The following is a 144,179-nucleotide window of genomic DNA, read 5'->3' on the forward strand; positions in this document are numbered from 1 at the left end:
AAAGATTGACTGCAGCAGTATAACGTCCATATAAACTGCAATGATTGACTGCAGCAGTTAAACGTCCATAATAACTGCAATGATTGATTGCAGCAGATAACGTCTCCTCATGATAAACTGCAAAGATTGACTGCAGCAGTATAACGTCTCATCATAAACTGCAAAGATTGACTGCAGCAGTATAACGTCTCATAACAAACTGCAATGACTGACTGCAGCAGTATAACGTCTCATAATAAACTGCAAAGATTGACTGCAGCAGTATAACGTCTAATAATAAACTGCAATAATTGGTTGCAGCAGTATAACGTCTCATAATAAACTGCAATGATTGACTTGCAGCAGTCATAACGTCTCCTCATAACTAAACTGCAATATTGTTGCAGCAGTATAACGTCTCTAAACTCATTGATAACTGCAGCGTAAAAGTCTAATAAATGCAGTTGCTGCAACAGTATAACGTCTCATAATAAACTGCATGATTGATGCAGAATATAACGTCTCATAATAAACTGCAATCATTGTTGACTGCAGCAGTATAACGTCTCATAATAAACTGCAATGATTGATGCAGATATAACGTCTCATAATAAACTGCAATGATTGACTAGCAGCAGTATAACGTTCTCATAATATACTGCAATGATTGATTGCAGATTATAACGTTCCTCATAATAAACTGCAATAATTGTTGCAGCAGTATAACGTCTCATAATAAACTGCAATGATTGATGCAGATATAACGTCTCATAATAAACTGCAATGATTGACTGCAGACAGTATAACGTCTCATAATAAACTGTAATGATGGATTGCGCAGTATAACGCTCATAAATAAACTGCAATGATTGGACTGCAGAAGTATAACGTCTCATAATAAACTGCAATGATTGATTGCGCAGATATAACGTCTCCTCATAATAAACTGCAATATTGGTTGTGCAGCAGTATAACGTCTCATAATAAAATGCAATGATGTGCTGCAGCAGTTAAACGTTCATAATAAACTGCAATGATTGACTGCAGCAGTATAACGTCTCATAATAAACTGCAATGATTGACTGCAGCAGTATAACGTCCTCATAATAAACTGCAATTATTGGATTGCAGCAGTATAACGTCTCCTAATAAACTGCAATGATGACTGCAGCAGTAAAACGTCTCATAATAAACTGCAATGATTGACTGCAGCAGTATAACGTCTCATAATAAACTGCAATGATAGTTGCAGCAGTATAACGTCTTCATAATAAACTGCAATCATTGGTTGCAGCAGTATAACGTCTCATACTAAATGCAATGATTGACTGCTGCAGTATAACGCCTCATAATAAACCACAATGATGGGTTGCAGCACTATAACGTCTTCATAATAAACTGCAATAATTGGTTGCAGCAGTATAACGCCTCATAATAAAGTGCAATGATTGACTGCAGCAGTTAACGTCTCATAATAAACCAAATGATGGTTGCAGCATTATAACGCCTCATATAAACTGCAATGATTGATTGCAGATATAACGCCTCATAATAAACTGCAATGATTGGGCTGCAGCAGTATAACGTCTCATAATAATACTGCAATGATTGATTGCAGATTATAACGTCTCTCATATAAATGCAATAAACTCCAATAATTGGTTGCAGCAGTATAACGTCTCATAATAAACTGCAATGATTGATTGCAGAATATAACGTCTCATAATAAACTGCAATGATTGACTGCAGCAGTATAACGTCTCATAATAAACTGTAATGATTGATTGCAGAATATAACGTCTCATAAATAAACTGCAATGATTGACTGCAGAAGTATAACGTCTCATAATATACTGCAATGATTGATTGCAGAATATAACGTCTCCTCATAATAAACTGCAATAATTGGTTGCAGCAGTATAACGTCTCATAATAAAATGCAATGATTGACTGCAGCAGTAAAACGTCTCATAATAAACTGCAATGATTGACTGCAGCAGTATAACGTCTCATAATAAACTGCAATGATTGACTGCAGCAGTATAACGTCTCATAATAAACTGCAATCATTGGTTGCAGCAGTATAACGTCTCATAATAAACTGCAATGATTGACTGCAGCAGTAAAACGTCTCATAATAAACTGCAATGATTGACTGCAGCAGTATAACGTCTCATAATAAACTGCAATGATTGACTGCAGCAGTATAACGTCTCATAATAAACTGCAATCATTGGTTGCAGAAGTATAACGTCTCATAATAAACTGCAATGATGGGTTGCTGCAGTATAACGCCTCATAATAAACTGCAATGATAGGTTGCAGCACTATAACGTTTCATAATAAACTGCAATAATTGGTTGCAGCAGTATAACGCCTCATAATAAAGTGCAATGATTGACTGCAGCAGTATAACGTCTCATAATAAACCACAATGATGGGTTGCAGCATTATAACGCCTCATAATAAACTGCAATGATAGGTTGCAACAGTATAACGCCTCATAATAAACTGCAATGATAGGTTGTAGCAGTGTAACGCCTCATAATAAACTGCAAATACTGACTGCAGCAGTATAACGCCTCATTATAAACTGCAATGATAGGTTGCAGCAGTATAACGCCTCATGATAAACTGCAATGATAGGTTGCAGCAGTATAACGTCTCATAATAAACTGCAATAATTGGTTGCAGCAGTATAACGCCTCATAATAAACAGCAATGATTGACTGCAGCAGTATAACGTCTCATAATAAACCACAATGATGGGTTGCAGCATTATAACGTGTCATAATTAACTGCAAAGATTGACTGCAGCAGTATAACGTCCCATAATAAACTGCAATGATTGACTGCAGCAGTATAACGTCCCATAATAAACTGCAAATGATTGACTTCAGCAGAATAACGTCTCCTCATGATAAACTGCAATGACTGACTGCAGCAGTATAACGTCTCATCATCAACTGCAAAGATTGACTGCAGCAGTATAACGTCTCATAACAAACTGCAATGATTAACTGCAGCAGTATAACGTCTCATAATAAACTGCAAAGATTGACTGCAGCAGTCTAACGTCTCATAACAAACTGCAATGATTGATTGCAGCAGTGTAACGTCTCCTCATTATAAACTGCAATAATTGGTTGCAACAGTATAACGTCTCATAATAAACTGCAATGATTGATTGCAGAATATAACGTCTCATAATAAACTGCAATGATTGACTGCAGCAGTATAACGTCTCATAATAAACTGCAATGATTGATTGCAGAATATAACGTCTCATAATAAACTGCAATGATTGACTGCAGCAGTATAACGTCTCATAATATACTGCAATGATTGATTGCAGATTATAACGTCTCCTCATAATAAACTGCAATAATTGGTTGCAGCAGTATAACGTCTCATAATAAACTGCAATGATTGATTGCAGAATATAACGTCTCATAATAAACTGCAATGATTGACTGCAGCAGTATAACGTCTCATAATAAACTGTAATGATTGATTGCAGAATATAACGTCTCATAAATAAACTGCAATGATTGACTGCAGCAGTATAACGTCTCATAATATACTGCAATGATTGATTGCAGAATATAACGTCTCCTCATAATAAACTGCAATGATTGGTTGCAGCAGTATAACGTCTCATAATAAACTGCAATAATTGATTGCAGAATATAACGTCTCATAATAAACTGCAATGATTGACTGCAGCAGTATAACGTCTCATAATAAACTGCAATGATTGATTGCAGAATATAACGTCTCATAATAAACTGCAATGATTGACTGCAGCAGTATTTCGTCTCATAATAAACTGCATTGATTGATTGCAGAAGTATAACGTCTCCTCATAATAAACTGCAATGATGGGTTGCAGCAGTATAACGCCTCATAATAAACTGCAATAATTGGTTGCAGCAGTATAACGCCGCATAATAAACTGCAATGATTGACTGCAGCGGTACAACGTCTCATAATAAACCTCAATGATTGGTTGCAGCAGTATAACGCCTCATAATAAACCTGCAATGATAGGTTGTAGCAGTGTAACGCCTCATAATAAACTGCAAAGACTGACTGCAGCAGTATAACGCCTCATTATAAACTGCAATGATAGGTTGCAGCAGTATAACGCCTCATGATAAACTGCAATGATAGGTTGCAGCAGTATAACGTCTCATAATAAACTGCAAAGATTGACTGCAGCAGTATAACGTCTCATAATTAACTGCAAAGATTGACTGCAGCAGTATAACGTCCCATAATAAACTGCAATGATTGACTGCAGCAGTATAACGTCCCATAATAAACTGCAATGATTGACTGCAGCAGAATAACGTCTCCTCATAATAAACTGCAATGACTGACTGCAGCAGTATAACGTTTCCTCATAATAAACTGCAAAAATTGACTGCAGCAGTATAACGTCTCATAATAAACTGCAATGATTGACTGCAGCAGTATAACGTCTCATAATAAACTGCAATGATTTGCTGCAGCAGAATAACATCTTATAATAAACTGCAATGATTGATTGCAGCAGTATAACGTCTCATAATAAACTGCAATGATGGGTTGCAGCAGTATAACGCCTTATAATAAACTGCAATAATTGGTTGCAGCAGTATAACGCCGCATAATAAACTGCAATGATTGACTGCAGCAGTACAACGTCTCATAATAAACTCCAATGATTGGTTGCAGCAGTATAACGCCTGATAATAAACTGCATTGATGGGTTGCAGCAGTATAACGCTTCATAATAAACTGCAATGATGGGTTGCAGCAGTATAACGTCTCATAATAAACTGCAATGATGGGTTGCAGCAGTATAACGCCTCATAATAAACTGCAATGATGGGTTGCAGCAGTATAACGCCTCATAATAAACTGCAATGATGGGTTGCAGCAGTATAACGCTTCCTAATAAACTGCAATGATAGGTTGCAGCAGTGTAACGCCTCAAAATAAACTGCAAAGACTGACTGCAGCAATATAACGCCTCAAAATAATCTGCAATGATAGGTTGCAGCAGTATAACGCCTTATAATAAACTGCTATGATAGGTTGCAGCAGTATAACGCCTCATAATAAACTGCAAAGATTGACTGTAGCAGTATAACGCCTCATAATAAACTGCAATGATAGGTTGAAGCAGTATAACGCCTCATAATAAACTGCAATAATTGGTTGCAGCAGTATAACGCCTCATAATAAACTGCAATGATTGACTGCAGCAGTATAACGTCTAATAATAAACTGCAATGATTGACTGCAGCGTACATTTAAGGCAAAGACCATCCTACACTTCCTGAGAGAAAGAGTTGCGTGTCATTATTTCTAATTACACCAGCAAAACCATAAATCTGAGTACTGGAAGGCCAGTGTAGTTACATACTTCTTTAATACAACCTTAGACAAGAGCACATACTTTCTCATTTCTCAAATATTTAATTGACAATTTATCATTCACTAATCCAAGAAAAGGGGGATTTTATTCAATTTTTGTCTGGGAGTAGATTGGTTTTCTGAAGCATAAAATGGTAAAGTCATATCTGTTGTCTGGTTTATCACAAAATGATGTGATTATTTTGTATGACTGCCATTAAATATATGAGTGTACATTCATATAAAAGATAAAATGTAAGAGTAGATTTCCCGGGAGCACAGAGCACCCTAAAACACATTTAAAAATATATAACCCGACAATTACGCAACTAACTGTAACTTTGATAATGCAGTACAGATCAATACAAGCGGAGACTAATTTCATCCGAAGAATCGCCAGTACAATAGTCGCTCTATGTGGTTTCTGTACAGAGAAAGTCTGTGACGGGAAATGTAAAGTATACCACTTCCTCATAATGTTCAAAGAACTTTTTTCTCCTTTGGAGGGTTTTTTTATTCATTATATTTAATTCCAATCACCAGCAATACTTGAAATAACTTCTTTAGCTTTTTTGAATGCATTATACAGGAGGCGGTTCGTTGAAACATCAGAAGTTAAAAGTACGTCGTTTCACTATTCGTCAAATTGTACAGTAAAGATGAATTACAATTCATACAAGTAAACATTTTTGCTATCATTAAGTTTCCGTAAAAGACTTATGTGTGTGTGAAAGTACGTCGTAATAACTAATGCGTACTAACACTGAAAATCAAAGTACTGAGAGGACTGAACGGGGCAATGCTTTGCAGTTTCAAGACTTGATGTAACTCATTCATGTCAGGGAAGTACATGCAGGCATTATGTAATGCACTTGTGTGTGACAAGAAATGGAGTAGATAAAAAATCTATTCTTGTTCAATAGCAGTTGTTCATCGACAAACAAAAACCTTTAATGTGTTCTTGACAGTCTAACAGAAACAGGCAAACTTTGTAACACTTTATGAAAGTTTGGAAAGAAAGTCAAAATATTCAAGTATGTGAAAATTTAAAGGAACAGGATTTCCTTGAACTTACATTGAAAAAATCTAGGCTATGTTTTCTAATGTGTACAATACTTATCAATTAAAAAAGTCAGGAATGATTTTTGTTACAAATAAGCATCATTTTAATAAGGAGTCGTCATTAGTTAACACACAAACACCTGTAAAAATATTTTTACAGATCTACCTTTTTTCCATTCCAACTATTGCTAAAATTCAGTAACTGTTTTCTTAAAAACATACATGATATATGATGATATTATTATTCATATTGTTTGTTGATCAAAATAACATTGTCTGTTTCAATTTTAGGTTATTTAATATAAACCTGTATTCCAAACTATCAATATCATAATATAAGAAATACATTAAACACTATGAAAACCGTGATTCGTCATATCAATGAACCTACCGAACTGGCGTATACAGTTAGGTTCGAGTAAATTAGGATACGAAACGCCCGTGGAAAAAAAAACACAATTTCTGGTGGTTCTGCCTTCGAATATCACATCAGAAACCATTTGCACCCTCAGATAGATGAAATACATTAAACTGGTAACATAAATGTACATCTTCAGGGGTAATTACCAAGACAATGAGGCCAAAATATAACGGGCACCTGCGGCAAGTTATCATCGCGGAATGGCGGATTACCTCCCATAGCAAATATTACTCGGTCTGAAAAAATGATGAAATACGTATATGTACGCGCAATAATAACAGTATTTAGCGCACTTTTAACGATAATTTTCCTGCAGATAAATACCAGTTTGATCAGCGTATATGGCGTTTTTTTTAAATATAAAAATCTGGGATTTTTTTCTTCGGTCCTTTTTCAAGGATTTCCCGAACATTATATGTTAAACACGTCATATAAATAATGTTCTGATCTTTAGACTAAAGAATCGGGCACATGTTCAGTTTGGGAAATGCTGTACTTTTCCAGAATAAGCGCGTTTCTATTGGCTTTATAGTGAGGTCGGATTTCAGGAAAAAGTAAAATTACTGCATGCCCGCAAAATTCTGATGCCATAACTTTTGAAAGCATCTCCATGGATTCAAACCTTCCCTAGATGACATGTATATTCAGGAGGCTCTCTCCAATTCACAGTACATAACCATATCGACGCACTCTTTGCGAAATCTGCTATATCGGCGGTTTCTTTGCGTCGGCACCGGCTATTTTTGGCTATAAACAGTGCCCAGGTTGGTATGGGAGGCGAAAAATCGAGCTGCCATCCATGATCACAGGTATGCTGCTCAAAAATAAGTAGAGCACGGGAACATTGCACTTGATTGAAGATTGTCTTTTCTATGTTTTATAGTGTTTACTTTTTAATTATCAGCGATTTTGCTCGCAACTCGATGAAATTTGTTGATGGTGTACTGACATGGAACACTAGCCCGACTTTTTCCACAGCCTTTAACCAATTTTTGCCGCAGTTTGATATCATACATATCAAGCGCACTATTTGTATTCATTTATCAATATTCTTCCAAATAATAAAGATAAATAGGCCGAAATGTATGGAATTTTTCAAAACCACTTACTTTCGGTTTTGTCGTGGCACCGGCGGTCTCTCTGCATATCAGTTTTTTTTTTTTTTTTTTTTTTTTTTTTTTTTTTTTTTTTTTTTTTTTTTTGCACAGACAGGCTCTCTGCATTACGCACAGAGAGGCTCTAGGCTAATGACTATCTGGAAACATTATAGCTTAATTAATTTGGTGTGTTTATCTGTCTTTTTATAACTGCCAACCTGTTTATAGCAAAGAATCGCCGGTGCCGACGCAAGAAACCCCCGATAAAGCATATTTCGCAAAGAGTCCGCCGATATGGATATGCACCGTGCAATTTGTATTAAATTTTAGTAACTATTTGAAATTCAATTCATTTTTATGCAACTTCTGTGGACAAGACATTTTGATTAATGATTTACAGCTGATTTCGAGATCAAAATATATAATTATACATAATATACAATCACGAATAAGGACGGTCCGACCAAGTACATAAATATGCCTTTAAGCTTTAAAATGTTCTTAATAGTTGGTGTAAAACAGAAGTAATCTGTTCATAGTTGATTTTACGAATTCGAACAATGAGAGAAAAAATCTACTGACGATTATTAGATTAGATAAAAATTACAAAAAATCAAACTGTCAAATTAATCCCCCCCCCTCCCTCCCCACCCCACGAACCAAATAAGTATATATTCAAACTGACGAATAAGTAATGAATTTTTTCTACCTATTCTATTTCAAGTATTTATTATTATTATTATTTTTTATATAGTATTGATTTTAATAAATAACATATCTCTTGAAAATATTTTCTTAGACATGCGAAAAGTATTTCATTTCAGCACTGTATTTTCTGAAATAATATTTTAGAAATAACACCTGCACAGAAAAGATATTTTAACAGATTGCGAATCGGGATATATAGGATGTTGCCGCATATTTATAGATTCGCCTACTGATAAACGGTACTGATCGCCCCAAACTGATAAAGTTTCTCCATAATACACATCCACAACAGTGTCGAGGCACGGCGATGAAAAAGTCAATAATCTATCGGCTTATCAGTGGCGTTGCAATTCCTTAGTAGTTGCTATTTTCACGCAGAATCACGAACACATTTTTTTTTTTAGCGTATTGAAACTATAGTTATTGGATTTCAGAATAGATCACATGATCAAAACAAGTGTCGGTTTCAGAATCGATCACGTGATCAAATCAAGCGTCTTTATTATTCTTACGCTTAAGAAGATCTATTATAATTTACATTTATAATGCAGTTTAGTTTTCTTCACATACTGTTGTTAATATAAAATGTGTAGATCTATTTATTCATATCTGGATCAAAAATATAATTGCAAAATGCAATATGAAAGTTATGTTTGGTAACTACTTTGGAACTTATTTTCTGTCTGTTGTCAGGTTGGTCATAAGCTCGACAAGAAAATTGAAAGACGGTTTGTTAAATCTGGGGGCATTGCCCCCAAAAATGGAATGACTCTTATTATATGACCTTTAAATCGTAAATGTCGCTCTACAGACTAAATATATTCGTCAAATTATGTACATTAGATGAGGATGTTTTTTTTTTCATTTAATCTCTTTAAATATCAAGTTTATGTCATACATGCAACTAAAATTATACAGTTTTAATCGATTTTTGTCGATTTTCACTGTCGGATTAATCTTGACATTGCCAACTTTAAACTGCGTAGAAGACATGCCAAACTCGTGCATTAAGAAAAATAACAATAACATTAACAGGTTCTCAAATATCTCTTAATATTCAGTGTCGTTTTCAAAAAAGAGGAATACTAGTAAGTAAAACATAGCAGTATATAAGCAATAATCAATGTTTGAATACACAAGATGAGAAGAATCTGATGTGATAATTTTGATACGTGAGAATTAAGCAGATCTTAGCGTAGTTTTGGCCATACACTTTAATGGTGCAAGCAGTACGCCTTTAGTATACTCTCTAATGCAAAGGTAAAGGTCATACAATGAGTATCGTTTCACTTGTTATGCTTACTGTGAATTGATATACGGGTAAAAATTCATAAAACTGATCTACTAATTTTATTTCAACTAATTGTATAATAGCTACTCGGCAACAGTTTGAATGCATTTTTTCAACATGTTCATTTCCACCAAGATTGGCATAGAATGTATATACGACACTGAAAATATGATAAAGTGAGGGGAAATAAAAGTTAGATACTGGTAAACATGAAAGAAGAATGCAAGTTTTCTGCATTGTTTCAAAAGCTTTGCAACGGCTTGCTACCTTCTGCACAGTATCTTGGCTATTCAGAAGAATATCTTGCAAAAAATCTTAATATGTCAATAAGTTTGTACCAATAATCATTTTCAGAGTACTCATTTTTTATGAATTTTTGAGTGAGAGAAAATATTTTTTGCCTCACATGTGTGGGGTTAGTCTCTTTAAGGACGATTATACGAGGGATTGTCCAGAATTAACCGGACTCTAAGAAATACAAAGCTAGTATCAAGTAAGCGGGGCATATTGCATGACAGTTAATGACGTCGGCAACTTCGTGTAACAACAGTTCAAAAAGTGCTTCAGACTGTCACTTTGCCACGTAATCGCCCTTACAAGACACAAACACACTTCTCATGAGTAGCAATCCATTGGTTGAACATGTCAGTATAAAAAGTACGCTCTAACGGGAGACTTTACCGTGCACAACGCGAGACCGTTCCAGAAAGGAATCAAATCTGTAGCCCTTCATCCTTGCATTTCCCCTTCCCCTCCCCCTTACCCCCCCCCCTCCCCCCTCCGCCCCTGCCGTTTTTGTATTTTTCTAATGATTGAAATATACTTGTTGGTGGATGATTGAAACAACCCGTGTACTATATTTTTCCGTTACAGTTTTTTTTGTTTCAGGCCTACATTGCAATGCATGGCTCTATGGTGCTCTGTGCTACCCTTACCCTTTACCTTTTGGCACCTTTAGATATTCCCTTCTATCAAAATGTCTGTCGAAATTAAAATAAAAAAGATGCCGCCTGGTAACAAAGCCGCATAGTCAATTTATTTACCCATGTCTCCAGCCTCAAAGACACAGGCTACCTAGCTCCAACATTTTACGTAAGCAGACGTTCAGCATGCGCATTTGCTTTTAGGATACAAACGACTGACAATTTCTGTTTCCCTCTGGCTCGTCTTCACTGTTCATTAAAAAGAGTGATGAATGTTCCACGCCGATGGCTAACCTCTGTTCATTTGATTGGATGTTACACTTGACACTATAATAAATGACTGGAAAACTTGTCTGCATTATGATATTGCTTAGAAGTAATCATGGTGCCCATACAATGTATCTACATATAAAAAGTTTACTTAATTCGTTTCTTCCAAAAGGTCGCCTTATATATGTAGTAACTGCCGGTGTTTCTGTAAAACCGATAGAAATGATATATTTCTCATCCTCTTGTTTGCTTCGCACAGATATAACATTGTTATTTTAGCAAACTCGAACTGGTTTTGCACAACATAATCTATTCGTTCGCACGTAGTGCAGGATAAAAAATATTTAAATATACCGTTGAAATGTAAAAGTGCATTGTGGGAATCAACACTGATCTCACAGAAAGCTTTATACGTTTGTTTTTCTTTCCGAATGACTTTTTTTTCTGGTAAATTTTCCCAAAAGGTAGCATCAAAGTTTCCCAAAAGGTAGCAACAAAATTGTTTTATATCTCGGTCCAAATGTATTCGGACTATATATTGTAGTTGTTCAAATTAAACAAAAGTTCAATAAGACTGAAATTCATTTTCAAACTGTAACAACAGTACGAAATATATTGTTTCACCTTGACTGATTTAAAAAGGCAAAACATAGGCAAATTGACAAGGTGCGTTTCTTAAAAATACATAATATTGACAAAAGTTTCATTTCTTTATTTAAAGTTTACGAAATATATTCATTTCTGAGTAATGACAAGTTTCTGTAGTTTTCCATTTTACATCATTACTTACAGTCTTACGGATGATTTAGCTAGTTGTGATCCAGACTGTCTACATAATAAATTTCTTTCTTAAGTAATGAAAATTCATTAATCACATAAACAAAAAGCTTCTGTTTTAGGTAATCAATAACAACAGCTGACCTATGAGAAGTGGCGTTATCATGCAACATAGATACATACAGGCTGTCTCAAAATACATGTATATGTTCACTTAACAAATCTTAATGACTTTGTCAAAAATGCTTCAGTATTTACCTAAATTTAATGCCTCCATACTGTCACTAAAAGGTCAAACCTACATCTTTTTATCACCTCTGAAATCGCCAATTGCTCCTAAATGGACGAAGATGTCATCCGTTATATCACGCTTTAGTCACATTCAAGAGTTTGCTAAACTATGTGGATTTAAATTTCTTGTTACTTGTAACTAGTATACCACCGTCAAAAACACTAGGCATAATTCTTTGGCATAAATCCCTCGCGTCTAGAAAGAGTTAGGATATCAATAATCCACAATTCTTCTAGTTTCACCCTTTCATAGATATTGCAGTGTCAAATATTTCGCCGGTAAAAGTTTGCACTGCACAGTGAACATTTAATAATGTGCATTTATGTATAGATTTAGTGTCCTTTGATGATAGGAAACGCACTATGTTTCGCATTTAATACATTATATCAACACGAGTTTTACTGGTATGACCACCAGTTATAACCAGGGCGAAACGTGAGTAAACATACCAAAAGCAGATTCTGCAGGGCAAAGATAGGTTTGTTGTTAACGTTTTTGCGGTCTAAATGGAACAACCAAATGTTGAAAGAGAATAACCGTAAAATAAATATGCTAATATGGATGCAAATTAGAGGTTAACAGTTCAATAGGTTCTCTTTGTAATAAAAGAGAGCTCGAGAAAAGAAAACCTGATAACATCTTACGGACAAGAAAAGCCAACAATATTAACGCCACACGGTTATTCGCTTTGGTGAAGACAGTAAATACAATAAAATGGGCAGTAAGTAGGGTATAACAAATCCGCCTTTCTTCACAAAACATTGAAAAGTAATAAGGTAGAGAAACGTACATATGTTAGGGAAACGGGAAACTGGAACGCTGTTCGAAATTGTATTGTCACACTTGTAACAAATTGTTCATCAATTGTTTCAGTTGCATATTTCTTAAAGATAAAGCTTCTGTAGCAGTAACAGAAACCATTTAAAGAAAACCATTATAAAGTTGATGTATATATTAAAATCCGCAGATTTATTTAAATAGGTTCTTTCGCTGTATACTAGTTTTCGTTTGCAGTGCTACATCTCTATAACGGTCACCTCTGAGCAGACTGAAACTTGTTTGTCTTACAAAAGTTTACGTAAATATAGTTTTATATAAATGAAAAACTGGGTAATCTGTCTTCGAGTTTCGTAAGAACACATATCACACATAAAAATCAGACAAAAATAAAGTTTAATCAGTTCAAAGCACATACAATATTTGTTTAACAATACTCTATCTAACTCACTATTGTTGAAATATTGGCCTTCTTAAATAGCGATTTATATCACAACTGAAATATTAAAACATAAATATTCGTGTCGGTAGGTTTTGCAGTGCAAATAAACGGTGACACGTATTCATGAAAATAATAAACAGACTTTAATTTTAGTAAATTTCAATTGCTTTTTTCACTGCGAAAACTTTTCACCCCGAGATACACAAGATGTTTTAAGGATTCACAGCATTCAATATAATTAAGAACTAAAGGAAATATAAATTGCGTTCAGCAATAGTTTTCTAAAGAATAGTTTTGTCAGTTTAAATCAACATTTTTGATTACTTGCATAATTGGCAGGACTTAAACGTTTAGCGCAAGAAAAAAAAACTGCAATAGATAAATAAGCTTGCAAAATAATTGAAAATGTCAAGTGTCATAATTACATTATTCAAAATAATGGCTTATGTTATTTCAAAAGAATCCTTTTAATCAACTGAACACATATGGTCAGTAATTGTCAAATGATTTTATAAAATGTAGCAATAGGCTTTAAACATATAATAGAATATTAGCATGTTATAATTTGAAAAGGCTCTTTGAGTTAGCATTACGATATTCACTCACTCATATACGTTATTGGCTATATTCGTAAATATATTTACCCTTTCTCTTGCAAAGAAATATTTTCATGACAAGAATGAACCCTAACGGCACCTTGTCTTAAAACTGAGAAAGCAAACAAATAAGTTGAACAAACCTTGGGTCAAAGTATTAAAATCATTGAAATTGATATGATTACAACTTAGGAAAATTTTAGTAATATATTTTCACAATGCTTATACCAGTGACCAATAGCCTATAAGGGAGGATGAGATATTGCGTTATCCCTATTTCTGTGCATTACAGTCCTAAATATACTTGTCAAGATTGAGATTGGTCCTAAAGATACTTGGCAAAATTTGTCCGAAATATTCTTGTCAAGGTTTGTCCAGAATTATACTTGTCAAGATTGAGATTGGTCCTAGTAATACTTGTCAAGATTGGAGAACATTCAACTTCGTAAAGTGAAAAATCAGCAATTTCATGCGCAAGAACGTTTTTGGCTTCTGACTATATTTAGCCTAACGGGTTTCTATAAATGGTTGTTTTGTTGGAATTCCCGCATTCCCCAATTTTCCGGCAGTTCTTTAATCTAATTTACCTTTATTTTACCTGAAATTTACGTTTATTTTATCTGAACTAATTTGTATTTTCCCTACCTGAAAAGCTTTCATTGCGTCTTGTAATGTTCTTGCATTTCAAGATTTGCCTGTTAGACAGAAACTAAATTCAGTTAATGGATTTGTTGTATCATAAAAGTCGTATTAACTTTACGCACCAATTTTAAGCGCAATTTCCCGATTAATTTCAACATATAATTTTATATATGTATGACTCAAAACCATAGCTACTAACAATGAAAGCCGTAAATATAACTTTAAAGTCGTTTGCTCTCAGGCACAAATCACAGCAACAAAACAAATTGCTATTACTAGTTGTCAGACATGTTCAAGTAACACAAAAAGCTAAAAACCATTTTATGTAATTGCGTAGAACAAAAAGCTTCACGAAAATTTAAGACAATCACATACGAGGGGCGTTCAATATGTAATGTTACTCCGTATGTAGTTCTGTAACCGCTTATTGTTTTTAGATGCGGTTTTCAGCACATTATAGTGCAATTTATTGACAACACAATGCAATATAAATTATAAAAATCGGTAGATTCAAAGTAAAAATATAATCAGTTTAGTGAGGTATACTCGGGTATACTGGACAATTTCATGTCCAAAATATTGAGATTGAAATATGCAGTTCCTTGATTCTACTATTCAACAACTAGAACTATAGTTCAATTTTCAGTTTAAACAGATAAAACAAATCATGATCTTCACAAAAACATATGAAAACTAAAATAAAGAAGTTTATAACAATTTTAAATTATGTGTGTATATTTTACTCGAAAAATGATAAGGTGAGTATAATAAGCCTCTGCAATTATGTCAGGCGCGATAATCATCGTTTAAAAAATTCTTGTATTTTAAGTTCATACTAGTATCTTAATTCTCGATTGCGAAACTAGTTCTTACAACTTTAATTAAGGTAGTTCTGCACGTTAGGATCGAAATTTTTTCTACAATGTAGAATTTGATTAAACTCTGATTTTTCAAAACTTCGGAATATACTAAGAAAGTTGAGCAAATAAAAAAGATAGGGTCGTGTGCTTGATTTTTTGCTAGACTGATTTGAAAAATTTCGACCTCACGCAAGTTTTCATAATGGGAGTCTATGGGAAAAATGCAATTTTCAAAACATTTTCGCGAATAGAAATATTTCTACAATGTAGATTTTAATGAAACTTCTCACAGTCATAATTAAATATATGGTCTATAATATGGTGAAATAAAATGTATAGGTCCGTGTGCTTATTTTTGAGATATTTGGCTACGATTAAAGTGAACCGCCTATTTCAAGCTAATTTTAAGACATTATTTTGAATTATTTAACGTGTAATATGTTTTAATATCGTATTTTAACTTTAGAAAGAAAGTAACAGTGTCATTTAAATACATTTATTCACAGGTTGCCCTTAATTCATAAACTGATTTTCGTTTCCGTACGTCGAATCCAGGCATTATTCTACGTTTTCCGGATAAGTGACGTTACGCAATCACTTCCGGTTTTTCAAACGTGCAGAACTACCTTAATCGCTCTCAACACCCATTCCAGATGGAATCAACCTCGATTTGAGATTTTTTTAGTTATGTTGCAAAATTAAAAATGCAATAAATACTTTAAAACAAACGCAAACTCATCACAAATTGCTGTACCTCGTAGAAAAATGATAGAATTTTGTGATTTTAGAAGTTTTTCTATTTTTCCGAGACTCTGGATGCCCAGGACAAACCTAAATTATAATTATTGTCCAGTATACCTGAGTACACCTCACTAAAATGATTATATTTTTATTTTGAACCAGCCGATTTTTATAATTTATATAGCATTGTGTTTCCAATAAATTGCTCTATAACATGCCGAAAACCGCATCTAAAAATAACCAGCGGTTACGGAACTACATACGGAGTAACATTACATATTGAACGCCCCTCGTAAAGTGTAAAATCAAGCGTCTGTGTCCGTTAGAGCGTTTGGGTTATAAATTGCATTTGATACTGGATAGCCACATGATCATTTCAATATTGAAAGCTATGTCAATGTGATTAACGTATTCAAAAACACTAAAATCATTTGCAAATATGTATGGTATGATTTTTGTATTTAAATATAGGTCCTTGGCCAATAGCAGAAGTGTAAATGACATGTAATGCATACTTTCTAAACAAATATAGCCCAACGCTATGAAAAAGGTGCAAGGTAAAACGCACATTTGTTTTTAGAAGTCGTTAGACAATTTTTCTGAAGATGGATTTCTTATTATAATAAGAACGTTGAAATTAAATATGGTTGTACGCTTTCATACCAACGATTAATTAGGACGAAAATATTCTCTTATTTTAGGGACTACTTTATTTTAACAACAACTTGAACATTTATTCTTAAACGTCCCATTCCCATCAACATAATGCATACAATGCATATTTCTTACAGAATAATATTACGTGACATATTATATGAAATAGTTAAAGCGACTTAAACTGGGGATGGGGTTACGAAAACAATGTGGGGTAGTGGCAGTGGGTAAGGAACCGAGGATGAATACTCATTATGGAACTCCATATCCCCAAAAACGCAATCTTTCCAAATGAAAACAGTACAAGCATGGGTGGGCACAAAGGCAACATCACGCAAACACACGCACGTATGCACGCATACATACAAACATACAAACTTTATGAGAAAAAAAAACAACAACAAAAACAACAACAACGAGGACACAGCGAACAGATGACGGAACACATTGAGGTACCGCACAGTAACGGCTGATGGTAAAACACCAGTAGGGAGGTAATCTAACCGGTATATAGGACACTTATTACCGTGCATACTATTAAAAAGCGGAAGAGAGAGGGAGTGTTAAAAGCCGGGATGTTCAAGGGAAGTACTATTATTAGTAACCAGGCAATACATATATATAAATATAATCCAAAACGCACAGAAACTATTTTGAAAATGGGGGCACAGCATTGAAACGGTCCGTAACCTATGTAAAGGGAACTTGACGTCTTTACGGGACATTCAAACCTCACACTTCCCCTTTTTGCCAATAAGTGTAAATGAGATAATTTCTCGGCTGCAAGTGACAAAATACAAGAATGCTTAAAAGAAAACATTCGAGGCATCAATACACCAATGTATTAAACAACTTGTCTTAATTCAGAGCACCACAAGCCTAAGTTTAAAGGGTACGACTAAGCAAGTTGAAAACGAAAATTAATCTATCTTCCTCCGTCTGTTTGGCAGAATTAAGGAGAAAAACATGGAGTTTCACCTTTAAGTAACCATCACCAGTGACCAAATATTCACTGTGCATTACGATTTGTGTTATATTTCTTTAAATGTTCGGATGACCTTTGGTGGTAGTCAGTGAAAACTGTCCGTAATTTGTGAAATCAATAACTCTTATCTAGTAACTGTTCAGATTTATCAATATTTCTACGATTAAAAATCATTTAACTTTGAGCAAACTCTTTAAAATGAGTAAATTGGTATAGACTCCGTATGATCTGTCCATTTTCATATCATTATGCTTCTTTTAAAGACGCATCGCAAAATAATTGTATTATTTTGTATTTCCATGATGGTAATTATACATGCTTTCCACGAAAAAGTGTGAGAAATAACAAGTATCTAGTTGCTTATTGACAGTGACATATATAAGGCCGAGGCAATTAGTTTAATGTCTAAATATATTATAAAATTAATGTAGTAGTATGCACAGTACTTGGTATGTTAAGGTGAGTTTAGACCACACTTTGTTTCTGCAGTGTAAGACAGTTATTATTCTATGTTTATAAAACTATACTGAGAAGAGAATGACTAAATAAGTTTGCAGATGGGGCTGAGAAAACACATTCAAGGAGGGCCTAAATTGTCCACCTGTCATCTTGTAGAATAGCTGTCTTACATGTATACCAGTTTTATCAGAATAATTTGTAGGAAGTTCACGTGGGAGGAAAAAGTAGGTCACTATGTCGTGGTAGGTCTTTAAGAGTACATGAAATAAACTTATATAAATGGCTCAATTTAAAACAAATTAACGCCATTATTCCCGACGATTGCCAATTATATTAAGAAAACTGTCTAAAAACACTCAATAACGATGCTACATGGTGAGACTTATGATCAAATAAATCTAAGTTGGAGTATGCTTTTAAGTTAATTTCTGAGCTCAGCGTGTACTTAGTAAAAAGAATAACTAGGGACATTTGTATTGTGGCACATAATGCTCGTTTGTTTTATGAAAGGAATTATCACCGTTGTAAATTCTAATGTGGAAGAGAAGAAAGCAAACAACTTAAATTTATTTAAGATTTAAGTATGAATTTATTTGTTTATAATACATTGTTTTTATTCATTTCTTTCATTTCACTGTATATATTAGGATGATTTTAACATTATTATGTTAGAGGACCATATGTTAGACTGGCTATAGACAAATATGCTATCCTCTTTTGATAAAGTTATTATTATTATTATTAAAGGGGCCTCCATGGCCGAGTGGTTAAGGTCGCTGGCTTCAAATCACTCGCTCCTCTTCGATGTGGGTTCGAGCCTCACTCGGGGCGTTGAATTCTTCATGTGAGGAAGCCATCCAGCTGGCTTTCGGAAGGTCGGTGATTCTACCCAGGTGCCCGCTCGTGATGAAATAATACACGTAGGGGCACCTGAGGTCTTCCTCCACCATTAAAGCTGGAAAGTCGCCATATGACCTATCAGGTGTCGGTGCGACGTTAAATCCAATAAAAGAACTATTATTAAAATATTATCATTATTCTTATACAACAATCGGGAACGGAGTATAAAGCTCCTCAATCTGACTAGAGTCTATCAATGAAAATAAGAAAGTGAAAGATAGGTCTGAATCTAAATTAAAGAATTTGCTTCATTTCAAGTAAAGAATTCAATTGTTTATGTGTAATGTATACTAAAAAAAACAGATGCATTATATGTTTTTGTTCCCGATTATCTGTTCAAGTGAGATAACAAGATTGACTAAATTAACAGAGTCCCTCTCCGTTGACAAATATCAGGAAGGCAAATCACTAACACACATTTTGACAGTTTCTGTTTAATTTAATCACTCGTAAATGAAAATCTAAATACCAGGAAATTTGACACAATGTTCCATGTTTCAGTTTTATACGTCCCTATTGTGCGTTTTAATCGACCTGGTGAGGCGGGGTTTCGCGACGGTCCACTGCATTATTGTGGAGGATATGTAGTATATTCGGCGACATGATTTCTTATGCAGTGGCCATCTACCTTACATTGTAACCAATGTTTGTTTGTTTGCTTTGGGTTTAACGCCGTTTTACAACAGTATTTCAGTCATGTAACGGCGGGCAGTTAACCTAACCAGTGTTCCTGGATTCTATACCAGTACAAACCTGTTCGCCGCGAGTAACTGCCAACTTCCCCACATGAATTATCAGAGGTGGAGGACGAATGATTTCAGACACAATGTTTTTTATCAAATCGTCACAGAGAACATACACCCTGCCCGGAGATCGAACTCGCGACCCTGCGATCCGTAGACCAACGCTCTTCCTACTGAGCTAAGCGGGCGGGTTCGTTACCATGATTGTAGCGTTGAATCTGGAATGAAACAATTATATTGCTCTACCTATACACCGTTTCACCTCTATCTTTTCAGTCTCTAAATAGAAAATGAGGAGGCGGACAAATTGCGATCTATTTTCTTCCTGATACAATATTTTTCTGTTGTGACTGTTGATAATTGGGCATAATGATTCTGTTGTCATTTTAAAATGCGGTTAAATAATTTGCCATAAGTAGAAGTTAATTTGTAGCGTGACAATAGTATATATCATTCTCTCGTTCAATAGCAATCGTAGAAGTATGTTGTCTTATATATCATTCAGTTGTAATTTTATCTACTTCTATAGGACATTGACGTAAAACTGTGATTGTTTGCACTTTTTATCCGTTTAAGCTGAACGGGAAACGTAGAGAAAGGGATGTTAATTATGTATTTGATTTTTCAGATCAAACGCCTTTGGATCAACAGTTCCCAAATGCATTTTCAGTTTTTAAGTGATGAAGTTTTTATTTTAGTGTCATATATCTTAGACACACATATATAATGGGTCGCAAGTTTTAAAAAGATGTTACGGTTGTAACACGGCACAAACAATGTGGCTGTGTTAAAAAATAGAAAACCTGAAAAAGCTACTAGTCACCCAACGCAAAAAGATTGAAAAAAGGCAGCACCAGTTTGATTGAGCCTGTTTATTAAAACGTCGTAAGTCAGAAAAATGGAGTAGTCCTAAACGAGAAAAAAATTGGCAGAACTGAACACAGTTGAATTTAAACATACCACAGATACTATCAAAAGAGATAAAGACAAAGTTAGAAAAGCAGACAAAGTTTAATGCAACAATTAAATTGAGGATTGAGCGTTTTATCAATCATATCTAAATAATTAGAGTTTTCACTTATTTTTCGTTCGTCAGAAAGTACGATATGACCAGTCACTAAATTACATACAAATGTACTATATAAAAGGACTGCCGACAATAATGCGTATAATACGTTTTTCTTTTTCTTTTAGTTTATAAGACCCGGAAGTAAAAAGGAAATTTTGACAAATACATTGTGATAGTAATAATTAAATAATATGTAGTTTGTAGTACGTTTTTATTTTTCTTTAAATTTATAAGATCCGGAAATAAGGATTATTGTATTTCGTCCTTTGACAAAAACATGGTGATAGACAGTAAAAATTCAATATTACACAATGTATATTGTTAGATAATGAACCGCTTTAACCGAATTGCAAACGTGATGTTTTTCTGTCTCTTTTGTAATCAGTCATTTTCTTTCGTCACTCTTTCAAGGCATTGAACAGTATAAAATCGTAAATAACAACAGTGAGTTCTGTACAGCAAAACCTTTCTCCGTGTCAAAACAAACAATACAGATAGAAATAATGGTTTGCACAAATAGGAGCAAGATATTTATATCTTAAATGTTCAATCCCGTAGTATCAATTTCTCACGAACTTAAGACTTTTCGGTTCCTTTAAATTTCAAAATTCTCTCGAGTGCGCTTCCTGAAAAAAACCAGTACTGGTGTCATATGAGAAGTCATGGTCGTGACCCCAGTGGAGCTCGAACCCACGACCTCTGGATTGAGCGGCCGACACCTTATCCACTAGACCACCGCTCCTCTTAAATATGTCATTCGTGCATACATTTAAACAAAGAGGTATATGAAAGGTTAATCTGTGCTGAAAGTAACATATTCCCGCGTCTCCGAGACTCGAGACTCATTGTGTGTAATGATTTCATACAGACAGTAGACGTTTGAATTTTGTAATGTCAAAATAATTGACACCACAAAACAACTTGTGAACACTTTTACTTTAGTGTAGAAATTTTAGTAACTAATCGTTTTTTTTCAATGAGCTACAACTTGAGTAGACAACACCTATGTGATTGCATTATACTTGTCAAAATATTGGAACAGCAAATTGAAAACTGACTCAGTTTGACAGTTATGCAAATGACTCTGTTATGAAAAGTGCCACATCCCATTTAAAAAAAAAAAAGATCAAGTGTCTCTTGAAATCGATTCGACAATATCACTCACAGCTGTATCTATTAATAACTATGTAGGTACAACATCGTAGTTTGTATTCACTATCATTTGTCGTATATCGAAGAAGCTTCTGCTGCGTTAATTATAGTGACATCAGAAGCACCTTTCTATTTAGTGATTGGTGTTTATGCAATTTGGAATATCAACTGTATTTTCCTTCTCCTAATTATGCAGTTACTGGATTTTATCATTAAGATACGAAGTTCTGTTAGTGCCAGTTGTAATGGCGTCCTTCGCGCTTGGAAGGCTACACACGACAATGCAAAGTGACATCACGACAATGCAAAGTGACATCACGACAATGCGAAGTGACAACGCTCAACAATGCAAAATAATGGACGACAATGTGAGTGGATAATATCGTGATGTCGCGCCCAATTATGTGTAATAATTGTCGCCAAACCTAAAGTAGTTATATTTTTGTTGAAGTTTCAACAACTTCAATGGGAAATTTCCACACTCGACACATAGCTATTATGGTTGTCTTATTGTAAACAATTCTTAGTTGGCGAATTATGTGCGACCGCAAGTCTGATGCAATGCTTTAATTACTTTATAGTGAACTAAATCATGCATATGATCAAACATGTACTAAACCAAGACTTGTATATTTTGGTAATTCGACGTACCACGCTACTGAGTTCAAACATTTATTATACCAAATGCAATGTATTTGCAATAAGACATCTGGCGCTACTGAGACCAAACATCCACCAATTAAAACGAAAAGTGATATTCGTTCTATAACGAGACAAAGGTTATGCGATATCCAACGCTAATGAGCTCAGACATCAAGAAGTTCGAAAACAAAAGTTATATTTTTACAACGAGACGTATTGTGCTGCTAACAAACCAAATATGATATATTTTACGCTGAGATCTGTCGGGCTACAACAAGTAAATGTGCATCAAACAAAAAGATGTTGCAAAGAGGTCACCCGCTGCTATGATCAAACAATTGCGACCAACATCTACCAAAGCTCGCTATGTCGCGTCTCATATTACTGCAATTAAACACATACCAAACCAAAAGTGAGACCTCTCGCGCTATTGAGATTTCACATTTACAAATAAAATCTGTAAAAATATCCTTTGGAAGCAAAGAATGCAACCAAAAAGAATAATAGCAAACTCGGTTTGATCGAGTCCGTTCATGAGAGGTAATGAAATGTGCAACACCTCTCACGCCCCTTAGTACCGGCTTAAGCGGAACTCTATCACACATATGTTGAATGGACTCAATGATCCCAAAGGACCAGAAAGTATAACAACACATAACCGAACATATGATACCTTTTTGCAATAAGACATCTCGTACTGCTGACGTCAAACATTTAACAAATCAAATTAATATTTATTTGCAATGAAACACGCCTTATGCTGCTGAGACAAAGCAAAACTAAAGCTGATATTATTTGAAACAAGATTTTTAAAACATATGTAATGTGACATCTGTAGCTATTAACATATACGAGGGTTGATCCAAAAGTAATGTGAGGTCTGTAGCTATAAACATATACGAGGGTTGATCCAAAAGTAATGTCACTGCGTCCATGGTGCGCTTATTCATCATGTACAAAAATTCAATTCTGATAATATATCAGTTTGAAAATATTTATTTCCGGCGTTTTATTTTCGTTTAAAATGCACATGAAAAACATACTGACGCTATGTCGCCGCACGGTAAAATATCATTGGTGCATTAATAAAACTGTCAATTGCAGCTACAGATCTTTATCAAAATAACCCGCTGAATCAAATGAAATTTTTACAACGTGACATCACGTATCTCCGCCGTTTGCTGTTCTATTTACGTCAACGCTCGTTGAAAATATCTATGAAGTGTGAACGCTTGTTTATGCTGAGAGCAGATATGTCCATTTCTGGATAACACCGCAGAGCGCTGTTCTGCGTTTTTGTTGTAAATTAGAAAAATCACCGTTAGAGGCCATGCAGACGATAAATAACACATGTGGACAAAAAAGCAACAGTGAACAAGAGATTAGTATACAGGTGGTATGAGCTTTTCAGGGACGGCAATGAGTCACTAGAGGATCGCCAGAGAACCGGAAGACCCGTGATTTTGGCGCCGTGTGATTTTGCGATTTTTCCTCATCTGAAAAATAAACTCCGAGGGGTCCATTTCCAGGACCTTGATCAATTAAATTTTTTTGTAAAAATGTATTTTCACCTCTTTCAAAGGATTGGTGTGTTGCTGCTGTCCGTAAATGGGTGAACAGACATGAGAGCTGTATAGAAAATCAAAGACGTAACTTTGAAAAAGAATGAATATTGATAGCAGTCAGTAAGAAACGTCGTCTCGGACGTCAATAACGTCAGTGACGTGCGGCGATCGCTGCAAGTACGCCTTACGTATATGTCGATATCGTTAAAACTATGCAACACATCTTATCGATATCTTAAGACAATATTGCAAATAGATAAATGTACTTCGGTATGCAGTTGATCATCTGAGTAGTAGTATATGAGTCAATCATGCACCAAGACCTTAACTGCCTAATCATCTGACATGATTAGGTCTTGGGGCATAAATGACTCATATACTACTGTTCACAAATTTTAGTAGCATATGAGTCATTTATGCCCTGACCTAAGCGGTTTTAGGTACTTCATGGGCCATAATTTCGAAGTGCCTGTGCCGATTTGGCTAGTTATCGAGCTTGGCCGAGGACTTACGGTCAAACACATTTTGTTTAAGTTTGATAAAGATCGGTTGCGAAATGTTTGACTTAAAGCACGGACAGGATTTTTGACAGACGGACACACACACACATACACACACGCCCGCCCGCCCGCGCGCGCGCGCACACACACACACAGACATGAGTAAATCAATATGTCTCCAACCACAGTGGAGTGGGAGACATAAATATATACATTATCCTCGACCCGGCTATTTAAAGCTATAACAATTACTGTCGATTATCCGTTGTGTTCATGTAATTTTGAATTATAGCTATTTAGCGGACCAACACATGAATACTAACTTCGCAAAAAGCTCAGGTTACTTCCTTTTTACGAAAACTACTCCGAGGCCAAAAAGGCACTCCGATCTTATCGTCAAAAGTTACATTCCGTATTTATAGATTATTCTTAGTACCGGTTATTGTATAACGTGTTGCTTATATGACTTTGATCTAAGGTGAAATAAGTTATTTTAAATATTCGACGCACTTTTCATTTGTAATCAAGTTATTTTTAGATAAGATAGCAATGACAATATTATCCACTCTCTAAGATAAAAATAGTACAAATCTTCATAAAACAAAACAAGCACATGACATTTTGAAATACTTATGAAAGTATGACACGACTTTATTTTAAGACTGTATTCAATCGATATTCTCCGATCGTTATGCCAATTCTTCAATTTTATTGAGTTAATGATCCGAAATAAGTAATGAACATATGTGTTCATCAAAGAAGTATCGGTACTAAAACTGAAATAAGGTACCTGACAACAATAAGCTTATAAAACATAAGAAATATTTATTGGATTTTGGGGTCACATATTTAAAAGGTAAGTATTTAAGCTTTACATTTCGGTTTCCCATATAGATTTAATAGCTATGGAATGTTTGTGTAGTATTTACAAGATTTTTTTCATATCTAAATAGATATATAGATTTCTTTTTTGGTTAAGCATTACCGAATACGTCTAATCATTGACCTTATCAAAATGCAAAATATTTACATGTACTTGTTACCTGTATTACCATTCATTTCATTCACAATCTTAAGACTTGATAAATTTCTGAATCCCAAATCACTGAAAACAATCTGACTGCATTACTCTGAAAGCAATATACTTTGCCTTTATATTGCTTTTAGATTTGTTATCTTATAATTATATATATCATAACATAACACATTTTCTTCGTTAGTAAGGAAGAGGAGCATTCCCATATATGCTTATACTGAACACTGCTAAAGAAGAGTTCGAGATTGATTTTAAATTATTAAAGCTTTATGGTGTATGCTTTACTGCAATATGTTAAACAACTCAATAATGTCAGAATAGTAATCTGTTCTGTATAATTAGGCGTAAGAGCAGGAGGTGGGGGAGGGGAATATCATGTTTTTAGTAAAAACTATAGATAACATACTGATAAGTTTATCCTTAAAGCCCGCTGGAAATAAGCATTTTCAAAATAAGTTATGGTACCACCTCCTACAAGGATTTCGCACCCTAATAAAGATTTCCACTCAAAATTCCTTTTTCTCTAAGTCTAGCTGATGTTATACAATTTAAACCTAGAGTAACCAACAACCATAATTTCCAGTGACAAAGTTCATTTAGAATTCAGGATTTGGCATGCACGGATTTCAAAATTCTCCAGGAAGGACCCGTTCATTCCCCTCGTACTGAAATAAAACAACACTTTCTAAATATAAGATGACTATCTTATGCAGAACAGCTCTCAACCTATAGACCAAATCGATCCTACTCTCTATAATAATATAAAACCCTTTAAAATACGAACTTTTCTTTAGGTTAAAATGTAAAACGCTTGTGAAACTTCAGTTTTTGACAGAAATTACTTCCCCTTTTAACTCAACAGAATGCAGGATTGAGTATCCAAAGTACCAAACTATTGCAGGATGGGTAAAATTATATATTTATATATATACATATAATAATGTATATATATATATTTGATACATGTCTGCACCCAACTCACTAAAAACTGCAGCATACACTTTTGAAATCAGAAATTCAGAACTCAAAATATTTTGAAAGAAACTTTCGGCTCCTTGCGCTCACAAGCCTGTGATCAGTGGTTTGATATGAAGCTGACCAGACCCACTGCCTATTAGTTGTACGAGATATATGGCTTTCTCCGCCTTTCTCTACCCTTCAGACTGCTTGAACCTTGCACTGGGTCTAGACAGTTATTACATTAAATTTTGTTTTACCTAAACGCAATTATTATTTAAAAACAACGGGTGAACATTTTGCTTGCATTTACATCAGATAAGCCACAGAGCCCCAGGTATTTGTTTTTGTATAAGTATAATTTATTACATTAAAAATTCCAAAGTGGCGAGATCATATCTCCAACTATATATTAAAATGCACCTGAACTTATGTACGATTCTTATTTTTTCGCGGAAGCATGTCCCCAAACCCCTTATTTCTCATTTTGGACTGGCTATACCCCTTTGGACTCGTTTATCTTAAGTAATCAATCATTTGATTTATATATATGTACATGTACATTGAAAGCAAATTTTTACATTTTTTGCCGAGAGAAGTATAATGACTTTTCTCACAATTAGGAACTATAACTATAATGAAGGTCAAACTGCTTCTTATTTAAACTTTTAATCAAAGAGATTTTGCTATTTCATGGGCAAATCCTTATCGTATTGTGCTTATTAGTTTCGAATAACATGAATAACAAAAGTAAATAAAAATAAAATTGAACAACAAGATGGTCGTTATGGCCCTATATCGCTAATCTAAGTTTAGTTGCTTTCTTAAACCATGTGCCCTCCACCCCGCAAGGTGGGGCCAGTTTTAACCCCAGAGGGCTACTATGAACAATCTTGGTAAAACACTACTACACGATGCTACATACCAACTAGAAGATGCTTTTGTAAAAAAGAGCATGTCTCCCCAAATGCATAGTAGAAATAGGCAAGAAGTTAATAGGGGACAGAAGCGAAAGTCAAAGAGACACTGATGGTCGGCTGCTATAAGGATCGTCTACGTGACATGTCTTTTCATCCCACCACCTTTCAGCATTCTTGGCCTATTGGTTCTCAAGTAATGGACTGAAATCGGTTTTTAATGTTCTGACCCCGGTCAGCTTGACCTTTGATTGAGTGACCCCAAAATAATGAGGGGTCACCTACCCTACATGTCAACTGATCTTCTGAAGTTTCAACATTCTGGGTCAAGTGGTTCTTACGTTATTGATGGGAAAGCGTTTTCCATGTTCAGGCCCGTGACTTTTGCTCTAGTGACCCCAAAGACGATAAGGGTCATCTACTCTGTAAGTTCTATCGTCCTATTAAGTTTGAAGGTTCTGAGTCAAATGATACAAAAACATTTTTGTTTTTGCCGTGTTGAGCGACCTGTAAAGTTTCCTCTCTTTCAATTTTATTAAGTTAATGATCCGAAACCGTTTTCCATTTACTCTACATGTCTAATCATCTTATGAAGTTTCAACATTTTGGGTCATTTTGGTAAACTCTCTATCAGATGTGATCTAAGAACAAAGCGTTCTCCAGTTATTTGGCAAAAAAGTCATACTGTTCTTAGTCAATGTGATCTTGACCTTTGACCTACTGACCTAAAAATCAATAGGGTTCATCTGCTGGTCTTAACCAACCTCCCTCTCAACTTTCATGATCCTATGCCCAAGTGTTCTCGAGTAAACATCCAGGAACCGTTTACCTGTTCCAGGTCACTGTGGCCTTGACCTTTGACCTATTGAACTTAAAATCAATTTGTGTCATCTGCTGATCATGGTCAACATCCGTATTAAGTTTCGTGATTCTAGGCTCAATCATTCTCAAGTTATTGTCCGGAAACTATTTAATTTTTCCTGGTCACTGTGTCAGTGACCTTGATCTACGGACCTCAAAATCAAAAGGGGTCATTGCTGGTCACGACAATCCTCCCTATCAACTGTTCCTGGTCATTGCGACTTTGACATATGACTTACTGACCTCAAAATCAACAGGGATCATCTGCTGGTGATCCGAGGGCACAAGCGTTCTTGAGTTATCATCCGGAAACCGTATAACGGTTCCGGGTCACTGTGACCTTGACTGTTGACCTACTGACCTCAAAATCAGTAGGGCTCATCTGCTTGTCATGAACAACCTCCTATCAACTTTCATGAACCTAGGTCGAAGCGTCCGGAAAACATTTAACTGTTCCGGGTCACTGTGACCTTGATCTTTGAGTAACTGACCTTAAAATCAATAGGGGTCATCTGCTGGCATGACCAACCCCTCTATCAACTTTCATGATCCAATACCTAAGTGTTCTTGAGTTATCATACGGAAACCATTTGGCATACCGACATACCGACCGACCGGCATCTGCAAAATTATATACCCCATATTTTTCGAAGGGTGGGGGCGGGGGGGGGGGCGCATAATAAAATCCATATAGTAACAACAGAAATATAGTGAGAAAGCATAAAAATTAAACTGAAATTCTAAGTACAAAAGGAACATAAGTCATTAAACATTTGTGCCAGAATTATGGACCATGTGCTATATGATGACGACGACAGTGTGGAAGAACTACATTGTTTTTGAAGTTTGAATCAAATTTATTAAGTAATAAACCTACAATCAGTTTAAGCTTAAACCAAATTCGTTTGGATATAACAGATAAAGAGTGAAAGTGCATCAAAACTCTAACCTGAAATTTTATGTAAAAACGGGGCATAATTCAAGAAATATTGGTGCCAGAGTTATCAGCCTTGTGTCATATGATGTGAGCGATGATGTCAAACAATTGTTTTGAATCAAATCCATTTAGTAACAACAGAAAGAGTGAAAGTTCACCAAAACTTTGACCTGAAAGTTCAAGAAAATGGGGACATAAGTCATGCAAATTTAGTGTTAGAGTTATGGACCTTGTGTCATATGATGTGGATGATGATGTGGAAAAATATTATAGATATGAATTAAATCCATAGTAATAATCGAGATAGAATGAAAGTGCAGCAGAACTTTAACCTGAAGCTCTTATTAAAAAGGGGGGACAATTCATACAAGAGGATCATGATGACTCTATTTTGCTCACCAAGGAATCATCAAGAAAAACATTCTGACCAAGATCATGAAGAAAGGATCATATATGCGCCCTCTGCAGTGTTAACAAGCTTTTCCTTTGATTTGAGTTTTTGACCCCATATGAGCCAGTTTCTAACTTGGCATAGAAATCATCAAGTTAAACCTTCCAAGTTTCATGAAGATAGTGTCATAAATGTGACCTCCGATGTTAACAAGCTTTTCCTTTGATTTGACGTGTTTGCCTAGTTTTTGACCCCACCTGTCCAAGTTTCGAACTTGGCCTAGAGATCATCTAGATAAACATTCTGTGCAAGATTGTATCAAATCAAAGCAAATCTAGCCGGTTTTTAAAGGAACTGAGATATTATTGTGACTGAAGTTGTGTGTAAGTGCTGTTAAACTCGAATGTACAATGCCACGTCTATTATGTTCACAAGGTAAAGTTATCAAATGTTTGCTCTTTCTGGGGCCGTAACTCAGAAACCTAAAATTGGATCTGCCAGATTCATCATTGTTGTTAAAGAAATTTTGCAAGGTTTTATCAAATCAAACCATAAATGAAGTTTCTAATATGACTGCAAAAGCAAGAATAGCACATTTTGTCCCTTTAAAGGACCATAACTCTTGTACGCATGATGAATCTGGTCAGATTTCGAAAGAAACCGAGATAGTATGCTAATAAAGGTTGTGTGCGAGTTTGATTAAAATCAGTTGCAAAATGCTGTCTCTATCGTGTTCACAAGCAAAAACAGCAAATTAAGGCCATTTAAGGAGCCATACCTCTGAAAGCCATGATGGGATCTGGCCAGGTTTCAAAAGTTTCTAAGATATTATGCCACTAAAGTTGTGTGCAAGTTTGATTAAAATCAGTTGCAAAATGTGGTCTCGTGTTCACAAGCCAAACATAGCAATTTCGCACAGGGGCATCTCCATCAAGTTGGGGAAGTTGACAATTTCAATATGTTTTTATATCTTTGCATTCTAGAGAACTATCCAAAATTGTTAAAGTTAATAAAATCTGTAAGTCTTAAAATGACGTTTCTAAATCTAAGCTATTAGCATGATAAACTGAGGTATAAGCATGAATAAACTGTAACGCCTTTGGATGAATGTGTTTCACCATTTCTGAAACATATAGGTTGTCCATATCTAAAATAACATCAAGGTATCTCCAGGTTCCATTACAATAAGTTTAAAGTGTATCCCTTATCTCCCGAAAATGAAATGATACGACTATTAGCAATCCTGAAACATATAATGTAATAATCATAACAACAATCATAAAATGATGACGAAAGCATGATTCGACTTTATTTTTAACGTCTACTGATAAAGATAGATTAAGTACATATATCACATCAAACGCGTGTTGTTTTAAAGGTGGTAAATCACAATAAAGTAAAATTGCTGCACACTTCGAAGTTTATTTGACTTTGCGTGTTAACATAAACATCAAACGAGATTCATGACACTTTGACTATCTGATTGGCAGCCTTCAACAAATGCTATGTTTTCTGTTCGAATTTTGAAGCTAGCGGACGAATTTGCAATTTTTGATTTATTGATGAAGGATAATACGTGACAATTATAATGGCTTTTTGTTTGCCTTATTGTTTATTATAAGCATTGATTAATGCCTTGTTATTTCCCATTTCGTTAATTGTAATCTCAGATAGGTAATAGAATTGATATATTTTGGTCCTTTGATATCAAGAAACCAGTTAAATGTAACTGTATATCAGATAGGAAGGAATAGGGAGGAATGGGGAGGGGTGTTATAAATTACATAATTTCCCGTGAAAAGACATGTTGTTATTTTATCTCACAGATTAATATTTATTAGACAGATGTTAATCAGATTTTTAAAATAAACTGAAGCATTGTGAACGTGGTCAAAAACAATTTAGGTCTAGTTTGATATAGAGTTGTATATAACTATTGAACTAAAAGTAATGATTCAATCTAGTTGACAAAGAAATGAAATCAGTATTTATTGATTCATTGGTACTCAAATCAATCAATGTAAGCACAGAGAATGATATTTTAATGCTTAAACAGACTTATAACCGTACCAACAGAAAGACATAATATATTTTTTCCTTTTCTAAATTAAAAATAAGAAGGAAAACAGTACATAGCGGTCAAGGATTGCAAGCATCAACAAGCATGTCCCAAGGTTTTATATAAATACACAGCCGTTTGATATTTTGTAACTTACGAATAATATTCATCTATGTACATGTTTCAAAATATCTATTACATCCAGTATATGTTTAAATGTACAGTTCATATAATAGTTTTCTTCGACACCACAAAAAAGACATAGACTCAAATCGTAAATACTTCTTTATCTAATCGGAGGAAATGAGTTACTCACCTTTAATTTATAAACTTCTTTCGATTTCTAAGTTTTTAATACTTCCTGTATTAATTTTTAGAAAATGATTATGAATCCAATTTAGGGAATGTGTCTGACGTGGTTTATTGTGATATTCCAGGGGAATTCCAGTTTCTGTTTTGTTAAGTTCACAATTTTTAAGTGGATTGCGACGAATTTAATTAAGTAAATAACTGATTTAAGAGGTAAGTAATATAATTATTGCATAATACATCTTTTCTTCCTTTTTGTTTCAAAATGAAAAACTGTAATAGTTTGTTCAGTTTTTATCTACAGTTTTCATTAGATTAAAACAACTGGCACGTATTAGGTAAATTTTATTTCGAAAGTTAAAAGATCTTAATATTCGGACCTCTATCAGTTCTGTATGACATATATCGTTTGAATGAGGGTAGTGCGAAATATACATATATACATCAAGTATTTGTGGCGAAATATTGTACATATATAATAACAAACATAACACATATTTTTTCCTCTATTAAAACAATAGTATTATAAAGGATTGGCATAAAAACTTTACGTTTGAATAATAACCCCACTGTCAATCACAGCACTCGAGTTAAAACTAGGCCACTGTAGTGTACAGGTAAGTTAAAAACAATACACAGATTAATTTCTAAATATATTTAAGTAACTCTATACGGGTTAAGATATGATTCCATTGAAGCACAAAGATCATCGTTTTGAAAAGAAACACGCGTCTGCTTAAGTGCTTGAATTAGATTAGCTAATGTGATAATGTTTTGAAATGGCCACAATTTACAAGTTTTATTATTTCTTAATTGTTCTATCTGAAACATAGGAAATATAAACAGCAGGAAATACAATATGCCCTTTTTGCTTGTGATCGGATCTGACCTGATTTAACCCAAGCACATTGGTCAGCACATTGTAGCATATTAACAAGATGGACTGAAATTTCGTGTTACCTCTGTTTTGAATCTGTTAGCAAGAGAAACAGTTTCACATGAATTAAACTATTAACTTTATTACATAACTGACTACTAACACCGCAAAAATCCCCATACCAATCTGTCAATATATCAATTTATTTAATATGGCAATAACTAGTTTTCTATTCTTTAAGATAATTCAGTTTTATGATCAACATTTTTGTATCTATAAAAAGATCAAATTAGTTTATTAAGTTCTAACCAGTTAAAATGGTATTATTCATTGACGAGTGCATTTGGTTTAGATCGGGACTGTATCAGTCACAAGAATAATGAATTACATTATAACCCATGCGAGTTGTTTTTGTGTGTTTCTGATATAAGAAATAAGGATCGATACATCATGCCAAATATTGGTCATTTTAAAACAATATATCAATTTAACTCTTCTGAACAAATGTATAGTCTTTTAAAATGTTAATAACGCCGTTTAGTGTAAACATTATTTAACCGGAAAGTTTAAAGAATTTTGCTAAGGAAGTGTTGAAACAGACATAAATGTATTTCGGCAACGATATAATTATTTTGCAAAAGTAGTAGATTTGCTTGAATAAAATACACGATGCAAAGAAGTAGGGAGATGTGGGAAAGTCTTTGTACAGATTTGATTGAATGTGAAATCCATTAACAAGTAGTAATGCAAAAATAGTAGATAAAAGAACGTTCTGCAAAGCGCATACTGTGAAATCATTAAATTTCGTGGTCATGAAATTTCGTGGTTTTGGTCAAAACGGCAATTTCTAGGGGATATGAAATCGTGGATTTCAACTTTTGAACATAAAATGAATGGGAATTTTACTTGTTCGTTGGGATAAAATTTCGTGGATGGACTCAACCACGAAATCCACGAAAATTAGTCCCCCACGAATATTATTGATTTCACAGTATACTGATGCCATGACATACATTCATCTTCAAATTCTATAACCTTTAACGTTTATACTTAACTACATCTTGAGTTTTTGATATGAAGGAAGGTGTGAGATTGTACATGAGTTACTGGAAACGGTCAAGTTGATGCTCAAGTTGATGCTCGGTAAGTTGTACACTTACCGGTACGCACTAGTACTTTCACTTTAATGGTAAGATACAACTCAAGATTATATATTTCATTAGCACATACGATGGAGGTTGAAGACAGCAACAAGAACCCAGAATCAAACTTTAAATACCTTGTGCAGCAAGTCGAGGAACAGTCAGACCTGTGCGATATGACAGTGAAAAGAGGACTCTGGGTAATTATCCGATTATTGGTTCAAACAAGTATGAAATGTTATAATTACCAAATGTTTATTTGCAAATAGATCTTTAGTTAACTTATTCTTTCCGGATCAAAGCTTTCCACCATATAAGTGATCTAATGTAAATGAATGCAATTTATCCTTTTTGGTGTTTGCCACATGACCTGGGAATTACATGTATCTTTACCTCCACAAACACATTTCAGCTAGCCCAACCTCTAATGATATAAAAGTATAAAATATATTTACTTCAGATGCCTAGATATTAAGGGACAATACTACGTGTTGTAATAAAAACTGTTTATAATGCGTATTTCAATACACTTGATAATAACTTATTATTACGGACGATAGATAAAGAAATCCTGCGAGTCAAACCTGTTTGGATATTATATACATGTACTGATGTTTAGTATTAATAAAATTGTAAGATCCTCTGATTATTGAAACAGAAACAATATGTATACAACAAATTATGCAAACAATGAATGCAATATATATTTGTGAGCTGTCATATATCTATTTCATCTAAGATTTGTTTACAATACAATCGTTCAGTTGCTATCTTGCTATTTCGATCATTTTATTCAAAAAGCTATAAATGAAACTGGCTATAACTTTAAAAAATAATTAATCGTTTAATATTTGAAAAATCATTTACGTTACTATTTGTTTTAGTCAAGTTTTTTTTTCCAAAATGGATGTAGTCATTATATCTTTATAGAAATGTTTATCAAAACTATACATCTAAAATGTTTATACTGTTTGCAGTTTAAATATGTGAATATGCAGCTGTGTGAACATTTTATTTCCCCAGATATGAAAATTACACACCTGCACTTTATTCTTAAAGTGATACCTTCACAACAAAAGATCATAAATAATCAAAATGACATGTTCCTATAATTAGATATAATGCAAAGGTACTAATGAATGCAAAATGGCCATAGTGAGCAATTCATTTTGAAAATGTGAAACATAAAATAACTCTATTGTTGATTATGTGTATATGCTGTTTGATATCAGAATATAAACTCACCATGATTTTACGTATTGCTGGACTGTCAGATGGGCGTCCAACTTTCCAAATAAAAAGTATATAGTGTACTTGTAGACTGTCGTAAATTGTTTCATTTTGTTACAATATTAGAGTAAATAAAAAAAACTATATATGAAAGTTAGAATATCATTATTTTTAGCAATCTTGGTCACCTAGTGCAAATATGTTGTCTTTTCTCTTTAGGAGAAGAAGTTTCATCGCTGCGTACTTGCTGCTTGTCCATTTTTTGAAAATATTATCAGGGGAAATTTCTTGGAAAAACAGACAGGTAAAGAGTGTTAATATTATTTCAATCTGTAAACTTATTTACTCATACAGCTGACATTTGAAAACTTTCTAAATGACAGTTAGTTGAAAATTTTAGCATACCGGATTTTACCTTGTACAATGCAGTATTCAAAATTCCGTTAACTATTTACTGTGTATGAAAAATACAAATGCTTTTATTTTCATTTATCGTTTTTACCTACTTAGAGTTACTACTATTGTAATATATTTAGAAGGTATTACATTTCTGATATATGCCGTTGATCAAAACGTTTAATGCACAGTTTGCTGAACATTTTAATACATATTTTAGTTCTTGATATTTTAGGCCTAGTGGAGGTTAAGGTAGACACCACACCAAATGCAGTTGAGATGGCACTTATGTTTCTGTACGGGAGAAAACCTGCTTTTACCATTGAAAATGTAGGAGAACTTCTTGAACTGGCAGAATTTTTTATGCTAGTCGGTCTAAAATCTGCATGCATTGAGTGGCTTCGCTCTGAAGAAATTACGGTAGAAAATTGTATGCACGTGATGCAGTTATCTACTAAGTACAATTTTGAAGTTACAACATGTATCGATTACATTGAAAGCCACCTGCCCGAGATATTCAATAACAATGATGCGGTGAATCTTTCGAAAGAGTCAATCGAGTATCTATTCTCGGACATAAGGTTTTCATACCTTACAATGGACGAAAAGTTAACGTTCCTTGTGAAGTGGGCCGGTATGCACTCTTGTGAGAAAGCAGAAAATGTGAGGGCCCTGTTTCAGACGATTGACATGGAGGAAGTATCAAACTCTGCATTGGAAAGTGCTAAACGTAATGTTCCATTTAGCAAAATAATAGACTTAAACAAAGTAGTTCTCTTGGCAGATGATGAAAGTAGCAAACGTAATGTTTTAATATTGTTCTGTAACAAAGGCTATTTCTGGTGTTTAGATCTACTGAACTTTCGTTGGTATAGGTTGAACTCAAGTATAAACGAGAACCAGCATTTGCAAAGCTGCGATACACATGAAATTGGTGGTGTGAGAAATCTTCTTCCTGAAATATATATCACATGTAAAAGGGGGTTTCTAGGAAAATTGTTACCTACACTGTTGATTGTAAATCTTGAAACAAATCAAACAACCACATACCAACTTAATTTGGGAGATGAAGACATTACGGAAACAAAACTTTCCAGTATAAGCTTGACGGATGACACAATGCTCGCTACCGTAAACAAAACTATTCAGGTTATTGAAGTATTTGGCAGCCGCCAGAGTGAGGGTGAAAACGACAGAAGACCAGATTATCCAGTAAGCACTAGTCGTGACCAAATAATGGAACAAATTGATCATAATTCTGTTCTTCTTACAAGAAGGATACAAGCACCGTACGATTGTGATATTGGGGAGTTGTTATCGTCAATACCTGGCGACAGCCCAAAACATTTAAACGTAACAGATATCGGTTATTCAGAGGTATATTTTGGACGTGTATCAGACGAAACGGTTGAATTGGAACCGTTATTTTCATTGCGGAATGAAGAAATAATAGACACATGTGTGAGCAGCCAGTCTACTGTTGCTTTGCTAACGAAATCAATGCAGTATGTGATCATATTCGATATTGTAGATTTGAAGACTGAAAAACATGAACTTAAACCAGACGCAAATTACAAAATTGCTCATACTGGGGAGGGATTCCTTATCTATAACAACACACGTTGTTACTGTTTCAAAAGACTATCAGGACCATCCCTTTTGAAGAAATATTTGATACAAATAATGGAGTTTGAAAACGAAAACAGTTGTATTGTACGATACCGTTATTGCAACGATATTTGGATAAGAATTGTACATAACAATGATGACTTTCAGCTACAGTATGTTTCGCACAAAGAAATATCAGTTAGTAAGATCCCACGAGATATTAACTGGAAACAGTTGCCACTACCAGATGAAATAAAAATAATTGACAAACTCATGAATGAAAGCGACCGCATGTTCGTGGTTGCTTTATCAAAACATAGGTTGCGATGTGATATTGCATGTCCGCATTGCAAATTGGCTGATCGTCCGAATATAGGTTTGGACTATTTTCTTAACGGTTTCTTGTTAGATTCGTCTGACGATGAATATGTTTTCCAAAACTCGAGTGATAGTGAATCAGAGTAAATTTTAATAGATAGCCTGCAAACAACGGCTTACAAACGAAAGAATTATTTTGATGTCAATGATATAGTCCGAAACCAAATATTGGATTACATGATGACAGCGAAAAGAATATCGGGTAAACATTTCTTTCTACACGGTCACGGATGCGCCAGAAATAATGGTTATATACAAATACGCTATACGTGTCCAAATAATACCTTTGCGTTGGGACTGTCCATCAACGTAAATGATGATATGATAAATGATGTCCGAAAAATCAATTGCAAGTGTCCCTGTCTTAATGGTTTTTTGGTAGATTTGTCTGACGGCGAATATGTAGAGAACATTTGGTTATTGTCTTATAAAATAAAATTTCTTAAGTGAGTCGGAGACATATGAAAGTAGAGGAGATGCCATGACTTTTAGTTGTTTAATTTTAAATTAATACGACAGTAAGCTAATGATCTATTCATCTTACCTTCTGATCTAAAAATCATTCTTAAATTAAAATTCAAAATTTACCACCAACTAGTTCTGAGTCTGTATTGCATAGAAATTTAAAAATTAATACGTCCCACCGTTTTACCAATACGTCTTTAAAATCCGAAATGTTATGGAATAAAAGCTAAATAAGGCTGGCCATGTTTTTTGTGCCAACCTCTGTGTTCTGCTGAACATGAATGCATAATTTTAATTTGCTGCCAAAGCATAAATATGTCTTTTTGCAGTTATTCTCAAAACAAAGAAAAAATCCAAAAAGTAGTCCGCCAAGCTTTATCAAGTCACTGACCTGATAAATCATAATTTATCTGACCCCTTGATTTTTGCCTTTATTTTGAATGAAGGTAGGAAAAATAATAATTTTTCAATGCTAGGGTAACAGTGAATCAGATTAAATTTTACCATACTTTTTTTACACGTCGAGATATTCTGAGAACATCGGCTTACATATTATAAGATTTATTTTGATGTCAATGATAACCAAATATTAAGTCACATGGTAATGGCTAACGGAAGGCCAAGTTATAAATACGGGATCGCGAAAGTACTGGTGTAATTATGAACTATAAATATGCTTTAAGTGTCCAAATGATACTTTTGTGTTGAGAATTCCAACAATGTCACAGAAAAGACATGAAATATCTTGTGCTTTAATTTTAAAAACGCTTTAGAGATTTTTCTACATAACCATCAATATTTCCAGTCCGAAACTAACTCCAGAAAACTCTTAATTAATGTAAGTTAGAGAGGGCACCACATGCGTCATGATTTTAATATTTAGAAGTAATGCTCTGTCATGTTCATTATACTTGGTAGTCTTGTGGAACTTAATTTAAGGGAGTTCAGCACGTTTGATATACCGTGAGTGATGGCGTAATGTCATTTATCCGGATAACAAAAAATAAATCCTGAATTAGGCGTAATGATATAAAAATCATTTTATGAATTAATGGCAACTTGTGAGTAAATTTATTTCAACGGCAACGTTACTCTCATTATAAAGTTAAAATATGGTATTAAAACATCTGACACGTCAAATAATCAAAATAATATCTTAAAACCAGCTTGAAATGTGCGGATTACCAAGCGGACCTATACATTCCGTTTCATCATTTCATAGTTTCTGCTCAACTGTGAGAAGATTCATTTATATTCGACATTGTAGAAAAAAAATCTTTTCGTGAAAACGTAATAAAAATTGTGATTTTCCCATAGACTCCCTTTATGACAACCTGCATGAGGTCCACACTCACATGTTTTAGATATTGTTTTTAAATATTCGAAATTTCGAAAAGTTAACCAAAATATCTTTAAAACAGCATAATTGAAAGACTGAGATAGACTTGTTTTTGATATGCATTCTTTATTGTACGATTGTTGTTTCCATTGTTTTAAATATCATTAAAACTCAGTATGTAGAACTTCAGCAATAAACTTAAATTGTAAATCCGTTGGAAAATATATGCTATCTCTGTAAAGTGATCATGTAAAATGTCTGCTCCATATATATGAATCTATCACAACGGTTAGCGGAAACCATTTTTACCTTATATCATTTTTTAAAATCGAATCGAATTTCAACGTTCAAACTTCAAACCCTTGGTCTTTTTAGATTTGAGTTTCAAAGTTTCAGCTGCTGCATATTTCTTTATAAAACTGCAAATTTTATGTTGAATTTTATCTATCTACCCTAACTCACATAACAGGTTTTTAAGGTAGATATATTTTCAGTACGTTTAAACCAATGTTTCAAGTAAATTAACATTCATCAGAAGACTAACTTCCGATTCCATACGTAAGCAAGAAGGTACCATAAGTGTATTGGGTTTCACCCGTCTTGCATTTTAAACGTTTACTATAAACTGGTTCGAAACTATTCTGATTGTCTATCTTTATAATGAACTGCTTTATATGTGTTTTGTAATGTTTGAAATAAATAAGAATTTTATATCTTGTTGTTCGTATTATCGTAAAATAAACGTTTACAACAACTTGTTAGGTTATTTTAGAACTTTGGCCACGAATAAGCCGGATAATTCTAAAACTAATAGCAACCGTGCCTGACATACAAGAAACTCGTGTGTTAAATAATTCGTTTATAATCTTGCAAAATTGTACTGACTCTTAGTGGAAGAAATAAACTGAACGATTGTCAGAAATATATATGTGTAGTATTTGAAAGAATATAACGGCACAGACTGATCTGTGATCTGATAAATGTGGTTTCATCTCAGTGTTGTTATATTTTCTGGTCCTTCGGGATCATTGATTTCAACTAATTTAGATTTGAAGATTAAATACTGCTTAAGCCGGTGCTAGGGGGCGTGAGCAGTGTTGCATTACTGCTCATGAACAGACTCAATCAAACCGAGTCTGCAATTTTCACTGTTTGTCTTGTTTTCGTTGCTTCCGAGGGATCTACCTTCCAGATTTTATTTACTATAGCACACAATAGAAAATACCACAAAACAAAAAAACAAAAAAAAACAAAAAAAAACTATTACAATTTATATATACCGACATTTCGCAGAAAGGCTTCATTAGGGTAATACAAAAATAGCGGAACTGACTAACGTTAGCGTAAAAATAGCGCCAAGGCGCAACGTTAAAAACATAAGCGGCAAAATGCATTAAACCAAAATACAGCAAAAGGTATATTTGTAATATCAGGGTATCGGATCAGTAAGATACTATAAGTTTCTATTTAACTTTTGGTTACTTTAGCATTAATCACTGGTCGGTCCACCAATAATTAATTTGTTTAATTAATGTGTTATTTATTTTTCTTTGACAACGATAATGCAAAGCGTTAGAAAATCTTTATCAAACATATAATATAAAAGAAACACTGTCGTTTATTCATTGAATAACAAGGAAACCTTTCCTTTCAGTCTCATCAGTGTTTATGACAAAGTAGTAACGTTAATGAATCTTATATTACAATTTTATGAAAAACACTATATCATGCTCAATCAAGAATACTCATTAGGTTTCAGATGATATAGAAAACTCATCTGAGTGCAAAAAACATTAACGATATATTTAAAGGACTTTGATTTGACTACAGAAATGAGTTTCTTGGAACAGGACGTCTGTAGCATTTTCAAATAAAACACTTTGTGCACGATAAGACTCTGATTAGAAAAAATTGTAGTTTTCCATATCATCTCATAACTTTTAAATTAATGGACTGTAGTGGAAACAAGTGTCATAATATGTAGATGAAGTTATACTCGGCCCATTTCGTAGTAACGGGAGAAAACAAAATGCAACAAATTAACAGTGTATGGAAAAGAAAATGTAATAATGCAGACTTTTACAGATCCCCAACTGTCTATGCGCATTATAACTGACAATTATAAGTGATTCATAATAAACACGCAATACTGTTCTTCAACCATAGTGATCTTTCATTTGGACAAATCTAAATTAAAGAAAAATGGGAAACTGATATAACCCATCAATTTAAAACTTATGGTTTAATGGCCATTTCATAACATGATCTTACAGAACCAATAACATGCCGCAATCATCTTTCAGGTAATATCACTAAAAGCCGAAAAATAATCAACGGTAGTTGAAGTAGACATTTCATTTCCGTTCATCGATTAAGAAGAATGCAAAAAAGTTGAGATTTTCGTCAGGGCAACAGATTAATCCCATCTTCTGTTCACCCTCATACACCAACAAAGCTCTTTATGCTAAATTTGACAAAAGCGGGCACAATCCGACGCCTCTACCCTTTCCCTTCTATTTTTTCTGATTATATCCTTATTACGATCAATTCAGTCCATATACAAATAGATAATTATCATCTGAAAATTTATAGTTTTTATTTTGCTGATTATTTAAAGATTTATGTTTTTCATTAACAATAATTAAGGGATTAGGCTGAGATGGTGACCACTGCGGCAACATTCAACGATGCGATAGGCGTTGTACATTCTTTATCTGTTGAAAGACCATGCGCTATACTTTTTGTTGAGCTTAAGCTTATTGTTTTGAAGGATTTTGATTTCTTTGCACGGTATATTTTTTGATAATATTAGGAATATAGACATATCAAGAATATAAACATCAGATGTGGATATATAAGGCATTTCCCTCAATTAAATTATACTTATATAGATTCAAGTCTTTGATACGATGCAGATCTTATGTAGTTATTTTTTATCAATATAAACATCATTTTAAAAGAAAACGTCCAAAGGAACTTCTTACAATTCTAGCTATCATGTGATATGTTTATTTTTATTTAAGAAGCAGTCCTGCCACGTGATATATTTAACCGTGCGCATACTAATTATGGCATCGATGACTGAATGGCAAAGGTCGGTAAGTCACATCAAAGTCAGTAACTTTTATGACACGGTCTGAATAGGTGACAACCACAAAATTACACACAAGTCCAATGTAAATGTCCTGATACTTAGAAGAACTATTAAGTTTTATCATGTCATTCGGATAATAATTGCGTAATAATTTCCCGTATATTATTTTCTAGCAACTTCGTTGAATACTGCTTAAACCGGTACTAGGGGTCTTGGGCATTTTCCATTACTTCTTATTACTGCTCATGGAGCTAGGGGGCGTGGAAACTGTTGCATTTTCCATTAGTGCTATGGACAGCCATTAACCGAGTCTGCAATTTCACGTTGCTTGTCTCGTCAGGGATCTACTTTTCAGATTGTATTTACTTCACAACAGCGGTTGTTAAGTGCTGTGTGGCAGCCGTAAAAAGCCATCCCGACTTCATCTCATCTTTATATTCTGGTCCTTCGGGATCATTGATTTCAATTCAGTTATATCTGAAGATTGAATACTGCTTAAGCCGATGTTAGGGGCGTTGGTACTGTCGCATTTTCCATTACTGCTCATGAACAGACACAATCAAACCGAGTCTGCAATTTTCACTGTTTGCCTTGTTCTCTGTGCTTCCGAGGGATCTACTTTTCAGATTTTATTCAGTGACAAAGAGCCGCTTTTGTAATTTATTATAAATATCATTCAAGCAGGATAAAAATATAAACTGCAGTTGAATCTCTTTTGACAAATGAAATTAAAGCTAGCATGACATTTTAAAAGATAGGGAACAAGTTTTAAGATTGTTTTTTGTGTGTCGATCTTGACTTAAGAACACACGCGGACGGGCCGAAATTAAGAAATAAAGGAACCTCAGGAAAGGTATATAACAATATTTTAATCAAGACATATTGTAAATTGTGAATCAATATTTTTTGGGCAATACAAGCAATTAATATGACTTTATGTAGGCTATACTTATAATTGAGGGGCTATTGCAATCAAAATGCATGCATTAGAATAAAACATCGTTAAAGGGCACCAACGCATTCTTAATTAGTCTAATTTAACCTCTCAATCTGATTTTGAAAACTATGTCTCTTATGTACACAGCTGAAATAATAAGGCGACTCTGGACTTCAGCGTTGTTTGTGTCGTGTGGCGACCGTAAAAAGTCTCCCCGTACATTCAATCAGGGCTGTTATATTTCGATCTTCTCAGATCGTTCAGCACGACTTTAATGTCGTGTTATTGGTACTGTTTAGTTTCTCAACATGACCATTTCGGCCTAGGTATTTTCAATACTTCCGCTTCCATAGCCTTGGGTATTGTATAATCACCCCTTGAATGTGGTGCCTGCTTTTTAATTTTGTCTTTTGACAGTTCCTGTGATACACAGGCTCCATAACCTCAGCTCACATTTTCAGTCGCACTCGTAAAATTACTTGAAAGTTTCTCACTCCTCAGTGAGATATATTCCATATTCGCTTAAACAAACAAATATCCTCTACTAATTTAGTTTGGAAATTTTGTAAGTAGGTCATAGTAAGTAATCGTATTTTCAATGAACCACTTGAGTATGAAATGGCATCATACTTGTCAAAATATTGGAATAGCAAATTAAAAACTGACTCGATTTTACTGTAATCAAAATTGACTCTGTTATGAAAGGTGCATCATCCCATTTATTTATAAAAAATGGTCAAGTGTCTCTTGAAATCGGTTCGACAATATCACTCACAGCAGCAAGTATTAATAACTATGTACGAGGGGTGTTCCAATAATAATGTCATTTGCCTTTGTTTTGCTAAACTACAAGTGTTTTCGTCATTTTAAATTTCTCTGGCCCTCAAAATACTCTTCACCTGCCTGAATACACCGTTTGAGTCGCTCAATCCAACTTTGAAAGCAGAGTTCATACTCTTTAATGGGAACACCCATTAGGTACTGATAAACTGCAGACCCAAGGGCATTTCGCGACTTGTATGTATCTCTTTCCAGACAGTTGGAATTTGAGTTTTGGAAACAAGAAAAAGTCACAAAGGGCCAGGTCTGGTGAAAATGGAGGATGCGGAAGGACAATAACTTTTTCTGATGCCAAAAACCCGGTCACAAGTCTAGCCTTATGAGCGGGGGCATTATCATGCAAAAGCCGGACGTACTTGAGTCCTGTGCTTGGGCGGCGGCGTTTGTAGCAGGACTTTAATTTTTTCAGAACAACATTTTTGTAGAACTTTGCTGTTACCGTTCTGCCTTTTGGTACCGGGATTTGCATTACTGGTCCCTTATTATCAAAGAAAATCACATACAAAACTTTCTTTACCGCGCGCTGTCGCTTGGCAATACTTGGACGTTTTGCATTTTTAGTGGCCCAAATTCTGTTTGAACATTTCCGCTTTGGCTCAAAATAGTATACCCATGTCTCGTCACCAGTAACGAGGTTGTCAAAAGCTCTTTTTGTTATATTCGGGATACATTTTGAGAAGCTTTTTAGCATTTGCAACACGGGTTCTCTTCTGTTCGTCTGTTAGCAAATGGGGTATCCATCTTGCATTTATTTACCTGAGTTGAAGATGTTTCTTTAAAATACCATGAACTCGTGCTAAAGAAATGTTCGTCGACCGTGGTATATCGGGCATCTTTTTTCAACATATTACTAATTTTTTGTATGTTACTTTTCGTCGTTGTTGTTGCAGGACGACCTGGACGAGCAGCATCTTTGACTTGCTGCTGACCGGTTTTAAATTTGGCAACCCACCTACAAATAGATCTGTGAGACATTTGACCCTCCCCATAAATGTCGCACACCTCACGATGAATATCCATAGGCTTTATGCCCAGTAACGACCGACCTTTTATATAGGCCCTAATTTCAAGCACATTTGTAGCTCTTCTACCAGTCATTTCATGTATAGTGTAATGAATACGCTATAAAGCAATGAACACTGTATCAATGTTAGTGAAATTGTGAGCGAGTTTTTCACCTGTGTAATGCTTCAGTGATTATTCTATCGGCCCGTTGTGGTTTAGAGTACATAGCGCACGATATTCACAAAATAATGCACAAAGGACATTATTATTGGAACACCCCTCGTAGGTACAACATCGTAGTTTGTATTCACTATCTTTTGTCGTATAATGAAAACCCTTTTGCTTCGTTAATTATATTGACATAAGAAACATCTTTGCATTTAGTGAAGGATGTTTATGCAATTTGGAATATCAACTGTATTTCCTTGCTCCTAATTATGCAAATTCTGGATTTTATCCTTAAGTATTGTAAGCACCAGTTTAATGGCGTACTGTGCGCTTAGAAGGCTACACATGACAATGCGAAGTGACATCGCGACAATGCGATACAACGATCATCCATGCCAAATGATGGATGACAATGTGTTTAGACAATGTCGTGATATCATACCGTATTGTCAACAGCACAATATATCACAATGTCCCTTCGCGTTGAAGAAATCTTGCTCAAGCATGTACATGAACTGAGAAGCAAAGTGCCGCGTCCATTTTAAGTGTAATAATTGTCGCCAAAAATAAAGTTTTTTGTTCAAGTTTCATCAAATGGGCAATTTCGTCACTCGACAAAGAGCTATCATGATGGTTGTTCTATTGTTCTCAGTTGGTATATTATGTGCTGCGACCGCAGGTCTGATGCAATGCTTTAATTACGTTATAGTGAACTCAATCATTGGAAAGTCGTGCCTGTGATCAAACATGTACTAAATCAAGACAGGTTTGTTTTGGTAATTCGACGTACCGCGGTACTGAATTCAAACATTTATTATAACAAATGCAATATTTTTGCAATAAGACATCTGACGCTACTGGGAACAAACATCCACCAATTGAAACGAAATGTGATATTCGTTTTATAACGAGACAAAGGTTATGCGATGTCTAACGCTGATGAACTCAAACATCAAGAAGTTCGAAAACAAAAGTTATATTTTTACAATCAATCGTATTGTGCTGCTGAGATAAAGCATCAAACCAAATATGACATGTTTTACAAAAAGTGAATGTGCATCCAACCAAAGATGACATCAGTTGCAAAGAGTGTTCATGCGCTGCTATGATCAAACTATTGCGACCAACATCCATCAAATTGATTTTGCTTTATAGCGTCTCATTTCACTGCAAAAAAAAAAATCCAAAAAGAGACGCTTTACGCTTATGTGATTTCACATCAACTAAACTGGGCATGATACTTCTAGCATTGGACATCTCGTGCTGCTGACGTCCAACATTTAACAAACCAAAGCTCTTTTTGTGCAATAAGACGTCTTACAATGCTGAGATAAAACATCTACCAAATCAAAGCTGATTTTGTTTTGCAATAAGACGTCACATGCTACTGAGCCAATACACATATCAAGGACATTTGACATTTTCAAATATTTTTTATATTAATTGTATGTGTGTCCTAAACCTTTAATATCGATACTATATAATATATGTGTTTATGTTTTGTTTTTTGTTTGTTTTGGGTTTAACGCCGTTTTTCAACAGTATTTCAGTCATGTAACGGCGGGCAGTTAACCTAACCGGTGTTTTTGGATTCTGTACCAGTACAAACCTGTTCTCCGCAAGTAACTGCCAACTTCCCCACATGAATCAGAGATGGAGGACTAATGATTTCAGACAATGTCGTTTATCAAACAGTCGCGGAGAATATACGCCCCGCCCGAGGATCGAACTTCCGACCCCATGATCCGTAGACCAAAGCTCTTACCTACTGAGCTAAGCGGGCGGGCCTATTTGTTTATGTAAATATTTCAAACATAGAAAACACTATAGTATATATATCGAACAAAATGTCAAAATATGTAGAAACCAGTACATTAGTCTAGAATTCTATCAAATAAAAAAAAAAAAGTCGAAAAAATGATGCGTGCATGATATTATATTTTCTGGTTGTCAGTTGCAGTAAGCTGATATACAATTTAGATTTTATACCTTAAAATACACATATCAACTTACCGTATACCTTCCCTGCAACTTGCACGTCACCAGAATAGAGAAAGTCTTTTTTATATCTTTTATCCCAACCCCAGTGCAACTGGCAGAACTATTTAACCTATTGCTATATATCTTGCAAATGCGAACGCTGCAAAATATTAAAGTTACATTCACAAATATGTCGATACCGGCTAAAACCTGTCCCATTGATACACTGGGCTACTCAGTGTTCCCTTACCATTGTGTGTTGTTTTATTTTTTCTTGTATTGGAGTAACTCAAAGCAAATTTATCTGTATTGCTAGCCATTATAAAAGTGCATATATATAGTATATAACTCTCTCTATAATACCCGATCAGTAGTGTACGATGTCATATGTACTGCAAGTGTCAATACAGAGAAACTAAAGATGTATAAAAATCAAACAATAGACCATGATAAAATGCATCAGTATCATAGGCACTTGTGTGAAAAGATCTGAAATACAGTTTTATGACCAAACGTTTTGTACCACTTTTCTTTGCTTCTCAGTTATTCTTAAAAATGTTAATAAAACTAATAATATGCATTGTAAAAGTTTAGTTATTGTTTTAAAATAGAGAAAAGTGGAAACTTCACAGGTCGCTCAACACGACAAAAACGAAAATGTTGCAGGCTCGGTTTGATTGAGCCTGTTCATGGACGGTAGTGGAAATGCATGCTACCGTCCACGCCCTCTAGCCCCGGGTTGAGCAGAACTCAACATTTACACATGCTAAAAGTACAAAAAGCAATTCAGAGACATCCGCAGATGTACTCAAACGTCGGTGAACATGGAAACTTCAATGATACACGCGTTGAGGCGTGTAATTCCATGAAGAGCGGCGTTTGGTCCCCAGATAAAATAATGGGTTTGCCCCAAATGAGAAAACAATGGGCAGAACTAAACAAACTAGAATTTAGGAAGGGGATCTGAGGTTATGGAGTCTACGTATCACAGGAACTGTCAAAAGACAAAATTAAAAAGCAGGCACCATATCCAAGGGGTGATTATAATACCCAATGCTATGAAAGCGGGCGTATTGGAACCACCCAGGCCGAAATGGTCATGTTGAGAAACTAAATAGTACCAATAACACGACATAAAAGTCGTGCTGAACGATCTGGGAAGATCGAAATATAACAGCCCTGAAACCATTTTATAATAGGCATACCTTAATGTAATTTCACTGAATATTCACATTGCACATTTTAAAAGAAATATGACCCTAAGTCACAAAATGCTAGATTTTTATTAAAGCAAATATAAAATAAAATTCATTTTCTGTGATAGTTTGATAGGGATATAACTTATTTATGAGTATATGAAGCCATTATATCAAACTACCTGTTATTGAAATCACGGAATTGCATTTAAATTTAGGCAAACTCCCCATAATTTTGTCCGATGTCCTTTTTGAATTTTATAATGAGACATCTCAGCTATTAACATTATAAATTATATCTTCTAAATGAGAATATATCGGCAATGGGTTGTCTCCCGCTATCGTGGTAAAACATCTACCAATTGAAAGATAATATATTTTGGCAATGAGACTTGATTATATAAATATATACATTATCCTTGGCTCGGGTATTTAGATCTATAATTATTATTGTCAATTATTCGCAGTGTTCACGTAATCGAACAGCACTATTTAGCGGACAAACACGTGAATATTAACTTGGCAAAAACTCAAGTTGTTACAAAGGCACTCTGATCATACCGTCAAAGGTTACATTCCGGTTTTATAGATTATTCTTAGTATATTCTGTGTAGTAACTGTTATTATATGAGAGATCTTATTTGTATACATATCCGTTGTATTTTCTACTTTTAGAACTGATAAGATCAGGTGGGCAGACACCCAACGCCCATGTTTTTTTTGTAAACAGTGATGTTTTTCTTCCGGCCTAAACTTTCTCAAAACACAAATTATATTCAATTTTTGATCAAAGGAAAGGTTATAAAACAAGCAATTTATCAATTACTTTTAATCATTATTACGAAATGAAATGGATTAATTTGAACGCTTAAATTACAGTGTTTCTCTAAAAGCTTTGAACATCACTATGCCGCTATGAAAATATTATATGACATATAAAACGATTATTCATTTAAAAAAGATATTTGAATACAAAACTATAAAACTTGTAAGTATTTCAAAACTTCTTGAATTTTGAAAATCCACAAATAAGTGAAAAAGTTAGAAAAAAAAAGAAATTCCAATCCCTTACTAAAACGATGTAAAAACATTTGTTTTGACCACCACCAGATAAACAAGTGTTAATGCGTGACGTCACGGTGTATGACTAAGGTAAAATATATAATTTAGATATTCAACGTTTTGCACTCATCTTTACTTGTAATCAAAGTATTTTAGATAAGGTAGCAACGCCAATATTATCCCCAATCTAAAAGAAAAAAGTACAACTCTTCGTAAAACATAACAACACGTGACATTTTGATTAAAAATACTTATGAATGTATGACGCGACTTTATTTTTAGCGTCATCTGACAATACTGTTTTCAATCGATATTCTCCGGTCAATAAGTAATGACTTAACGGTGGTAGACAAATAATTATCGGTACGTATACTGAAATAAGGTGACTGGCAACAATATAAAACATAAGATACATTGATTGTTTTGGATTTTGGGGTCACATATTTTTATGGGTAAGTATTCAAAACAAGCTTTACAACATTTATGTTTCACACATAGATTTAAAAGCTATGGAATGTTTGTGTAATATTTACAATATATTTCTTCATATCTAAATATATACGTTTCTTTTTTTTCTTTTTTTGGTTAATAATTACCGAATACGTCTATTCATTGACCTTATCAAGACTCAAGAGTAAAATATTTACATGTGCTTGTTCCCTGTATTAGCATTCATTTCATTCACAATTTTAAGACTTTATAAATTTCTGACTCCCAAATCAATGAAATCTGGCCCCATTACTCTTAAAATAGTATTATTTGCTTTTAAATTGCTTTTAGATTTGTTATTTTATAATTATATATATATATATATATTATAATATAACACGTTTTTCTTCGTTAATAAGGAAGAGTAGCATTTCAGTCTGTGTTGAGATACTGAACACTGCTGAAGTAGAGTGCTAGTATTAAAGGTCAATAATGAACAGTAATCTCTTCTGTGTACATAAGTGTAAGAGCAGGGAGGCGGGGCAGGGGAGCATCATTATTTTTAATAAATAGATATTTCCTTTTTTCCATAAAGACCATACTGAAAATTTTATTCGTAAATAACACAAGATTTAAGCATTGTCAAACTTAATTATGGTACTAATTCCTACAAGGATCTCGCACACTAATAAAGGTGTCTACTCAAAATTCCTTTTTTTTTCCAAGGCTAGTTAATGTTATACATCTTAAACCTTAAGTAACCATCAACCATAGGGATCAGCGATGAAACCCTTGAAGAATTCATGATTTGGCATGCAAGAGTTCCAAAATTGTTCGAGACCTTCCATTTCCCACTAAAATAATACAACACTTTCGAAATATAAGATGACCATCTTATGTAGAACAGCTCACAACCTATAGACCAAAACATCCTACTCTTTATAATACAAACATTCCTTCAGGTTAAAAAAGTAAAATGCTTGTGAATGACAGAAATGACTTCATCTTTAAACTCAACAGTATGCAGGATTTAGTAATCAAAATACCAAAAATTGCAGGATGGGTTCCCCTCCCCATAGTCTCAAACAACCTCGTCCGCCCACTTTTAAAAATCTTTTACACCCTGGTCACATGCATAGGTAATATTATATATTTATTCATATACATATAATAGTGTGTTGTTTATATATTTGTTTCGTGGTGCACCCAACGCACCTTAGTTTCTAAAAACTGCAGCATACATTGTTTAAATCATATAATTCAAAACTCAATCATTTCGGCTTCCTGCGCTCACAAGCCTGGGATCAGTAATATTTTATAAAATTGACCAGAAAACGGACCAACTCCCTGTCGGCCTTTCCCTACCTATCAGACTGCTTGTACCGTGCGTTGGATCTAAATAGTTATGACCTTTCTTTTACCTGAAAGCAATTATTATTTAACAACTATGGGTAAACATTTTTGCTTGCATTTGCACTAAATCCATGCATGTCCATATTTTTCACAGGTATAAACTATATATTATATTAAAAAGGGGGAGATTATATATCTAAACATAAATCAAAATGCACCACAGCTTATCTTCAATTCTTATTTTTTCGATTTTGCCATTTCTTTTTACCATTTTTGCTGAGAGAAAAGTATAATATTGAACTGCTATGAGGGTCAACTGCTTCTCATTTAAAATTGAATCAAAAAGACTAACATTCAGCTATTTCATGTGTACTTAGGCAAATTACTCAAAAAAGTGTGTCGTGCTTATTAGTTTTGAATAATATGAATAACAAAAATAAAACACAAATTGAGAAAAATATTTTTGCGTTCCGCTCAATAAAATATCCTGTATATCAACGTCTGGAAAACAATTGCCCTGGCCTTAAGGAAAGGAAAAATTATCTCGGTTCTAAGTAGGATCCATTCTCCCCACCCAATCCCCAAATCCATAAATTCCAAATGTTCACACCATTAATATCGGACATGCCGACGATATGTACAACTATGTTCGGTAACAATAACTACTTTGAAATTTCAGAGGGATGATAGAAATGTCCAGAAAAGACTTTCAGTGAAGACTTTATGTATATAATTCAAACAGGCATAACTCCATGAAAATAATCCTACTGTAAAACTTAAGCAATATGTTCGACAAAACTTGGTTCTGATCTGTCCTGTAAAGGCTCTTTCAACAACAGGTCTTCCGGATATTAAATTTAATTAGGGGTTATAACTCCGAAACAGAACATCTGAGCAAAGCAGAGGACACGATAAGTTTTGTTGTACAGATAAATGCTATAAAGCTTTACTGAAATCCAATTAGCGGCTTAGGAGGAAGTGCGATGTTTTGAATCAATTACGAATATCTGTGTAGACTTTATGTATAGAATTCTACGACCCATGACTCAACTACAAATCATTTAGCCATCAAATCCACAAACCAATAGCAACTAAACCTGGTTCTGATCCTTATTATAAAGTTTAAATCCCACAAATAGATAAAAGAGATGTCCAAGGAAATTCCATTGAGAAAAAATCTTGTAAAGGATAAGATAATGATTTTAAAATTGATAATTCGGCCGGAACGTATACATAACTGCAGTTCATGTCAATAAGTTCTCCGAGTCCTTGAACAGGCTAAATTAAACCGAGCCTGCAGCAATTTTATGTTTGTTGTGTTGAACGACTTGTTGTGATACTTATATATAAGACAGCTACAATTCGTTAAATATAACCCACTGTAGTTACTCCTTTTCCTTTCTTTTAATGCCTCTTTCCCAAACTAAAAGTTCCTTTACCGCCATGCGATAGAAACATGTTAGTTTCGACAAAATGTTAAGGGACGTAGAGTGAAAGGAAGTACGATGCTGGAGAGAACGGCACGAGGAAAGGAAGAAAGATTAGGATTATTTATGTTTGAACGTCTTGTGATTTACATTTTATTTGGTAGTGATCAGCTTTAAGTTTGTTTCGTCTCTTAAGGAGCGTTTTCATTTCAGTTATCATTTTGATATTGAAATTATATGTAACTAACGCGCTTATTTTACGCGTGCTATTTTATTTTTGCAGTCTTAAAGGGAATTCCTATAGTTTTTTTTTTATGCGCATCTTTCTGCGCAGCCGACACTTTCTATGGAAAACTGAAGTGATGTCAACATTTGTTGAAACATGTGACAGACAATCTTGAATATGAGGAATCTTGAATGAAATAACATTTTTGATAAGTTTTATCAGTAATCAAATATTGATACTGGTTTTATGTTGTATTGACAAGTATCATACCTGACAAGTATCTTGCTATTTTTGTCGTTGTGTTTTCACATTGCATTTTATTACAAAGGCAGTGTTGTTCATATAATGTAAGACGATTGACTTAGTGCATATAAGACAACATCACCTTTCAGATAATTTAGCATTCAATTATAGAAAGAATTAAGATTTTTTTAAACTTTTTTGAACTTCTTGCAGATATACATGTAATCAATTTGGTCAGGTTCGCACCATTGTTTAGTCCGAACAGGTGTTGTATACTAGCAGTCTTAACAATAAATCTAGCCTGGTGACACATACATTTTAGCCATCTTTTAGCTCATAATACAAATATTTATACACAAGAAAAACAGATAAAAAAATATGAAACAGTTTTCAAAATTTCAGAAAATATTCTTCACTATTGGTATTTTTCATTGAAAAAAGTTCACAAAAGTGAATATGAAACAATATTTTTTTTTCATTTGTACCCATTATTGTAAGGATATAGTATTACAAATATGACTATAATATCAAATAATTATATAATAAAATCTGTAAAAAGAATAAACCTTATTGTATAGTCTTGATGTTTATTTTGGTTGGTATTTATAAAAAGCAGAAAATTATGAAAATGTTCAAAAATCGTTGGCAGTTTCAGCAACAGTGGCTATGTTCAAAACCATTTTTCAAAAAAAAAGTCTGGTGACCCATTGTTTTTAATTGTCCATTGTTTTCAACACAACTTTTCCTATCATATATGTGAATTTGAAAAAATTCTATGAAAGAAAAAAAAATAGGAATTCTCTTTAAACAACGGAGATAAAAATGAATAAAAAATATTGGGGACTCCATGTTATGTATATAATATAATCCGGAAAGTAGATCCCTCGGAAGCACTGAGGACAATGCAAACAGTGAAAATTGCAGACTCGGTTTGATTGAGTCTGCTCATGAGCAGTAATGGAAAATGCAACACTGCCCACGCCTCCTAGCACCGGCTGAAGCAGTATTCAATTTTCAAATCTAAACGAGTTGAAATCAATGATCCCGAAGGACCAGAAAATATAACAACACTGAGATGAAGTCGGGGCGACTTATAACCCGAAATACTAAATTCTGTCGACTGCAGTTCAATACTGAATTGTATTTTGTACTAATATGGCAAAAAATACACTTTTTTCTAGTTTGTTTTTAAAACCGGAAGTTAAACTGCAATATAATCATGTCGTAATTCATTCTTATTTGCTTTGCAAGCACGTGAAATATACAAAAATCAATATATAATAAAGCGTTTGATTTAAGTCATGACTGATCAATTTTTAAAAACAAAATACCCAAAGTTTTCTTTACACATTTACTGTCTCTGTCAGGTTATACTTCCTTTATTGGTTTTCCGATGACTTGTTTAAATTACTAATTTTAGAAATGCACTTGACTTGCTTTATGAAGTACATATGTAGGTAATGTCAACAGCTCGAGACTATTTTAAATAAATTTTCAATTTTAGTAATTCTTATGCACTGATAAACTGCTTTAAGACAGTTAATGAAATGAAGCACTTTTAGATATATAAATCATCCCTCAGTGCATAAATTTTTATTTCTCTCTTTCTTTAGACTCAGGAGGGGGTTGTGGCAGAGGAGATAGAGGAAGGGCTAGTTAACGTCACGCCAACACAATAATAGGTCATGTGGTAACTTCCTTTGATAGTAGAGGAAGACCCCCAAACAAGTATTGTTTCAAACTTCATAGTTACAAAAAAACTTAGATGAATATTGTAAAACAAAAGCTTGAGTAGGGCTAAAATCTGTAAAGAAAATGTAAAATATCTTTCAAGAGTTATTTGCATGATCTTTACAACAGCCATTCTCAGAGTAATATTTGCCTTCTTAGAAACCTTAAATGCAGTTTACCAAAAACTGCGTATCTGTTTATAAATAATTTGATCAATTTAATTTGATACTTTACGCGGCAATAAATGCTGGTAATCAAAATTATGTAGGTTTAAACTACTGAACACGTTTTCTTAGATATATCGGAATGAGTGTACTTTGTTTAATGTTTTCAATACTTCTTTGACATATGAAAGTCTTTTCAAGGTTTCATTGATATACGAAATGAAATTACTAAGGTCGAAAATATAGAACATTAGCTTCTACTGGTATATGCATAGCGTCTATTTACGATTCCTTCGAATTACCCACAAGTTTTGAAGGTTAATTGTTATATAGTAAATTACGGAAAGGAATTCGAAAAATGTACTTTAGCATTTATCTTTAAATACATTACGCAAGTTCCTTGCCAATGAAGAACTTTTTGCTAGTAAATGAAACAACTTTAACTGAAGCATACACGGGAAAAGAATACTTATTACTTTGAAGGAAAAAGTCTTCTTACACATACATTCATCAAGGATCGCTGAATGAATTTAATGTATTCGAAATCTAGTAGTAATGTTTAAAAAATGGCATTTGCTTGGTATATTCTTAAAGTTGACCATGTTTCGCACTGTGTTGCAAATTTTAAACAACTTTTACTGTGCCGTTTTTTGTAAAGTTTGTATAATTTATGGTATTTCCTAAAGCTCGAGTAGAGACAAATTTCAATGTGATAGCCACTATCTAAAACGTTTGCAGAGAATTCATTACAGCATTAATTTGACAAAAGAAACATCAAACTATTGTTAAACAACTATAAAACACAAAATAAAACTGTAAGTATCATTTTTAGGGGGCAAAATAGAACTTTGTACCGCATGTAACTCAGTGTTTTTAAAAATGTCTAACTCTACCACTCCTGATTCAGAGGTTAATTCACTATGAACAGCAAGAAATCGATTTAAAATTAGAATTGTCCACTTTTGTACAATACATCCATAATAAGTTTTGAAAGAAGTTAAACCTTACTAGACAAAATGGAAAATATGGAGAAAAACTATTGGTCCAGTAAGGCTTGAACCTACGCCCCGCACACACGCCGCCCCCCTCCATCCCCTGAAAATTGCAGTCCAAGTAAGTTTATAGTAGGAATTGAATACTCTTCAAAAAGGAGGTACTCTATTTCGGGTCCAATACCTTAAATGTTATATTACTTTTTTTTATATAAAGAGCTACCACAGTTTGAAGTTTTTGAAAATTTCAGACACAGAGACAGCCATTTTAGGTATTGATGACGTCACTGACACACATAAGAATTTACCTTAATTTCTTATGCTTCAAGTAAAAAGTACGATATATTTTTCATTCATTATGATAACTAACGTGCTTGTCTGTGATTAGTATTCATTTAATTGTAAAATACGTTAAAAACTATTGCATGACATTTTAATTTTATTTATTCAAAAATTTGATGCACAGCTATTTTAATTTTTTATTCCTTACAGAGGATCCTTAACACAGAGTGCACAAATCAACAAGACTGCTTGCTTTTTCACATAAAGTTTATTTAGACCTGTTTCAGAATTGATTACAGTTTTACAAAAATGAGGTCAAGAAGCAGGCATTTAGAGAGGTTCTGTTTTATCACGAGACAGTGACTCTGTACTTATCATTAGGATTGAAAGATTGATATAAGTACAACTGTAGGAAAAACATGCTGAGTTATTTGATGATTGATAAATGTAACTATGATATCCACGTTAATTAGCCCCCATTGTAAATCGGAGACTGATATTTTATCCAGTATTATTGCTTTTCAATGCAATGCAAAATTTGTTTACCTATTTAAAAAAAGTGAAAGCCAACTGGCATTCTTTACTTAACTGACACTTTCATAACAGGCCGCCCTACTTCTCTAAAAATATAAACTGTTTTGTGCACAGGTATATCATAAACGTTTTCTATGTTTAAACAGTTCAAATGATGGAGGTAGACGATAATAAGCACAATCCAGAATCCTACTTTAGCTTCCTTGTGCAGCAAGTAGAAAACCAATCTGATTTGTGCGATGTGACAGTAAAATTAGGAATGTGGGTGAGTTTCCCTTTCAGTTTTATGAAACAATACATAATACACTACAGTGCCGCAAATAAGAGTCAGTCCTTACGTTAGTTCGATTACCCTGGAGAATTGTTTACAGATGCATTTAGGACATGTTCCTGCGTATCTAAGAAGGGTTCATGCGCATGTGTGCAGTTTAAGTTGGAGTTTTCGTCTTCTGTAAATAATACTGCAAGATGCTAATTTTGTGTTAGAATGATTTTAGTAGCTACAATAGAAAATAGTTTTTGATTTATCTTCTTGAATATTTTGGCATTTTTATTGATTAAAAGATACTGTGGAGGGTCAGTAAATTCTCATGCTACGTGAAACTAAGAAATTGTGATCGATAAATCAAATCAAATATAATATTTGTTAATGATCATAAACCGATATATGCCGGGTTTGTGTATATGCCGGGTTTGTATATATGCCGGGTTTGTATATATGACGGGTTTATATATATGCCGGGTTTGTATATGTGACAGGTTTGTATATAAGTATTTTTCACAATGACCCCATATATTTCCTTGGAGGGTCAATCACAAATCCAAATATTTAGAATATGAAACTACCAGTTTGAGTAATGCAACATACAAATCGTAGTGAATTAATAAAAGATAATCACAAGGAATTAAGCTAAAGAAATACTAAAATTATAGATCGCAATTTGAAAAGGTATCGAATTCTTAAATATATTTAATTAAAAACTGTTACGAGTGGTATCCAATAAAGATCAGCCAATGTCTCAAGGACTTCTTTCTTGTTTGTGAACGCATACACTTAAATCTCTTAACCCTACAGTTTGTGAATTTATTGAGCACTGCTAGTAAATAAAGATTTTTTTTTAAATAATTCAATCATATAGCTAAATATACGGCAGGTGGTATTCCGAAATATGAGCGAAATAAAATTGCTATCGTACAGTTATGTAGCTTATACATTATACGACAATTTATTGTAATTCTATACCTATATAAATTCTATTAAAAATTGGTTTGAAATTCACAAGTAAACATGAATAGGAAGAAAAAATTCCGTTTTGTACGTTTTGTATTCAAATTTGTATCTTGCCGGATAACTTTCATTATTATGCATGACCTGACACAGTTCTATAAACAGTGCACATAAAATCTTCACTGAGCTCCATTTTAACATCGATAAACATTGCAAATTTCGTTCGATAACAGATAAGATAAGAGATCATGTTGCTTAAAGATTTGGTTTTAAATATGATTCTGGGTAAATTTTTTATCAATATAATTCGAACTTAACACGTATTTGTTATTCTTGTCTTTGTTGTCTATGAGTAGGGTATGACATGTGTACAATACTTATTTTTCTTATTTCGTGGTTAGACATGCTTGAAAGACAGAATAATACCTGGGTACGTTTCGGAAAACTTGTACATTTGCATTTAAAATGTAAATATACACATACTGTGAATGACAGTATTTCATACCGGACCGGCTTAATTATGGCTTTGTGCATCAAAACTACCATCAATCATTAATTGTAATTTTTAGGAGAAGAAATTTCACAGATGTGTACTTGCTGCTAGTCCATTTTTTGAAACAGTCACCAACGGATATTGCGCGGAAACACAGTCAGGTAAAATAAATATTTTATCTTTGCAACTTCTTGTATTTATAGCAGATATTTGAAACCGCATCTTTTATATTCATAAGTTGAATGTAAAGAACAGGAGTGGGTCGTTGCACAGTGCTTGTTATACACCGATCGATGCTAGTCCATAAAACTTTTGTGTGCGTAATTTCAGTTTATTACCGACACATTTTACATTCATTGGATTTGCTGTGATATCAATGAGGTAACTTGCATCGGAAGTGAACAAATCTATGCCTTCTATATGAAAGTGCAATCCAATGTGGTATTTATCATTTGACCAAATGCATTAATATTGAATCCCTGGATTATTTAGAAATCAACCGGTTTCCATGTTAACGTAAACAGATAATTCGTTCTAATTTGAAAATTTTGATACTGACACTATGTATATTCATTACCTTTTAGACATTGCTGAGATAAAGATTGACACCACACCTGAGGTGCTTGAGATGGCACTAATGTTCCTGTACGGAATTATACCTACTTTTACCATAAACAACGTAGGAGGTCTTCTAGAACTGGCAGAATTTCTGTTGTTAAAGTGTCTTAAATCCGTTTGCATTAACTGGCTCAACTCTCTTGACTTTAATAAAGTTAATTGTATGTACGTGATACAATTATCTACTAAGTACAATTTCGAAGTGACAACTTGTATCGACTACATCGAAAGCCACCTTCCTGAGACGTTTCAAAATTCAGACGCATGGAATCTTTCTAAAGAATCAGTCGAGTATCTTTTTGGCAACAGGAAGTTTTCGTACGTTCAAATGGATGATAAATTAACGTTTTTGATGAAATGGGTCAATATGCACCCCAGTGAGTCGGTTGAAAATGTAACAGCTCTGTTTAGGACGATTGATATGCGAGGAGTATCATATTCTGTCTGGGAAAATACCACGCGTATATTTCCATTCAATGAAATTATAAATTCAAACAAAATAGTTCGCTTAGCAGACGCTGAAGTGAGCAGACATAACATATTAATAATGAGTAGTGACAAAGGTAACTTTTGGTGTTTAGATATAGAAGATGACCGATGGTATCAACTGAATTCAAGTATATTCGAAAGTCATCGCTACGACAAAGATTATCCTGAAATTGCTGGACTAAGAAATAATCTACCTGAAATATATTTCACAGAAAATTTGGATCTAGGATACCCGTGTACGAAAGTGTCTACTGTAAATTTGGAAACAGATCAAACACATACATACACATTTAACCTAATAGATGAAGACATCCTAAATGGAAATATTGTGGAGGAAGAGCTGACAAACGTAAGTTTTTCTGATGATACAGCGGTTGTTACTGTAAACAATAAAGTTTTAGTCCATCAAATTTCTGACAGTGCACAAAGTGCCTCAGAAATAGACCAAAGTCCTTCATTTCCTGGTACTAACATTGAAGTATTCAGCATCAGTTCGACTGATTATAATACTGATACTGTTTCAAGTGTCTTATTGGGAAATGGAAGAAATTTGGAGTCGTTATTGTCAAGATCATCAGAATCTGGTAGCGGACAAAATGGTCTGGTCAGTTATGCAGAGGTGTATCTTGGACACGTATCAGAAGATAATATTGAAATGTCTCTACGAATTGTTTTGGCAAATGAAACAATATCGCAAGTATGTTTGAATAGGCTTCGTCTCATTGCTTTGCTTACGGAATCTAGGAAACATGTGATCATTTTCGATCTTGAACACTCTAAGACGGAAATTATTCAATTAGTGCAAGACGAAAACTACAAAATCGTCCAGACCGACAAAGGATTTCTTATCCATAATGATAAACGTTGTTACTGTTTTGTAAAACTAGTAGTGCCTTTTTTCTCAAAGAACCATAAGGTGGAAGAAATAAAGCTCGAAACTGAAGGATTTTGGTTTGTTCAGTATCATTATCTCAGCGGTATCTGGATACGAACTATACGTAGAAACAAGGGCGATAACATTGAGCTTCAGTATGTTTCGCATGAAGAGTTGTCAGTATGTCAACCTCCACTGTCTCTCGGCATAAATTGGAAGAAGTTGTCAGTACCAAAAGAAAAAGAAATAATAAACAAACTTATGACTGGTAGAAATATGTTCATGGTTCCTTTATCAAAAAGTAAGCTACGGTGTGACATTGCATGTCCACACTGCAAATTTTTAAGATTAGTTGATTCATGTGATGGCGAATTTTAATTCTCAATATTTGAGCAATTTATCTATTTTAACTTTTTTACAAAGTACTTCTGTGACGTTGCGTTGTATAAAATGAAGACAAAAGAGGAACTGTTATTTTCGGCAGACTCTTTGTAGATACTATCCTCATGCACGTATCTCATAAACGAGTAGAAGGCACCGGATAGAGTATTTTATAAGATCTGTTCATTTACTGTATCATTTACATAGAAATATAATGCTGTTTTTCTTAGTTTCTTTTCTATATGTATTTCAGCCCTGACAAATTACTTCTGTCTTTTCTCAAGATGTTATTAAAGATGCGCAGTTTGGACATATTCACGTCTTTCCGGTTCAAACTGATTGTAATTTTCCAACTTTGTTTTTGCCACCTCGCGGATACCTTAAGTCTTGTTTTAATTAATTTCTCTTTAATTCTATGTTACAGCCCTGTCATTTCTTGCCTCTACGGCTTATTAGGGTAAATGATAGGACACATTCACTTTAGCGGCCTTTAAACGCATTTTGGAATCCATTACTATCTAGCAGTAGGTGCAAGGAGCATACTTTCGCAAACATTACGACGCCCCTGATATAAAACTATCTTGTCATGACAAATGTAACTCCTTAAGCAAGGATCAGTGCTGAGGTAAAACTTTTCACTGACCAATGACAATACTTTTGCTTCAAAACTTGGTTTGATCATGCCTAAAAGTAGAATTACTTTTAATGTTCATCAATATATTGTATTTGTTTGTTTTGGGTTTAACGCCATTTTTCAACAGTATTTCAGTCATGTAACAGCGGGCAGTTAACCTAACCAATGTTCCTGTATTCTGTACCAGTACAAACCTGTTCTCCGCGAGTAACTGTCAACTTCCCCACATGAATATATTGTAAAGATATGAATTAGACTATCTGCATGTAAAATGTGAAAAGCTAGAGGTATCTGTTAGTGTGTCTTTTTTAAATTAAAACAGTTATTATACTGAGCTTAACTCATATAGGCCGACTTCTTCAGACGTTATCAGACGTTATCCGGCTTTCAAAGTAGAAAAATTTATACGCCGATAAGCGAAACTTATCTTTGTAAGTCGTGTTTATAATACTTGTTGTGTGAAGCCTCTATGTCTAAATTTTGGAATTTTACACAGAACAATTATACTTTAATAAAATAAAATTATATTTTTGTTAAAAGAATTGTACATAAAGCAATACAAAACAGGTTTGCTTATTATTCTTTGCTACACATGCTCACCTCAGTGTCATCATTATGTGAAAATAGAGAATGATTTAGGCAATTTTAGCGAGTAAATGGAATTGACTTTATTTAAATGAACACGAAAACAATATTTATGTTTCAAACTAATATGATTTTTCCGAAAATAACAATTATCCGCGCAAAAAAATGCGAGTAGAAAAATATCACACAATATAATGGACTTTAGTTTGTTCGACGGCGGGAAATTAACCTAACAACAGTGTTCTGGATTCCGTACTAGAACAAACCTGTTCTCTGTAAGGAACTGCTAACTTTCCTACATGAATCAGAAATGGAGGACGAATGAATTCAAACACAGTGTCTTTTATAAGATCCTTACGGAGAACATACCGAGGATTGAACACAGCAGTAGAATGAACTAATATAAAATTACTACATGTGTTCTTTGTTTGGTAAGTTTATCTTGCATACATCACTGCAGTTTCGATTTTAATCATGCATGTATCACGTTTTTGTCTTTTACACTACTTGCATTAATCGATTATCAGGTTTCTAATCAGATGTCGACTGCAACTTTAAATAATGGATTAAATAGCAGCTTAAGGTAAGGGTGTATGCTTGAATCACAAACACATTAACAGTTCATATAGCGACTTTCCAGCCCTCGGATAGAACCACCGACTTTCCGTAAGCCTGCTGGATAGCTTCCTCAGAATGAATGATGAATGATGAAGAATTCAACGCCACGACTGAGGCTCGAACCTTCATCGGTGAGGTGCAAGTAATTTGCGGTCACTGTCATTAACCACTCGGTCACGGAGACCCTATTATGTACCAGTGAAGTTAGTAAGATTCTGTGTAGGTGTTCTGCTAAAACATAACTTTAAAACGCAGCGAATTTCTATTAGCAATTCAAGATAGAATATGAAACATTTTCTCTTATCTAACATTTTCAAAATATGGGTAATTCTTATTATTTGTAACTCAGAAAATATAAAAGCCCTGTTACATATTGTGTAACGTGTATTTTGTGATTCATAACCATCGTGTTTTATTATCTCTTACTAATAGAATGTTAATTAACAGGGAGTTGAAAATGTTCTATTTTTACCGTTCTGCAACTTTTCTGATATATTAGAAAAAAAACGCCTTTTCAGTATGATGAATTTCAAATGCGTGGCATTTGACATTGTTTTATACATATTTTAGTAACATTGCATGCTCAATGCATCAGTTTCATACTCTGTGTAAAACTATTCGTACATATTGTTGAATAAGAAGGCTTTCTATGCTAAAACAGCAGTTCGTTTAAAAATGTAAATTCAAAGTATATCAAATCCGCAACAGAATTTTATCTAAATGATAATCTAAAAACAAGTTATTGTTCTCTTAGAATATAGGTAAAAAACTGAAATTCAAATTTTATCTGTTGTACTTGAATTGTCAAAGCTAAAATGAGAATTACACCGAGTTTTCAAATTCTAGTGTCACATACTTAAATGGTCGTTCATGAAAGGTAAAAATTTGACTTGAATTTGTTATTTCTTCCATGTTTCAGAGCGTCTTGGGCGGTGCCCTACAGTGTTGTTACATCTCACTTGTCAGTTTTCGACCTTCTTGTCTTCGTGTCTTCGACATTTCGACTCGCCGGCACGAATTATTTCGAATTTTTGTGTTTTCGATACTCCGACATTTCATTTCGCCGACACGAACACACGATATTGCAGAAATCAGCCACCATAATCTAAGGTATAATTACACCAATGGTTTTAGGTCAACAACTTGTCTGAAGTCAGAGCACTAACAGCCTAACTTAAAGGCACGACTAAGCAAGCTGCAAGACAAATTCCACTCACGCCGTCCGTCTTTCTTTAGGATTTAGGAGGAAAGCATCAAGGAGTCTGACACGTTATTAGTCATTGCACCATCAAATAGGAAAGCGTAGCGATTAACTGTAGAGGGGTCAATCACCAAACATGCACTGCTCGTAACGATTTTCGCATTGTATCCTCTTTTGATAATTTTTAAAACATATTTTATAAATATTTTATTAGAATAAGCATTATGTTTATTTTACAAATTATATCAACTACATTTCCAGAGTATACCGTGTGTGTAAGACCAAGTACTTCGAGGTTAGTATTACGACCTGTAGTTGAATTTAATAAAAACTTTCCGTAGTTAATGATATCGGTAATATGTTTGTAATAACTAGAAATAAAAATAAGATGCTCAAAAACCTTCAGATCTCGCTTTTGGTAGTGTTGTTGGTATGTGTGCCCTGGTTTAGTATACTAGTATTTAAAACATGTTTACCGTTTCCAAGAACAACCGAATGGTAACTAAAATGTACCGAAAACATAAATTCATCATATATGAAAACAATGCATTAGGTCGTCGTGTAATGTTTTTTATTCCAGAATAGCGACAATACAAGTTTGTTTTATGTATTTACATCTGCAGAAGCCCTTGGGATATGTTTGTGACCTCGACTTTCGGTCTCAGTCACAAACAATCCCGCGGGCTTCTGCAGACGTTAATACACATAAAACGAGTATTATCCCTACATTGGTACTCAAATCAAAAAATTTAAATGCTTAAACAGACTTATAACCGTACAAACAGAAAGACATAAATATAATATATTTCCTCTCTTTCCAAATTAAAAACAATACATAGCGGTCAAGAATTGTAGGTATCAAGTTGTTATAATAAGACACAGTCGTTTGACATTTTGTATCGTACGAATAATATTCACCTGTGTACATACCTGCCTGCGTACATATCCAAAATATATATCACTTATTCCTACTACTCTGTTCAATTGCCCCTCGCCGGTGTGGATTCAAGCCTCACTCGAGGCGTTGAGTTCTTTATGTGAGGAAGCCATCCAGCTAGCTTACAGAAGGTAGGTGGTTCTACCCAGGTGCCCGCTCGTGATGAAATAATGCACGGAGAGTCACCTGGGGTCTTCCTCCATCATCAAAGCTGGAAAGTCGCCATATGACGTTAAACCCAACAACCAACAAAATAAAAATAAATCAAATTAATTATATCATATTACGTATTCTCCAAAATTAAGTTTTTACCATTACATTAATGCAATAAATTGACTCCATAGCATTTTATTAATGATTATCTGTGCCTCTCTCTTGCGATCATATTGTCTCCTATCATAGTATACGTTTAAACATTAGTATGAGTATAAATAATTTAACCAAAACCAGTATTCTTATATCTTCTATCAAGAAGCTGGTTCCAAGTAATCGACGAATGAATTAGTCTTAAAATCATCAAAGATAGTATAAAATCTGGAATGAAGATCCCTCGGAAGCACCGAGATCAAGACAAACAGTAAAAATTGCTGACTCTGATTGATTGTATGTCCATAAGCAGTAATGGAAAATGCAACACTGCCCATGCCCCTTAGCACCTGCTTAAGCAGTATTCAATCTTCAAATCTAAATGAGTTGAAATCAATGATCCCGAGGACCAGAAAATATAACAACACTGAGATGAAGTCGGGGCGACTCTTTACGGCCGCCACACAGCACTTAACATCCGCTGTTGTGAATTAACTAAAATCTGGAAAGTAGATCCCTCAAAAGCACCGAGATCAAGGCAAACAGTGAAATTGCAGACTTGGTTTGATTGAGTCTGTTAATGAGCAGAAATGGAAAATGCAATACTGCCCACGCCCCCTAGCACCGGCTTAAACAGTATTCAATCTTCAAATCTAAATGAGCTGAAATCAATGATCCCAAAGGACCAGAAAATATAACTTATTCGCCATATATAGAAGTTAATTTGTAGTAATACACCAGTATATATCATTGTCTTCTTCAATAGCAGTCGCAATAGTATGTTGTCTTGTATATTCTTCACCTGTACTTTTATTTACCTCTACGGAACATTCAAATAAAATTGTGTTTGTTTGTACTTTTAACCCGTTTAAGCTGAACGGGACTCTAAGAGAACGCATAATTAATACATTATTAATTATTGTTAATATCCTTAGGACAGCCAGCACATAATTATGCAATCTCGCCAGGCATATGCATGTTTTTGACAATACAGAAAATGACGTCACTCGACTTTTAACTATTTCCAGAGGGGGTCACGCGCAGGGATCACCCCGTCTGAATGTATGCGCGTGGACACTTTTTTTTGCTATTTAGGATAGAAAAAGTGGAAACTCCACAGGTCGCTCATCACAACCATTTTCAGTACTTTCGGAGTCAATTTTCAGCACTTTCGTACGAATTGAAATTACATGGGCTTTAGTAGGGCATGTCAGCTTTTCATCTAAGAAAAGCGCGGGATAAACACAAATACCACAGGGGTCCGTAACGGACCAAGGATATATTGATAATTTTGGGACTTCATCAAATCGCTCAAAATGTCATTTTTAATGTTGACAGGGAGTGTCAGTATTTGCCTCAGATGTAAGATATAACCGTATTTGAGAGCTGCAGACCTAGACAATTCAGAAACATTTTCAAAATAAATTTCATGTAATAAACGTTGTTTCTACGGAAGCGTGAATGTGCCTTAGACGCTAATACGTTTTAGTACGTTAAGGCTGTGGAAAGGATATGCCATATGTATTACCTATTTAATTTGTCAGACAAAACGCCTTTGGATGAACAGTTCCATAATGTTGTTTTTTTTTATTTCCAAGAAATAAATATTTTTAGTATTATAATGTCTTAGACACGCGTATAAAATAGTTTTTAAAAAGAGTCTTCAAAGATTCTTGATTTTCTTATATCTTGCACACACATGTGCATAGGTCGCATGAATTAAAAAGATGTTACGGCTGTCACACGGCTGTGTTAATAAAATAGAAAACCTGGAAACTACACGGGTCACCTAAGGCGAAAAGATTGAAAAGGGCAGGCTCGGATTTATTAAAGCGTCAAATGGTCCCAAGTCATCCGATATGATTAGGTCCTAGGGCATAAATGACTCCTATACTACTATTCACATGTATATGCGTCATTTATACCCCAAGACCTAAGTAATTTCGGTACTTCAAGGGTTATAAATCTGAAGAGCCTGGACCGATTTGGCTAGTTATCGAGCTTTGCCGAGGACTTATTGGCAAACACATTTGTTCAAGTTTGATAAAGATCAGTTGCGAAATGTTCGATTTAGAGCGCGGACAAGATTTTTGACACCCACACGCACACCCACACACACACAGACAGGAGTAAATCAATATCCTCGACTCGGCTATTTAGAGCTATAACAATTACTGTCGATTATTCGTAGTGTTCATGCTATTTTGAATATAGCTATTTAGCGGACCAATACATGAATATTAACATCATTTACTCATTTTACTTCCTTTTTAAGAAAACTTTTCCGACGCCAAAAAGGCACTCCGATCTTACCGTCAAAAGTTACATTCCGGATTTATAAATTATTTTTTTGTATATTTTGTGTAGTACTTGTTATTATATAACGTGTTGCTTATATGACTTTGATCTAAGGTAAATTAAATAATTTAGAATAGTCAACGCACTTATCTTTACTTGTAATCAGATTATTTTTAGATAAGATAGCAACGACAGTATTATTCACACTCTAAAATAAAAATAGTACAACTCTTCATTAGACAAAACAAGCACATGACATTTTGATTAAAAATACTTATGAAAGTATGACGCGACATTATTTTAAGCGTCATTTGATAATACTGTATTCAGTCGATATTCTTCGGTCAATAAGTAATGAATTAACGGTGGTAAACAAAAGAACTTTCGGGAAGTATACTGAAATAAGGTGACAGACAATAATATAAAACATAGGATACATTGGTTTTATTGGATTTTGTGGTCAGATAATTTTAAGGGTAAGTATTTAAAATAAGTGTCACACCATTTCTATTTCACAGATACATTTAATCGCCATAGTGTGTTTGTGTAGTAATTACAGGGATTTTTTTGTTTGTTTCATATCTACATACATTTTCTAATTTGACTACGCATTTCCAAATACGTGTCTTCACTAACGTGATCAAAAAGCAAAATGTTTACATGTGTTTGTTACCTGTATTACCATTTCATCCAAATTTTTAACCGTTGATTAGGGACCGACCATTTGATATGCTACGGGGGAGGTGGGGGTGTGGGTTTCAGAGAGAGTAGTGGAGGCTGTGAATTTCTTGAAAAAAAATACTTTGGTTTTGCTTGAAGAAATATTCTGACTTCAAGATATTAATGAAAGAAAGTCTGATTCCCAATATTGAACATTGCTAAAGAGTGCGAGATGGATTTTAAAGTATTTAAGCTTTATGGTGTAGTTTTTACCACAGTATGTTATACAACGTAACTGATATTTTCAATAGTGAACAGTAATCTATACTTTACACATAGGTGTAAGAGCATGGAGCGCCATTTGTTTAGGAAATATATATGTTCTTCTTAATATAAAACCCACACTGATCTGATAATTTTATCCTAAAAGCCCGTTAGAATTCAGCAGTTTCAAAATCATGTACAGAATCATCCTACAAGGATCTCGCATCCTAATAAAGATTTTTACTCGAAATTCATTTTTCCAAAGTAAATTGATGCTATACAACTTAAACCTAGAGTAACCAACAAGTTAGTGATAAAACTGCGTTTTTCTTAAAATATAAATTCTCTATTCGTTTATACTTCCTCTATTGGTTTTTCGATGAATTGTTTTACCAATTTTAGGAATGTACTTGACTTGCTATATTTGGAATATAGGTAATGTCAATAGCTCGGTCCTATTTTAAACGAATTTCCATTTTTTAGTAATACTTATGTATTGATTAACTGCATTTAGACATCAATCATCCCTCAATGCATATATATGGTGTTTGCTTTCTCTCTTTCTGTAGACTCGGGAAGGGATTGAGATGGAGGAGAGAGAGGAAGGGTGTATTAACGTCATGCCGACTCAAAAATAGGTCATGTGGTAAATTTCTTTGATAGTAGAGGAAGACCTCCAGACGTCCTTCCATGCATTGTTTCAGACTTCATAATTTACTCATGAAAATGAAGAGAGCCTTGTTGATATGTGCATTCTGTGTTAAGGATCCTCTGCAAGGAATTCCTTCCAACTGCCCACAAGTCTTGATGTGCGAGCTTTATTATTACATATAGTAAATAACTGAAAGGAATTTGAATAATGTATTTTGGCATACATTACAGTCTTTTAGATATATTAAGCAAGTGCCACTGTTTACTTATGAATGAAGCAATGTGTCAAAAAAAAACAACACTTTAACTGAAGCATACACGGGAAAATAATACTGATGTTTCATGGGTAATAAAATTCTGCTTACATGTACATTCATCAAGGACCGCCGAATGGATTTTAAAAATCATGTTACTATTATTTATATTAAGAGCCACTACAGTTTGAAGTTTCTGAAAATTTCGGACAACAGAGACAGCCATTTTAGGTATTGATGACGTCACTGACACACTTAAGAATTTACCTTGTTTGTTATGTTTCAGGTAAAATGTACGATATATTTTTCATTCTTTATGAAAACTAACGTGCTAATCTATGTTTATTATTCATTTAATTGTAAAATACGTTAAAAACGCTATTGCATGACATACTGATTTTATGTGCCCAAAGGGACCAAACAGCAGCTATTTTGTGTTTTCAACTTTAGAGTTTTTGACTGACTTTGATATTTTATTCCTTGCAGAGGATCTTTAACACAGAATGCCCATATCAACAAGGCTGCTTTCTTTTTGTTAAAAGTAGAGTTCGTTTAGACTAGTTTCTGAAATAGATAACAGTATTACAAAAATAGGCCTCGAAGTAGGCAGAGGTTGTTCTGTTTTATCACGAGACAGTGACATTGTACTGTATCATTATGCTTTAACGATTGTGGAAGAAATGTTAAATTATTTGATGATGGATAAATGCATCTAAGACATCCATTTTAATTAGTTCCCATTGTAGATCAAAGACTGATACTATAACCAATAGTTTACATATTTGATAAAAGTGGAAACCAATTTTACTTAACCGACATTTTCATAACGGGGCGACTTGCTTTTCTGACAGTATAAACTGTTTAGTGAATAGAGGTAAAATAACCGTATTCTGTGTTTAATTAGTTCAAACGATGGAGGTAGACGAAAACAAGCACAATCCAGAATCCTACTTCAGCTTCCTTGTGCAGCAAGTAGAAAACCAATCTGATTTGTGTGATGTGACAGTAAAATTAGGAATATGGGTAAGTTTTGCTTTCAGTTTTATGAAACAATACATAATACATCACAGTATCACAATTAAGAGTCAGTTCTTACATTAGTTCCATTACCCTAGAGAATTGTTTACAGATGCATATAGGACAATAGGTTCCTGCGTATCTGAGAAGGGTTCGTGCGCATGTGTGCGGTTTAAATTATAGATTTCGTCTTCTACAAAAAATACTGGAAGATGCTAATTTTGTGGTGGAAAGATTTTATTAGCAACCGTAAAAATAGTTTTTGATTTATATCCCTGAAGACACTGGTGTTTTTATTGATTAAAATATTTCTGTGGAGGTAAATTTAAATGTCACGTTAGACTAAGAAATTGTGATCGTAAAACAAATAAAGCTTTTGTTTGTTATTGATCCTATACCGGTATATGCAGGACTAGTATGAATATTTATCACATATTTCCTTGGAGGGTTAATAACAAACCCAATGATTTACAATATGTAACTACTTTTGTGGGTGATAAAACATGCAAATCGTAATGAAGTAACAAAATATTTGCATCACAAGGTATTAAGCTAAATAAATACTAAAACAAAACCCAGTTTGAAAGGTATCGAGTTTATATGTAAGAACGGTTACGAGTGGCATCTATTGGAGGTCAGCCAATGTCTTTATGACTTTTTCTTGTTTGTGAAAGTATACACTTAAATATCCTTACTCTACAGTTTGTCAGCACTGATAGTGAATAAACATTTTTTAAATTATTCAAACATTTAGCTAAATAGTCTGCAGGTGACATTCAAAATTTCAGCAAAATAGAAATATGGCTAACCCTATACAGTTTACATTTTATACGACATTGTAGGGATAATACACTTTTTTGTGTGTATTAACGTCTGCAGAAGCCCGCGGGATTGTTTGTAACCGAGACCGAAGGTCGAGGTCACAAACATATCCCAAGGGCTTCTGGAGACGTTAATACATAAAACAAACGTGTATTGTCGCTATTCTTGCATAAAAAAACATTACACGAGGACTTAATGCATTGTTTTCATATGTGATGACTTTACGATCCCGGTACATTTTTAGTTACCATTCGGTTGTTCTTGAAAACGGTAAACATGTTTTAAATATAAATAACCAGGGCTCACCTATCAACAACACTACCAAAGGCGTGATTTGAAGGTTTTTGAGCATCTTATTTTTATTTCTAATTATTATAAACGTTATATTACCCATAATTCTGCATATAACTTAAAACTTTGATTAACAGGAACACAATTTTACGAATTATAAATTTACATTCGAATTATTTTGAGTACGAACACATTTAGAGTACGGATGAGTACAAGGGTAATGACTAGCTTTCAATGTTTATTATATGAATTCTGCGAAAAATCAGGTAAAAACATACCGACTGATACTAATTGATGGGGGCAGTACGTTTTGGGTTGGAAACTGATACAGCTAAACATACTATGGATTACATTGTATCTTTAATGCTACAAGAAGAGGTTGTTATGGAAGAAACAAGACGCAGATGCCAAATATCAGTGTGCGCAAAAATACATACATATGTCCCTGGCAAAGCATTTGAAAAATAAAAATCATGTATTAACAGCACGTGAATTGCCTTGTTTGCACACGATTTTTCTCCCGATTATACATGAGCGGATCCAGTGGAAAAAGTAGTTTTTATGCAAGAATATATCAAATTTTAGGAAAATATATTTGTTAATATACTGAATATATCCATTGCTAGAAAAGAAGCATATGACGGAATGAAATATTGTCGTTATACATGTATGACTATAAATAAGCAGAAAATTTACACCTTTTTTGTTTATGAGTTAGCATAATCAAATTTTAAATTAGTAATACCCTCAACTCGATTAAATGACATTGCCTCGACTATTAAATACCATATTTTGTGTTTTGTTGACTTTAAACTGGGATGGTGTCATAAATTGAATAAAGTACCGATATAATATTATTAAAGGCAAGTAAAACTGCACAAATATGGGTAAAGTATTGATCTAGTCTTGCGTTCAAAGATGTGTCAAGTAGAATTGGCGGATCTGCTAACATGTATTGTATTGTATTTGATGACACTGTTTACGGTAGTCTGTAAGATGACGTGTTATGAAATATTTTTGTTTTGTTTTGGGTTTAATGCCATTGTTAATGAAATATATCAGATATAAATACTTATAAGAGATTAAGTTTTACATTAGACCTGCAGTAAACAAAATGTTTCTTTTTTATACGAGCGATCCCTTCATAGTACATTGAAAGTAAAGTTAAATTTCGCTTGTCGCTTATCATATGAAAAGAAACTTTCCTGTAAAACAGTTAATAACACTTATTTGTCCATAAGTGTCATAACGGCATTGTTCACCAATCTCTCATATTCAAGATCTGAAGATAAAACTTTGTTATAAACTTGTTTAGAATCTTTTTTATACCTCATCAGCATTTATTATCTATATTTGAAATGATATGTGTTGTGTGTATTAATATTAATATGAGATCATGTTATATAGAGATTTGGTCTCGAGTATGATTCTGGGTAAACATTTTATCAATTTAATTCGAACTTATCATAGGTCTTAGATAATATCGCCAGTGCTATTCATATTCTTCAATTGAACTATCGACACGAGACAAGAAATAAAATATTGAACATGGTATTGTGTACATGACGTATCCTTTCCATTTGTTTTATACATAAAAGGATAAATACTATGCCAATTTCTTAATTTGATAAATGGGAGCAATTTAAACTGAAAAATTGATTTTTTACTCTATTGCGTGCTCAAGTAACTTTTTCAAAAACTGACTTATCGCAGAGAAATTCTACGAATGTTTCTGGCACAAAGTACTCTTGTAAACAGCCAGTTTAGGCGACTTTGTATATTCAGATGGGCTGAAGACTATTTACAGGAGTAGGGTATGACATGCATACAATACTTAATGTTTCATTTCTTGCTCAGACATGCTTGAAATAAAGAATAACACCTGATAACTTGTACATGTACATTTCAAATGTGAATATACACATACGGTCAATGTCCATAATTCATACCGGACCGACCGGCCTAATGATAGCTTTCTACATCAAACCTTCTATAATTAATAAACAAATAATTTCAGGAAAAGAAATTTCACAGATGTGTACTTGCTGCTAGTCCATTTTTTGAAATTGTCACTAATGGACAATGCGCTGAAACACAGACAGGTAAAACGAATCTTTAACTTTGCATATTCGTGTATTATATAGCAGATATTTGAAACTGCATCTTCATATTCATAAGCTGAATGTGATACAACACGAGTGGGTCGTTGCACACTGCCTGTCATGTACCGATCGAGCCTAGCCCGTAAAACATTAGCGTGCGTAGTTTCAACTTCTTACCGGCTCTTTTAACAACAGTTGGGTTTGCTTTGATATCAATAGTAACCTTCGTGTGAAACGGAAATTACTGCATCGGAAGTGAACAAATCTATGTCATCTAAACGAAAGTGAAACCCAATGTGGTTTATTCATTATTCGTCCACATGCATTATTATTGAACCTCTGGCTGATTAAGAAATCAACCGGTTTACATGTAAAAATAAACAGATTATTCGTACTAATTTGAAAATTTGATATTGACGTGATGTATATTCATCATCTTTCAGACATTGCTGAGATGAAGATTGACACCACACCTGATGTACTTGAGATGGCACTCTTGTACCTGTACGGGATTATACCTCCTTTTACCATAAACAACGTAGGAGGTCTTCTAGAACTGGCAGAATTTCTGTTGTTAAAGGGTCTTAAATCCGTTTGCATTAACTGGCTTAACTCTCTTGACTTTAATGAAGTCAATTGTATGTACGTGATACAATTATCTACTAAGTACAATTTCGAAGTGACAACTTGTATCGAATACATCGGAAGCCACCTTCCCGAGACGTTTCAAAATTCAGACGCAGGGAATCTTTCAAAAGAATCAGTCGAGTATCTGCTTGGCGACAGGAAGTTTTCGTACGTAACAATGGATGACAAATTAACGTTTTTGATGAAATGGGTCAATATGCACCCCAGTGAGTCGATTGAAAATGTAACAGGTCTGTTCAAGAGTATTGATATACAGGAAGTATCATATTCTCTCTGGGAAAATACTACGTGTATATTTCCATTCAATGAAATTATAAATTTATACAACATAGTCCGCTTAGCAGACGCTAAAGAGAGCAGCCATAGCATATTAATAATGAGTAGTGACAAAGGAAACTTTTGGTGTTTAGATATAGAAGAAGACCGATGGTATCAACTGAACTCAAATATATTCGAAAGTCATCGCTACGACGAAGATTATCCTGAAATAGCTGGAATAAGAAATACTATTCCTGAAATATATTTCACAGAGGATTTGGATCTAGGATACCCGTCTCCTGAAGTGTCTACTGTAAATATGGAAACTGATCAAATACATACATACACACTGACGCTAATAGATGAGGACATCCTGAGTGGAAATATTGTGGAGGAAGAGCTTACAAACGTAAGTTTCACTGATGATACAGTGGTTGCTACTGTAAACAAAAAGGTTTTTGTACATCAAATCTTTGACAGTCCACAGAGTGCCTCAGAAATAGACCAGGCTTCTCCTGACCCTTCATTTCCTGGCACTGACATTGAAGTATTTAGTCTTCGTGGTCCTAATCGTGAGGAAGAAAGCATTACGATTGATTATGATACTGATACTGTTCCAAGTATCTTATTCGAAAATGGAAGAAATTTGAAGTCATTATTGTCAAGATCATCAGAATCTGGCAGCGGAAATAATGGTCTGGTCAGTTATACAGAGGTTTATCTTGGACACGTATTAGAAGATAATATTGAAATGTCTCTACTAATTGTTTTGGGAAATGAAACAATATCACAAGTATGTTTAAACAGGCTTCGTGTCATTCCTTTGCTTACGAAATCTAGGACACGTGTGATCATTTTCGATCTTGAAAACCTTAAGACGGAAATGATCCAACTAGTGCCAGACGAGGACTACAAAATCGTTCAGACCGACAAAGGATTTTTTATTTATAACGATAAACGTTGCTACTGTCTTTCAAAACTAGCAGTGCCTTTTTTCTCTAAGAACCATAAGGTTGAAGAAATAAAACTCGAAACTGAAGGATTTTGGTTTGTTCAGTACCATTATCTCAGCGGTATCTGGGTAAGAATTATACGCAGAAACAAGGACGATAATATTGAGCTTCAGTATGTTTCGCATGAAGAGTTGTCAGTATGTCAACCTCCACTGTCTCTCGACATAAATTGGAAGAAATTGTCAGTACCAAAAGAAAAAGAAGTAATAAACAAACTTAGGCTTGGTAGAAATATGTTCATGGTTCCTTTATCAAAAAGTAAGCTACGATGTGACATTGCATGTCCGCATTGCAAATTTCTAAGATTAGTTGATTCGTATGATGGTGAATTTTAATGCTCAATATTTGTGCAATTTATCTATTTTACCTTTTATTACAATGTACGTCTGTGACGTTGTTTTGTATAAAAATGAAGAAAGAAGTAGAACTGTTATATTAGGAAGACACTAATAGATAATACGTGCGCACGTATAACTTTAAGAAACATCTGCACACGTAGAACTTATTACGTGCGCACGTATTAGTTTCAAAAACATCTGTGTACGTATTGGTATAAAAACATCAGCGTACATGTAAGTTTTAAACAATACGTACGTATTGTTATAAAAAACATCTTCACACGTATAAAGTAATACGTGCGCACGTAATAGCTATTACGTGTGCACGTATTAGTTTATACATGCGAAAATGTCTTTTTTCATACTAGTACGTGTGCACGTACTAATATGTGTGCTGATGTTTCTTTTGTACTAGTACGTGTATGCGTATTATTAATTACATGCGCACGTATTAATTAAAAACATCTATGTCACCTCTGTGCCACCGTACATGCATGTGTTACGTTTTTGTCTTTCACACTTCTTGCATCAATCGGTTATCAGTTTCCTAATCAGTTGTCGACTGGAACTTTAAATAATGGATTAGACGGCAGCTTAAGATAAGGGTATATGTATATGCCTGAATCAGTTAACGTCGAACAGACACATTTATAGTTCATATGGCGACTTTCCAGCACTCAGGTAGAACCACCAACCTTCCGTAAGCCAGCTGGATGGCTTTCTCACACGAAGAATTCAACGCCTCGACTGAGACTCGAACCTTCATCGGTGAGGTGCAAGTAATTTGTGGTCACTGTTATTAACCACTCGGTCACGGAGGACCAATATTATACCGATGAAGTTAGTAAGATTCTGTGCAGGTGTTTTGCTAAAATATAACGTTAAAACGCAGCGAATTTCTATTATCAATTCGAGATATAGAATATGCAATATTTTCTCATAATTATCTAACATTTTCAAAATATGGTTAAGCCTTTTTATTATTTGAAGATTAGCAAATATTATGTCTTGTTATATATTGCGTCACATTTATGTAACGTGTATTTTGTGATTTATCACAATCGTGTTTTATTATCACTTACTAAAAGAATGTTAAATAACAGGGAGTTGAGAATGTTCTTTTTTTCACCATTCTGCAACATTTCTGTATTCAGTATGATGAATGGCATGCGTTCGTGAAATCTGACATTGTTTTATTTTAGTAACATTGCATGCTCAATGCATCAGCTTCAAACTCTTTGTAAAACTGTCCGTAAATATTGCTGAAGCCCGCCCGCTTAGCTCAGTAGGTAAGAGCGTTGGTTTACGGACCGCGGGGTCGCGAGTTCGATCCTCGGGCGGGGCGTATGTTCTCCGTGACTATTTGATAAACGACATTATGTCTGAAATCATTAGTCCTCCACCTCTGATAATTCATGTGGGGAAGTTGGCAGTTACTTGCGGAGAACAGGTTTGTACTGGTACAGAATCCAGGAACACTGGTTAGGTTAACTGCTCGCCGTTACATGACTGAAATACTGTTGAAAAACGGCGTCAAACCCAAAACAAACAAAACAAACAAAAAATATTGCTGAGTTAGAAGGCTTTCTATACAGAAAACAGCAGTCTGCATAAGAATATAAATTCAAATTATATCAAATCCACAATTGAATTATACCTAAATGTTAATTTTATAAAAAAAAATATGTTATTGTTCTCTTAGTAGATAGGTAGGTAGGTAATAAATTGATATTCTAATGTTATCTGTTTTGCATTGCCGTTGGTAAAATGAGAATCAACCCAAGTTTCACATCGACAAATGGTCGTTCATTTATTGTGCATGAATGGTAAAACTTTGGTTTTAATTTGTTTATTTTTTCTGTTTGACTTGGGCAGTGCCCTACAGTGTTATTATATGTTACTTGTCTGTTCATCTATGTAAGTTAGTTATGTGTGTGTTTGTGTTTTGTCTTCTGTACATGAGTACCTACGCTGCTGTGGTTTACGTTGTAGGGTAACTGTGATTAAGGAACGTAGCATTCCATTACCCTTTCAACACCCCCTTTTCTACTCCTACCTCCTCTTTTGCTATATTTTGCATACAATTGAAATGTATTTGTTCGATTTTTGAAGCAACCCGTCTATAATATATTCCGTTACGGCTTTTTTTCTGCCTGTATTTGTGGAGCTTTTTGAAATCTACCCTTACCTTTTATCTTTTGGAACTAAGATTACATTTTCTTCCAGTACCTAGTCATAATAACTATTTATAAAACAAGCCGCCTTAAAAGGTTTGCAGATTTCATTTTCAAAATCACGTGTATAAAACTATCTATTATATTCTGAACAGCAAAAAAACTATCCAAATGTATAACTGGGATATTTGTGATAATAAAAGAAATAATAAATTGACTGGTTTTTTTTCCTACCACATTACACTTGAAGAACTTCACGTGTTAAATTTAAACAAGAGGGCCAATATGGCCCTAGGTCGCTCACCTGAGAAATACACCATAACTGTGTAAATATGTTTGACCTAGTGATGTCATGGAAAAAAATATTCTGACCAATTATTATTAAAATTGGAGCAAAAATCTTAAGTATAAACAAGTATATTTAATTTGACCTAGTGACTTAGCTTTTTATCCCAGACTATCCATATTTGCTCTTGACCTAGATTTCATCAAGGCAACCATTCTGACCGAAATTTATGAAAATCAAGTGTAGAATGCAGTCCCTATTGCATACACGAGGTTTTTCCTTGATTTGACCTAGTGACCTAGTTTTTGAACCCAGATAACCCATATTTGAACTTAAACTAGATTTAATCAAGGTTATCATTCTGAAAAAATTTCATGAAGATCAGTTGAAAAATACAGCCTCTATGGCAAACACGATGTTTTTCTTTGATTTTACCTAGTGACCTACTTTTTGACTCCAGATGACCCATATTCAAATTCTGTCTAGATTTCATCAAGACAATCATTCAGACTTAATTTAAGGAAGATCAGTTGAAAAATACAGCCTCTATCGCATACACAATGTTTTCCTTTGATTTGACCTAGTGACCTACTTTTTAATCTCAGATGACCCATATTGGCACTTGACCTAGATTTTATAGAGGCAATCATTCTGACAAAATTTCATAAAAATCAATTGAAAAATACAGCCTCTATCACAATCACAATGTTTTTCTTTGATTTGACCTACTGACCTACTTTTGACCCATTTTCAAACTCGGCCTAGATTTCATCAAGACAACCATTCTGACCAAAATGCATGAAGATTTATTGAAAAATACAGCCTCTATCGCATACACAAGCTTTCCCTTTGATTTAACCTTGTGACCTACCTCTTAACCCCAGATGACTCATATTCAAACTTGACCTAGATTTCATCATGGCAATCATTTTGACCAAAATTCATGAAGATTTATTGCAAAATACAGCCTCTATCGCATACACAAGGTTTTCATTTGATTTGAACTAGTGACCTAGTTTTTGATCCCAGATGACCCATTTTCAAACTCGGCCTAGACTTTATTAAGGTTATTATTCTGACTAAATTTCATGAAGATCAGTTGAAAAATACAGCCTCTACTGCATACACAAGTTTTCCCCTTGATTTGACCTAGTGACCTACTTTTTGACCCCAGATTACCCATTTTCGAACTCGGCCTAGATTTGATCAAGGCAATCAATCTGACCAAAATTCATGAAGATTAATCGAAAAATACAGCCTTTATCTTATACACAAGGTTTTCTTTTATTTGACCTAGTGACCTACTTTTCGACCCCAGATGACCCATTTTAAAACTCGACCTAGATTTTACTAAAGTAATCATTCTGACCAAATTTCATGAAGATCAGTTGAAAAATAAAGCCTCTATCGCATACACAAGCTAAATGTTGGCAGACAGACGACAGACGCCGGACATCGAGCGATCAGAAAAACTCACCTGAGCATTGCTCATTTGAGCTAAAAAATCGAACAACCATGCAGTTAGTAGTCCCACAATAACACAAAATTCTGGCTATATCTTCTGCGCGTCAGTTGCATTGTGACATCCTTATTGCGCTCTCGCGCTGAATTTGATTCAGTCGTGCCATGCAATCAATATTTTTTAACTTTATGCTGTTTTTCAAGTGAGTCAATCATCAATGTTTCCAACGAGAATAAATTTCACAAAGAAAATCGTTTATTACACGCGCACGTAAAGTTCGTGCAAAACGGCTATTGTGGAAGTACTGATTTAACGGTTGGTCGATTTTTTAAAATTAACACGTGAAGTTCTTCAAGTGTAATGTGGTATGAAGAAAACAAGTCAAATTTGTAAATTTAAGTTTTTTATCGAAAGATACCCCAGTAATACATCTGGATAGTTTCTTTTGCTGTTCAGTATATATAATATCAAATATTGTTAACGTACCATAAATTGTAAACTTACTAAAGGATAAAAGGTAAGAGTATATTTCCCCAAAGCACAGAGCACCCTAAACACAGACATAGAGACATGCATCGTAAAGTTAGCCAACAACAAAAAGAAGCTGTAACGGAAAATTATGGTAGACGGGTTGCTTCAAAAATCAAACAGTCAAGTACATTTCAATTAAATGCAAAATACAGAAAAAGGTATGTGGTGGTGTTGGGGTAAGGGGTAGAAAAAAGTGTAGGTGGAAGTGGAGCAAGGATGAATATTCAAAAGGAAAAGCAACGTTCCTTAAAAGCAGTAACCCTATAACGTAAATCTTAGCAGCCCAGACACCCACGTGCAAAAGACAAACACACACACGCACAACTAACATACACAGATAAACAAACAGACAAAACAACACTATTGAGCATCGACCAAGACACCCACACACACACACCCACACACACAAGCAGGAAAAACAACAGTATGGCACCGGTAGCCAAAATTATGGTGGGCACGATAACTTATTATAGTAAAAGGAGAGGGAGTGCAAATGCAAGGGAGCGCAAATGCGAGGGGAAAGGAGGGGAGGGGCGATTGGGGTAGTGGGGAGAAGGAGGAAAGAAACGCCAACAAAAAACAAGACAACATGCGCAACACAAAATACATGTCAGACGGACTTAAAACAAGCTGAAAATAGGGGCACTGCCTTAGAACGGTCAGTAACCTATATAGAGGAAACTAGGGGTTTAAACGCGTTAAGGGCATGCCAACCTTGTACTTACCCTATTTTCAACAAGTTAGAAAACACAGTGTAAATAAAATCACTCCCCACTGAGAAAGGCTCTTACATTAGTGACAAAATACCAGATCATATCAAGAAAAACTTACAATTAGGGTCAATCTAAGGAATATTTACACCAATGTACTCAACAACTTGTCTGAAGTCAGAGCACTAACAGCCTACGTTTTAAGGGCATGGCTAAGCAAGTTCCAAGACAAATTCCACTCACTCTGCTTTTTTTGTAGGATTTAGGAGGAAAACAAATTGTGTCCCTTATCCTCCGAAAATGAAATATGATACGGCTATTAGCAATCATGGAACATATAACGATATTACTAATGTGATAATCATAACAACAATAATAAAATGATGACGACAGTATGATTCGACTTTATTTTTAACGTCTACTGATAAAGCTGGATTTAGTACACATATCATATCACATGCGTGTTCTGTTTTAAAGGTGGTTTATCGCAATCAAGTAACATTGCTGCACACTTCGAAGTTTATTTGACTTTACCTGTTAACTTAAACTGTAAACGAGATTCATGACAAGTTGACAATCTGATTGGCAGCCTTTACCAAATGCGATGTTTTCTGAATTTTAGCCGCTAGCTTACGTCTAATCGCATTTTTTAATTTATTGATTAAGGAATAATACGTGACAATCTAAGCATAATTGCCACATTGTTTATTATAAGCATGGATTGTATTAATGTCTTGTTATTCCCCATTTCGTTAATTGTAATCTCAGATAGGTAATAGAATTGATATATATTTGGTCCTTTGGGATCAAGAAGCCAGTCAAATGTAACTGTATAACAGATAGGAACGAAAGTTGGGGAAAGGGGGAAGGCAGGAAGGGAGAGGGGTGTTACATATTTCATAATTTCCCATGAACAGACTCAATCAAAACGAGCATGTTATTATTTTGCCAAGTAGTGTTCTATTCTTTGAAAATATCTTATAGACTTTTTAAATATTAGACTGATATTAATCAGATTTTTAAGATAAATTGAAAGCATCGTGGAAGTGGTCAGAAACAATTATGTAGATATAGTTTGATATATGTTTGTATATAACCATTGAACGAAAAGTAATGATTCAGTGTACTTAGCACAGAAATGAAACCAGCATTTATTGATTCATTGGTACTCAAATCAATAAATTTAAGCACAAAGAATGATATTTTCAATGCTAAAACAGACTTATAACCGTACCAACAGAAAGACAGCAAACTTAATATATTTTCTCCTTTTCCAAATTTCCAAATTAAAAACAATACATAGCGGTCAAGGATTGTACATAAGCATCAACAAGCATATCCGAAGTTGTTATATTAAGACACGGTCGTTTTTGTAACGTACGAATAATATTCATGAATCTGTGTACATATTTTCTGTTTGACTATCAATTATACCATATTACGTATTCTCTATAATTAAGTTTTCACCATTGCATTAATGCAATAAATTGATTCTATAAAATTTTAATAACGGTTATATGTGCCTGTCTCTTGCGATCATAGTGTTTGCTATCATAGTATACGTTTCAGCAGTAGTATGGGTATAGATAATTTAACCAAAACCAGTCTCCTTATATCAATAATAACTTACTTCTAGCAAGAAGCTGGTTCCGAGTAAGTGACGAATAAGTCTTTCATCACAGATAGTATAACCTCACTCTGACGGTGTGAATGGAAGAATCGTGATCTATATATGTCATTTTATGAGCGATATTTTTAACTTGAAAATTATATGTTGATAAAACTCCCATTTTTGAAGTCCTCTATCCTATTGCAGATATACATATACTTCGCTGAAGCAACATTGACAGAGTAATTAGCGTATAATGTTTCAAAATATCTATTATATCTAGTATATTTTAAAATGTACAGTTCATGTAACACCATTAAAGGGGTGCTCATCAAAAGGGTATATAGTAAATATCTAAAGTATCTAATCGGTGGAAATGAGTTAATCTGTGAAAATAGCGCTACACCTTTATTTTATAAACTTCTATCGATCTTGACCGTCTAAGGCATTAATACTTCCTGTATTATTTTTTTTTTCGAAAAGGATTATGAATACAATTTAGAGAATGTGTCTGACGTGGTTTAATGTGAAATTGCATCTGTTTTGTCAACTTCACAAATTTTGAGTGAACTGTGACGGATTTTATTAAATAAATCACTGATTTAAGAGGTAAGTAATATAATTATATCGTTATCTCACAATACATATTTTATTACTTTTTGTTTCAAAATGAAAAGTTGTAATAAATTGTTTATTTTTATCTACAGTTTTCATTAGATTAAACAACTGGCACATATTAGATAAATTTTACTTCGACAGTTAAAAAATCTTAATATTCGGACCTATATCAGTCCTGTATGACATATATCGTTCGAATGAGGACAGTAAGAAATATACATATATACATCAAGTATTTGTGCAGGAGTATTGTGTATATAATAACAAACAAATAACACTAAAACAGATATTCTTCCTTTATTTAAACAATAGTATTAATAAAGGATTGGTATGTTTCATGTTATCCAAAATTCCTGTGATAAAGTTTAAATAATGACCTCACTATCATTCACAGTACTCGAGTTAAAACCAGGCCTTTATTAAACCAAGACTGTAGTGTACAGGTCTGTTTAAAACAATACACAGCTTCATTTCTAAATATTTTTCACGTACGTCTCTATATGGGTTAAGATATGATCTCGTTGAAGCACAAATATCATCGTTTTGCAAAAGAAACATGCGTGTGCTTTAGTAATTAAATTAGATTAGTTAAAGTGATAAATCATTTTGAAATGGCCAATATGTTACAAGTTTTTTTGTTTCTTAATTGTTTTATTTGAAGCATAGGAAAAATAAATAGTAGGAAGTACAATATGCCTTTTTTGCTTGTGATCGAATCTGACCTGATTTGACCCTAGTACATTGGTCAGTGAATTGTAGCAAATTAAGAAGATGGACTGATATTCGTGTTACCTAGAAAAATGACTGCAAAGAAAGTAAAAGTATTTTGTATCTCAGCAAGAGAAATACTTTTACATGAATTAAACTATATACTTTATTACATAACTGACCACTCATACCACAAAATACCCATACCAAACTGTCTCCAACATTTCAATATTTGGTTTTCCATTCTTTAAGATAATTCAATTTTCTGATCAACATTTTTATATCTATGAAAAAAATAGTTTATAAAGTTCTAACCAAATAATATGGTATTATTCATTGACCAGTGCATTTGGTTTTGGATCGGGACTGTATCAGTCACAAGAAATTTGAATTACATTATAAATCCTGCGATTTTGTTTTTGTATGTTTCTGAATATATAAGAAATAAGAATTGATAAATCATGCCAAAGATTGGTCATTTTAAAACGATATATCAATTTAACTCATCTGAACGAATTTATAGAGTAAATGTATTTCTTTTACAACGTTAATAACGCCCTTTAATGTGAGCGTTATTCTACCGGCACATGGGTATCGGAAAAATTAAGAGAATTTGCTAAGAAAGTGTTTCGGCAACGATATAATTATTTTGCAAAAGTGGTAGATTTGCTTGAATCAAATACACGATGCAAAGAATTAGAGAGATGGTGGGAAAAGTTTTCGGACAGTTTTGACTAAATTTGAAATCCACTTACTAGTACATTTGTAGTAACACAAATTTAACAATGGATAAAAGAACGTTCTGCAAAACGCATATAATGATGCCATTACATATATTTCTCTTCAAATTCTATAGCCTTTAACGTTTATACTTAACTGCATCTTAACCTGAAGGATGGTGTGAAATTGTACATGAGTTGTTGGAAACGGTCAAGTTGATGCTTTTGTACACTTACTGGTACGCACAAGTACTTTCACTTTAATGGTAAGATACATTTCAAGATTATGTGTTTCAGTAGTTCATACGATGGAGGTTGAAGACAGAAACAAGAACCCAGAATCCAACTTTAAATACCTTGTGCAGCAAGTGGAGGAACAGTCAGACCTGTGCGACATGACAGTGAAAAGAGGACTGTGGGTACGTATTATATATCCAATTATTGGTTCAAACAATTATAAATGTTATTATTACCAATTGTATCTTTGCAAATATATCTTTGGTTTACCTATCCTTTTCGAATCAAAGCTTTCAACCATATTAGTGAGCTAATGTTAATGAATGCTATTTATATTTATTGTTGTTTGCCACTTGGCCTGAACATTATCTCAACAAACATGTTTCACTTAGCTCAACCTCTTTAAGCATTAAAGGGAGTGGCATCCAGCTCGTTCGACAACAAAAAATATTGTTTTAGATGTCTGGAAATAAATGCTATTTTTCTTAAGGATGTACGAGCGTTTTTTAAAGATATCCGCCATTGTGAAAAATGTTTCTTCGAATATTGCTTTCTAACAAAAGTCTTGCCAAAAATTAATGTTAAATGATTAAAGTATGGCTAATAATGTAACATTTTACCAAATAGATTCTACTTTTTGCTAAACAAAATTCAGCCTTATTTTTGGCTGGCATTTGCCTAAAATGGACGTAAGATTTACAATGGGTTAGGGGTAGGTAGTTTCAAATATCTATTAAAGTAGATCAGGTTTGGTTTTGATATTTTTCTGACTGTTACATATAATGATAAGCTATAATTGAAATAAAAACAATTCAAGATAGCACTTTATATTCTCTAGAAAATATACGTTAAAACAAAAAGAACAAAAAATATCAAAATTCACCAGTTTTTAACAGTTTTTCTTAATAAATCGCTTAGATGCACGGTGACCCCAACTTTTTTCTTTCCCTTTTTAAGCATTTTTGTGTGTCATTAAAGCTGCAAAATATTTTGAAAATCTTAACGTCAGATTGTTTTTGTAGATCTAAATACGTTTTTTCCATTAAAAAATAAAGTGAGTGGGTGGGGTAATTATGTCAACATTTAAAAATGAAAGAGATTTATGTTTATATAATACTGACATCACCTTGTATTCATATTAACCTGTAAGACCTGAAATCCCTATAACATTAAGTGGGATATTATATGTTTTATAAAGTACCACCATTTTTTCAATTTTACTAAATTTCAGAAATGCTTAAACAGTAGGTGTAGAAAATGCCCTATAAAATTAAAACAAGTTCGGTGACCTGTGTTTTTTTCTTTTCTTATTTGTCTTGGAAGCTAATGTTCTTCAAGCTCAAAGAGTATGGAAAAATTCTTAACGTTAGAAAAAATTCGTTCCGACATCCTTAGGAAGGCTTTATTACTTAATTACTGACAAGCTATGTTACGGAAACACATGAGAATTTGTTATCTTTACTACTTTTTACGATGAAAATCGAAAAGCGTTTGTAACGCTTTACTCCAGGTAAACTGTCACGATTATAAACATCTATATTCGAAGTCATAAATCACTAATTCCGCTTTAGTGCAATAAGTTACGACGACGGGAAAATGTCTTTAATGCCGCGGCGGTCCGGGGTTCGATTTCCCGACGCAGTAATCTTTTTTTCTTGATCTGGAAATATTTAAATATTTTAGAAACAAAAACCCATATTCTGATGTTCATTATATGACCAAACTTCAATTTGAAAGACAAATTATTTTTAGCCAAATCTGGAGGTCAGTGCCTTTAATGATAGGATTCAAACGAAGATTACTCTCCCTTTGCTTTAGAACGTATTTAACATACCAACTATAAACGAATACTGAAAATAATCAGTGTAAACAGAAAGTGTCGAAAAGGACATTTGCAGTTAAATATAATGTAGTACACTGCCACAAGTGAACGATTGTATTGTAAACAAATCTGAGATGAAATAGACATGACAGGTCACAAATATATATAATGCACATATTGTTCGCATGATTTGTTGTCTACATACTGATTTTGTTTTAATATCAGAAGATCTTATAATTTTACTGATACTCAATCTCAGTGCACGTATATGATATCTAAACACGTTTGACTCGCATGATTCCTTTAATAATAAGTTATTATCTATCAACAGATCAACCTAGTGTGTTAAAATACACATGAACATTTTTATTATCAACACCGAATAGTATTGTCCCTAAACATGTTTAGGCAACTGAAATTAATATATTTCATACTTTTGTACCGTAATTTCATATACAGCTATAAATGAAACTGGCTATAACTTTTAAATAAGCAATAACAATCAATTACGTTACAATTTGTTTCAATCAAGATTTTTTTCTAAAATAGTCATAATACTTATATAGAAATGTTTAAGGAAATACTGCCATTTTCAGAATAGCGCGCCGATTCAGTGTTTGCATCATACACATTTAGCTACTGACTGATATCGATTTTCTTATCGTGAGTGGCTAATGTTGTAACCGTCCTTTACATAAACTCCGCCCAAGACGCGATCCAAGTTAAACTGAAAAGTCTGTGATATATGTATTTATGGTTTTTAAAATGGACGATATTACAGTTTTTAGCCGTATCTCAGACTCAGTTTCAAAACAAACATTTTTTACGTGCACTCGGACCGATTACATTTTGTCTGTAAAACTGAACTTGATTAACGTCGCATTCTCCCGATCATTTCACGTACAAAAAAATGTATACATTATAAGTATTTTTTTTCCTGTCACCGATGTACATCGATTTCCTTGTGACAAGTCGATAAAAAATAGTGTGTATTTTTATCGCTTGGTCAGGGATCTAAGTTTACAATAGTAAATCAAAGCCTGATGGGCATCACTTTTCACATTAAAAATATATATTTAGTTTAAACATAAATACCCTGTTTACATGCATTACTCAAGTTATAAAGGTAATAGCTCTAAGCATTTCTGTGTGTTTGGTAATACAGCAACATGCGATTCTGAAGACATGTTTGAATTAACTGGAATCTTTTTTTTTCGTACATTGAACATGTATTTAGGTCCTACTTATCAACGATTGAACTTCCGGTCATGTAGCCGTTGTACATGTTAAAAACCTTAAGTGCTGGGCTCCTTCAATTGGCTTTAATAGCAAATTGAAACTTGATGATGAGGATTCATGACTAAGTAAGTATCCTTGCCAAGGAACTTGCTCACGATGGAAATTTATTTTCTTGGGTTTAACGCCAGATTTCAACAGTTCTTCTTTGATGTCGGGTGGGGGTGGTTAGTTTACTTAATTAAGCATCGCTCCTGGGAAGAACCAGTACTAGACTCTTGTCTCAGTAAGAAACTGCAAACTTTCTGCACATAAAGAAATATAATCGGTAGGAAGGCTCGAATCCGTGCCCCACCCCAGTCAGTGAGAGTTTACAGTGATTTCAAGACAACGGCTAACCACTCGACTACGGGAGCAGTCAAACGATGGATGGGTATAACAATTCGGATTCTAGAAATCACACGACAGAAGTCGGCATAAAACTCTCAAGTTGATTAAGGGCGATGGAATCGGCTGACAGCTTAGTTTTATCTCTACTTTTTTCGTTTGTTTGACTTAAGTATTCATGACATCGCATACCACATGTCTTCTGCATTCAGTATTAATTTGACGGATTTCTATGAAATAATGTATATTTTTTTCATATTGAAAACTTTTCCAATGAAATTCTAATCAATGTCGATCCTTTGTTCTGGTTTTTTACAGATTATGTCGTAAATACAAAATAGATTCTATGGAACTTATGTGTCTCAAAAGGGTTTTTGATCTAAAACTGTGATAGTAAAATTGCACCTCTATGTTCACAGCGTTTGTAAAAGGCGATCTTGCTTATATCTGCCTGTCACAAAATAATTCTTAACGATCGCACCATCTGACCATGATATGCATTTAATCAGAATCACATGTGCTTTCGTTTGTTTAAAATCATAACTATAATTTTCCTATCGTAAGCTTGTCTGACTTCGACAATTCTCGGCGTCAAACATGGAAAGATCGGAATAAACAGCATCAAGGCAACCTGAATTAACCCACTTGAAACCTGGAAGACTTGATGTGGTAATCAGACTTAGATGGAGGTATAATAATAGTGACCACATCACTTTGCATTTTTTACCGACAATCAGATTACATCGCATCGTAGGAAAAGAAATGCTTATTAGTTAAAAAAAAAAAATAGCTGCGTGTTTATCTGCACTATTTAGTAATTTTTGAAGTAAAAATGAAAATAAAATAAAAATGCCAAGACTGCACTCGATTTAATCGGTCGCACTCGGCACACGTTGCGCTCTTTACAGAATTGTCCGATACACATGTGTAGAATGTGTAGAAGAAAAGAATTACTGAACAAGACTTAGTGCTATAATATGACCTGAAAGCATGTTCAATAGAGTGACATTAGTCATAATTGGCGAGCTAAAATAAAATCAACATGACATGTAAACTGGACAGTAAAGCTTTTTATCACAAAATCTAGTGCATGATCTTAGGTTTTTATTCTCTGTGTAACAAGAACGAAATGCAACAAGCTGCGCTCTTAACCCTTAACCTGCTAAATATCTGTAATGAATTTGTCCATCTCATCTTTCAATTTGGACAGTACCATTAACTGTTAAAAGGGGCACTTACAAAAAAGATACTGACTGAATGGCGAACAGTGCAGACCATGATCAGACTGCACGGACGTGCAGGCTGATATTGGTCTGCACTGGTCGCAAAGGCAGAAGCACTTGCCACAATCAGGCTAAAGGTTGAAACAGAAGAAATGCATTATACAAACATGTACTAGGTATTACCAGACGTTCACTATTCTAGGGACAAAACTTTCAGTTGTATTTTGACAAGATACTGCATGTAGTTTTAAATAAATATTGCCGAGTTTGTTTTGTCACAATTGAAAGCAAAATGGGTAAATGAACCTTATAGTTCAATGTGGAAGACAACATCGATAATAAGCGGTATTTTCCGCGTTTGAAAAAAAATCCATGACCGACATCCATGGATATTATACGAAGACTAGATACATCAATTCAAAATAAATACATGAAACCAGCTGTGGTGTATTTCGTCGAGAGTTGCTTATAAATACAAATTATACACATCAATGTAGATCTTCAGACAGTTCAGATCTATTATGTAAATAGTTTTAAGTGCATATGCTGCGTATGTGTACATGCACATGTATGATTATGCAGGATAATCCTGAAATAAACTCCCGTAATATTCACTTTTGTAACTAACACTTTACGAGGTTGCTTTTCACTGCTACCGATAGAAATATACGTTTGGGCGGAGCAAACTACAAGCGTTATCACATTACTCTCTCACCGATCATAAGAGTGAGAGCTACGTCATTTACTACCTGATGTAAACGCCCATTCGGCGCGCTTTTCTGAAATTGGCAGTATATATCTACAATATTTAGAATGTTTGTAGTTTAAACATGTGGACTATTTAGCTGCGCGAACATTCTGTTTCCCCAAATTACACACCTGCGCTATAGTTCTAAATGTGATAACTTCACAACAAAAATCGTAAATAAAATGCAAAGGTACTTGTCATCTGTTTATTACAGTACACGGCATTGTGGTTATTTAAAAACTTAACTAAAACGAATAACGGCCTTGTTCTAGTTAATATAAACTTTTAACAGTGTTCCATCTCAGAAAGAAAAATGGCCATGGAGAGCAATTTATTTTGAAAATGTATTTAAAATGTAAACAAAAACTTCTTGTTGATAAGGTGTATGTGCTGTTTGATATCAGAATATTAACTCGCCTTACTGTACTGTCAGATGGGCGTCGGACTTTCCAAATGAAAAGTATATCCTGTACTTGTAGACTGTCATAAATTGTTTCATTTTGTAAGAATATTTGTGCAAATAAAAAGCTATTTATGAAAGTTAGAATATCAAGTTGACTAAATAAGTGTTTAAGAAATATCGGTCACCTCGTACAAACCTGTTGTCTTTTCATTTTAGGAGAAGAAGTTTCACCGCTGCGTACTTGCTGCTTGTCCATTTTTTGAAAATATCATCAGAGGAAATTTTATTGAAAAACAGACAGGTACAGACCATTAATTGCATTATTTGAAAACTTATTTATTCATACATCTTACGTTGGAGAACTTTCTAAATGGCGTTAAGTTGAAAATGTTTGGTTATTGGGTTTTACCTTGTACAATGCAATATTCAAAATTCCGTTAACTATTTAGTGTATGAAAAATGCAAATGCTTTCATTTTCAGTTATCGTCTTTATTTACTTAAAGTTATTATTATTTTAACCTGAAATGGGTATTACATTTATGTTATATGCCGTTGATCAAAACGTTTAAAGCATATTTTGCTAAATGTTTTAATACAAATTTTGGTTCTTATTGATAAATTAGGCCTAGTGGAGGTAAAGGTAGACACCACACCAAATGCAGTTGAGATGGCACTTATGTTTCTGTACGGAAGAAAACCTGCTTTTACCATAGATAATGTAGGAGAACTTCTTGAACTGGCAGAATTCTTTATGATAGTAGGTCTAAAATCTGCTTGCATTGAATGGCTTCGCTCTGAAGAAATTACGGAAGAAAATTGTATGTACGTGATGCAGTTATCTACTAAGTACAATTTTGAAGTTACAACATGTATCGATTACATTGAAAGCCACCTGCCTGAGATACTCAAAAATGATGATGCGGTGAATCTTTCGAAAGACTCAGTCGAGTATCTATTCTCCGACAGAAGGTTTTCATACGTTACAATGGATGACAAGTTAATGTTCCTTGTGAAGTGGGTCGGTATGCATTCATGTGAGAAAGCAGAAAATGTGAGGGCCCTGTTTCAGACGATTGACATGGACGAAGTATCATACTCTGCATTGGAAAGTGCTAAACGTAATGTTCCATTTAGTAAAATAATAGACTTAAACAACGTAGTTCTCTTGGCAGATGATGAAAATAGCAAACATAATGTTATAATGATGTTCTGTAACAGAGGCTATTTCTGGTGTTTAGATCTACAGAACGACCGTTGGTATAGGTTGAACTCAAATATAAACAAAGACCAGCATTTGCAAAGCTGCGATAAACATGATATTGGTGGCGTGAGAAATTCTGTTCCTGAAATAATTCTTACATGTAAAGGGTTTCTAGAAAAAATGTTACCTACACTGTTGACTGTAAATCTTGAAACTGATCAAACAACCACATACCGACTTACTTTGGCAGATGAAGACATTACGGAAACATCACTTTCCAGTATAAGCTTGACAGATGACACAATGCTCGCTACTGTAAACAAAACTATAAAGGTTATTGAAGTGTTCTGCAGCCGGCAGAGTGGAAGTGAAAACGAAAGAAGGCCAGATTATCCAGTAAGTACTAGTCGTGAACAGATTGATCATAATTCTGTTCTCCTTACAAGAAGGATACAGGCACCGGGCGATTGTGATATTGAAGAGTTGTTGTCGTCTATACCTGGGGACAGCCCAAAACATTTAAGCGTAACAGATATCGGTTATTCAAAGGTATATCTTGGATATGTATCAGAAGAAACGGTTGAACTATCTGCGTTATTTTCATTGCGAAATGAAAAAGTCACAGACACATGTTTGAGCAGGCAATCTACGGTTGCTATGCTTACGAAATCTATGCAGTTTGTGATCCTGTTCGATCTTGTAGATTCGAAGATGGAAAGACATGAACTTGAACCAAACGCAAATTACGAAATGGCTCAGACTGGGGAAGGATTCCTTATCTATAACAACACACGTTGTTACTGTCTTAAAAGACTATCAGGACCGTCCCTTTCGAAAAAATATTTGATACAAAATATTGAGCTTGAAATAGAGAAAGATTGCGTTGTGCGATACCGTTATTGTAACGGTATTTGGATAAGAATTGTACATAATATATTCAAGAATGGCGACCTTCAGCTAGAGTATGTTTCGCACAAAGAAATATCAGTTAGTAAGATCCCACGAAATATAAACTGGAAACGCTTGCCATTACCAGAGGAAATGAAAATAACTGACAAACTCATGAATGATAACGGTCATATGTTGATGGTTCCTTTATCGAAACGTAGGTTGCGATGTGATATTGCATGTCCGCATTGCAAATTGGCTGATCGTCCGAATATAGGTTTGAACTATTTTTCTAACGATTTCTTTGTAGATTCTTCTGACGACGAATATGTTTTTCAATACCCGAGTGACAGTGAATCAGACTACTAGTAAATTTTGATATATTCATTAAACGTCTTGATATCCCACGAATACCGGCTTACAAAGATTTATTTTGATGTCAATGATATCGTCCGAAACCAAATATTGGGTTTTATGATGACAGCGAAAAGAATACCGGGTAATACATACTCTTTCTACGGGTTCACGAAAGTGATGGCGAAATTATTAACTATAAATACGCCATAGGAGTCCAGATAATACCTTTGTGCTGGGACCTTCCAACAACGTAAGAGATGATAAATGGTGTCCGAAAAGCAGTTGCAAGTATCTCTGTCTTAATGGTTTCTTGGCTGATTCCTCTGACGACGAATATATATTTTGCAATGCTCGAGTAACAGTGAACCAGATTAGATTTTAACATATTTGTCTTGATATCCTGAAAACATTGGCTTACGTACTAAAGAGTTATTTTGATGTCAATGATTTTTCCGAAAACCAGAAACGTTGAGTAACACGGTAATTGCGAATGGAAGACCGAGTTATAAATGGTCTTTCTAAGTAATCACAGAAGTGAATGTGTAATTATAAACTATAATTACGTTATAGGTGTCGAAATGATACTTTTGTGCTGGGTCTTTCCAATAATGTCACAGAAAAGAAATGAAATACCTTTTACATTTTAGATAGACGCTTTTTAGATTTTTCTACATAACCATCAATATTTCCTGTCCAAAACTGACACCAGAAAAGTCTAAATTTAAGTTTTAAGATAGGGCACCTCATGCGTCATGATATTGATATATAAATGTAATACTTAATCATGTGTATTTTACTTAAGAATCTCGTGGAACTTAATTTAAATAAACTAGTATGTATTTCTTTACGAAATAGATTTAGGTTAATTACTGGATATATTGAATTGGAATGACAAGAAACGTTAAATGGACACCCTAAGAGGTACAGTTTATAATGACCTTACATTTCAAGAAAAAAGGAAAAGATCTTATATTCAGTACATGGGAGATCGTATTGAAATTATAGAAAATTTAGTGTTGCTCCAGAACTAGCTGAACTTCGAAAAAACATTCGTAATCTTTTAGTACTTGGAACCTTTTATCCTTTGTAGTTGCTGAAGTAAATGCATGCGTTTTAATGCATATATCTTCTAAGATATATGTGTAATTTGAGTTTACGCGTTCTACAAAATTAATTGAAAGTAACGTGTTTTAGATAGTGATTTTAAATATTCGAATCTTCGAAAGCTTAATCCGAATATCTTTAAAACAGTATAATTGAACGACTGAAATAGATTTGTTTTTGATATGTATTCTTTATTGTACGATTGTTGTTTGCAATGTTTTGAATTATCATTAAAACTCAGTATGTAGAACTTGCAAATACCTCAAATTGTAAATCCGTTGTAAATTCGAAAAAATTGCTATATTCTGTAAAATGATTATGTAAAAAACGGTTAGCGGAAAACATTTTTACCTTATATCATTTTTAAATCGAATCGACTTTCAAAGTTTAAATTTTGATCTTTTTAAATTTGAGTTTCCAAGTTTCAGCTGCTGCATATTTCTTTATAAAACTGAAAGTTTTATGCTAAATTTGATTTATCTGCCCTCACTTAGCAGTTTTTAAGGTAGATATATTTTCACTACGTTTAAACCAATGTTTCAAGTAAATTCATATTCAACAGGTGTTGTTTTCATATTAAAAAGACTAGCTTTCGATTCCATACGTGAAATAGAAGGTCCCTTAAGTGTATCGGGTTTAACGCTTCTTACATTTTGAATGTTTTCTATAAACAGGTTCGAAACTATTCTGATTGTCTATCTTTGATGTGTTTTGTGATGTTTGAAATAAATAAGACTTTTTGTTGTTCATATTATCGTAGGATAAACGTTATCACCAACCTTTCAGGTTATTTTAGAACCTTGGCCATGAATAAGCCTAACACACACGAATAATTCAGTTTGTTTTTAAATAAGTGTCTTAAATAAACTTATCGAAAACTTATTGTTTTCTCTCAGATTACAGATCATGAATCAGCTAAACAGCTACAATTACTTCGTACAAAGAATAGTGAACTTTTACCTCGGGTCAGATACGAGGGCCATTCTAAAACTAATTACAATCGTGCTTGACATACAAGAAACTCGTGTTTTACAAGGGTGATACATGAATAACTCGTTTATAATCTTGCAAATCTGTACAGAATCTTAGTAGAAGAAATAAACTGAACAATTTTCAGAAATGTATAAGTGAACTATTCGAAAGAAAATAAAGGCACAGAGTGATCTGTGATTTGATAAATGTGGTTTACTATAGCATTAATCAGACAGACACATGGTCCCGGTCCGCCATTAATTTCAACAAAAAGAACAGGATTAATTTTAACAATGTGTTATTTTTTATTCCTTTGACAACGATAATGCAAAGTGTTAGAAAAACGTTATCAAACATATGATATAAAAGAAACACTTTGTCGTGTGTTAATTGAATAACAAGTAAACCTTTCCTTTCAGCCTCATGTGTCTTTATGACAAAATAGTAACTTTAATGAATCTTATATTACACTTTTATGGAAAAAACACTATGTCATGCTCAATCAAAAAGACTCATTAGGATTCGATGGAAATAGAAACTCATTTGAGCGCAAAAAAAAAAACATTATCTTTAAAGGACTTTAGTTTAACTACAGAAATGAGTTTTTAGAACACACTGCTTATGGCGTTTTCAAATGAAACATTTTGTGCACGTTTAAGGCTCAGATAAGAACATGTTGTAATTGTAGTTTTCCATATCATCCCATAACTTTAATGGAATGGAGTAGAAATAAGTGTCGTAATATATAAATGAAATTACACTCGGTCCGTTCCTTAGTAACGGAAGAAACATTTACGTAGAGCAAAAAGTATGACCGCAGAATGTAAACTACGTAAAAGTTATATCACGTTTTAATCAATTTGGTCAATATAATAACACATTACCAGTGTAGGACAAAGAAAAATATAATAATGCAATTGTTTGGGCTGAATATTTAAATGTTAATATTTTTATTGAACAATATTAAAGGGGTTGAGTTTGGGATAGTGACCACAGCGGTCAAATTCTACGGGATAAGGGGGTGTTCTACACATTCTTTATCTGTTGTAAGACCATGATCTATATTTTTTTGTGGAATTCAAGCTTATTGTATCGAAGGGTTTTGATTTATTCGCACGGTTTTTTTTATTATATCAAGAATGTAGAAATTATCCAGAATATAAACATGAGATAGGAATATATAAGGTATTTCCATTAATTGAATAATACTATTATTAATTCAAGTCCTCGATACGATGCAGATCTTACGTTGTCGTTTTTTTATCGATATTTTAAAAGAAAACTTCCATCAAAGTTCCGAAAGAACTTCTAACAATTTTAGGTATCGTGTGATATATTTATTTTTTTATTTAGGAAGCAGCCCTGCCACGTGGTCCGAGTGCATACTAATTATGGCATCAATGACTGAATGGCAAAAGTCAGTAAATCACATCATATACCTTTTATATGCTTCAGTTACTTTTATGACACGGTCTATATTGGCGACAACCTTGAAATAACACTCAAGTCCAATGTTAATGTCCTGATCACTAAAGTGACCTAAGTTTTATCATGTCAGTTGAATAATAACTGCGTCATAATTTCCCGTATATTATTTTCCAGTGACAAAGAGCCGCTTTTGAAATTTATTATAAATATCATTCAAGTTGGAGAAAAATATAAACTGCAGCTATTTGAAGGAAGAATTAAGGCCCTGTATTGGGCAAATGTGCATGCCATAATCATAATATGTATAAATAAAATTATACAAAAACAAAATGTGACAAAACTCAACCCTAGTTGACAGTACAAACCCCTAAGTACTATGACCATAAAAACATTAAAACACTGTGAATGTTATTGTTACGTTATGCTATTGGCAGGACTGATGTGTTTCTGAAAAGCGTTAGATTTCCATCTACCCAACAGTCTTTTCCTGGAATCCGGCAGATTGCACTCATATGCATGTGTTGCATCCCCAATCCGCAACCAATGGGGCTTATATTTTGCTGGAACCAGGTTACATTTTAGAATACATTCTCTCTAGACAGACCAAAAATTGTCTGTTACTGGACGACCGCAAGGAAAACGAAACAAAGAGTCGCGCTTTTATGAAGACTGTCGCGGATATATTTATGCAGTAAACTAACCGGACATGTAGTCTTGTTGTGATTCCGCGTGATATAGACTGTGGCAGACATGTCGTGTGAGTGTTTGAAAGTGACCAAGAGCAGTGACGCCTCTACAGGTTTTTGATCTTTATACTGAAATCTGACATTCTTTAATAAGACTGTATTCTGAACCCCGGAGGGTGTTACCGTAAGTTCACATATTTATCTTTACTTAATTGCTTGTTGATAATATAAATTACTGCTTGGTTGTCAGAATGCAAAATAATGTGTTTATTTGTAAGCAGAGAGCCCCACATTTCCAGTGACAGAACTATTGGAAACAACTCTTTAAATGTAATTTGGTGTTGCATAAGATGAGAGGGCCAACTTTAAAAAAAACAATGGGACTCAACAACAGACACATAACCTAACGATTCTGCTGCATCTGTAAATAGATGCAAAGCCTTATTCGTCATCCATTTGTAATCTAAAAGAAGTTTTTTACCATTGAAATGCGAAATGAAAAGTTGCCAAGCCTGAATATCACGACGACTTTCAACATTAAGAGAAATGCGATGGTGAGGGTTTTTTGCACTTGAGTTGTGAGATCAGTCAATCTGCGCATGAAACACCAACCCGGCAGGAAACGCAGTAGCGATTGCAGTTTCAATAACGTGCATTTTCTACGGTTTGAATATTTCTGCCAAAAAGACCTTAGTGCATATAATATATAGTTTGCTAACCTAGCTTCCATTGCCACACTGCCCAACTGGAAACCCATGAAAGTCGTGACCAGTTTGGGACGTTCTTTTTTTCAGTCTTAATTGGTATGCCAACCTCCTCACAGAAGTGTAAGGACTTCAAACAAGAGTGACATACTGTGGATGTTTTACCCAAGGGAAGGTAATCATCTAAAATATGAACCAGGTTTCGTATTTCAAACTTGATCTGAGCTATCCAATATATAGCGGAAATAAAAGTTTCAAAAATTGCGCAAGGGGAGGAGCTACCCATTACTAGACAGACATTATAGTAAAATTCGTCTCTAAATTTGAGATCTAAAAGCTCGTGATCTGCTGAGCGAATGGATCCTAAATGCAATGGCAATGCCAGTTTTTGCCATATAACAGCCCTGTCCTAACTTGCAAACCAATAATGCGACATCATCCAAAGTAATGTATCTGACAGAAGCTCAATCTGGCCTACTGATAATGAATCTCCTTTTAGATGACTGAGATTCTGAATAAATCTTCTAAATTTTCTAAACATAGTAGCGCTCTTTCTTGGTCGCAGCAAAACTATTGACATCATGTCATGTTAACGTTACGCCATTTTAGGGTAAGCGTGTTTTAACAGAAACAATCATATTAAGAATGAATGTTAAAAAAAGAGTTGAAAATATTCTATTTTTACCATTCTACAACTTTTCTGATATAAAAGAAAAACGTCTTTTAGTATGATGAATGGCATACGTTGCGTGAAATTTGAAATTGTTTTATACATATTTTACTAACATTGCATATCGGTTCATCTTAACTCCATGCATCAGTTTCATACTCTGTATAAAACAATTCTTAAATATTGGTTAATTAGAAGAAACAGTAATTTGCATAAAAATGTAATTTCAAATCATATCAAATCCACACTTAAATTATATCTAAATGTTAATTTCATAGAAAATTCACTTTATTGCTCTCTTCGGAGATAGGTTGGTAATAAATTGATATTTTAATTTTAACTGTTTTGTACTGCTGTCGGTAAAATGAGAATCACACCCATATCACACCTTGAAATGGTCGTTTATTTACTATGCAAGAAAATTAAAATAGAAAAAGTGGAAAAGTGGAAACTCTACAGGTCGCTCGACACGACAAAAACAAAAATGTTGCAGGCTCAGTTTTATTATGTGCAAATGTTGAGTTCTGCTCAACCCGGGGCTAGAGGGCGTGGACGGTAGCATGCATTTCCACTACCGTTTATGAACAGGCTCAATCAAACCGAGCCTGCAACATTTTCGTTTTTGTCGTGTTGAGTGACCTGTGAAGTTTCCATTTTTTTTTTTATTTTACACACTCTATCCTCTGAAAATTAAATAAAATACGGCTATTTACAATCATGAAAAGTATAACGATATTAGTGATACGATAATCATATCAGCAATCATAAAATGATGACCAAAGTATTGGTCGATTTTATTGTTAACGTCTACTGATAAAGCTCAATTAGATTATCATATCGCATGCGTTCTGTTTTAAAAGTGGTTAACCGCAATTAAGATAAACTGTGGCACACTTCGAAGTTTATTTGACTTTGCGTGTTTACTTATGTAATGCAACATATATTTTTCTTAAACATTAAATGTGATTCATGACACGTTTTAGCAGCTAAGTATAATAATGGCTTTGTTTAAAATGTGGTTGCAACATTGTTTATTATGAGCATGAATTGTATTAATGTCTTGTTATTTCCGTTTTCCTTAATTGTAATCTCAAATGTAACAGTATTTACATATATTTATTTAATTTTAATACTTTATCCTATTGTTGATATACATATACTTCGCTGACACAACATCAAAAGAGTAATTAGCGTATGATGTTTCAAAAAATCCATTATATCTAGTATATTCTAAAATGTACTGTTCATGTACTAGTTTTCTTCGACACCATTAAAGGGGTGCTCATTAAAAGGGCATAAACTCAAAAAGTAAATATCTAAATTATCTTATCGGCGGAAATGTGTTAATCTGTCAAAATTGCGCTACACCTTTATTTTATAAACGTATATTCATTTTGACCGTGTAAGGGGCGTTAATACTTCCTGTATTTTAATTTAGTTTGAAAATTTTAAGTGACTTGTGACGGATTTCATGACCTAAATCACTTATTTTAGAGGTAAGTAATATATACGTTATCACACAATACATATTTTCTCATATTTTGTTTCAAAATGAAAAGTTGTAATAGTTTGATTTTTTATCTTCAGTTTTCATTAGATTTAACAACTGGCACGTATTGCTAAAATTTACTTCGACAGTTAAAAAATCTTTATATATGATATAACCCATTCGGTCATTTTTACCGAACCGAAAAGTTGCAAAACTAAATTAGGTTTGGTTTGTACGACATAAATTAATGTAATAAGGGTAGCTAGAAATTTATATATAGGACTGTAACAGTTACAAGAAAAATTAGTTGCATTATAATACAAAAATGTACATGCGATTTTGTTTTCTATGTTTCTGGTATAAGAAATAAGGATCGATAAGTTATGCCAAATGTTGCTCATTTTAAAACGATATTTCAATTTAACGCATCTGAAAGAATTTATAGAGCAAATGTATTTCGTTCGAAACGTTAATAACGCCCTTTAAATGTGAGCATAATTTAACCGGCACATGGGTATCGGAAACATTAAGAGAAATTTGATATGAAAGTGTTAAGACAGACATAAATATATTTCGGAAACGATTTAATTTCTTTGCAAAAGTGGTAGATTTGCTTGAATCAAATACACGATGCAAAGAATTAGAGAGATGGTGGAAAAAGTTTTCGCACATATTGACTGAATGTGAAATCTACTAACTAGTAGTAATACAAATTTAACAGTGCATAAAAGAACGTTCTGCAAAACGCATAGGCCGATGCCATTACACACATTCCTCTTCAAATTCTATAGCCTTTTAAGTTCAAACTTAACTAAATCTTGACCTAAAGGATGGTTTGAAATTTTACATGAGTTGTTGGAAACGGTCAAGTTGATGCTGGCTTATTTTGTATACTTACCGGTACGCACCAGAACTTTTACTTTCATGATAAAATACATTCCAAGATTATGTGTTTCAGTATTGGATACGATGGAGGTTGAAGATAGCAACAGAGACCCAGAATCCAACTTTAATACCTTGTGCAGCAAGTGGAAGAACAGTCACACCTGTGCGACATGGAAGTGAAAAGAGGACTGTGGGTACGTATCTAATTATTAGTTAAAACAATTATGAAATGTTATTAGTACAAAATATATCTTTGCAAATATATCTTTGGTTTATAAAACATGTACTTATCTTTTCGGATCAAAGCTCTCAACCATATTTGTGACCTAATGTTACTGAATGCTATTTATCGTTTTTGTTGTTTGTCACATGGCCTGTACAGTTTTGAAGTTACAACACGTATCGATTATATTGTAAGCCACCTGCTCGAGATATTCAAAAATAATGATGCGGTGAATCTTTCGAAAGAGTCAATCGAGTGTCTATTCTCCGACAGAAGGTGTTCATACGTTACAATGGATGAAAAGTTAACGTTTCTTGTGAAGTGGGTCGGTATGCACTCTTGTGAGAAAGCAGAAAATGTAAGCGCCCTGTTTCAGACGATTGACATGGACGAAGTGTCATATTCAGCTTTGGAAAGTGCTAAACGTAATGTTTCATTCAGTAAAATAATAGACTTAAACAACGTAGTGGTCTTGGCAGATGATGAAAATTCCAAACATAATATTTTAGTAATGTTCTGTAACGAAGGCTATTTCTGGAGTTTAGATTTACAGAACGACCGTTGGTATCGGTTGAACTCAAATATAAACGAAAGCCAGCAACTGAAAATCTGCGATAAACATGATATTGGTGGTGTGAGAAATTCTGTTCCTGAAATATATATCATATGTAGGGGGGTTCTAGGAACATTATTATCTACAGTGTCCACTGTTAATCTTGAAACTGATCAAACCAACACGTATCAACTTACTTTGGCAGATGAAGACATTATGGAAACAAAACTTTCCAGTATAAGCTTGACAAATACACAATGCTCGCTACCGTAAACAAAAATATTCAAAACTATAATGAAGTGTTTGGCAGCCAGCAGAGTGAATGTGAAAACGAAAGAAGTTCAGATTATCCAGTAAGTACTAGTCGTGGCGAAAAAATTGAACAAATTGATCATAATTCTGTTCTCCTTTCAAGAAAGATACAGGCACCGGACGATTATGATAGTGAAGAGTCGTTGTCGCCAATACCTGGCGATAGCCCAAAAGATTTAAACGTAACCAATATCGGTTATTCAGAGGTATATTTTGGACCTGTATCAGAAGAAACGGTTGAACTGTCTGCGTTATTTTCATCGCGGAATGAAGAAATCATAGACACATGTTTGAGCAGGCAATCTGAGGTTGCTTTGCTTACGAAATCTATGCAGTATGTAATCATGTTCGATCTTGTAAATTTAAAAATCGAAAAACTTGAATTTGAACCAGACACAAAATACGAAATGGCTCAGACCGGGGACAGTTTCCTTATCTAGAAAAGCACACGTTATTTTTGTCTTAAAAGACTTTCAGGAACATCTCTTTCGAAGAAGAACCCGCCCGCTTAGCTCAGTAGGTAGAGCGTCGGTCTACGGATCGTTGGGTCGCGAGTTCGATCCTCGGGCGGGGCGTATGTTCTCCGTGACTATTTGATAAACGACATTGTGTCTGCAATCATTAGTCCTCCACCTCTGATAATTCATGTGGGGAAGTTGGCAGTTACTTGCGGAGAACCGGTTTGTACTGGCACAGAATCCAGGAACACTGGTTAGGTTAACTGGCTGCCGTTACATGACTGAAATACCGTTGAAAAACGGCGTTAAACCCAACACAAAAAACTTTCAAAGAAATATTTGAAACAAGAAATGGAGCTTGAAAAAGAGAAAGGTTGCACTGTACATAATATATCCAAGAATGGTAACTTGCAGCTACAATATGTTTCGCACAAAGAAATATCAGTTAGTAAGATCCCACGAGATATAAACTGGAAACAGTTGTCATTACCAGATGAAAAAGAAATAATTGACAAACTCATGAGTGATAACGGTCATATGTTCGTGGTTTCTTTATCAAAACGTAGGTTGCGATGTCATATTGCATGTCCACATTGCAAATTGACTGATCGTCCGAATATGGTGTTTAACAAATTTGTTCTCGATTTCTTGATAGGTTCTTCTGACGATGACGACGAATATGTTTTGCAATAATCGTGTGACAGTGAATTTTAATATATTTGTTAGATATCTTGATATCCTGCGAACACCGGCTTACAAACGAATGATTTATTTTGATGACAATGATATAGTCCGAAACCAAATATTGAGTTACTCGATGATAGCGAAAAGAGTTCTTTCTAGTGGGTCACGGACATGCTAGGAAAATCATTAACTATAAATACGCTATAGGTATCCAAATAATAACTTTCTGTTGGGACTTTCCAGCTATCTGTTATCTACCTTTACAACGTAAGAGATGATAAATGATGTCCGAAAAGAAGTAAAAACTGTTCCTAATGGTGTCTTTGTAGATTCGTCTGACGGCGAATATTTTGCAATGCTCGAGTAACAGTGAATCAGATTAAATTTTAACATATTTGTCTTTTACAGATTTTATCAATATCTGATATGCTGAGAACATCGGCTTACGTACAAAAGATTTTGATGTCAATGATATTTCCGAAAACCAAAAAACATTGAGTCACACGGTAATAGCAAATGAAATACCGAGCTATAAATGTTCTTTCTTTGGGATCACGGAAGTGCTTGTATAATTATAAACTATAATACGTTATAGGTGTCCAAGTGATACTTTTGTGTTGGGTCTTTCCAATAATGTCACAGAAAAGAAATGAAATACCTTTTAGATAAACTCTTTTTAGGTTGTTCTACATAACCATCAATATTTCCTGTCCAAAACTGACCCCAGTCTAAATTTAAGTTTTAAGATAGGGCACCTCATGCGTCATGATTTTGATATTAAGATGTAATACTTAATCATGTGTATTTTACTTAACAATCTCGTGGAACTTAATTTACATAAACTATTACGTATTTTCTTTACAAAACAGAATGGGATTAACAAGGAACGTTAAATGGACACCCTAAGAGGTATATTTGATGCAGTACAAATGACCATACATTTCGAGAAAAAAGTAAAAGATCTAACACTTTGGACGCGAAATAAATGGGAGATCGTATTGAAATTATAGAAAATTTAGTGTTCCTCCAGAACTAGCTAACTTAGAAACAGCATTCGCAATCTGTTAGTATTTTGTATCTTTTATCCTTGATAATTGCAGAAGTAAATGCTTGCGTTTTAATGCATATATCTTCTAAGATATATGTGTACTTTTGAGTTGACGTGTTGTACAAAATTAACTGAAAGTCACGTGTTTTAGATATTGTTTTAAATATTCATTGAATCTTCGAAGAGTTAAACCAAATATCTTTAAAACAGCATAATTGAAAGACTGAGATAGATTTGTTTTTTGATATGTATTCTTTATTGTACGATTGTTTTTGCAATGTTTTAAATATCATTAAAACTTAGTTTGTAGAACTTGCAAATACCTCAAATTGTAAATCCGCTGGAAATTCAAAAAAAAATTTGCTATATTCTGTAAAATAGTTATGTAAAATGTCTACTCCTACTCCATAAATATGAAGCTATTACAACGGTTAGCGGACAAAGTTTTTAACATATATCCTTTTTTTAATCGAATCGAATTTCAAATTTCAAACTTCAGACCCTTGGTCTTTTTAAAGCTAAGTTTCCAAGATTCAGCTGCTGTATATTTCTTTATAAAACTGCAAATTTTATGCTGAATTTGATTTATCTACCCTGACTCACATAACAGCTTTTAAAGGTGCTACGTTTAAACCAATGTTTCATGTAAATTCATATTCAACAGGTGTTGTTTTCTTAAGAAGACTAGCTTTCGATTCCATACGTGAACAAGAACGGTACAGAGTGATCTGTGATCTGATAAATGCGGTTTACTATAGCATTACTCAGACAGACACATGGTCCCGGTCCGCCATTAATTTCAACAAAAAGAACAGGATACATTAGAACAATGTGCTATTTTTCATTCCTTTGACAACGATAATGCGAAGTGTTAGAAAACTGTCCTTTATTCACTGAATAACAAGTAAACCTTTCGTTTCAGCCTCATCGGCCTTTATGACAAAATAGTAACTTTAATGAATCTTAGAGAATTCCTATAGGTTTTTTTTTCCTTTCATAGATTATTTTCAAATTCACATATATGATAGGAAACTTTGTGCTGAAAACAATAAACAAATAAAAGCAATGGGTCATCAGCTTGTTTTTGTGAAAAAAATGTTTTGAACACACCCACTTTTGCTAAAACTGCTAGCGATTTTTCAACATTATATGATTTTCTGCTTTTTAAAAAAATACCAACCGAAACATGCATCAAGTCTGCATAATAAGGTTTATTCTTTTTACAGATTTTATTATATACTTATTTGATATCACAGTCATACTTTTAATACTACATCATTGCAATAATGGGCATATATGAAGAAAAGTCCTTGTTTCATATTCACTTTTATGTACATTTTTCAATGAAAAATACTCATAGTAAAGAATATTTTTTATAAATTTCGAAAAAACAGTTTTATAGATTTTTTTCCTGTTTTCCTTGTGTATGGATGATTTAATTGTGAACATAAAAATGGCCAAAAATGTATAGGTCACAAGACTAAATTTTATGTTAATACCTCTCGAATACAACACCTGTTCGGACAAAAAATTGCTCGAACCTTACCAAATTGATTATATCTGCTAGAAGTTAAAGAAGTTTAAAAAAAATCTTAATCCTTTCCATAATTGAATACTAAATGATCTGAAAGGAGATATTGTCTTACCAATACAAAATTAATTGTCTAACATTATATGAACAATACTGTCTTTGTACTAAAATGCGCTGTCAAAACATGGCCACAGATGGCAAGTTGCATGATACATGTTGGGCATGATACATGTCAATACAACATAAACCAGTATACCAGTATATCAACATTTGATTACTGATAAAACTTAGTAAAATGTTATTTTATTCAATATATCTCATATTTAAAGTTGTCTGTCGCATGTTTCAACAAATGTAGAGTACACTTTTCAATTACAAGTACAATTTTCCACAGAAAGTGTCGGCTGCGCAGAAAGATGCGCATAACAAACTATAGGTATTCCATTTAAATTACACTTGTATGGAAAAACACTACGTCATGATTTTTCTAGAACAGACCGTCTTTGGCGGCCTTAAAATACAATTAAAACGTAGCTTAATTTTGGGTTTAACTTTTAATTCTATACACAGTACAATAGTATTTTTACTTTGTTATTCTATGTTGTGGGTAGAAATGTGATAACTTGGGGTATACCAAAAGCTCATCAGGTTAATTTTCTATTCTATAATTGCATATATTTAAGTGATCTATCGGTTGTTGCCATTCTCTCCTAAGAACCTACACCTCTAATAAAGAGCTCTGTTTTGTTTTTTCGCATTTATCCTATTAGATGTTTTTCTCTAAAAAACTATCCCATCATTCTATATGACTAAATTTGCATTAATATCCACTCTACAATAAAGATTTGTACATTTTTACATTTTGTGTTGTTGGTATAAATTAGGTAACTAGGGAAATAGCAGAAGTTCATTTATTAAGTCTATGTAATTTTGGCTGAATAATTTTTACATAATTTTTCGATTATATGCAAATGTTTAGAACAAACATCTCTAATAAGGAGCTCTGTTTTGTGTCACAGGCTTTAGTGTCATTGACAAAAAAAATGAACTGAGTCTTAACAATATTTACGTAACAATAAGTTCGAATCGATTTTTTCCTTGGTAATTAACTTGCCCATTATCGCAGTAAGGATGGTGATTATACTCCTGTGTCCCTTATAGCCACGAAAGACAAAAATTTATTTTAGTGGAGTCAACATTCGATAGCAATAAAATTGAAAACTGCACTTATTAACTGAAGCGTACCACTTACGATGTAATGTGGTGTTCAAGACTCTAGATTAAAAGGATACTTATCTTGTTCAAGTGGTGAATCAATCAATTATCAATTATATTTAGAGACTTACCCTAAACCCTCCTTACACAAAGGAAACAAACTGTTTATAGATTTGAATTGTGGTGTGAATTCTTTTCCTGTCACTGTTGTATCAATGAAATGGGAAAGTAATCTATTTATGCTATCTGCAATGCAGGATAAAACAGTAATGAATCAATAATCCTAAAATCGTTTTCTTTGATGTTCTCATATTTCTAGACATTTTTCTCATACTTTGACGCATACAAATAGGTAAAACTGGTTGTTTTTTGCTATATCAGTAGCCTTTTAACTTATTTCAAGTCCTGAAATTCTGTGTTTTTTAACTTTAAAATGTGTATGCTTTTTGATAATTTCACTTCAGAAAATAATGTCACACAATCCCCATTGACCTTTACATATTTGTCTTTTCAAATCACTGAATCGGCTTTGCTCATATCTGCCTGTTGCCATTACATTATATGTTGTTTTTTTCAGGCGTTGATGTAAAGAGTGCTAGAGTAGAAGGAGATAGGAGGTACTTAGTCATATAAACCTACAATAAAGTTGTAGCAAAGTTCTCTCCATTATTTTTTTCAAATATTCCATTTGTCGGCTAAATAACTCTTTTTGATGTTTTAACTATTTATGCCAGTCAGGCTGTGCAATTTAATGCAGTTAATTACAAATGTATCTTGTGCAATTTGATGCAGTTAACTTCATATTTATTTAAAACAAACAGCGCCTTCTTGAAATTTGTGTTTTAGTTCCCTTGCTTATAATATGCTATGCCTGTGTATTTGAGTGACAAGATTAAGCAAGTCATTGCTATTCATTAAATGGATTGTAAAGTAATATCTAGTCAAATACATAATTTCATTACTTTTTATTTATCATTGATAATTCGATTCAGTTTAGCTAAAATGTTTATTGAACACTGAGTACAAGGCGATCTTTTCCTGCTTCAATATGGCACATGAAGGCTGCTGTTGTGAAGGATAAAAACAATGTAAACGTTTGTGTAAGGGCTGTTAGTGAAAGGGGATTGCACTAATTATGTTTCTGTAATTATTTATTATTTGAAAAAGGTCAAAAGTAAAAGTGGATTGCAGTAATTTCTATTAAACTTTTAGGGATATAGTAGTCATGTAATAGACACGTAGATACCTAATGTGGTTATATTCTGGCTGCACTAGCAGGCTTCATGTCGCATTTCATTTGTTTACATTCATATTTCGTTATAACTTTATATTATATTTTACCATGCAAGTACTATAACAACTGCAAGAAAATAATCCCCTGATATCTCGTTTTGTTATTAGGTGAATGACTTGATATTATCTTGGCCCTTATTGATGACCTTTTCCTCTTACGTCCGCCCAAATGCAAATTCAACTTTAATCAATAATCTCATTTAGCTTGAAGGGAAAGGCAATGTTGTTCTTATTCTAATTTCGTCTGCTAGGATTTATTCCACCATTTAAAGAAGTGAAAGAATTTTCTAAATCGGCTTCAAAATAAGGAAGTTATGAGCATTTAAATTTTTAATCAAAATGACGGCCATTTTGTTTCCATGGCAACCAAAAATGACCGAATTTTTAAATTTCTAGATACATATTTGAACTGTATTTACTTATATCTGCAAAATAATTTTTCTACTTTTCCCTTTTATAATTAAAGAACTTCTCACGTTTTACATCTTACACACTCAAGAAACATACGATATTAATCTTTTTCAAAGGTCATTTGCTAAATAAAGAATTCAGCAGTGCGTAAATGACGTCATTAACATACTAAAATGGCTACCTTTAGGATCAGCCACTTTCCTAAATTTCAAACTGCCATATCATTTTCAAAAGTTGTCAGATTTCAAAATTAATTCAACGTTATGAAAAGCTTGAGCTTTCACACGAACATTTTTGTGTTTTACATGCCATGCCTTTTTGTTTCCATTACGTGTGTTAGAGATTCACCTGGAGGGTATTACTTTAATTTACACTGTCCCGTGTCTTTGGAACATGGTAGGGGTAAGAGGTTGGGTGCGCACCATAAACCGGTTTAAGCTCCCCAGTGGTGTTTTTGCCTCCGACCGTTCCAAGGCGGTACTCAACTGTGTTCCTTTGTTTGTTCGTTTTGTCCTCGTGTGTTGGCTTTGTGTGCGAGTGTGTGTGTGTGTGTGTGCGTGTGCGCGTGTGTGCGTTGGCGTGTTTGTGTTTGTGGTGTGCAAGTCTGCGTGCTGTCGGTTTCGTTTTGGGGAGGCTGCGTTTTTGGTACGTGGTAATCCCTGTTCGATATTTGTCTTTGATTTTTTTATATATAATTAACTTATTGTGAGGCATTCATTGTCCTTTGATATCAAATTTTAAAAGTTGTAGAAACAAACGATGTCTAGGAGTGGGAACTCGTGTGATAAAATGGATATCACAAGACGTTCCATAACTGTTATTGATATGCATTGCATTTTGTCGAAACGATCCTTATTTTCCAAATGAACTTATCTGTACAAACCAGTTTTATTTTATGCTTTGAGTTTGAAATAAAATATGATAACCATAACATGACAACCAAGTAATTTTATCATGTAAGTGTGCATGAATGCAAATTGTCTATTTATCTTGAGTGAAGCTTTAAATGTTGCAGGTGTAATGAAGTATTTCGACCCCCATAGAACCACGACCCCCCGGTCATTATTCTATAGAAAATGTCTCATTTCCTGAAAAATATTGACTCCCCTTATAAAAAACTGACTCCCTTTGAAAACTCTATAGAATAACGATTCCCCGGTCATTATTCTATAGGAAATCTGACTCCTCCAAGTAAAATACTGACTCCCTAAAGATGACTCCCTTCGAATCTCATAGAATAACGACCCCGGTTATTATTCTATAGAAAAAGTGACTCCTTCCATGTAAAATACTCACTGCCGAAATTACTACATTCGAACTCTCATACAATATCGATTCCCGGACATTATTCTATTTAAAAAAGTTACACTTTCCGTGTAAAACACCGGCTCCTAAAAAGACTTTCGACGATAATATCTATTAAAAAGTGATCCCCACCAAACCTAACGGACAATTTTACTAGATCTACAACTCTAATACCCTCAATTGCCAATAGTTAACATTTTGATTGTACTACTACTACTGTTGCCGCTACTTCTATTGCTATTACTTCTATTACATGTGCTTCTTCTTCTACTACTACTACTACTACTACTTCTACTACTACTACTACTACTACAACTGCTACTACTGATACTACTATACCTGCTTCCACTAATACGTCTTGTACATCTACCTCTTCTTCTCCTGCTGCTGTTGTTGCTGTCACTTATTCCTCTGATGCTGCTGCTGCTGCTGCCGCTGCTGCTGCTACTGCAACTGCCACTACCACTGCCACTACTACTACTACTACTACTACTACTACTACTACTACTTTCTATTGTTGCCGCTGCCACTGCTAAGTATTGCAACTTCTATTAATACTAAGTTCTATGCTAGCAGTTTCTTGTGCAGTTTTCTTCTGAAGAGTTACTTCATACCGAAGTTTGCAGGGATTATTGACACAGGTGTGTTTTGTGAACGTATTGTGAATTGTTATTTTCCTGAAAAAAAAGTGTATACACCAAGATATAGCGTCTAGAAATAGAATCCCTTATCCCGTTGCGGAATGCTCTGATTTCTGTGTCAAGTGATGGTATCTGGGGCTAATGGTCAATCGGAAGGACGGACGGACGGACAAGGGCAAATCTGTATGCCCCCCTCTCCCGAGTGGGGGCATAAAATGCAGCAATTAGGCCTTAGATACATGAGTTACTAATTTGACCAAATGACAGGGGGTCGTTTTTTTATGGGAGTCAATATTCTTCGTGAGGTTCAGTTTACTTCACGTGGGGGAGTCATAGTACTATGATCTGGAGGTCATAATACTATGACCGGGGGGGGGGGGGGGGTCACTTTTTCTATATAATAATGACCGGGGGGTCATTATTCAATTGGGGTCGAAATATTTCATTACACAGGTCCTCACCGTGGCGTGAATAAAACACTGTCCTCGGAATACACGAACAAACAGAGTTATATCAGAATTTCTGTTTCTGCGGGATGGTAAATGCATAGACAACCGAAATAATTCATTCCTAATATATTACCATTGAATTCAGAGTATAGATGTACAACCCATGTTGAGATAAAGTCACTAGACATTCAATAAAGTGACAACATACATGATTTTGCCATTATAGAGTTCAGTATTCCAGTTTATTTCCCAACCAGTCCGGACAACAAATTAGTTTTATTTTGGGTGAGGGAATGACAAATTGTCTAATAAACACATGAGAAATGATGGAAGGCTATGTTGCTGTCAGTGTGGGTATTAAAGGAGGCTGCATTTTTATTTAAATGCCACATCATTCATATGAATATATTTTGGAATTAATAACAACCGTGAGTCATAAACGAGGGAAATTAAGAAACTTTTGAGACTAACGCGCTTCCGTAGAAACTATTAATTTACTGGTACAAGCACGATCATTTCATGGACCTCTAGGCGGTTCAATGGCCATGTGGAACATACAGAAATATTCAAATACAACTGGCCTTTTCAAAACAAACGTTTTAACACACCACACTCGTATGTTAACTGTTGTTAACGGCACTGACCTTCAGATTTTGGCTGAAACATACTATGTTTTTATACTTACGTTTGGACATCATATGAACATTAGAACATGAGTTTTGTTTCTAAACTATCTTAAAATTGCTAATGCAAGAAAAGGAACTTGCCAGAGTCGGGAATCGAACCAGAGCCACCGCGACAATAAACATTTTTCTACGGTCTTGACCAAAACACTCAGAGGAATTGGAAATACGTAACGGTCGTTTAATATAAAGCTTTATAATTAAGGCAGTTAACCTCCATTCTTGTACCCCGTTACAAACGCTTTTCAATCTTAAAAATTAGTAAGAACAACTAATTCTGATGCGTTTTCATAACTTTTTTTACTTGTTAGCAACTATGTTCCAATGCCTTCTAAAGAAGTAAAGAACTAATTTTCTGACATCAAAGAAAAATCCTTTTTTTTTTTGTTTTTGTACGATCTGTAAGTCAGTGCTCCGGGTGGAAAGGCATTTAGGTCTTGCATAAAGATAAGTTTTCTATGAATATGCCAGCCAAACTGATTTTGCAAGAATTTGAAACTGTTTAAGGTGATTTTGTTTCTCCCAAGACCACTGTTTATAGTTAGGTAAGGGTATCAAATAAGGAAGAATCTAGAGTTCAAGAAATACCTTGTGTGGGGCGCTCTAAACGTAAGCAATTTCTCATAAGATTGCTGCTGTAGCAGAAGACTCCCTACAGTTTCCCATAATGACCACATCCGTTGCCATTTCATCGGGAAATGCTCATGCTAATCTGTGTGACACTTGAAATTGTCGGTGTGTGCCATGTGCGCACAATGTTTTGACAAAAAGAGCAAACAGCCCATGTTGCAAACAATTCTAAAACTCTATATAAATGCAGATGACATAAGGTTTAATGAACGAGATATGGGTATATATTTCAACCCCAAAGGCCGATATACAGTAAACAGTGCCTTAGGAAAGGGTAAGAACGACCAGTAATCACAATAAGAACTCTGAGTTGCAAATAGGTTTTTTTCCAACGTTTGCTTCAATTCCAAAGGACATGTTGTGCAAATACCAAATGCAGCAGGAAGATATATAACTGGAAAGTTTTATAGGAACAGGTTGTAAACTCAGTCGGAAAACATCTAATTAAATGTCGCCAACAAATTTGTTTAGGGGCATCTTCTTTATAAATGACAATGCATCTGCACATGACAGCGATATTGTACAGAAGTATTTACATAACAAACTTGTCAAGCAATAGCTGCGCCCTCCATATTCGCCAAACTTAATTCCTATGATTTTTTCTCTTTCCTTTGATAACAAATGCTGACTGTGCGTAGCTACAATTTCAGGAGCGCTCTTGATAGATTATTTTATCAGTGTATGTTTAGTGTACCGAAGATACTTTACTGAGGCTTTCCGGTCATAGATAGCCCAAGTGGAAAAGTGCGTTTCTGTTAAGGACGAATATTCTATACATGTTTTCTACAGCGCAAATGGCGTTTGTAATGCCGTGACACTATTGGCCAGCAAACGATGATCCCTGCCTACAGTAACTGTCTCTCCAAGGGCAATATGCTTCTCTTTTGTTGAATTTAAAATTATGAATAGATTTTGTAGCCATCAAGGTGACGTGTGTTTTTGTAGTCCAACTTTCAGATACTCAGGTTGCTTCCCTTTGGCTATTATTGAAAACCGTAATCACTTGTTTTTATTGGTCTTAAAATAGCTGGGTTATTAATACATCTTCATTTTATCGATCTAGTGTTATAATAACTTCCCTTTCATAATAATGATTCTGTTAAAACAGCCAGAAATGTGCTTGTTTAGTATTTTTATATATTGAAACTCTAAAAGTCAACAGCCTGAAATCTGGAACAGTCCTGAAAAAAAGCACAAAGGTTTGTATCTTATTAGATATATGTTCAGGAGTATTTACCTGCCACTTATTAATCTCCGCCAGTATTTTCAGGTGATTCTGTTTAAAAGTGTTTTTCAGTTATAATTGTACTGGAAAATATCTACTAACTTAACTGACCAATAAGTTATTAAAGTAAATAACAAGGACAAACGATGACATATTGGTAAGATCACTGACGGACACGACAATACGCTCAAATTACGGTATGTTCTGTATCGGTTTGTTGTTTTCTGCTATAAACTTTCTCATTCTTTATTTCATTCTGGTATTTTATGTAGCTTTAAATAACTGCACCTTTGAAACAATGCGCTGAAAATGGTCAATTAACACAATAGTCAAGTATGCAGATAAAACAGAAAAAAAATTACATTGCCACCAGTAAGACTTGAACTCACAACCGAAAGACTCAAAGCTAAACGTCTTATCTTCCAAACCATATCTTACCCATGTAGTAATGCAACTTTTGTATTGATTATAATACTTAATATATTTATATTTACCTCTAATATTTTGAATATGCAATTGGCCAGTCAAGAAAGACATTGTGACAATAGACAATTAGTTTGCAAGTTATGGCAACAGTCGAGTGTTTCTACCATGCACCGTTTAATAAATTTCCTTTTACATTTTTGAAGTTCAGAAGATAGCAAAATATGTCTATTTTGAGCTAAACATAGCAAATTATTGATAATTAAAGACCCTAGGACACAACTCAGAGATACAGTGAAAGGTCTATGATATACGTTTGTACCAGTCATTTTTCAGTATAAACGGAGAACGCATATGAATAAAACAAACAACTATAACATTGATCATGTCACTGAGAAGAAAATATTTCATAACGCCAACAGGTTATAAAACTAGTAACCTTTTTAAGTTACACCCTGACTGCGTAAACCAAATTTAACTAGGAAATTGTGACATTTTTCACATATTTTACAAAAATTTTGAAATGTCATTTTACAGTATCAGAAAATAATTTATGCGTTACCTGTAATATGGTTTAGATATTAACAGTTTTAAACGAAAGGTTTCTTCTAAAGCGCTTTGACAGTGCAGTCAGTGGCATATGGACGACCGAGAATCTGAAATGTAATTATGAAGTATCAAGCAAAATGATGTGGGACAAATGTTTCATATATTGAGAAGCAATATAAAAACAAGTTGTAATTTGCCGACAAATCTATCTCTGTATTGCATATGTACTGAAAACATAAGAATGGCTATTCATTCAGAAAAAGAATTTTCCACTGTACACACTTTTGTTTACATGAAATTATGACTACAACAAGCAACATAAAATTTAAAACTCAGCATTTTTATATATAATGGTTTGGCTACATAATGGCACGACTTTCTTTTGTCAGAAACAACTTACATATCTAATAAAATTCATCTAGTTAATTATGACTGGTGTATGGTACTGGCAGAAAATGACATAGATATTAAATAAACAACATTATTCACCTAAGCCTATCTGAAATCAACTGAAAATGGTGTTAGTTATAATCACTTAGCATTCATACTTTCTCTCTAAGGCCAATATAATATATGAATAATGCATAATGAAATTGTCCTTCTGCTTATAAAAGATTTAGAGCTCATTCTTTTGAATTAGAAATTTATCTTGCGATAATAAGGATTTTATCTTCGGCTCAAATTGTATAACAAATTGATAGAAAGTCTAACAAAAGTGATTTGTATTCATAGAACATACCGAAAATTTGTAATACGCAAAGCTACATACATATAGTTTTCAAGATGCAATATGCATAGATTGATTGCAACCAAGCAAAGACTCTGTGTGACTGAGTCTGTTTATGAGGACATAATCAATGTAAAAATGAACAAGTTGCGTACAATTTGATAACGTTGCCACATCAGCTTTGAAAGACTTGTCAATATTTATCTTGGTGCGAGCAGTGTGTCTTTAGTGAGTGATATTCATAATGCAAATGTAAAGAACATGCTGTGAGTAGTACTTCACTTTATGGTGTAAAGCCCATTTGAAATTGGCATCAATATACCTAAACAAATACAAATTTTTCTCCGGAAAAGCAATTAAATGCAGAAAATATGTTTCACTGCGTTAAAAGGACCTTTACGCCAGGAAAGCATAGACTGTTGATGTATACGAGTTAAAATATTGTATCTAAATAGAAAAAAAGAGGATGAGATATAGTTTTTGGTAAATTGTTCAATTGCAGCTCGATATCAAAACAAGAATGAATATCAAAGTAAACACACAAGGACAAAACAACACAGTGGGCTTAAACTGGTTTATGTTGCATCTTACTGCCCTGAAAACATCGAAACTGCCTAAGTGGTTAAGATCGCTTTCTTACAATCACTTGCCCCTCACCTACGTGGGCTCGATTCTCACTCAGGACGTTGAACTCTTAATGTCAGGAAGCCATCCAGCTGGCTTAAGGAAGGTCGGTGGTGTTACCTAGGTACCCGCCCGTGATAAAATAATGAGGGGTCTGCCTCCACAATCCAAGCTGAAAATTTGCCATATGACCTGTAATTGTGTCGGTGCGACGCTAAAAGTCAAAAAAAAAAAAAAATTCAAAACTGCCCATGCAATTTTAACTAATGTCCCCTGTCTCAAAGGTACAAAGTGCCTATCTCCAACATTTGATATGTTAAACCATTCAGCAAGCGCATTTTACTTTCGGATCCCAACGATTGAAATATTGTGTTACTATGACTATGCTTCACTGTTCATTAAAAGAGTGATGAATGTTCTACGTCAAGGGCTAACCTCTGTTTATTTTATAACACTTCATAACACTCTTGACACTATAGTAAGCGACTGGAAAACTTGACTGCATAAAGTTATTGCTTAGAAATAATTTGATAGCGTTGATTCTATAAAATATTTTTCATATAAGAACTATTTTCTTCCTCAAAAATAATCATACGGTGTCTATATATCACTACCTATTCGTTTGCAAAAGCTCTCGACGAGGTTCTTTGGCGAAGATATTGCATCATTTTCTCTCGTCTTGGAAGTGTTAGGCTATTATATTCTGCATTACTTTTAGGTTTACCCTTAGTAACATAATTTACGGAAGTGTTGCTGTCACATAGTACTGGCACTATTATGACGTCTAAACTGTGTAGACAGCTGTTTTCCCAACCCTCGGGACTGCTCGGTTAAAACACCTCGCTAAAACATGGTTTTTTATTCCATACTGTCCCACGGGTAGGAAAAATCCGCCCTACACAGGCAAGCATGTAAGATCCTAATAGTCATTGGACGAGAGAAAATCTATCAAAGCACATTTTTTAACGTGCATGCACTAGAAAAAGAACATGAGGTTTACTGATGGATTTTGACCAACAAATAGATACCACAAGTCATAACTGGGACAAAGCACGGAAAACAGATGCCCCAAGGTTTGCAAGAGACTGACTGTGTAAGAATTGCAGGAGCATAGAATAATCTGTTGTTTTATTTTTGCAGTCTGGTGGGATCCGCAAAGTTTGTAAAGTGCTAATGTTGTAATTATATGTAAAATAGAAAAAGTGGAAACTCCACAGGTCGCTCAACACGACAAAAACGACAATGTTGTAGGCTCGGTTTTACTGAGCCTGTTCATGTGTATGTAAGTCAAAGGTTATCAGTTCAATATATCGTCTTTGTAATAAAAGTGAGAGCGACGAAAGCAAATCTGATTATACACTTTGGACAGAAAAGCATACAATATTAACGCCACAAGGTTATTCACTTTGGTAAAGACAGTAAATTAAATGAAAGCGGCCGTAATTATATTATTACAAATCCTCCGTTCTTCATAAAACATGGAAAAGTAACTCAATTGCCTAAGTACAACAATGTACATGTGTTAAGACAGACGGAAAACTGGAACGCTGCTCGAAATTGTTTTGTCACATTAATCATATTGAGTTCGTCACTTCATCTGCTTGAATGAAAGATATCCCATGATAATCTTTCACTAAAATATTTTATATTTCAATATTTACTTCGAATGCAGACAATCTTTATCAAATATATTTAATTTTATCAATCAATTATGTATGTAGATCTACATCGTCATGCTATAACAGTCGACTGTCTTTCTTTTTTTCGTTTTTTTTATAAATGACACTTTATAATTTATGATTCTCTACTTTTGGAACAGCTTATCGCACGCCTTAATTTGAATTAAATGTGACGTCACAGGACGCTTATTGATGAGTATATAAATGAGGAAAAATAAACCCACAAAAGATAAATGAGTAGGCAAAACAATCGGAACAATTTCGTTTCATATTTATAATTTTTAAACTCTTGGAACGTGTCATTTCTAAAAAGAATCCTTTTTAAGCAACTAAACATATACTGCATGACTGTAAATTGAATTCATAAAACTAGAAGGTGTGACTAAAGCATATGTTTCCCACTATGTATTCTAAGGATGGAAGAGGGACATGTTTGTTGGTATGCAGGGCGAAAGTCAAAATATATGTTGCAGTTGGATTTAATACATGAGCAGCTGACCTGTAAAAGCCAGACAAGAATTTTCTATTTTTAGCTCTGGTGGCCATTTTTTGCAGCGAAGCGGAACATGCCAGCAAAATGCACATTTGGAGTTGGTACTAATCACTTCTGTGAAGTTTCGTCGAAATCTAGCCAGCAGTTTGAACTCTGAAAGCCAGACAGGGGTTTTCTACCTTATGTTCTGGCCGCCATTTTGTGCAGCGAAGCAGAATATGTCGGTGATATGCACAACTAAGCTTGGTACTGATCACTCCTGTGAAGTTTCGTCGAAATTAAGCCAGCAGTTTGACCTGTGAAAGCCCATCAAGATTTTTTTCTATTTTTAGCTCTGGTGGCCATTTTTGTGCAGCGAAGCGGAACGTTCCAGCGATATGCACAACTGGTCTGGGTACTGATTACTCATGTGAAGTTTCGTCGAAATCCGGCCAGCAGTTTGACCTTTGAAAGCCGGACAAGCTTAATGCAGACGGACGGACAGATGGCGAAGGCAGAAAGTTGTGTTTCAAGCAATTAGAGCAAGCTACACTCCTTACATGTTCATTGAATACAGCAATACTTCACCTACGGAAATGAATAATGTTCTTTCATAAATTAATTATCTTGCAAAGAAATTTTCTTATAAAACACCCCGCCCTTTATCTATCCCTTGCTTATTTTTTTTATTTTGCATATAATCAAAATTTTTACTTATTGGATTTTAAAGAATTCCGTCTGCTATAATTTTCCGTTTCTTTTTGTTGCTTGCCAACTCTGTGCATCTGGGAAATTTGCCATAACCTTTTTTTTCCTATCAGAACAAATCAATCAAAATGGAAAGTAATCAAAACATTTTGACACCCTTGCCTTAAAATTGGACGAATGCATTAATATCATCTAAGTTGATTCGATCTTTTTTCAGTTCCAAGAGAGTTAAAGTAATGCACTTTGACAATGATTATACCACTGACAAATAGCGTTTTAGGTTGGACGAGTTTTTGTGTAATATATACAAACATATCAAACATTTAGCTATAACATTGCGCTATGGCACTTATAAAGTGACAGAATAATTCTTTATGGCCCAATTACTGATGTGCTGTATATATTATGCTTTTGTCTTTTGTAAATATACGCTTTACAGATACTTTGTCGCTTTTCAGTTGGGAGGGGGTGGGGGTGCGGTATTTATTGCACAAAATAAGAAGATTTTATTTCAGTACAGAACATCTTTTAAATCCTGATAGACAGCAATCACTACAGGTAACCTTCTGCATCAGGATAGCAAAGCAATTAGAAACTTTTTTTATACCGTATATAAATTAAACATTTGTTTACAACTTTCATGCAAATAGTTAACTTTTAAAGAAGTGGAGATTTTGTCCTTTAAAGAGTTTTTTAAGCTTTGCAACACGTTTACAAATAAATCCACAATTATTAAAATACTAACAATATATAATGCATGTTATGTATAAAAGTTAAAAGAAAAATAAAATAAAATCATCCTCAAACTCATATAATTTTAGAGGATATAAGTCCAGTGATAAGCTGTCGCATTAACTGATATCGCAACAAGAGTGTTATTGTTTCTGTTACTTCACAGTCAAATGTGGTGAAGTATTAAATTTGTATACAAGTGTTAGTTAAGGTCGGGTGCTGATTTTGTTGAGAAGTCAGTTGATTTTAACCGTCGAGCTTTTCAAGTTGTTTTGAACTTGTTATGTTGGCTTTGAGTGTACACAAGTGATTTATTTGGTTGAGTGGACTTGGTTTTACTTATTTTGTATTGTGTCGAATTTCGGAAATATTTTGAACGCTAAGTAGTGGTCATTCTTACTGAATTGTTTTGATGGAAAGCAAAACTCTTTTTATGTGTGCGTGTGCTCGAATTGTAGTAGCTATTTCTACAAAATGAATAGTGTCTTCTAGAATTTTTCAGATAAATTCAGTCTTCGTTAAACGTAAATTTACATGTTTGCAAGAGTCCATGTTCAGCTTGTACTGTTTAATGTTTCATTAGTCTGCAATTGTCTGAATTTTAACATATCAGGCGCCTCTGTATTTACTATTTTTCATTCAGGGTAAGCAAGTATTCAAGGTTTTGTAGTAAAGGCAATCGTTGTTATTGTTGATTGCTTGTATAGAATATTTTGTACAATTAATGGTATTTGAAATAAATTGTATTTTACTTTAATCGCTAATAAGCTAGACACCTGGCTAAAACTGCCATTCAGGCCATCCGTTTACATTTTTAAGGGACAATAAAATCCTCTAAAAATTATAAATGTAAAGAGTTCGTTTTGTTATAACATTATCGACATGAATATACTACTTCGATAGGAAATATATTGTTTACGACTGATCTATACTGGTATCTTCTGGTAAAGACTATAATCCCAGGTCTTAAAAGTTTGATTTTATGATATGCATATAATTAAAGGCAGAAATATGCCTTTTATTCGTGCACAAGATATGTCCGTGCTCTGATTAAAAGACCGATCGACAGTCCGTAGGTTGCTTACATACGATGCAATCGCACTGACTTGATAATATGACTGAAAAGTAGTCTAACACTTGGATAAGACTTGATCTTGTTTTCACTCCTGGTGGTGTTTTTGCTATTTGTGACCCACTCTGTTCAAAATTCACATTGTGTTTAAAAATATTTAAAGCGCAAAAAATAAATTCAACTTCATTTGCCAAGAACATATTTGTCAAGATTGTAGAACAGTTTACTTCTAAAAGCAACAAATCAGCATCAGAAAACGTTTTAGGCTCCAGAACACATTTAATCGAATGAGTTTCGATAAATTGATGTTAGTTTGCAAATTCCACGCTTTCGTTTTCCAGGAAATTCTTTAATCTGATCTTAACTTTATTTTGTCTGAAATAGTTTGTATAGTTCACCCGCCGATTTTTTACTGCGTCATATAATTTCCTTGTATTTCAAAATGTGTTGGTTCAACTGTAACTAAATTCAGCTAATGACCTTGCAGTTTGATAAAAGCAGATATCGTCTAAATTCAAATTCTCAATTTGATACAATGCTGTTAAAAGCAAATATTATGTAAATATAAATAGAGTTGACATTGCTTACACCGTAAAACCATAAGTATAATTTAAATATTGTTTGCAAGCAGGCAGAAATTACGCAAGGAAAAGCTTCTTGTTACAAGTTGCCTGACATTCTCAAGTAACAAAGAAAGTTAATATACTTTTTATGGTAATCTGATAGAACAGACAGCGTCGCAAAAATATTATGGCAATCACATTAAGCTTAAAATCAAGGGTCTGTATATGTCAATATGACTTAAGCATTCAAAAACACAAAACAAAGCATGTCCCTGTGTAATTGGTAACGGCTCTCGGACTTTAGCAGAAATGGAAATGAAAAAAGAGGCATGTCATTTATATAAGCATAGCCAAAAACTAAGAAAAAGCTAAACAAAATGAAAAGATGTCTTTTGTATATTGTAAGACAATTTTATTCTACATCTTATCTTTAGAACGTTGAAATTAACCAATGGTGTGCTCTTTCATACCAACCATTCACTCGGACAAAATATTTTCTTATTTTAGTGAATACTGAACAAAAAATTAGATATATTGGTACGTTAAAGAAGAAACTCTTTTTTCCATGTTTGAGCAAATTATTTTCAACAGAATAGTTCCTCCTTGATAAAATGGAGTCCTATAAATTAAAAAAACAAAACATTTCGATATGTGTAGAATTAATCCTTTTCATACAAATTAGTGCCAAGTAAATAACTCGGCGTAAATGACTGTCAATAAAAAAATAAAACAAAAAATACATAATTTTATGCTAAAAGTAAATCATGCGCTGTAGCACAATGTATGAGCAATTGGTTATGTTTTATAATATCCCATATATTTCTCATTATTTTGGTTTAATTATGCCAAATCATAAATGCTGGACCACTAATAAAATCTGTGAAATCTTCTGGAAGTAAAGAACTCAACAAAAAAATGGACAAGATTTGACAGTCTGTTTATGAGAGGTAATTGTAGGTGCAAATTAATCATGATAAATGCAAAGCTAATGACATATTTTCTGGAAGCAAAGAGCCAGCGAAAAGCCATAGCCCAAAGGATCCACAATTCATAGAAGCTGAAGCAAAACGATATATATCAAACGGGTTGCTAAAATTGCGCAGCAACTGGTAAAGGTTAAGTATATAAAAATAAAAACATGGGATCGTGGAAAGGAAAATCGGGGATGGATAGTGGTTGTTAGGGAGGACCAATGATGAATACGCATTAGCTAAAGGCAAGTTTCAAAACGCCTGTTTCCCAAACCACAGCAATACAATCTTAGATATACACAAGCGCAGCAGCAGCATACACATACATACATTGGGTACCGTCTAGGAACGGCCAATGTTCAAACACTAGCAGGGAGCTCAAACCGGAATATGGTGGGCACCTTTTCTCACTGATTGTAAAATTGAGAGGGGCCGTAAGAGTGGATGAAAAGTTGCTACTGTTTAAAACCTCTAACATTGAGAATTTATTTATTTATTTTTTGGGGTTTTACGGGGCACCTACACAGTATAGGTTATATGGCGCCAAATAGGACTACAAATTTTGGTTCCACATCTCATTTACATCGAAACAAAAACATGAGGTATTGAATCAAAACTTGCATACCTGCTGGAATCACAGAGGTACTGCAAAACCAAGTGTTAAGACCATATAAGTCGCCTCTTACGATCATGCAAGGGTAAGGCAGTGATTCCAATTTTGTTCATACACAGATCGTCCCAGAGCCGCATAGGGCCTAACATTGAGAAAGCTCATGCTAAACGAATTACTTGTTATATACATTGTATGGACACGCCCATTTAGCTATCATTAAGCTTTCGTACAAATACATTTTATGCACATCAAATTAACTTATATAACGGGCAAACTGTTCAAAGCTCATTTTAAAAGAACATTAGCACAATTATTCTCGACGTTGTCATCCAGTTATATCAAATAACAGTCTCAGAAACACTTAAGGATGCTGCATGGTAAGACCTACGATCGAAAAACGTTGAGTTGAGTTGAATTATTTAGCTTAAATAATAAGGAGGGACATTTGTAGCAAGACACAATATAGACGTATGTTTTATCGAAGGGATTATCACAGCTGTCTATCTAATGTAGAAGAAAAGACAGTAGGGAACAGTTTACAGCTTCTCAGTCTGAACATCAATGAAAATAACAAATTGAAAAAGGACTTGAATCTAAATTTAACATTTTCTACATTTAGTATTTTTTTCCAGTAAGGGATACAATTGCTCATATGTTATATATACTCAAAAATACATAATTAGCATTACGTCTTCTTTTGATTTAGTTCGACAAGATGTCTGAACTACCAAATACCTTCTCCGTTGACATTTATCAAGAAGACATATCACCTACACATATGTTTTGACCGTTTCTTTTAAGTCACTTATAATTCAAAATCTAGGTATCAGAAAATCAGACGCAACAGTACATTAAACAGAAATTCTGTTGCATGTTTCTTTTAGTAATTCCCTACTATGGACGAAATAACACTTTTTGTGTTGACTCATCGAAAAATCTAACTCCTTCATTGATTTTAACCTGGAAGACACTTGGGTGATTTAGTCTCACCTCTATATCTATTAGGCCTCGAAGTAGAAGATGAGGAGGCAGACAAATGACTAGTTTTATATTGCAATCTATTTTCTTCCTGGTTTCTAGCGTGACTGTTAACAATTTGACATAATGACTCTAATTTTCCTTCTGCCATCTTAAATTATTTGCCATATATTGAAGTAAGTGTATACTGTTACAGCAATATCGTAATTGTCTGGTCCAATAGCTTACGGATAAACATGTTGTTTTATATATACTTTAAGCTACTTATACGGAACATTGTCCTTAATTTGTGATTGTTCGTACTTTTAGCTCGTTTAAGCTGATCGGGAATCTAAGAGAACGCATATCAATTATGTATCTGATTTTTCAGATCGACAGTTCCGAAATGCTTATTCATCTTCAAGAGATAAAGTTGTCTAGTACCATATAATATTAAATAAGTTTCAAAAATCAAAAATAGGTTACGGCCGTCACACGACACAAACAGCACTGCTATGATAGTAAAATGTAAAAGTTGGAAGCTCCACAGGTCACCCAACGGGAAAAATATTTTTAAAAAATGCAGGCTCGGTTTGATCGAGCCTGTTCATGGATGATAGTAAAAATGTATGCTACCGCCCGCTTCCGCGAGCCATTAGTTGAGCATATGTCAACATTGAAAGATTTTAGAGATATACGTAGATGTGTTCATACGGCGTTGGACTTGGAACCTTCAATGATACTCTAAAGTGCAATTCCATGTACAGTGTCGTATGTTTCCAAGTCAAAATAACTGGCTAATCCTAAACGTGAAAGCAATGGGCAGAACTAAACGCACTATATTTTAGACAGGGATATGGACCCTTTATTTCGTTCGTAAAGCTTACCGTTAAGTACGACATGACTCGTCAGTAAATCACAGATAAATAACCTTTTTATAAAAGGACTGCCGACAATCTTGCTTGTAGTACTTTTATAAATTTTCTTGAATTCATAGGACCCAAATTTTACATATTAAGTTTCCTCTGACAAATACACAGTGATATACAGTTATATTTCAATATTATATAACGCAACACTGTACCGGCTCCAACAGAAGGTCAGATCGATGTGATTTTGTTTATTTTATTACAATAGAACTCCCAAATTTGCATGCTAACAGTAGGAATTCTAACAGAAATAGATTTCTGTCAACAAATGTCAGAATGATATTAAAAGGATAGCCAAAGCAATTCATTTTGTCTAGATATATAACAATTTTTTATGATGAAAATAATAGTGTTATTGTTGATGAATCTGCCAAAATCTGGATGATAGATCTTGTAGGTACATAATCATAGATTTCCAAAAAGTGAAATGAATTGCAAGTCTGCAATATGTAAGCTTATCGTCAGACAGATCCATCAAATATCGAATTGCAGCTTAAACTGCATTAAAGACATTTCAAATGTTTGATTTCTGAAGCTTTTTTATTATTGCAAAAGGTTTCTATCAAATGCCATTTGATACAACACTTCTTCCGAGTACGAATACGAATTCAAATTTTCTAGGAAAAATTCTGCTATTTTATATTAGTAATATACTGTTCAAACCGAATTGCAAAAGTGATTCTTTTCTTCAGATTTAAACGATATATCTTTCACTTTGTCTGTTTTGTATTCAGACATTTCCTTTCTTCAATCTTCCAAGGTATTGAACATACTAGTAATAAAATCGTCAATGACAACAGTAAGTTCGGCACGGTAAAACCTCTCTCCGCATCAAAACTAAATTATAGAATGAAATACTGATTTGCTCAAACAGAAGCAAGAGAGTTACATCTTAAATGTTCAAGGTTTTTGGTTCCTTTAAATTTCAAAACTCTATGAACAGGTAAATACAAATGAACAAAATGAAATGTTGTTTTATCCAACATACAGGTAAAAATGTGTGATTCTCAATTTTGCATGCATTTGAATAAAAAGGTATAAAAAAGTTAAATTCTGTTGATAATGACATATTCCTGTGTGCGTAACAATTGCATTCAGACAGAAGAGAATCTTTTAATACGTCAAATACGTATAAATAGACATTACAAAACTACTTTTCAACACTTATTATTCAGTGGGGAATTAAATACATCTTAATTAAGTAAATAGGCCGTAAAATATGTGTTGACAACATCTGTAAAGTGATTGTATTAAACTTGTTGAATGAAAAATAAAATAATAATGAAAAGCAAACATATAGTTAACTCGATTTGACTGATTCTGTAGTGAACATTTTTGTAGTCAACTACTGGTAAAAATAAGAAAAGGCATGACTTTCATAAATTGTTTTAGATTTTTACTATTTTATTTCCGAAAAACAACAACAGTCATTTCGACCAACCATTTGTATAAAATAGAACTATCCCCATCCCACTGTCCCCTCCCTGCATACAACGTACTTTAACAAACTTGGCCTAAAAAGTGCCACTATGTTTTCGAAAGACATCTAACATTAACTTAAAAAATGTCAGAGAGTTTTTTCAAAGATAAATACCAATTATTTGTTTAGATGAGAATATATATGAATAACTTTTGGTTTTATAAATAGTAGTAACTGTTTTGTATTCAATAACATTTGTCGTATATCGAAGAACTTTCTGCTACGTTAACTATATTGACGCCAGAACATATTTCTATTTAGTGATGGATGCATATGCAATTTGAAGCAACACATGCATTATCTTGCTCTTAATTTTACATGCTTGAGGTAATTTCCATCAAGTGTCGCGACGCTGTCTGGTCTAAATGATTGTCAAAAACGGTTCTTAGCACTTTTTGTTTTCACTCGAGTACTTCAGAAACCAATCTAAAATTGTTTCGTCTGCAGTCACTTGTGCCTTCAGGCAAACAAATTTATATTTAAATAACAGTGCATTTTATCAATAGAAGTTGTTGATCACGTTGGAAAGGAAGGTTGAACGATAATTTCTTTTTTTTACAAAAAAGCTCTTAAGTTTTGTATAGAAATTGAAGACCCTAAATATCTTTAATTAGAAAAAATCACTAAAAACATAAAATTTAACTCATTTCTTAAAAAATCAGTACATTTTTAAGTTTGTTTATTAACAACTGAACGAACATATTTTGAAATAACAGGAGAACATGTTGAGCCGTATACATGTATGCCACAGACCGAAAATATAACACCAGTGAAAAATTCGACCGAATCACACGTGTGATATATTTGATCGAAAATAGCACGCGCAAGAAACATTATAATATATGATGTATAAGATGGACTTAGGTTTTCATAGGCACACCAACACGAATATCTCACATGCAGAAATGGGCAATAAAAAACGAAATTTTCAACAAATACATCACATTTTCATCAGTTGGGATTTTTTTCAACAATCACATTGTATTGACACATTTCTGTTTCTTCAGCCACATAGATTCTGCTAATGCTAGATTCACACGGCCGACTCAATCGACCCAGTCGTTCCCAAACCATTGTCCGGGAACTGGACTATCCCGCTCGGGAGTGCGGTCGAGATAATCAGTCTTATGTCTTTAATTTGTATAAATGTCTAATCAATTACCGACCGAGGGGTTCGAAAAGTTATCGGATGCGTTCATGCGGTCGTTGGTTGGCGGTCGAATTAACATTAACAGGACAGTAACTGATCGAGCTCGATTGGTAAGAGGTCGGGATGATCGTTATACGTCTACTTTGATCGGCAATACTCGGACTTTTTATCCCATATTTTTGATATGCAAAAAACCCCCGAGTAATTATCAGTTGGCAAGGGTTCGTGAGGAAATCGTGAAGAGATCATGTGGCCATCGACTCTTGATAGTTTAGAAACTGCCTTGATCGGAAAAAAAGATCGAAAAATGATGCTCGATTGCTGTACGAAGTCGCCACCCGATCGATGCCATCTGCTGTCCAAATGTCATTTTTACGGTCGAATATATCACAAACGTGTTATACATTCGATCTGTGACATATACGGCTCAACAGGAGCATATGTCCCGGTAAAAGTGCTTTACCAGCATGATGAAATAACCATAAACTGGATTTAAAATGTGTCTTTAAGTTGTAGAAAAGGAATTTTAACCTTCATTCATCGAGGACTCCTACACGTAGATTAAATGCACACGCAGTTACACGTGTAACTGCAATGTCAATGTTGCATTTTTAGAATATTAGAGTTCTTAAATCACGACAAATATATGTTTATGTAATTTGGAATATCTACATAAAACGTGGTTCTGTGCTTAAATTAACTTTAAATATATTGAAATCATTAGAAAGAAGAAACTAAATTATCAACAAAAACACACTCTGTTAAACGTCTTTCATTCAGCATTTTATGTCAAACTGTTAGTGATAGAAACAAAATCAGATTTAATATGTATCAGTACTGTAGAACATGGAGTTTTAAATCTAACATCAATTTATTGACACCCATTTATAATAATTAAACGTGTTCAAGAACATGACATATTCTTACACATAAAATAACACTGCTGATGTTGAAATATTTGAAGTTTTACACTTCAAATGCGCTTCTGAGTTTGTTAGAAAATATGCACTGAATCATCAAAAACCGAATGTATTTAGGTAGAAAATATTTATACTCTATTTTTCCGAAAGTGAAATTCTTGTGAAGCGAGTTTTATTTAATTTTGTTTCTGTTACTTTTTTTATATTAACATCCAGAATTTTTTATACCCTTAACTTTAAATAGCGGTGTATAGCTATAGGTCTTAGCGGGACCTTTATCATTTAATTGAACTATTTGATTTCTAAACCGATTTTCTCAAACAATCCATTATGCAGTTCAGCCTTTGTATTGTCCATAAACTTAAAAACGACGTGAAGCCATATATCAACCTACTGAAATGCGTTGCAACTATCAGTCGAACGGCATTTAAATATATATTTACTTAGGTACAGTTCATTCATTTAACTTGGCGCTGCAAACTCTCATATCTTGAAATTCCGGCTATTCCGATGAGTTTCTAATTCTAATATGATTTTAATATATTCTTGTAAAACTCGAAGAAGTGTGACTTTGGTTTTATCACAGTGAGTTTGTAGTCCCATCAGTAAATCTTATACATTTGCGTCTCGTAGTCAAAATAAGTTGTTACCGAAGAAAAAGGCATGCTCATCCATTGCATATCTACATAAGTAAGAAAAAAGCTATGAACTATACATTTAAGACATCTTAGAATTCTCAAATGTATATCAAATATATATGTCATGGTTACGTCTATATTTTGATAGACTACGTCAACACTTTTTGCGAGAAAAAACCTGCAACTGGTATCATTTATAAGTCAAAATTTAAAAAGCCCATTCCATTGGAATAAAAACAGTTTTGATACTATAATATACTAAATGAAGGTATTCTACGGCGGCCCGGTGGTCTAGTTGTAACACACATGACTGTCAATCAAGAGGTCCTGGGTTCGAATCCCGGTCCAGGCACCGAAAATGTCTGAGATGCGTTTGAGTGTCTCCCACCTAACTAGGAGGTCAGTACTAGTTCTTCTCAGAAAAGACGGCTTTGCCATGTATCGGCATGTTAAACAACCACACAGTGTATTCACAAAAAGCTAGACTAAGTAAGACGGACAGGCCTGTATCTAAAGGATCTCTCTTTCTTTCTCAATCTGACCTTCCTTGTCTAGTTTTTAAGAGACTAAACAGATAAAGATCTGACACGAGAAAGCATTGAGTGTCTATACGACTTTAAAGGAATCAAATTAAGGTCTGCAACTGACTTTAGATTTGCGCTTAATTACTATCAGGCATTTAAGAGATGTTCCCTTTGCAAACAATTTTCTCATACAAATACACAGCCTTTTGGTTTTATAAAGGGAATTAAGACTATAATATTCTTTCACAGGATGTAGATGCAGATGGGAATATCAGGCTGAAGGGTAACTGATTTGACAGTAACGAGGCTATGCCGAGTAACCGCGTAAACAGTTTCCTGAGAGTTGTATGTCCCTACGTACACTTACAACCGATGAAAGAGTTTCAATATCTGAATTGAGTACTGCTTCAAACAATCAACTTTAAAATTTCCTTGTCATGATTAAAATACAACGGTGCAAGATTACTTAATTTTCTAACGTTTAAACAGTTTCTGATTGTTCTGTCATTCCTTTGAATCAATAAAATATGCAAACTTAGACAAGCAAAATTACTCTACATATATGGCTTGAAATTATATCTCAAGCCAGAATGAAGTTAAGAGTATGTATACTGTAAAGTTGCTTACACTTTCAAACATCCATAAACTGCAAGGTCTGACTGTGTAATGTCAGATTCTGTTAGCAGCGTCTCTCCAATTTAACTGGAGATGAAGAAAACAGATTAACCTAAGGTTAGAAATTAGAATTCTGCAATTGTCATTAATCATTTCAAAAACAGAAGTCCATAATGTGTTTCACTACAACATTTCCAAACCTTGTGCCAAGTATAGTTTAAACTCTGGAATTAGTTCAAAAACAAAACACTCTTTGATTGTATAAATGAATTATCCAGATTTTACCATGCTGCGTCATAATTCTATGCTTTGTTGCATATTTAAGCAAAATTGAGCCTACTGATGCTTATGCTTTTTAATGCTGTATTTTTATTATATATTACATTATACCAGAAAAAAAGACACAGAGGAACCGACCTTTTCTCCCGGCAGATTATAAAAGCCGAGAAAATTATGCCTCAGATTTCTTCTAGTAATTGAAACTAAGATATACAAAATGTATTTGGTTTGTATGGATTATGAAGAAATATCAGCTTTTTAGCTTTATTAGAAGAAATTTCAATCGTGCATTATTTCTAATTTAACTCTCACTTCGAATCAAAGTTTTCTTTTAAACTGATATTAAACATAGCATTGACATTCAAGTAGTTTGAGTGATTGACAATATTTATCAAAAGTCGGTATTATCCTCCATATAGCGATGTCATTACTGTACTGCATGTTTTATCAGGATGTCAAGAAGTCCTTGAAATAATTATAAACGTCATTATATCTTTTATAGTATCAAACATAAGCAAGGAGACATATCAAAAGTTTTATATTCTGTCAGTAGTTGGTCTGAAAATATGCGCCTTTTTGTTGATATACATAGACAATTAATTTGCGTCTTAAAAGGTAAGGGCAGGTTTCCCAGACGCAAAGAGCACCCCATACTGCGACATTTGATAGATCTATTGCACGTATCCAGCTTTAGATGCACCCTCATTTGATTACCCATTCGTATGAAATGACTAAATTTTCTTTTTCCATCGCGCAGTCAGGTAATTACTTGAATAAATTTAAATGCACAGGACAGTGACATCGTAAACGACAAGCCCCAAAGACCTTATAGCGTAGGGGTTTTCTAGAAACCAGGATGTTCTTGATTGTAATCTATACTTGAAATAGGACAATTTATAATAAAGAAAGATAATGTTTTGTAGGATGTCAAACTATATTCAGTTTTGTTTGATGACAGTAACTATTATTAGGCTTGATATCAATGATCGAGTACTGGTTTAAAAATCTTTTGTCATTCTATACAGTGATTTTTAAAAATATGCACAGTGTGATTTCAGCATAGATACAAATAACACCACCTTGACATAGTTTTATTAGGGGACATGTTGCAAGCAACACTGTATGGAAATTATACAGAACTGCATGAAAAAGTCTTGTAACACTGAGGAAATTGCAAACTTATTATATGCTGCTCCAAAAGTGATATGACTGAACCATGTTTGAGTAAATAGAATTTTTGATAATGAAAAATATACCAAATCGCTATAACTAACGCTTTATGTAATGTTAAAAAAAAACGACTTTGAAATACAATCCAACTTTGTTTGCTCAAGCTCGACGGAATAAGCAAAATTTGTTCGAGTTATCGTTTGTTCGAGCCGTCCAAAAATATACACTACAGCTAAATATAGATATTTTGCCGGGATCTGACGATAAATTCAAGCAAAGGGTGGTGAACGAATTATTCTAGTTCGAGGGAACAAATGTTTGACTATACCTTAAAAGGCAATCATTTAACAAACACACATTCTTATACACAGTTGTATGATATTTATGTATATACATAAAAAACACAGGATAAATAAATATTGTACGTTCGTTCGACTCCATTTTGTCCGATAATGATTTTGTCGAGTGCTGATGAAAAAATGATAGAAGCAAACAAGAGCTGTCACTATTGGTGACAAATGCCCCCGAAGTAAGCCCCTTGGAGCTAGGGGTCTGGGTCTTGCGCATGACATGTCGTCTCATTATGGTAAACATTTATGCCAAGATCTTTCAAAATCCCTTCATGGATGGCAGAGTTATGGACCGGACACGAAACAGACCATGTTAACCTTTGACCTCTAAGTGTGACCTTGACCTTGGAGCTAGGGGTCTGGATCTTGCGCATGACACGTCGTCTCATTATGGTAAACATTTTTGCCAAGTTATTTCAAAATCCCTTTATGGATGGAAGAGTTACAGCCCAGACAAGAATACCGCACGGAAGCACAGACGCACGGACGGACGAACGGACAGTGCGATTTTAATATGCCCACCTTCTGGAGCATAAAAAGTGGTAGAAAGCTGGTATAAACTGGAAGTGCTATCATTGGTAATTATACTTTGAGGCAATACAAACAGGAAAGGCTTTTATTGCTTTTCTACAAATTTATAGCTTAAGGAACAATGTTCCTGGTGTGTATGTTAGTATTCAATTCGAGAGCTCAGCACGAAATTATTGTAACTCTATATAAATTAAGAGCAAGACACAACCGTTTCACCTTGTTCCCACGAATTGTAAATGGAATCTTATTTCAATGCCTTGACAAAACTCAATTAATCTGTTTTTAATTAAGTCTACTTGCTACATATTGAACTACTATTGCCATGATAGTAACGTTGCCACGTTTTTCAAGTAAAACCGCAGAACAGTTAATTAATAGCAGATGAAACTCTGTTTCTTTCCTTCACGCATACGTACATGGCTATAAAAATATCGTGACATATACGCTAAAAGAATATATGCAGGTGAAAAAATAAAGAATATTACACACACAAACATAATGCAGAAATGCATGCAAGTAACCACAAGCTTTAAGGAAAGTGCCTTCATAAAGTTAATATGTAAGGTAGAATCAAAATAATTAAAATGAATATCATTTAATCAAGTTAAAATGTCACATTTTGTACAATATTATTATTATTAAATACCACATTTATATAGCACTCTTTTCATATAAAAATACGTTCAAAAGTGCTTTACATAAAAGCATTTATACAATGTTCAATATTCAAATATATACACTAGTAAACGAAAACGAAATTGGATTGTCGATTTAGTTTTAAGTTTTGCTAAATAACACAATTTAAGAAGCGTTTTATACCATTCATTTATTTATTTATTTGGGTTTTACGGCGCACCAACACAGTATAAGTTATATGGCGCCAAACAGGACTACAAATTTTGGTTCCACTCGTTTTATACCAAGATTTATTTTCAATATACTGCAATAAAACAAACTTTCAATTGAAATTCACAACGCACTTTTGATTGATTGCAAACTTTAATTCGATTTATAAGATGCCACTAAATGAAAACCTATCTGAACAAAACAACAGATAAATCTAAATGTATAATGTCAAGCATTTTACCGCTCATTTGTAATAAGTACTGTTAGTACCGGTTAAGTAGTTAATAACTGAGAAGTATTGATACATGAGTCATTAATCAGGTTTTATGTGTCCGTTTACGTCTTTGATAAACTGGCGTAATTGCGCCCCAGTATTTATATCCCAACATAAAATTTTTACTCGTTTAACCAAGATTATTCAAATATGAATAACAAAACTTTCAATAAATCCAACGCACTTTAGATGATATGCAAACAAATTAGTTTCTGTATGACTAAAGACTATACACAACAACAATCAGCCAACTAATAACTGCTGTTATAAAAACGAAATTTGAAAAAAGTAAAGCAGAGTACATTTTGTATGTGATATTCTACTATTTAACTAATTATTATTATTATACCAGATTTATATAGCGCTCTTTTCATGATAAACACGTTCAAAGGCGCTTAAGATATACTGCAGCCACACTGGGCGCGAACTCATCCTCTACTAGTACAGACACAGAGCGGTCTGACCAAAGGGGCAGAGTGAGATAAAGCCACCAGAACAGACAAAGAGATCTTTTCAGATACAGACGTGTCCGGCTAACTTAGCCTAGCTCTTTTCGAATAGACAGTCTGGTTCTTTAAGTGCCCGGGCTATAGCACCGATACACGCAAAGCCGTATTTCCTGTGAAGAACCAGTATAGGCCTCTAGTTAGGTGGGAGACACTCAAGAGCATCTCAGAAATTTCCAGTGCCTGGACCGGGATTCGAACCCCGGACCTCTGGATTGACAGTCAAGCGTGTTACCACTAGACCACCGACCCACCTTTATTAAGAAGAAAAACAAATCAGCTCCCTGTATTGATATTAATTAAGTCAACTAACGACTGCCTGTTAAAAAACGAGCTTTGAAGAAATGATTATTTTACCACGAAGAAGAAAACAAGATATAAATACATTAAATTTAAGCTATTGTCATTGTTTGCAAATTTAATTAGTTTCAACAGTATCTCGTCTATAACCTTTAAAGATTAAACAACTGTCATAACAAATCTCATAATAAAACGTACTCTATGCGTTCCTGAATAGAACTGCAAAAATTGTACTTAAGTTGAGGTTTGGACTATGTTCACGTCATGTCATGCAACGCTGAATCCATTTACGATTTTATAGACTATGTTTTCCGAATATGACTGGCAACAGTCGGCCAAATGATGCTAAAGTTTCTTTTTAAAATTGGGCTACAATAAATTGCCTTAGGTTATTAGTGTATTATTATAGAAGTGTATAGAATTGTATTGTAAAATTGTACGTAACTTGAGGTTTAAACTATATTCACTTCGTACAAATTCTACTTAATTGTAAAAGAAATCCTACCGATGGTGTATCCAGTTACACATTTAGAAACTATATTTAGCGGAAATAATTGTCAAACAGTCTGCAAAATAGTGCTAATGTTCCTTTTAAAATGCGCTGAAATTATTAACGTAAATTAGGTAATTAGTGTATTATTATAAGTATTTATTTAATAGCTTAAGGACAGGAAGAGTGCTGAATAATACATACTTAAATGTACTTTAAACTTAAATTTATATACCGTTTTACAGTAGAGATGCTACAAAGTTGTGATACATGTAAAGTTATATTTGCAGGGAGCCGCAAGGAGAGCATATTGAATAACGAAGTGAACTTTTGGATCTATTATATAACGAAGGGAGCCTTTTAAGTGATGAAAAGCGTATATATTCTGACGTTGCATTTTCGTAGACATTTAGACCGTAATAGTACTTTACTAGTAGACAAACGTTTGCGATTCAGAATAGTTATGTAACGTAAAGCATTATTCTCAAATCTTATAAGTGGAATGGCGAAACACATTCTTCGATATTTGAATTGATGTCACTGTATTCTTGCTCTTCGTCTACTTTATTTCGCTATAAATAAATATCTTAAAATGATTATAATTTTGAATTGCGATCACTTTATAAATTATTATGAACGCTTGTGACGCTTTGAAAATAGGAAATCACCTACAATAAGTTAAAGTGGGCAAATTGTGTTTCATCATTTATGTGTAATGCTGTTTGTTCAGCTCTCATCCATTCATTTATAAACTATTTTCAACTGCTTATTTCAATACACCATTCAAGCTCAAATCTTGCCGTGCAATGTGTTTCCGCTGTTAAACATAAAAACAATCATGGATTGTTACATCATTAGGGTTCGCAGTTTTAATGACGCAATATGTGTCAATTTTCAAGTTTGTTACACAAATTGCTAATCGTTGGGATTGTTTGGGAGGACATTTATTGACAGTTCTTCCAGTTTAATGACTGCATATAAAACGAAGCCATATTGTGAGACGTTATTCAAATAACAAAAAGAAGCGAACTGATTTATGAAATGTACATTAATATTGTTTAGGGAACGTTTTCTGGGCACATCTATAGAACTTCAATCATTTTTGATAATGATAAAGTACGATTTGAGCTGTATGTAATACCAGACTAATGAACTCTTTGTAAGAGGGTTGCTCGTGTTATTACTTTTCAAGTATTCAATAGCCGATGCTAGAGGGTGATGCATTTCTTATTACCTGATGATCTCAAGACTCAATCTGTCCTGTCAAGACTGTGATTGTAAAACCTATCGTCATCGATTTATTTTTGTTTGTATTGACCTTTCTGGACAGAATCATTAGACTTTGCATTTTTGATACTTTCACTGTGTGATCCATGAGGCATGTTGATGGTGGAAAAGGAATTCGATTAGTCACGTCTGAGGAGTCAAAGTCTGTTGATTTTGTTACTTAATTTAATATGTGAGGGTTGGTTAATTTTATTGAATGTTATGTGAAGTTTAGATAGCTTCCAGTCAAATAAATTAGATATGTCACATGATGCGAAACTGTGTTTCCAAAATGGGACCCCAAGCATAGGGAATCGAAATATAGATGCTTTACGTACGGAACTGCCCGGCCGACTTAGCTGCCCAGTCGACTTCATATTCCCCACTTCGCCACCTCTTTATCCTGGTTTTTATAAACCATGTATGCATCATTTTGAAAATCGTCCTCGAATTTCAGCTTTTTTTTTTCGTAAGGCACTAAAGACTAATTGGTGTTTTGCTGTCAAGGTGCCAGATTTCATTAGTCACTTTTGTAATTTTTTCTTCACTTTGCAGCAAAACATCAAGATTGGCGCGTGAAAAGTCATTGAAATGAACAGAGGAAAAAGAGAGAACAAGGACACTTCTTACTGTCACATAAGTGGGCCAAACGTTTACCCTGTATTAGCGCATTACCTTTAAAGTTGTTTGGTTCCGCCTTTCAACAAAAACTAAAATGAGACATATTTTCAAAATTTATCTATTGATATCTAACTATGTACAATATCGTACCTTTTGATTCAATAACATTTGTTATATGTTGAAGAATATATCAAAAAGTTTTCTGGTACATTAAGTACGTAGACAAGTTTTTGAATAAATGGTACGGTTAATGCAATATCAAATGGAATGCGTAATATCTTATTCTTACAGTACCAGCCTATTGATTTAGGCTTAAGGTTGATTTCCTAATTTGTCGCGACGCTTTCTGTTCTATACGGTTACCATAAAGTATTAGCAGTAAATGCTTCCTTATATATACATGTATATTGAAATACGTGTTGTATTCAGCAACAATAAAAGCCTGTGTTAACACTAAAGTACAAGACAGAATATTTTATCGTTCACATACAACTCGTTAATCAAAGGACGGTTTACGTCTAAAATAATATTTGTCCGTACTTATATAAACTAAACCTTATATTGTCCTTAACTCTTCGAAGGATTCAACAAATAACACTTTAAAAATTGGCTCGTTCCATGAGAAAACCTGTACTACTGACATAATAAAATAATTGCATAATAAATAGTTTAAAATACTTGTAAATGATCGTTTTTCTCAAGTATATTGTAATTCAGGACAATATGGAGGTGTATAGATAAAAAGATCCGTGATTAAACCAAACATACACGCTAAAGTTATTTTTCAGTAAAATGATTTTAAAGTATTCCTAGATATTCAAATGTATTATGTTTATTTAGTGATACACATACGTTTTAAAAAAAATGACATGAAAAATACACTTCATGCACGACAATGACATACCGATTTCATGCATGACGTTCTTAGCATCATGGCTCTTCGGTGACTTAATTAATAGAATTGTAACTTTTGAAATAGTAAATATAATTTCTTAGAATTTTCAGATTTGAAAGGTAAAAGATGATTCTTAATGAATACTTTGTTATCTCAATCTTGATTTTTGTCACTAATATTTATTTCCAAGGAAATGCCCAATTACATAAAAATCATTTTTCCATTAACTGAATTTTCTTATGCATAAAACTATATTTCACACACCATTTCTCAAATTTACATTTTATCAATCATATCTTGGAATAAGAAGAACACATGTTGCACGTTAGAAGTGTTTTTTTTCTAGCTTTTAAACATATCAATGGTTTTGGAGAAAACAGATGTAGAATCGGATTCACGAAGTTAAAACGAACATAAATCTGTCGAAAATCATTAGCTTTTAGGCTCAAAGTGTTCAGAAGATTGAAACGATTTTATGCATGACATTCAAAGTTTAATGCTGAAGATAAGTTTTATAAATACTTCATTTAAATGTCTTTCTGCATGGATTTGCCATCCGATTTATTGTCGCAATCGGACGGGCTAACCGATGTGATTAGTCAACCGGTTCCTTTTTACTGAAATGCTTCAATGTATGCACATGGATTTTGAACGAAAATTTAAAATGCTTAAAGCAGAAATGATTTCTTCACATTTTTTGTCGTGCTAAGTAGAAACGAATTATTACTTTGACGACTTGAGTAGCGAGCAACATTTGCCAGGCACTGATAGTCAGATTGATTTGTCGCATGATTTTCTTTCAACTTACCAAATAGTAAAATTTCGCCAATAGTTTTAAATCTAAGATAATTCTAAAGAAATATATTTTAAGCATGAAACGTTTTCAAGCAAAATTATGATACGCTCATATATATTTGTTAACAACGATAAGCATTCTATCTTTTTCAGGACCCACTTTGTACATTTGGTAATCATTAGATGTTCGACTAAACTTATTTCATGTAAAGATGTATCATTTAATGTATATCTAAATAAAGTTGGTTCATACTAAATTGGATTTGATGAAACATTTTGACTAAATCACTGAGACATTTCTTTGCTATCAGATTCTCCTGCTCGTACTCGAGCAGCTAGCCTCATTTTCTAAGTATGAGTTTTTTTCTTCAGTATGTTCCTTTTTCAATTTGACCAAAAACGAGGACAATTTGATCATAATTGACTGCGTTTTCTGTAACAATTTTCTACAAATTAAACAGATCAGATGATATCAGTGGCGGTTTAAGTGACTTTTTAATTTAGAGATACCGTGTTATAATCGTTACGGTTAATTGATTATTTGCGATTATTTTACTCTAACACAAAAATCATGTAAACACTGTGTTCAAATTCCATTCCGATGTGTCTTCATCTGACAGTTATAAAAACAAAACTAACGGGTATGGAGCCAGAAAAAGTTGTTGAATATATTTTAGTAAGATGATGACATGCGTGCTTAGATTCCTTAAAATTGCTAAGTACGTTTGCTGGCCTAAGATATTATAAACATATACCACTTTCAACTATAAAATGTCAAGAATTTATTGGCATATCGACAATATAAATTGCCTTTGGCCATTTACATTCATAACAAATTATAGCAAAGACACACTGTAATATAGTCGTACAATAGACCATAAAACAGACACAGTATATAATACAATTACAAGATTAAACAACACAAATAACACAAGTGCATGATATTAAGAAACAATTAAACTTTCAATGTAGTTTTTCCTTAAAGACATAGACTCTTTGACAAATTTTGCTATATTAAGTATTTTCCTTTTACTTCTCGTTGACATTAAAGTATTAAATTTCTGTATACTAGGCCAGGTAATGGTGGTTTCCAATTATTTCTTTCTTAATTGTTCATATCTATTACAGCACAACATAAAATGGTACTCAGTTTCAATAACATTTTGGTTACATAGTTTACATAATCTATTTTCTCTATCAGTTCCGTTAAATCTTCCACGTTCTATTTCCAAATGGTAAGAGCTTAATCTAAAACAAGTGTAACTTTTTCTTAGATTATCATTAACAATAGTATTGAGATATTCTTCAAATTCGAACACCTTTTTACATTTACAGTAATAATATAATTTAGGCATGGTAGTAAAAGCATTATTCCATTCTTGAATGTATTCGTCCCGCAGCCTCCTTTTAAACATACGTATGTAATTTACATTTCTATCATAAATAAGACGTACATTTGTAAAGCCAAGATGATCAATAATTGAATGAATTCTAGATGCCCAACAATTGGTATTTACATGATTGCAAAGATCTCGATACATCCTATACATTGGAGTATCAAAATCTTTTTATAATTTTTAACCAAACTTTTATAGATCTTTCTTTACACATAATTGATAGTGGGAGTCGTCCGAGTTCACCATAAATTGCATTGCTTTGGGTTTGCTGTTTTACACCTAATACATATTTACAAAATCTAATGTGCAGTTTATCAACATCTTTGGAGTTATAAAAACCCCACACCTCTGGTCCATATAGAAGAATTGGGACAACCATGGTGTCAAATAGCGATAATTTTGTCTTCACATCTATTTTTACTTTATCAAACAAAAACAGCAAATTGTTATAAGTTCTTAAAGCTTGATCATATTTATTTATTTTATTATAGTCTCATCAATGTACAATATACATGGAATTAAAACATGTTTTCACATTAAGACATGTTCTACTTAAAATTTACATATAACTAAAGTACATTGCCATTCATAAATGAATTACAAGAGACTTTAAGAAACTACTTATAGACATCTACATTGCTGTATAAATAACAGTCACAATTGTTATCATACATATCCTAAAAACTAGATTATTACTGCTAATCCAAGGTTTAAATACTGCCTTAAAATGTTTAGAATAAGACACTGAGAATAGAAAACTGGCGCAAATGCGCACTTAAAAAAATGGTGTAAAAAAACAAATATCCTTATGATCAGATCATAAAGGAACTGATTAGCATTAATATAAAAAGTTTTGTTTATCAAAGAGAAGAGAGATGAAGGTGCATTTTGTATATAGTTGGAAAGATATCTTACTTTGTTAAAGAGAGTAAAAGATGATTGTACATTACCTACATAGTTTAGAATATCTTTCTTTTGAAATATTAAAACAGGGTCTAGCACAATCTCTAATCAATAATGGGTTGGAAAATATTTCTTTTATCTGCTCTTGTTTTGACATAATTCCAAAATTTTGATTTATAAAACAGGCTTTATTTATCCCCCCGCCAAAAGCGAAGGGGATATTAGAAATGCTCTCCGTCCGTGCGTCCGTCCGTCCGTGCGTCCGCAACAATCTTTGTCCGGAGCATAACTCCAAAAGTACTAGAGGGATTTTCTTCAAACTTCATACACTGATAGAACACATTGGGAGGAAGTGCAGTGTGCAAGAACGATAACTCTACCTTGCCTATTTTTTTAGTTATTCCCCTTTATCATACTTTCTTAAAAAAACTTTCCCGGAGCGTAACTCCAAAAGTACTGGAGGGATTTTCTTCAAACTTCATACACTGATAGAACACATTGGGGGGAGGAAGTGCAGTGTGCAAGAACAATAACTCTACTTTGCCTATTTTTTGAGTTATTCCCCTTAATCATATTTTCTTAAAACATATTGTCCGAAGCATAACCCCAAAAGTACTGGAGGGATTTTCTTCAAACTTCATACACTGATAGAACACATTAGGAGGAAGTGCAGTGTGCAAAAACAATAACTCTACCTTGCCTATTTTTTGAGTTATTCCCCTTTATCATATTTTCTTAAAAAATTGTCCGGAGCATATCTTCTTCATGCATGGAGGAATTTTGATATATCTTGGCACAAATGTTTACCACTACGAGGCGGAGTGTCATGCGCAAGAACCAGGTCTCTAGGTCTGAGGTCAAGGTCACACTTAGAGGTCAAAGGATACAAGAATGAAAACCTTGTCCGGAGCATTTCTTCTTCATGCATAGAGGGGTTTTGATATAACATGGCACAAATTTTCACCACCACGAGACCGAGTGTCATGCGCAAGATCCAGGTCTCTAGGTCTAAGGTTAAGGTCACACTTAGACGCCAAAAGTCAGATACAAGAATGACTTTGTCCGAAGCATTTTTTCTTCATGCATGGAGGGATTTTGATGTAACTTGGCACAATAATACACCATCATGAGACGAAGTGTCATGCACAGTTCCCTTCTTTAGAATTACTTCCCTTTGTTGTTACTTTAAATAGCTCTCTACCTGATTTTGTGTGGACTTGTAAAATTTTTTTTATTTTTTTTTTTTTTTAAGATTAACTTCCCTTAGTTGGTACAATAAATAACTTATATTGTAACATTTTTATAATTGACCGTAGGGAAAAAAACAAGACCACGTTTCTGTGGTACAACATAGATGTTACTCTCCAATTTTAGGTGTATTTTATTATATATAAGGTATCTCTACCTGGTAAGGAGTTTTTTTGTTGATTTAAAAAAACAAAAGACTTTTGGTCGCTGTAAAGCCGTTGGAACAACGTCGGGATAGCGACGTCGGATTTTGACCGCTGTAAAGCCGTTGGAACAACGTCGGGATAGCGACGTCGGACTTTGGTCGGTGTAAAGTCGTTGGAACAACGTCGGATTCTGGTCACCGACGTCGCGACCCCAAAACAACTATAAAAAGACGTCTTTGCGACGTCGTGTGTTTGCTGGGCTACCTCCGATTTTATGTGGTGAAGTTGGAAGTTACTTGTTGAGTAACACTAGTTAGGTTAACCGCCTATCGTAACAGAAAACAGCGCTAAACCTAAAACAAACAAACAATTTTCTTTCTTCTTTTATTTTATGGTTTCTAATATTAGGAAAAATATTATATATGGAATATGTTTCTACTACAAGGATAACCTTTCTTAAAACACATCTCTGAAGAGCTAAAACCTCTTTGTAAATGATGGTGTTTCTATCTAGCGTTTTTAATAAATTAACCTTTTCAGAGCAACAGCCTCCGTACAATGAGTATAAATTCTGTTTCCTCGTGGCTTCACTTTATTTGGAATCGGGGTGTCTAACTACTCTCCAAATATTTTCAAAACGTAAAATTTATAATAAAGGTTAATAAATTCATGATGTTTATTCCAACATGATGACATAACGATATTAGGGTTTTTAAATATTCTTATCATTTTTGTAAATGTTTACAATGTTGTGTGTATCAATCATGTATAATCATGAACTTAAGAGGTAATTCAATAAATCCTTGCATAGGACTCTTTTGACTGAATTCTTCTTATAATAGATATGCGTGAAGTTAAGCTTTAGCCAGTTCAGCCAGAGTTTAGCCACAGTAGCCAGAGTTCAGCCAGAGTAGCCAGAGTAACCAGGCCCCGTTTTCACAAAACATTTTCCGTCTTAGCTGAGTTTGATTATGAAACTTAATATGTCATTTTCTATCTAAATAGCCTGTTTAAAACTGAATTTCAAGTTAATAACTATTTTCAAGTAGCTATTTAATGTAGCCAGAGTAGCTACTCTATTCAGAAACTTACCATGTATAAAGCCAAACATCGTACATTACCGGACTATCTATTAAAGTTAATTCCAGATACAGTTGCCAATGATGCGCCCTATCTTCTGAGAAACAGGAATGATTATATAACAGTTGCTCGTCGTACGCAAATCTTTGCTAACTCGTTTGTTCCATCTTTATGGAATGATTTAGAATCCGATATAAGAGAGTCATCCACAATTCATATTTTTAAATCATTGGTTGGGTTTAACGTCGCACCGACACATGATAGGTCATATGGCGACTTTCCAGTTTAATGGTGGAGGAATACCCTAGGTGCCCCTCCTTGC

The 144,179-nt window shown here is 33.9% G+C and overlaps 4 protein-coding genes across 15 annotated transcripts; all 4 read left to right on the forward strand.

The window, feature by feature from the left end:
- Positions 1–25,647: 25,647 nt before the first annotated feature.
- LOC123538789 (uncharacterized) lies at positions 25,648–40,848 on the forward strand. 3 transcript variants are annotated; one of them, XM_045323167.2, is made up of 5 exons: positions 25,648–25,806; positions 32,546–32,630; positions 34,518–34,636; positions 35,886–35,970; positions 36,298–40,848. In XM_045323167.2, exons 3-5 carry the CDS (start codon positions 34,526–34,528, stop codon positions 38,133–38,135), a joined length of 2,034 nt encoding a protein of 677 aa, XP_045179102.2. In that variant the 5' UTR covers positions 25,648–25,806; positions 32,546–32,630; positions 34,518–34,525; the 3' UTR covers positions 38,136–40,848. The 3 variants fall into 3 exon arrangements, with proteins under 3 accessions (XP_045179102.2, XP_045179103.2, XP_053385414.1); XM_045323168.2 differs by lacking the exon at positions 32,546–32,630; XM_053529439.1 differs by lacking the exon at positions 25,648–25,806 and having other exon boundaries at positions 32,501–32,630.
- On the forward strand, positions 32,500–95,801 carry LOC123538736 (uncharacterized). Of its 3 annotated transcripts, XM_045323033.2 has the most exons (5): positions 32,500–32,558; positions 83,805–83,876; positions 85,610–85,731; positions 91,585–91,669; positions 91,993–95,801. In XM_045323033.2, exons 3-5 carry the CDS (start codon positions 85,621–85,623, stop codon positions 93,825–93,827), a joined length of 2,031 nt encoding a protein of 676 aa, XP_045178968.2. In that variant the 5' UTR covers positions 32,500–32,558; positions 83,805–83,876; positions 85,610–85,620; the 3' UTR covers positions 93,828–95,801. The 3 variants fall into 3 exon arrangements, with proteins under 3 accessions (XP_045178968.2, XP_045178969.2, XP_053385416.1); XM_045323034.2 differs by lacking the exon at positions 32,500–32,558 and having other exon boundaries at positions 85,613–85,731; XM_053529441.1 differs by lacking the exons at positions 32,500–32,558; positions 83,805–83,876; positions 91,585–91,669 and having other exon boundaries at positions 85,613–85,731.
- LOC123538305 (uncharacterized) lies at positions 50,446–65,315 on the forward strand. 5 transcript variants are annotated; one of them, XM_053529437.1, is made up of 6 exons: positions 50,458–50,586; positions 51,526–51,702; positions 57,662–57,780; positions 59,313–59,397; positions 59,821–60,692; positions 64,355–65,284. In XM_053529437.1, the coding sequence occupies exons 2-6, from the start codon at positions 51,540–51,542 to the stop codon at positions 64,598–64,600; spliced, it is 1,485 nt and encodes a 494-aa protein (XP_053385412.1). In that variant the 5' UTR covers positions 50,458–50,586; positions 51,526–51,539; the 3' UTR covers positions 64,601–65,284. The 5 variants fall into 5 exon arrangements, with proteins under 5 accessions (XP_045178225.2, XP_053385412.1, XP_053385413.1 ...); XM_053529438.1 differs by having other exon boundaries at positions 50,460–50,586; positions 61,852–65,315; XM_053529435.1 differs by lacking the exon at positions 64,355–65,284 and having other exon boundaries at positions 50,462–50,586; positions 59,821–61,827.
- Positions 68,245–78,886, forward strand: LOC128545887 (uncharacterized). 4 transcript variants are annotated; one of them, XM_045322288.2, is made up of 5 exons: positions 68,245–68,653; positions 69,671–69,747; positions 70,911–71,029; positions 74,154–74,238; positions 74,682–78,886. In XM_045322288.2, exons 3-5 carry the CDS (start codon positions 70,919–70,921, stop codon positions 76,490–76,492), a joined length of 2,007 nt encoding a protein of 668 aa, XP_045178223.2. In that variant the 5' UTR covers positions 68,245–68,653; positions 69,671–69,747; positions 70,911–70,918; the 3' UTR covers positions 76,493–78,886. The 4 variants fall into 4 exon arrangements, with proteins under 4 accessions (XP_045178223.2, XP_045178222.2, XP_045178221.2 ...); XM_045322287.2 differs by having other exon boundaries at positions 69,671–69,739; XM_045322286.2 differs by lacking the exon at positions 69,671–69,747 and having other exon boundaries at positions 68,246–68,653.
- Positions 95,802–144,179: the final 48,378 nt, after the last annotated feature.

Source organism: Mercenaria mercenaria, chromosome 18 (genome assembly GCF_021730395.1).
Source record: "Mercenaria mercenaria strain notata chromosome 18, MADL_Memer_1, whole genome shotgun sequence".
Lineage (NCBI taxonomy): Eukaryota > Metazoa > Mollusca > Bivalvia > Venerida > Veneridae > Mercenaria > Mercenaria mercenaria.

What these genes read in the sequence shown, in the direction of transcription:
- LOC123538736 (XM_045323033.2), top strand. Translation starts at nt 85,621, where the DNA reads ATGGAGGTTGAAGACAGAAACAAGAACCCAGAATCCAACTTTAAATAC. An exon ending in CAGTGAAAAGAGGACTGTGG is followed by an intron (nt 85,732 to 91,584) that starts GTACGTATTATA and finishes TTTTCATTTTAG; the next exon opens with GAGAAGAAGTTTCACCGCTG. An exon ending in TTTTATTGAAAAACAGACAG is followed by an intron (nt 91,670 to 91,992) that starts GTACAGACCATT and finishes TTGATAAATTAG; the next exon opens with GCCTAGTGGAGGTAAAGGTA.
- LOC123538789 (XM_045323167.2), top strand. Translation starts at nt 34,526, where the DNA reads ATGGAGGTTGAAGACAGCAACAAGAACCCAGAATCAAACTTTAAATAC. An exon ending in CAGTGAAAAGAGGACTCTGG is followed by an intron (nt 34,637 to 35,885) that starts GTAATTATCCGA and finishes TTTTCTCTTTAG; the next exon opens with GAGAAGAAGTTTCATCGCTG. An exon ending in TTTCTTGGAAAAACAGACAG is followed by an intron (nt 35,971 to 36,297) that starts GTAAAGAGTGTT and finishes TTGATATTTTAG; the next exon opens with GCCTAGTGGAGGTTAAGGTA.
- LOC123538305 (XM_053529435.1), top strand. Translation starts at nt 51,540, where the DNA reads ATGCTTGTGAATGACAGAAATGACTTCATCTTTAAACTCAACAGTATG. An exon ending in CAGTAAAATTAGGAATGTGG is followed by an intron (nt 57,781 to 59,312) that starts GTGAGTTTCCCT and finishes TGTAATTTTTAG; the next exon opens with GAGAAGAAATTTCACAGATG. An exon ending in TTGCGCGGAAACACAGTCAG is followed by an intron (nt 59,398 to 59,820) that starts GTAAAATAAATA and finishes ATTACCTTTTAG; the next exon opens with ACATTGCTGAGATAAAGATT.
- LOC128545887 (XM_045322288.2), top strand. Translation starts at nt 70,919, where the DNA reads ATGGAGGTAGACGAAAACAAGCACAATCCAGAATCCTACTTCAGCTTC. An exon ending in CAGTAAAATTAGGAATATGG is followed by an intron (nt 71,030 to 74,153) that starts GTAAGTTTTGCT and finishes AAATAATTTCAG; the next exon opens with GAAAAGAAATTTCACAGATG. An exon ending in ATGCGCTGAAACACAGACAG is followed by an intron (nt 74,239 to 74,681) that starts GTAAAACGAATC and finishes ATCATCTTTCAG; the next exon opens with ACATTGCTGAGATGAAGATT.